Raw genomic sequence first — 114,974 nt, 5'->3', positions numbered from 1 at the left:
TCTAAGTTCTAGGGGAGTGATGACCACAGATGTTAAGTCCCATAGTGCTCAGAGCCATTTTGTTTTTGTAAATTCTAAACTGACAAACACGGCAATCATTCATTAGTAATGAACGTGATATTAGCCACAGAAGTTCGAGCTCTGCGCCCGTGTTTTCTCTGCCGCAATAGATACGTCGGTAAGATCAGTTGCAGCGTCTTGTGTTTGACATTAGTGCAATGAAATGACTAATAAGAAAACAACGATAATCCGTCTGTAAACAGGAATTGGCTGTATCTTTAAGCTGCAAAAGGAAATTCTTCACGTTATTACGTCTTGCTTCTGACAATGTACAGAGTTGAAACTCGCCAAAAAATGTTCGAAAATGCTTTTTGAAAATATTTCCGCATGTAGTCCCATTTTTATCCAAAATATAATATTTATATTGCTTTTTCAACTGAAATAAAGTAGAGGGTTGCGTTGAGGTGCAACTCACTCCTGTTCGCCATGCCTTGTATCCAGAATAGAAGCTCGAAACCAGGGCTGTATCAATATGAAAGACTGGATTTCCGTTTTTTATTTATTCCATGTCGTGTGTTCTACTCCTTGACTATGATTCGACGTATTCGATACATAACTTTTGAGCAATTTTAGTAATGTCTCCTTGATTTATGGAAGCTAATGTATCTTCGATATATTATTGCATTTACAGTAACTCTGATGCCAGCAACTTCCTGTAACGATTTTCGGAATCACTACCACTTCTGCGTGCGTACCTTGTTTGGAGACGTTCTTCAGTGTTGAACGTTTCCATGGTTTCTATGTGACTGACAACTCAAGAGCGACTTGCGGAGGGTGCGTACTTTTAACATCCGGCCGAACATCGCGCCATGAATTACGTAGCGCAGAGGACAGACGCTGGAGAGCTGAAGCGGAATTTCTTCCATAACAGCATGGTGGTGCGGGCGCTGTCGCTGCTTTTCCCCGTCAGAGGTATTGTCGATCTTTCCAGGTATTAAAATATTCTTTCACTGTGTTCGATTTATGAAACAATTAGCTACAGCGACTGGCATTGTTCGGGATGTTTAATACCTACTACACAAAGAGATTGGCGCTGTACCTTGTTGTTACGATTTTAAAATGTAAGCATAATCGGAAACTGCAATCGTTTTAAAGCGAAGGGCGTACTTGAATCACTGGGTGCCAATGGAGTGCGACGAATAATACGTCTTCAGATGCGAAGTTCATAAAAACATAGTTGTGGGTAATTTCCAAGAATGATTGCCTATCGAAGTTGCGGTGTCCAAACGATACATATCGAACGTGCGATTTTAAATCGATCATGTGACTTTGGTGGCAGGCGTCGTGATCAATTATTTGTGATCGTCATTTTTATCTGTTTTCCGTCGTTACCTTACTTGCTCTAAATTACATACCTCCGCGAATTACACTCCTGGAAATGGAAAAAAGAACACATTGACACCGGTGTGTCAGACGCACCATACTTGCTCCGGACACTGCGAGAGGGCTGTACAAGCAATGATCACACGCACGGCACAGCGGACACACCAGGAACCGCGTTGTTGGCCGTCGAATGGCGCTAGCTGCGCAGCATTTGTGCACCGCCGCCGTCAGTGTCAGCCAGTTTGCCGTGGCATACGGAGCTCCATCGCAGTCTTTAACACTGGTAGCATGCCGCGACAGCGTGGACGTGAACCGTATGTGCAGTTGACGGACTTTGAGCGAGGGCGTATAGTGGGCATGCGGGAGGCCGGGTGGACGTACCGCCGAATTGCTCAACACGTGGGGCGTGTGGTCTCCACAGTACATCGCTGTTGTCGCCAGTGGTCGGCGGTAGGTGCACGTGCCCGTCGACCTGGGACCGGACCGCAGCGACGCACGGATGCACGCCAAGACCCTAGGATCCTGCGCAGTGCCGTAGGGGACCGCACCGCCACTTCCCAGCAAATTAGGGACACTGTTGCTCCTGGGGTATCGGCGAGGACCATTCGCAACCGTCTCCATGAAGCTGGGCTACGGTCCCGCACACCATTAGGCCGTCTTCCGCTCACGCCCCAACATCGTGCAGCCCGCCTCCAGTGGTGTCGCGACAGGCGTGAATGGAGGGACGAATGGAGACGTGTCGTCTTCAGCGATGAGAGTCGCTTCTGCCTTGGTGCCAATGATTGTCGTATGCGTGTTTGGCGCCGTGCAGGTGAGCGCCACAATCAGGACTGCATACGACCGAGGCACACAGGGCCAACACTCGGCATCATGGTGTGGGGAGCGATCTCCTACACTGGCCGTACACCTTTGGTGATCGTCGAGGGGACACTGAATAGTGCACGGTACATCCAAACCGTCATCGAACCCATCGTTCTACCATTCCTAGACCGGCAAGGGAACTTGCTGTTCCAACAGGACAATGCACGTCCGCATGTATCCCGTGCCACCCAACGTGCGCTAGAAGGTGTAAGTCAACTACCCTGGCCAGCAAGATCTCCGGATCTGTCCCCCATTGAGCATGTTTGGGACTGGATGAAGCGTCGTCTCACGCGGTCTGCAAGTCCAGCACGAACGCTGGTGCAACTGAGGCGCCAGGTGGAAATGGCATGGCAAGCCATTCCACAGGACTACATCCAGCATCTCTACGATCGTCTCCATGGGAGAATAGCAGCCTGCATTGCTGCGAGAGGTGGATATACACTGTACTAGTGCCGACATTGTGCATGCTCTGTTGCCTGTGTCTATGTGCCTGTGGTTCTGTCAGTGTGATCATGTGATGTATCTGACCCCAGGAATGTGTCAATAAAGTTTCCCCTTCCTGGGACAATGAATTCACGGTGTTCTTATTTCAATTTCTAGGAGTGTATTTGTGAGTTGCTAGGGAATGCCAGACGATTTATGTCGTTAGTGAGTGGGATGTCTGCCGTTCTCGAGGATTCTTCGACAGATTCTCTCACATGGAAAAATCTAATACCATGTTTATCCAGCGTAGAAAATTGCTCGACTTTTTGTCGCAAATATGGATTACTACTGTACCAGGAAATAAGAGACTGTGTGGCCTGTGGTGGTGCGACGTGTGTAAAACTCCGTAAGAACAGCTTCGATGCTGAAATACCGTTTACAATTTCATTGCGGACAGTGCGGGAAACGAACGAATATCAGGAAGAATACATGGTTCTTCCAGACTATCCATCCAGACCACTGTAATGGACTTTCACATGATGACAACAGCAACGACGAGTAAGGTATCTCGTCTCCTTTTCAATTACAAGTATTTTTGTAACCCTCTTCTTTTGTCGTTGCTGTAGCGACCACCGTAAACAAACTTTATCCAAAAATTTTGAGAAAGTAATGTATTCAAGAGTAGCTTCACATATCTGTAAAAATGAAGTACTAACAAAATGTTAGTTTGGTTTCCAGAAAGGTTTTTCAACAGAAAATACCATATATGCTGTCACCAATCAAATTTTGAATGATCTGAATAACCGAACACCACCCATTGGGATTTTTTGTGATCTCTCAGAGGCTTTTGATTGTGTAAATCATGAAATTCTGCTAGACAAGATCAAGTATTGTGGCATGAGTGGGACAGTGCACAAATGGTTTAATTCATACCTAACTGGAAGAGTGCAGAAAGTTGAAATAAGCAGTTCTCATAATATGCAAAGATCATCACTTTCCTCAAACTGGGGAACTATCAAGAATGGGGTTCCACAAGGGTCGGTCTTGGATCCTTTGTTGTTCTTAATATATATATTAATGACTTGCCATTCTATATTCATGAAGATGCAAAGTTAGTTCTTTTTGCTGATGATACAAGTGTAGTAATCACCCCTGACAAACAAGAATTAACTGATGAAATTGTCAATAATGTCTTTCAGAAAATTTCTAAGTGGTTCCTTGTAAACCAACTCTCACTGAGTTTTGATAAGACACAGTACATACAGTTCCGTACACTAAATGGTATGACGCCATTAATAAATATAGACCTTAATCAGAAGCATATAGCTAAGGTAGAATATTCAAAATTTTTAGGTGTGTCCATTGATGAGAGATTAAATTTGAAGAAACACATTGATGATCTGCTGAAACATTTGAGTTCAGCTGCTTATGCAATAAGGGTCACTGCAAATTTTGGTGATAAACGTCTTAGTAAATTAGCTTACTACGACTATTTTCACTCATTGCTCGCATATGGCATCATATTTTGGGGTAATTCATCACTGAGGAATAAAGTATTTATTGCACAAAAGGGTTTAATCAGAATAATAGCTGGAGTCCACCCAAGATCATCCTGCAGACATTTATTTAAGGATCTAGGGATATTCACAGTAGCTTCTCAGTATATACACTCTCTTATGAAATTTTTTAATAACAACCAAACCCAATTCAAAAGTAATAGCAGTGTGCATAACTACAATACTAGGAGAAAGGATGATCTTCACTATTCAAGATTAAATCTAACTTTGGCACAGAAAGGGGTGAATTACACTGCCACTAAAGTCTTTGGTCACTTACTAAATAGTACCAAAAGTCTGACAGATAACCAACAAGTATTTAAGAAGAAATTAAAAGAATTTCTGAATGACAACTCCTTCTACTCCATAGAGGAATTTTTAGATATAAATTAAGAAAAAAATTTTAAAAAAATCAAACAAATAATTATTAAAAACAGTTATTATATTAAATTCATTATGTTATTAAATTAACTTAATTATTTCATGTATTGGAAAATTTGACTCGTTCCACATCATTACGAAATATCGTATTCATGATCCATGGAACTAGTATTAATCTAATCTAATCTACTCATAACGCCTGCCACCAGAGTAGCATGATCGATTTACGATCTCACATTCGATATGTTTCGTTTGGACACCGCAACTTCGACAGGCAATCATTCTTAGAAATTACCGGTGTTACACCTTGCCGGAATTGTGGAAATGTCTACATATATTTCGTGTATGAACAATACATTTCAGTTGAAAACGTGTCGGCATACGCGGTAATGTTTAAGAGAAGCGTACTTTTTCGACCATTTTTGGCGAGTGTCAAATTTGAGAAGTCATAAAGTCAGACCGCATTTAGGAGAAAAATTTCCTTCATACATTTTAAAGACACACCCATACTAATCTTCCAGACGAATTGTCGTTGCTTTCGAATTACTCTGTTTGTCCTAATAATGGTGGACGTAGATTACTGCAGTTAGCCTAACGGTGATACGTATTGACAATACGAAAAAAAAGCTCTGCTGTTGCCTTTCACACCTGTTATGTTTTTCCGCACGAAAATCTAAATAAGGCTCTTATATTACATCTTCAGTTTATTTGCTTTTGCGTTTCTATGCGCCGCGTGCTAGCGTGTACGTTGCTGGATTTGTGATCAGGGTTTCAATTTCATTGTCATTGTTTCAGCGTTTACGTGGCGTTTTCCCGTCAGATAGGAAACGATCGTGCTCCCATTCGTTGCTGTGCATTCGTGTGAGACAGTGCTCGTAACATACTTAGCTATCTTGTACTTGTCTGGAACCATACGTCATTTACGGAATTATGTAAAAATTATGTGATCAGACCGCGAGCTTACTTTTAGGCGGAAAAAGAAGAGGCCGCGAGCAGTTCTGTGTCACAGCCAGTAAAGAGAACTTACGAATGTTTCGGTTTTAGTGAAAGGACAGTGAAGCGAATTTTGGGAGAATATAAAACTTCATGTCTTGTATCACTAATAAAAGGGTTCTGACAGACGACAGAAGTCTGCATTGGACGGGTTTACACGGGGAGTCATAAGAAGAAAAACCCACGACTTCTATACGGAAAAACAGTTTCCAGCAGTAGCAACAGTGTTGGAAAAGACGAAGACTGAAGTTGAAGATTTTCCTAATACGAGTGACAAAAACGCTTTGGCGTACTATTCGAAAATTGGACTTCAGATACAGAAAGTTCAACAAAAAACCTGTGCTGGTGGACAATAACCAAGTAAAAGGAAAAAGATACGAGTTCTTGCAGGGAATAAGACACTTACCCAACGCTGGATGGATTATTTATGAGAATTGATGTGGCGCTAATCATTCCAGAAAGTTTGGTTGGCAGGAACGAAAAATACCTTGTGCATCAGAAAATGTATTACAGAGGAAATGTTCAAAGAGTGGAATGGCTGAAAAGGAGGAATTCCAACACCGCCCAGTTCTACCACAATGGGAAGGAAGATGGATTCGTGAAAATTGTCGGCTTGTGTTTTATTGGGCAAAAACGAGGTGCAGATTATCATTATGAAATGGATGCCTGGCACTACGAAGAGGGGTTTAGGAGCGTTCTCGTAAAATTACCAGACAATTGTGCGATTGTTTTATATGAGGCTTCATATCACATTCAGTAACACGAAATCCATCACGAAATCGGAAAAGGATTCTGTCATTGAATGGATGGAAAATAATAACGTAGGGCTTCCATTTAATGCCACATCATACGAGGTATTTACTAAAGCTGGCCTACTGGAAAACGAGCGACCGCACTTCAGGGCGCAGGAATCCTTTTTGGAAAGCATATTGAGTCATTCCATGCCAAATGGTCTAGAGGCTCCCACATGACCCTCATGGATTTTGATGAAATTTTGTATGAACATTCACACATGTTCTCAATGAACACTGGTAAAGTTTCAGTTTCAGAAATTCAATACTTTTGGAGATACAGTCACTTGTTTAAGACCATAGCACAGCTTTCTATAGTGCGTCCTTGAATTTTCAGCAACTTTGAGATGAGATATCTATCTAAGTATTTGCATGAAAGAAACAAAAGTTGGCCATCTTGTACAACTTTTAGAGCTCTTTAAAGTAAAATATTAAGAAAAGGAATTCTGAGCAATTTTCATATAGATAATTTGAAGTAAAGTTGGGCGAAAAAATAGCTGTTAAAAAAATCCGAACTTTAGTTTTTTATATCTCCAAAAGTAATAGTGGGATGTACATGAAACTTTGCACACCATAACTCACCAACACAAGGTCTTAGAATATAAAATTTCATTCTTCTATTGCTTTCCATTATTTCACAAATCTTGGGTGAAGTTGACGATTTTTCAAAAAGTGCTAAAAATGGGTATTTTTAGTCAAATTTTTCAAAAAAGTATTTTCTCTAAACTCTTCTAAACTATGGTCATTAGAAAGAGCATATTCTAAACTATATAGAAAAGTGGATTTGGTTTTGCAATGCAAGCATGCAAGGCCCTAAAAAGTAGCATCATCAAAGAGGCGCATTGGAAGTTTGAACACATTTTTTTGGCACTCAAATTATACCTGAAATCTTTTATTTTGTCTTATACATTTTTATTAAGGTCTGGGATAAGTGAAATAAGAAGTACTGATGAATAGGACCTAGCTTAAGTCCGAATAGAGAATAAAGGTAGAAACAATGTTCTTAATTGCCACCTCACCTCCCCCCCCCCACTGTCTCGCCCCCCCCCCTCTCTCTCTCTCTCTCTCTCTCTCTCTCTCTCTCTCTCTCTCTCTCTCTCTCTCTCTCTCTCACACACACACACACACACACACACACACACACAAACACACACACACACACAGACACACACACACACACACACACACACACAATTATTATTAAGAATGAATGTAAATCGTAAAATTTATTTCCATAATCATCTAATTATTAGTTGTCTGTTTAATGAACAACACCAGCTTACTGATGGAAAAAAATGCATAAATGAGTTGCTATGGTCTGCGGTGGCTTAACTACTCCTAGTTTCATTTCACATGATAAAACCAGCATTCCCATTGCCATAGGGGCCACGCCCAATAGCTTAGCAACAACAGCCACGGGTGGGTTTCTTTACCACAGGATCCCAAGCCTGATAAGGCTTTCTTTACACAGGTTCCCAAGCCTGATAGTAAAATTATTTAAGTGCCCTGTGTAAAATTAGAAGGCATTCTTGGGTTCCTTAGAATGTTCCCTCTAACCTATTTCAATTTTTGATATGCTACATTAATTTTCTGATGAACATGAAGAGGAATGTCGTATTGCAGGCCAGACGAATTTACTGATGGAGATGGAGCTCTTACAGATATTCCCAATCCACCACATGTTTTCGTAGCTGCATGCAACATATTGTCCTGTTTGGAGAGCAGACATTAATATGCCTCCTTCATTACTGTGACCCATTTTAGATAGAAAAGATGAACAATCATTTGAAACTCTGCTGACCTGAATTGTTGTTTCAGCAATAGGTAAAAAGTGATTTTTCTCTAGTGCCTGCCACAGTTTGTCCAAGTTTAAACTTCTCTTCTTGTGACACAATATTTTTTTTCAATTTCATCTATCCTGATGAAAACAAATTTAATTCCATTAATGTTTTCAGAGCAGAAGCGGAACAGATCTAGAGGAGTAAGAATTTGTCCATTAAGTGGCCGTTGCAAGCTTGCTGTTGCTGCTAACTGCTTTGTTGTACCTCCAATCCCATCATAAGGTGATTTCCCGTGACTAGTAGCAAAAACATTCCATTCGGCTGTCATTCCAAAATCACTCTTATGATAGCACAAATTTAGGAAATTATTGAAATTTTTATATTGAGCACTGGAACCATCACTGAAATAATGAATGTGGGATATCTGTGCAAACCATGCTCTTATATATTTGATGAGCTCCTTGACAAAAACGTGAACTGTAATAGTGTCATGCTGCAAACAATCACTGATAATGCAAAAACTTAAAGATACTACTTTCTCATTTTGGCGAAAGTAGATAACAAATGGATGAATTGTTGCTTGACTATTGTCCCATTGGAAGCCTTGCACAGCATCCTGAAAGATAAAAGAATAATTTTCTGCAAAATCCATTAGGACAACAAGCTCTTCGTCTTTCAGATGACATTTAAGGCTTTTAAGATGCAAGCTTTGATGCCTGGCAATGTAATGATGGCATGACAGACTCCATATTTTATTTTTATATCTTCAATAAATTCATCCACTACCCTTTGCTTCGTGGCCAGTGTGGACCGATCGGTATGTATCCATTGCTTAAACGCAATAGCTTCCTGTGGCTCATGATCTAGGAAATAGCTGGCAATTTCAGATGCTATAGCTTTCTCTGTTTCTCTGTGAAACTAGTGGTTACGTATTTACCAAGGTAGTGGGCTACATTTAAGTGTGATTAAGTACAAAATTAAAACTCTCAGATGTTTAACCAACCAATTTTACATGTTTCCATAATAACTTTAAGACAAAAATTCACAGGTTACAACACTTAGGTATTAAAATCTCTGCAATATTGATTGGAAAATTTACATCACTTGATGCATGATTCAAGCAAACCGAATCTTTTTTGGAAAAATGTTTTATACGATTGAATCCAAAAATTAGGGCGACATTTTCCACTTGTAAATATTTACAATTTTGAGAAGTACAAAAATATGTAGCTATTATTCATTCATGATTGTTATTATTTTTTAAATTTTTTTTACAAATGAGAAGAGTTTTATGCAGATGAACACTTACGATAAAAGCAGAAGCGCTAATTCTCATAGTTTTCACGTTTTTCTGACAGTCACATTGCCTATTTACCAGATCTTTCTATTTCAATTATTCAAGGCACTAATAAACATTTATTAGGCATAATAAAAGGTTTCAGGTATAATTTGAGTGCCAGAAAAATGTGTTCAAACTTCCAGTGCGCCTCTTTGATGATGCTACTTTTCAGGGCCTTATATGCTTGCATTGCAAAACCAATTCCACTTTTCTAGATAGTTTAGAATATGCTCTTCCTAATGACCATAATTTAGAAAAGTTTGGAGAAAACACTTTTTTGAAAAATTTGACTAAAAATATCCATTTTTAGCACTTTTTGAAAAATTGTCAACTTCACCCTAGATTTGTGAAATAATGGAAAGCAATAGGAGAATGAAATTCTATATTCTAAGTCCTCGTGTTGGTGAGTTATGGTGTGCAAAATTTCATGTACATCCCACAATTACTTTTGGAGATATAAAAAACTGAAGTTCACATTTTTTAAACAGTTATTTTTTCGCCCAACTTTGATTCAAATTATCTATATGAAAATTGCTGAGAAATCCTTTTCTTAATATTTTACTTTAAAGAACTCTAAAAGTTGTATAAGATGGCCAACTTTTGTTTCTTTCATGCAGATACTTAGATAGATAGCCCGCATCTCGTGGTCGTGCGGTAGCGTTCTCGCTTCCCACGCCCGGGTTCCAGGGTTCGATTCCCGGCGGGGTCAGGCATTTTCTCTGCCTCGTGATGGCTGGGTGTTGTGTGATGTCCTTAGGTTAGTTAGGTTTAAGTAGTTCTAAGTTCTAGGGGACTGATGACCATAGATGTTAAGTCCCATAGTGCTCAGAGCCATTTGAACCATTTTGAACTTAGATAGATATCTCGTCTCAAAGTTGCTGAAAATTCAAGGACGCACTATAGAAAGTTGTGCTATGGTCTTAAACAAGTGACTGTATCTCCGAAAGTATTGAATTTCCGAAACTGAAACTTTACCAGTGTTCATTGAGAACACGTGTGAATGTTCATACAAAATTTCATCAAAATCCATGATGGTCATGTGGGAACATTTCTCGATATTAGACCATTTGGCACAAAATGGCCCTATTGCGATCAGTGGACAAGCACACTGTGAGTTGTACAACGTTGAACTTATTTGGGCATTGATCAAGTATAAAGCAAAGGAGAACAAGCTGGGGTGGCCGAGCTGTTCTAGGCGCTTCAGTCTGGAACCGCACGACCGCTACGGCCGCAGGTTCGAATCCTGCATCGGGCATGGATGTGTGTGATGTCCTTAGGTTAGTTAGGTTTAAGTAGTTCTAAGTTCTAGGGGACTGATGACCATAGATGTTAAGTCCCATAGTTCTCAGAGCCATTTGAATCATTTTTTGAAAGAAGAACAAGAATTTTAAAATAACTGATACAGTACTTTACAGTTGTGTCGCTCCGCTCTGGAAAGCGTTCCTCAAAGTGTCTGGCGGAATTCAGTGAGTTATGTACAAAAACTTGAAAACAGTTATACACAAATAAGGTCTTGGCATAGCAACAGAAACGTTGCCGATCCAGGTAGCAGCAGCGAGACATCAGCCACCAGCGAAAGCGAAGCGATTAATGTAGATTTTATTTCAGTCATCATTGTTCGCTGCAAAATTTTTCCATCTATTGACGTTTCTGTTTACTGTTGAAATGTGCTATACAAATGTTCATTTACTGTGAGCTGCTTGCAGATCGAGCGTTTATTTCAATTTCCCATATTATTTCCCTGTATTGGTAGCAAAAACTGAACGTGGCAATGTTGTACTGGAATGCGACTACTAAATTGCCGTTCTTCGCTGACGAACACGCGCTTAATTCGCACTAAAACAGTGGCGGCGAGCTGGTGTGACAGCTGCGCTTTATATGTTGCAGCTACTAACACAATTTACAAACTCTTAACTAAAAAACTCGAGGAGTATTCGTTAGTAAAGACATATGGTGTAACCAACAAAAGTTTAAACACCGGAATTGCTACAACATTAAGCTCAACCACAGCGTCTATCGTTTGACGCTATAGCGGTGAAACGAGCAATCATAAAATAACGAAAATCCGCCTGTAAATAGAGCAAGGTTGTATCTTTAAACTGAGCGAAAGAGAAATTTCTCCTAATTACGATTTGGTTTTTATGCGTCCTTAAAGATGACAATCACCGAAAAAAGCTGGAAAAAGCACGGTTTCTCTTAAATATTACCACTTATGAAACTTCCTGGCAGATTAAAACTGTGTGCCCGACCGAGACTCGAACTCGGGACCTTTGCCTTTCGCGGGCAAGTGCTCTACCAACTGAGCTACCGAAGCACGACTCACGGCCGGTACTCACAGCTTTACTTCTGCCAGTATCCGTCTCCTACCTTCCAAACTTTACAGAAGCTCTTCTGCGAAACATGCAGAACTAGCACTCCTGAAAGAAAGGATACTGTGGAGACATGGCTTAGCCACAGCCTGGGGGATGTTTCCAGAATGAGATTTTCACTCTGCAGCGGAGTGTGCGCTGATATGAAACTTCCTGGCAGATTAAAACTGTGTGCCCGACCGAGACTCGAACTCGGGACCTTTGCCTTTCGCGGGCACTTGCCCGCGAAAGGCAAAGGTCCCGAGTTCGAGTCTCGGTCGGGCTCACAGTTTTAATCTGCCAGGAAGTTTCATATCAGCGCACACTCCGCTGCAGAGTGAAAATCTCATTCTCGCATTACCACTTATGTCCCTCCCTCCCCCTTTTCTACTAAGATGAAATATTCATACACTGAAGTAGACATTTCCACAACGGCAAGGTATAAGATATCGACTTTCATAATGCAATGTGACCAGGATATGAGCTCAAAGTCATAGCTCAGACATTAGATAATAGCTTTCCAATTCTGGCTTTGGAAAACATACATCGATTTGAAACCAAAAGTCTTCTATTGTTGCAGCTCAATTTTCTCTGCTTTAAATAGAGCTGTGTTTGAGCACGACTCGAATTGTTCGAGTAGTTTACGTCACTGCTTGGGAAATCTCGGGCTCTGTTCGATCCTGTGATCGCACAGCAATCTATTGAGTTTTGTTGATACTACATCCAGGACTGTGGATTTTAATAACCAAAATAACTGCGAAACGCAACCGGGAACATCTTCTAGGGAATATGTCATATGTTACAACGGCAACTAATCAGTAAACAGGAGTTTGCAATCATGTTTCTGTCCTGCTATCTTGTGACAACTGATGGTACAAAATCTCCAAGACAGGTATTGCCACTGTAATTTATTGTCGCGATTACAGTCAGTTCACCACGATATATTTCGTTTGTGAGGCATCTAATTTTTCATTAATTTTCTGCATTTTTTCATCTGAATGTAGAAATTTGAAGTAATTCGGCCAAGTACTTGGAAGGAAATCTGGCAAGTACTTTTCGAGATGTCTGCCCTACAAAACTGGTCGACGAGATTTAGGAATGAACAACAGTTTCGAATATGTCGTACATCTTTTGTTGATCTGAAATATTCTTTTATTTTACTGGTGGGTCTGAAAATAGTTTCCACCCCATAGTTGCTAGAACACTTTCCCAATGCGATCCGTGACCTTACTAATGAACGGAAGAAAAACCTTGCCGTTGGGCGACTGTCGTTCGTCGTTGCTCCTGATTCTCTACCTAGAGCGAAGTGCTCGATCTATGTCGATATTTAAGATCGGCAAAAGATGCACGACACCCTTTGGCTACACCGGGAGTATATAAAATTCCTTGTAGTTGTGGACAGGTTTATATAGGTACTACAAAGAGACGTGTGAACATCCGTCTAGTTGAACGTAAGAGGAATTGCCGCCTGTGCCACACAGATAAATCGGCCGTAGCAGAACATGTTTACCAGGAAAGTGATCATGAAATAAAATTCAGCGAGACGAGCGTCATATCTAAAACTTCGCATTATTATGCACGCATGTATAGAGAGGCTATCGAGATTGATAAATGCTGTAATAATTTTAAGAGGAAAGACTAAGGTATTAAACTGGATAAAATTTGGATGTCAGTGTTGCACCGCAAGTGTGACAATCGATTACTTTCAATCGAGAATGTTGGCATTACCAGAGACAGTCTCATAGCCGACGTCACGTGATGGACAGTGGCGTCCTCTGCACTGCCTATATAACCAGAGCTTCCTCGACTTCTCTTTGCCGTTCGTCGCTTTACCTCGGAGGATGCCTCCTGCAGTCGGAGACGAGACGAAACGTCAGGGGAGAGTTTTATACACCGACCACGATTTATCAGCCCGAAAGTTTTAAGTGAAAACTTCCAAAAATGCGACAAAAACATGTTTTCAATAATAGCGACCAATGACTTATCCTTCCCAGTGGCACTGAAATATAAACCTCAAGTGAAGACTCGCAGAAGGTAATGATAAATTTTGAAGCTAATGGGGCAATCAATGGAAATCGGGGGTTTTAAACGGGGAGAAGCCAAAATAGCAACCCTAAGATCACGATAATAGCAAAATGTGCCACGAAACAACCAGAGAATCACGAAACAAGATGCAAAAACGTAAAGTTAGCGCGAACCACCTTTAACAGTCATCGAAAACTCAAAAGACGACACCAGTACAAAAAGCGGTACAAATGCAGACAGCTAAAATTCCCCGCAGTTAACGAAACGCGATATCTAAATAATCGCGTGATACAGTTCACCTTAAAACACCGATACCACACAAATAACCGAAACCGACAGCAGTACAAAAAGGCAAACGCGATACCACACACATAACGAAAACCTGCGAGTACTAACGGAATGTGGTATCGAAAAAAATCACTTGCACCTCGCGGCACGCTGGAGATTAGTCTGTTACCAATCCCAAATCTTCAGTTGGAGAGGTCGGAGGAGCGGAGGTCTTTATCAGACTTAAGCCTTGGTATTCAAGTGCATTAATACCAAAAATGTTCCGATGTGGAATTAGAGGGAAGTAGCAAAATGACGTTAGGTTGTACCATGCCAAATACAGCTTATAAAAACGTAAGGAAAAATCGTGAGATGTGTAATGTGAACAGAAATTAGGCTATAAAGTGTTAACTTACCTTAAATTAATTTTGACTATTGCATTCTGGTATGACTGAAATTAAGTTGGCTTGCAATATTAACCATATGTCTTTTTGGGTGCTGTATTTTCTTGTTCGGTAGGGATAGAAGATAAAACATTTTTGGCTGAACAGTGCTAATGTTGTTAAAGACAGGTTAGAGACGGATGTGCATACTTCAAACAACAAGGAAGGAAAGTTACAGGCATTCCATGACCAAAAAGAAATTGTAAATTAAGTCCCATGTGAACAGAAAAGAGCTCAGGTCATTCTTGATTTTGGCAATGATAAAAGAACTGAGACGCGTTAAGCAGGGCCTGTTCGAAAACATTTTTCTACGCAAAAGACTTTTCGTTCGGCGCCCTCCCTCCCCCTGTTCCTTCAAACACTTTGACTCGTGTCAGTTTTCGCTACTTATTGAGATACGCACTGTATACAAATCTTGCATACGGACGTCCCTCTCAGCTTGGTGCCTTAAGGGGCCACTACTAATATTGTGGTATGTCTTGCACAGAAATCTTAACAGCTCTGCTTCAAACGGCGGCCTCTGTCACTTGGGTCTTAGGCCAGCCTTGGCATTGCTATACAATGTCCAGACACTTTAATGTGACCGTGTTTCAAAATCCTGAATAACCACCTTTCGCAACGCAGACCACTGTGATACATGCAGGAAGAATGTCATTGAGGTTCTGGAAGCTACTGATATGGATGTAGAGCCATGCCAACCCTACTATTGTGGCAGCTGCACTAGGTTTCTCAGCTGAGGATTCATAATGCAAACAACCCAATCGATGTGGTCCAATAGATTTTCGCATGCATCTAAACCTGGGGAATTTGGTGGTCTGGGTGTGCAGTAAATGCATCTTGGTGCTCTTCGCACGCTGAGAGCTTTGTGACATAATGCGTTGTCCTATTGGTGGATGCCATTGTACCAAGAAAACAAACTGCACATAGGGGTGAAAATGATCCACAAGAATAGACACATTCTTTTACTGATACTCTCTGCCTTCCAGAATGACAGGTTCATTCGGGGAATGCTACAAAAACATTCTGCAGATCGTAATGCTCCTTCCTCTGGCATGGACGCTTCCGACGATTGTTGCCGGATGTTTGTTTTCAGATGTCTCATTCCGTACTCACCAATGTCCGAAAGAGAGTAAAACGCGATTTATCTGAAAAGGACATCTGCTAAATGATGAACAGCTGATGGTTGCGTGAACCACTGGCCTGCTGTCGAGGCCCATTTGGATCAAGGTTCGACAACAATGATTGAGGAAACACTGTTGGTAGCCCCATGTTTCATCTGGGCAGTGACTTGCTCAACTGTTCACCCGTACAGGTCTCTGCAGCCTGTCATCTATGGCCTGTGGTGCAACACAGTTACCTCAGCACTGGTTTTGGACAACGCCATTTTGGCACGCTCATTATACTTTAACCATGGCAGCACACAAACAGTTCATGGCTTAGACTTTCTGAAATGTTTCCACCCTTGGCCCGAAATCCAATGACCATGCCCTTTTCGACCTCAGATAAATCGCTCTCTTTCCACATTCTGACAATGGCTGCAGTGGTGATAAGTCTTCACGTGGTATCAGCCAAGTCAAAGAGTCGTTCTGCAGCAACGTTTCAACAAGTTTCCTACTTGTCATCTTCAGGAGAAGTGTCAGGTTCATATCCTGTTCGGTTCTTTATTATGACTGGGCCACCTTCTGCCTCGTCTGTGTCAGCAGCACCAATCGCGTGCCTCCAGAAGGGGTGTCATGGAGCATAGTGAGGGAGGGGGGAGTCGCGGCCGGTGGTGGTGCGGGCTCCCTGCGTGCTGATTGGTGCGGGCTTTACGTCCTGGTGAGGCTTGTCCATCGTGTCCTCTGCCTTCGCTGGTTTCACATTGGAGCATTCTTGTCGTATTTTTGTTATTGCTGCAGCCCATGCAGCGCTAAGCTGGAAACCACTTTCTCGACTGAAAGGTTATCGTGGATGTGTATCTCCACAGCCTCTTTATAGATCTCATCCCAGAACCTATTCGCCTTACACAGCAGCTTTGTTTGTTCGAAATCAAACATTTAGTTTTTCTTGAGACTACGTCCCACCACTGCAGATTTCACCATTTGACGTAGGCAAATGCTCCTTATGTGTTCTGAGCAGCGCTGTGATATACATCGCTGCTTCTGGACAATGTACTGTTTGCCACACTCACAGCTGATGCTGTAGACTCCAGGTGTCTGTAATCCTTGTTTATCTTTCACTGAGCATAGCATATTCTTGGTTTTGGCCAATGAGCATAAGATGGTTTTCATGTTGCTTTTTTAATATCCTGGAAATCTTTGCTGTGGGCAGCCCAGGATACAGAAAGTATGCCAAGCGTTTAATGTGTTCTTCACGTATGCCTTCTCTCTTCTTCTTCCTCAGTTGAAAAGCACGTCTTATCTGCATCTCAGAATATCTGTTCTCGCGGAAGGTTTTTCTCAAGTCCTGCAGTTCGGCAGGTAGACTTTTCTTGTCACATATGTCTCATGCTCTGTGTACCAAGGTGGTGAGCATGGATTTTCACTGTGCCAGGTGGTGGCAGCTACTGGCTTTAAGGTACAGGTTGGTGTGTGTCTTCTTCCTGTAAACGAAATGACCTAACATGCCGTCAGTCTTCTTTATCATGATGTCGCGGAAAGGAGACATGCATTTTTTTCATCTCCATGGTGAATTTAATAATGTCAAGGATGCCACTGTAAGAAATTCTTGTAGATTTTCTTCACCTTGCAACTAAATTGCGAATGTGTCATCCACGTAGCTGTAGAACTCCTTCGGTTTCAGGCGCGCCATTTCGAGAACCGTTTGTTCGAAGTGTTCCATGTATAGGTTTGTGATACATGGCGCCTGGGTGGAATCCATGGCGGCTCCATCCATCTGTTGATAGACTTTTCCACCACATTGGAAGTATGTAGTAGTAAGCCCAAGGCAGAACAGTTCCATTTTGTCTTTGTCGAAGTGGCCTCTTAGTAATGTGAACGAGTCCTCAAGAGGTACTCTTGTGAAGAGGAATGTGACATCAAAGCTGACCAGGATGTCTCCTTCGTCCAGATGTGTCCCTCGAAGTATATTCACAAACTCCATCAAGTTTTGGCATGGTGAGGACAATGGTCCACGAGAGGCTCAATAGCTGCGCCAGGTGTTTGGCTATTTCATAATTGTCCACTATTAGACGTAGTGGAACTCCCTTCTTGTGTCTCTTTGGAAGTCTATACAGGTGGGTGGTATTGGGGCTCTGCGGTACAGCCTTCTAACCATGTTCCAGTCCATTCCTGAGTTGTTCTACATCACCACTGATGTAGACTCCTTGCTCGCTTGTTTGTAAGCTGGATCTTGTAAACGATCTCAATCTTCTGCCAGTAATCAATTGATCATAGCAGTACCATCGCATTGCTATTGTCTACCGCTAGGACGGCTGTGTTTTTGTCTTCTCATAAGTTGTGCATCGCCCTGCGTTCAGCGGTGGAGATGTTGGTTTTCGGAGTTTTTGCCTTTTCCAAGGTACTGCAAGTCTCAATTCCGACCTCTTCAGTGGTGTCGAGGGAAGCCATTGGATGGCCTGAACGATGCTACTGATGATCACTGGTATAGGTAGTGTTCTTGGAAATTGTGCAAAAGTTAACCCTTTTGACAGCACAGATGTTGTTGTTGCCTCGTCCAATTCCTTTCCAGTTAAACTGATAATGGTCCTCGACACCTTTGTGTCACTGTTCTGCACTTGAGCCCCACGCAGTTGGTGGAACTGGTATTGTTGTTTCATGGTGGCTTTGCATTTGCTTAGTTCACTGGTTGCAAAAGTGTTACTGGCAACCCACTCCCATGAGCAAGGTGAGAGTTTGGATGTCAGCTCCAAGTTGCATGCAGGTGGATTGGGAGCAGTTTTAACGAGTTCAAGCCTCATGATGTGTATGTGCTCAGGAACCAAGGCTGAGCTAGGATGTTGTAAAATGCGTTTTATCCTTGTCGTGTTGATGTGATGTAACAGGTGATTGAACTGCATCAGTACTTCCTTGTCCCAACGCCATTGTGGGAAGGGTAGTCTGCTGAGCAGGTTTGCCTTTTTGTTGCGAAGTTTCTGCAGCATCTTGAAGCTGTGCTGTATTTCTATCCTGCAGTGGTGTTCTATATGCGAATTTAAACTTTCTCGGTACATCTCAATGATGAAGCCTTCTCGGGTTATCAGCCGAGTCAAGGCGTCGTTCTGTGGCAACGTTTCAATGAGTTTCCTACTTGTCATCTTCAGGTGGAGTATCAGGTTCATGTCCTGTCGAGTTATTTATAGCCGCTGGACAGCAGGCTCCTCTGCCTCGGCATCAGCAGCGCCAATGGCGCGCCTCTGAAAGGGCTGCCGCGGCAAATGGGAAGGGGGGGGGGGGGGGAGGCGAGGAGTCACGGCAGATAGTGGTGGGGGCTCTCTGTATGCTGGCGGGTCTATTCTGTCTGCCTTCGCTGCGTACAAGGAGAGTCTAATTGCCAAAATATAGCACCTGAGAAAAACCTTTCTTGAGAATGGCTATTCTGAAACATAGGTAAGACGCGCTTTCCAACATAGCAAGAAGAAGACACTAAGAGCTTGGCGTTTCTTCCATATGCTGCGCCGCCCACAGCAAGGATTACCAATATATTAGAAAAGAGCAACATTAAAATCATCTACCGCTCATCGGTCAAAATCAAGAATATGCAAAGTTCTACTTCCGTGAGCTTCCGCACAGTGAGGTGACATCACATGTTTTGAATATGCGAGCGCAATTGGCCGTTTTCGACTGTCGTCGTCCGCTGTTACTATCATCCCATGGTGGAAGACTAATACACTTCTTCTTCAGTACCGGAATCCAAATTTCACTAAACTTCACGCCCTCCTTCTTCCTATTAAAATTCCTGCGATGTTTCACGATCTATATGGTCTCTGTATTACCTTTCGTGCTATCCGTTTGTGGCTGCCAGTACTTCAGTCCAGTCAAAATGAATGTGGTGGTCTCCCGGCTGTAAAGCATATTCCGCAAAAGCTGATCTGTCAATCTCCCCACTTCTGCAACTGCTCTTGACTCAAAGAGTCACTGCGCGAAAGCTTGCGGAAGCGCAATTTTGCTGTAGTCAGTAGCTACCCCGGGTGTGAATCGGACATCCAACAAAGCTACGATCCCCCTTTAAAATGGCCTCCGCGGATGGGGACGAAACGTCGGGTTTTAAAGAGAAATACCTTCGACTACGGCATAATAGCCCGGAATATTTTATGAATTATAGCAACTCTGGCCGTGAAAGTTTACATTTTACAATAACTGTGCTGCCGGACGCTCCTGTGGTTAAAAGCTGAATTGGCACCTCAGCTGTGCACTGTGTCGAGTCATGAATCGTAAGTTCTCGTTTTCCCTGTTTTGATCTAATGGCCGCCAGTGCTGGATTCCAGGTGGAACTTTATGAAAACCTGCATCCCTGTTGACAAGATTGTCCGCCGTACGGATATGTATGGCCTCCTTAACAACACAGTCACCAAACATGACGCTGTGGATAAAATTTCAATCCTTTCGTAAAACGTGATGCTCTGTCTACAGGCAATGCTCCGCTCCCGATGATTTATCACGTTGCCTCAGGCGTGTATGACGATAGTGTTCGACCTAACATCCTTGTACGGTTCGGCATGTCTGTCCGGTATAAGATTTTCCACATCGGCGTGGGATCTTATACACGCCACTTTTCCTGTGACTAAGATCCTCTTTGACCGAACACAATAAATTCCTGAATTTTGCTTCTGCCGAAAACTATGCCTGATTTCGTGATTTTTGAGGGTTCTTTCTATTCTTGTGCACATGCCACCAAAATAGGGCAAGAATCACGTTACAATGTTTGCCTCCGCATCTTCATTTACACCCCTGCTTTGAATTTGTTTAGAACGAAATGCATGGCGTATCTGTCTAACCTATTAGCCATTCTGGTGGAATATTGTACTTAGGTATTGTAGCTCACCAGTAGACTGTCGGTGTCTGAGACTACCTGTGCCCTGTACACCAAGGAGTGTAAGACACTACCACGTTGTACAGGGCGATGACAACTTGTGGTCTGCAAATATAGCTCCGTGTGAGTTGATCTGCGACAGACACTATCTCCCAGTGTTCCATCGGCTTTCCTCTGACCATAAAGTTTTCCTGAAAATGTGTGCCTGCCGTGATTTCCGCAATTCCTTATACCTGTACTCGGGTAAGGTATCGAGAAGTTCTTTACACCTGGAAGCCTCGATCTGCAGGCAGAGGTTTTTTGGGACGAGGGACGGGTTTGGAAAGCCCGAGTCAAACATCGATAAATAAAGTTGTAAATAACTATATTCGATAATATAGTGAGTTACAATATGCCAGAATATGCATTACTTGTTCCTGGATGATATTTTTCATAGAGACAAGGAAAACAAATTAAATCAGCATCCACTACATGGAATGAATGCACTAGGAATATTCAGGGTTTCTAAGGAAGAACAAAGTTCGTTGATGTGGATGCAAACTATACGTAAAGCAACGTCTTTGTAAATGTCGGTGCCGAAAATCGGCGATGTACGAGTAAATGTTTTTTAATGGTAAAATGCAAATGAGCTTATGGCATCGTTGGCCGGAAGGCAAATATTCGGGGATGTTTGGCCGCCAAGTGCAAGCCTTATTTCATTCGACGTCACATTGGGCGACTTGCGCGCCGGTGTGAGGGTGAAATGATGATGAGGACAACACAACATCCAATCACCGAGAGGAGAAAATGGCCAACCCGGCCGGGAATCGAACCCGGGCCCGCTTGCATGGGAGGCGAGCACGTTATCACCCAGCTAAGTAGGCGGACATTTTAATGATATTTTCACGAGAAGCGATTTATCGTTCGCTGTCAGTTGCTATGAACAAGTCTGAAGGTGCTTGATAAAGTTTTTAACTACTCTAGAGAAATAAGTGTGACATAATATTTTTTGTAATAATAAAAATTAGTAAACAGCCTAATAACATTGGCAGTCCAGTAAAAGTCCACGAAAATACACGTGTATTTCCATTATATTACCTTTCAAATGTAATATTTATGAAATAATGTGACTAGTGTTTAAAAAGCATAAATTGAGAAAAAAAGATGAGCGGGATCCCAGCCAGCGATCCACTGCTTATGGAGGATGAACGGTAACCACGTGACAGTCGCCATACCGTACTCAAGGCCGCAATGCACCAGTACATCACTGACGCGTGAAACTTCTCTTGCGGTTTTCTCGAAATCGCCTAAGCAGTACGCCTTACATTTTGCGTATTATGTTGTCCTGTTGGACTGCTAAAGTTGTACAAAGTTTCAAGTATGGTAAATCCGTGATCCGAACGTCGTGACCTCTTCTTGTGAGTAAAAGCTCTCCTTACACGTGAATAAAGACAAGGTAATGAGCATAAAGAAGGAAAAGATTCATGTGCTATTAGCTTGTAACTTTGATAGTAAACTTGTGAAGCCATTCGCGTCATTTAAAAAGCAGAGGAAGTGCCAGTATATCATAAGGAAGACAACGGGCAAATGAAATTAGCTAGCAGGGAAAGCGAGTGGAAGACACAGATTTGTTATGAAAGTACTGGGAGAATAACTTGTGTCGACGATGGTGGAATGTTCGTACTTTGTGTCAATTTTTACGCGTTACTGGATGATTACAACGGGACGCTACAGTTACTTGTAAGGAACTAGACCTTCAGCCACAATATTAAGAGTTTGTGCTGTACACAGCCGTCAAGATTTTCAAATGCGCGAACCAATTAGATCTCATCCAGTACATGAATACAGTGCCTTGGCCTACCTTAAAGGGGGAATGTGTTGTTTAAATATGAGCCCCCTACCATTCGTCATTCCGTTTGTGCAGATTATACGTAAAGTGAATGTTTGACTCCTCTTATATCAGTTATTGACGAATTTCAAATTATAACATGTTTCAAATCACGTATTGAATGATTTAATACGCCCAACAAGTTTCTAACTGTGTAGCATCTGGCATGATGGTAGGGAGGCGTGTAAGTTTTCAAACTGAATGAGTGTTTATCACAGGGAATTGTAGTGAACATAATTAATGATTTAGAAGGTTATTTCATTAGGGAAAGATAGATACCACCTACAGGAAAATTAAAGAGGCCTTTGGAGAAAAGAGAAGCAGCTGTATGTATATCAATAACTCAGATTGAAAAGCAGCGCTAAGCAAAGAAGGGAAAGCTGAAAGTTGGAAGGAACACACAGAGGGTCTGTACTAGGAAGATGTAACAGGACGTAGATGGAGACAGATGGGAGGTATGATACCGCGAGAAGAATTTGACAGACCATTGAAAGACCTAAGTCGAAAAGGGGTCCGGGAGTAGACAACATTCCGTCAGAACTACGACAGTCTTGGGACAGATAGCCAACGAAACTCTTCCATCTGGTATACAAGATGCATGAGACAGGCGAAGACTTAAAGACGAATGTAATAATTACAATTCAAAAGAAAGTAGGTATTGACAGGTTTGACCATTACCGAATTATCATCTTAATTAGTCACAGCTGCAAAATACTAATACGAATTCTTTACAGAAAAGTGGAAAAACTTGTAGAAGCCGACCTCGGGGAAGATCAGTTTGGAGTCTTGTGAAATCTAGGAACAGGCGGGGCAATACTGACCCTACGACTTATCTTAGAAGATAGATTAAGGAACCTCTGTCTATAACATTTGTAGCCTTAAAGAAAGTTTTTGACAATGTTGACTAGAATAATCTCTTTGAAATTCTGAAGGTAGCAGGTATAAAATACAGGGAGCGAAAGGCTACTGACAGTTTGTAAAGAAACCAGACAGCAGTTATAAGACTCGAAGCGCATGGAAGGGAAGCAGTGGTTGAGAAGGCACCGAGGCAGGGCTGTAGCCTGCAGCCGAAGTTAATCAGTCTGTATGTTGTGCTATCAGTAAAGGAAACAAAAGAAAAATCTCGACGAATTAAAGTTCAGGGAAAAGAAGTAAAAACTTTGAGATTTGCCGGTGACATTGCAATTCTCTCAGAGGCAGCAAACAACTTGGAAGAGCACTTGAATGGAATGGGCTTTGTTTTGAAAGGAGGATATAAGACGAAGGTCAACAAAAGGAAAACAATGGTAACGGAATGTAGTCGAATTAAACCAGGTGATATTGAGGGAATTAGGTAAAGAAATGAGACACTAAAAGTAGTAGATGAGTTTTGTTATTTGGACCGAAAATTAACTGATGATGGCCGATGTAGAGAGGATGTAAAATGTAGGCTGACAGGAAGAAAAGCGTTTCTGAAGAAGAGAATTTTATTAACATCGAATGTAAATTTAAGTGTTAGGATGTCCTTTCTGAAAGTATTTGTACGGTGTGTAGTCATGAATGGAATTGAAACATAGGCAATAAAACGTTTAAACAAGAAGAGAATTGAGGCTTGTGAAATGTTGTCCTACAGAAGAATGCTGAAGATTAGATAGGTAGCTCGTGTAACTAATGAGGAGGTGCTGAACAGAATTGTAAACAAAAGAAATTTGTGGCACAACCTTAGCTAAATCGACCGGCTTGATGGGACACATTCTGAGACATCAAAGGATCAACAATTTAGTACTGGAGGGAAGCGTGGCGGGTACAAATCGTAGAGGAAGACCTAGAGAGGAATATGGTAATCAGATTCTGAGGGATGTATCTTGAAGTAGTTATTTGGAAATGAAGAAGACTTCACAGGACAGAGCAGCATGGAAAGCTGCATCAAATTGGACTGAAGACCACAACGATAACACAACTAGAAGAATTGGTGTATTTTACGTATTTACGAATACATATTGAATGATATAATTCGCGAGAGGTCTGCACTTGTCGTCTCTCGTCTTGTCTCGTACAGTTATTCATCTGTGCGGGACATTTTTCAGCGAGCTGTCTTGATTATTATTTGACATTTGGCTCCATTATTTAGTTAGTCCGAAAATATTAGTGCACCCAGTTTTTCCTACTGGCATCGAGATATGAAAAGTTTTTAACATTTGGTGTATGGGCAGTCGTCGTTTCTCTGTCACAATTACGAACTGCGCCACTGATGTACAGAGATTTGATATCCAACAGACATCAACACTGTACGTGGGCGGAAATCTCGGTCGTTCTGCAACACTGCTACACAAATTAATTAGTAAAATGTAATTGAACACTTATTTATTGCAACACACTAGTAAATCATAATAGAAAGCTCAGGCGAGACACTTACGCCGGCAGTTGTGGCCGAGTGGTTCTAGGCGCTTCAGTCCAGAACCACGCTGCTGCTACAGTCGCAGGTTCGAGTCCTGGCGTGGATGTGTGTGAAATCCTTTGGTTAGTTAGGTTTAAGTAATTCTAAGTCTAGGGGACTGATGACCGCAGATGTTAAGTCCCTTAGTGCTTAGAGCCATTTGAACCATTTTTAGACACTTACACTATGTGATCAAAAGTATCCGGACACCTCCAAAAACATACGTTTTTCATATTAGGTGCACTGTGCTGCCACTTACTGCTAGGTACTCCGTATCAACGACCTCACTAGTCATTAGACATCGTGAGAGAGCAGAATGGGGAGCTCCGCAGAACTCATGGACTTTGATTGTGGTCAGGTGATTGGATTTCACTTGTGTCATACATCTGTATGCGAGATTTCCACATACCTAAACATCCTTAGATCCACTATTTCCGATGTGATAGTGAAGTGGAAATGTGAAGTGACACATACAGCACAAAAGCATACAGGCTGACCTCATCTGTTGACTGAAGTATTCGAACAAGGGCGGCGCCAACACACTCTCCATTGTTGCCAAATTTATTCATGATGTCAGCGTAGATATGGCAATGTCACAATGACGTCATGGTGGGAAGTTAAAATTTTGGTGGGGAGATAGGTCAGTTGCACTGCCTTCACTAAACTAACCCCCTCTCCCCCCTCCCCTCCCTCAGAAAATGGCAGGAAGTTCAAATTCCAGCAGGACAATGCAACACACCACAGCTACCTCCACTAACCTAAGAAAATGGCGGGAAAATAGGTCCACTAACTTATGTTATCCGACTCCCACCTGTTCCTAGGAATTGGCAGGAAGAGGACTCAGCCTGTGCTGTGTAGGATGGATGTAAGTCTTCTTTTTCAGTCTTGATTTAACCAATTAGAGGCAGTACTTCCATCCAGTGTGTCGACCATGAGGTCCAGAGTCCAACTGACCTAGTACACAGTACTGCCACCAGAGGGTGCTGTCGTCCCTCCCAAGACATAATCCAAGATGGCGATCGAGGGGGGGGGGGGGGGGAGGGATGACGGGAACCAATAGGAACTCTTAAACCAGTCACATGTTAGACTTCAGCCAGTATGATGGCGGTATCTGATAATGTCCTTGGAGGGGATATAGGGCAGGCTCAGCAGCTCTGGGACCTCAGTCTTGCTCAGTCAGCCAGCAGCATCAGAAAAAGAAGACGAACCATGAAGTGTCAACAGCAGTCGCAATCCAACACAGCCTTGGAGAGCAGGAAGAAACGGAAAAGTAAGTATCTCATATCACATTTTTCTCTGTGGTTAGCACCATTATTATTATTATTATTATTATTATTGATTGCCTTGGTCCATATTTAATGCTTCCTCATCTTTGTTCAGCAGTAGCCCTCGATGCGTCCATGCCCACAGGGTCAAGCGCCAACATGACAATCTCTGCCACGTCTGGATTTGTAGCAACCTCGGCTGCCATCTTGTTGAGAACTGCACCAACCTCTGGACCTGCGGCAGCAACAACCTCCTACATCTCTGAACCTGTAGTGAACACATAGGATTATGTAGTGCACATAGCCCACTTTCTGGAGCAGGTCAAGGAGCTGATGTCTGTCCCACTCATTGATTTGTGTAATAAGGACATGCGACCTGCTCCCAACACATCAAACGCTGCTGGTGGTCCCAAAGAACAGCAAGATGGAGGACAGTACTTGTCACCAACATACAACCCATCACAGCAGAACATCCTTATACTTGTGCAACGACAGAGTGCAGATGCTGTGGATAAGAAGTCATCGAGTGTACCCATGCTTTTGAGTTACACATACAGTTTAACTCCCAGTGGAAAGAAAAGTGTAAACATTGGTATAGAAGCACATCATGTCTGGGGCTTACATGCGAGAATAGAAATTGAAAATGCGTCGAAGGGTGTTAAAGTGCTAATTTCCGAGTTCTACTGGGACGAAATATGTTGTGCAGAGCGCTACATCAATCAGCAGATGACTACAGAGTATTATCCAACTATTTCTCCCCCAGACATTCGCCTTACGGGTATGACATTATCTAATACAACTGTGTGCGTTGACTGTGCACTATGTGTGAAATTAGGTGACAACTGTGTTTATCTAGGGCACGCCTCAGTTATGAAGTTATACGATCTGGATACTGCGCTACATCTTGCTTTGGAGAGATTGAACTGTTGGTTGCTGAGCATAGACTCTGCATACAATGATGTTGTAAATTTCCTATGTGTGCATAGTGTACATGTTGATGATTTGAAGCAGTATCTTTTTTTGTGCATGAATGCTTAATCGAAAGAGAAACATATTAAATGTGCGTGTGAAAAACCTGAGTATTGTGAGGCACCCATTGGCTTGAGGGAGATACTTGCGGAATTTATTGCATGTCAAAAAGCTTTGTTTGGGCAATACTGTACAGGAGCGAAGAGGAAGATAAAGGAAGAGTGTGATGATTTTCTTGAAATGCTACATCCTATGAATGATATTTAAATAAATAAATAAATAAAGTATGTACATACAACCTCAAACCGTGTTTATGTTTTATTTCATACCTCTCTCATTATAGTCAAAGTATTACGCTTATTAATATCATTATTTTTCAATGTTACACCAGTTATTCACAAAAATGAGTGATCAAGTTACGCTTCATGGGTACCATGGTAATGAATTCGACAAGTCCTCACACACGGCCGATAATCCTTATGATATTATTCCACAGAAAAGAAGGTTATCAGTCTTATGAAGGACAGGGCGAATGGATTTCCGATTGTGGTGTTTGTAGGTCTATGCTAAAAAATGCATGTGTATCGCACATTGGAAGGCGTCACCCTGAGGCGGGCTAAGGGTGTGTGTCATATGGCACCGAGAGCCCTCTCTGTCGAATACTATTTGCGGTGCCTGTACAGTGGTGTTCGTGGTGCTGCACCAGATCAGTATTCGGTCAAGAGGTCACGAGGTGTGCACTATGCTGCGGTCTAAAATCGGTCGGTAGCCTCATGACAATCAAAGGGTCATTTTTGATGATTTGAGTGAAACTCTCCCATACTCACACTACTCGCCTGTTGTGGGAGAAAGGGTGAGGGACTCTTTTATCATAGTGTAAGTAATTCTTATGTGTGTGTGCGTGTGTGTGTGAATGTGTGTCTCGTGTAAATAATTTTGTGTGATATGTACACATGTATGTACATACATACATAGAGAATTTGTGCAAAAGAAAGCATAAAAAGAAAAAGAACAACCTATATTGTTCGCCTGTCGCGACACCACTGGAGGCGGGCTGCACGATGTTGGGGCGTGAGCGGAAGACGGCCTAACGGTGTGCGGGACCGTAGCACAGCTTCATGGAGACGGTTGCGAATGGTCCTCGCCGATACCCCAGGAGCAACAGTGTCCCTATATTGTTCTTTTTCTTTCTACACTCCTGGAAATTGAAATAAGAACACCGTGAATTCATTGTCCCAGGAAGGGGAAACTTTATTGACACATTCCTGGGGTCAGATACACCACATGATCACACTGACAGAACCACAGGCACATAGACACAGGCAACAGAGCATGCACAATGTCGGCACTAGTACAGTGTATATCCACCTTTCGCAGCAATGCAGGCTGCTATTCTCCCATGGAGACGATCGTACAGATGCTGGATGTAGTCCTGTGGAACGGCTTGCCATGCCATTTCCACCTGGCGCCTCAGTTGGACCAGCGTTCGTGCTGGACTTGCAGACCGCGTGAGAAGACGCTTCATCCAGTCCCAAACATGCTCAATGGGGGACAGATCCGGAGATCTTGCTGGCCAGGGTAGTTGACTTACACCTTCTAGAGGACATTGGGTGGCACGGGATACATGCGGACGTGCATTGTCCTGTTAGAACAGCCGGTCTAGGAATGGTAGAACGATGGGTTCGATGACGGTTTGGATGTACCGTGCACTATTCAGTGTCCCCTCGACGATTACCAGAGGTGTACGGCCAGTGTAGGAGATCGCTCCCCACACCATGATGCCGGGTGTTGGCTCTGTGTGCCTCGGTCGTATGCAGTCCTGATTGTGGCGCTCACCTGCACGGCGCCAAACACGCATACATCCATCATTGGCACCAAGACAGAAGCGACTCTCATCGCTGAAGACGACACGTCTCCATTCGTTCCTCCATTCACGCCTGTCGCGACACCACTGCAGGCAGGCTGCGCGATGTTGGGGCGTGAGCGGAAGACGGCCTAACGGTGTGCGGGACCGTAGCCCAGCTTCATGGAGACGGTTGCGAATGGTCCTCGCCGATACCCCAGGAGCAACAGTGTCCCTAATTTGCTGGGAAGTGGCGGTGCGGTCCCCTACGGCACTGCGTAGGATCCTACGGTCTTGGCGTGCATCCGTGCGTCGCTGCGGTCCGGTCTCAGGTCGACGGGCACGTGCACCTTCCGCCGACCACTGGCGACAACATCGATGTACTGTGGAGACCTCACGCCCCACGTGTTGAGCAATTCGGCGGTACGTCCACCCGGCCTCCCGCATGCCCACTATACGCCCTCGCTCAAAGTCCGTCAACTGCACATACGGTTCACGTCCACGCTGTCGCGGCATTCGACGGCCAACACCGTGGTTCCTGGTGTGTCCGCTGTGCCATGCGTGTGATCATTGCTTGTACAGCCCTCTCGCAGTGTCCGGAGCAAGTATGGTGGGTCTGACACACCGTTGTCAATGTGTTCTTTTTTCCATTTCCAGGAGTGTATGTGTATATGAAGGCTGTGCATGTTTCAGATGACATTAGTTTTGCTGACCATGTGTGCTATTAAGGAGGTGAAGTTTAAGATGGAAGATAATAAAATATATAGAATGGTTGCACGGAATTACGCCTATCATGCAGCACAAATTGTGTTATGGGAGCTGGAGGCACATGACCGTGTCCGCTTCCAAGATATATAGCAGACATGTCTAAAATTATATGTGCCTGAAGAAAACCACAGAACATAGCATGTAGTTAAAACTGTACACTGTCAAAGCGGGGACACGGTTGGAAAAAAGGAAAAAAGAAACCACAGAGGTTGTGAGGTAAAAATTCATTTATTTCTTATCCAACTTATAAGTAATTTCACATTTTCATAAGCACACACAGCAACACTATCTCACACGTCTTCTCCTTGAGTCGATGGAGAGAAGGACAGCCATAGAATTCCAGGTCTTGAATAGCAGCAAACTTAAAGATTCGACGCATCCGTGAGATCTTCTCCTTCCCCTTCACGTAGATGATAGTATCAGTGTGATCGAATAATTTAAGATTTAAGCAGTCGCCATATCTTTATAGAACATGCCAGGATCATCCTAGTGAATTCCGTAGAAGAAATGCGTTAACCACTTTGCACTCTTGCGTGTCTTAACACACTTCACATACGTGAAAAACCTTGGTGATGCAATGTTTGCTGACAATGTCTCTATTATTCCCACATGTTGTGTGTACGCCACAAATACAACATCTTTAAATATGAACTGGCTACGTTCACTACCACAGAAACCCTGAGCGTCTGCAATGATGTTCACACCTTGAGATGTCACTGAGAAATGCTCTAGCTATGGTGCAGCACTTGTTCATTTATACAGCTCGTTGCACAACACTAGTGAGTGGGCAGTAGTCGATCACACGGTCATGTAGAACTAGAGCATATGCGGCAGTGTGTTCTGAGAAATTTGTCGAAGATTCAAATTCAATTCGCACATTTATAGGTCCAGACATAATATCTCATTCTGTTTCGAGCAGTCTATTACGATGATCGGTCGGTGATAGGTCCAGGAATTTCTGTGGGCCGAATAGACATGCTCATCCTTCTTCTTCAGCACTTTCACAGTAAAAAGCACGAAAATTCACGTACAAGTCATGTGCTAGACTGTATACATTTTCATTCCACTTCAGGTGTAAATTGTCATATGGATAGAATTCTGAATTCAGGTAGACTTTGGCATTAGTTAACTTGCAGTTGTCGAACATGGTGAAATAATCTGCTATATTACCTCTTCTATCAGTCTGAAACGCAAGTATGATATATCTAGTTGTCTCTAGCGGCGAAGAGGTTTTAATAGCCTGCGTTTGTCTGCTTGCAGTAGGTAACACTGGGTACTCAAAAACCTCCCTTGAGCGAACTGAGCAGCATAGTGATAGAAATGTACCGGAATTCTGGACTTTTAAAAGCTTCAAACGCAGCTTGTATGGTACACTGATATGAGACATTTTCCATATTATCTTCCTGATTGTGATCACATTCTCTTCCTAAACTCCTTGAATGTATGAGTTATTAGCCGTCGCAGTCCGTACCAGAATGCGTTCCTGTTTGGTGTTCATAATATTCTGTCTCACGTCCTCAAAGTAGCCTATAAGCATTTTTAGGGGTATGCATGCAGTAAATCGCTTGTACTCTGCAACCGTTCTATCGTCTGAATAGTCTACGAACCACCACACATTTTCTAAACTATGCAAATCCGCGGGTGACGCAGAGACTTACGTTTTAAATGTTGATGTTGTGCCGACATTGTATGTATGGTCGACCTTAGACCCATTAAGTTCATAGCGTATCTCTTGGAGCAGGAATGCTAAAGCGTTATGTGTAAGCTTGGATCCCACTGTACCGTTGCCATCGGTTTTCTTGGAGGACCCTTCTAGACATATGAAACTCTTGCACGGAAGCAACAGTGTATCTTGGTATTGGATGACAATCCTAATTTCATCGTTCTTTTTATATGCGGCTGAAGCGTAAGGTTTCTGAGAGAAGTATTCCTGACATATAATTCTCTCATCGTTCTCTACTGGACTGATTATATTGACTGAGGACGTCATCGCAATGTTTCAAGCCGACTGATTTAAGAAACTCGTAGTTCGTACTTGTTATCACTTTGCAGTTTGGTTGCAAAGTGATATGCTGTGGATTGAGTGCACTTGTTTTATACCGTACGCCCATCCTGCCTTAAATGTAACCGTACAATGATTTCCTCACCACAAAAGTCAACATATTGATTATTCTGGTCCACAACACGCTGCTCCAAATAGTCTTATGTCTGAGCTGTCACTGGAAGGTATATTGCATTGGCAGGGGTCTCAACAATCTTATACCCCGCTGAAACTGAGGGGAAGAATCCGCAAATAGTATGAATCAGATTATCGTTGAGATAGCACTTCGTTGCAATGTTACACTTGCCTCGGATTGTTCTGACGGGAAGTATGTCCACAGTCTGAACTGACTTGTAAAATTTACCCTTTTGTGAAAACCAGTAAGCGCCCTGTTGAACCTTTCTGGTTAAAGTCAATCGTTGCATTTACAGCCCTTATTTCAGATTTTCCACAGCCCTAGTAACATAGCTCTTACAATAATTCTGATGGAGTGTGCACGCTTAGAATATAATTTCAACAGTTCCCAATAACAAATAGTTTTACAATAACAGTTCTGATATATATATATATATATATATATATATATATATATATATATATATATATATATATACGCTTAAAAACTATTCTGTCTTGGATGGCTAGCGACAGGTGAAAAACTTAAAAGCTGTTCTATTTACAAGACGCACATGGTGCATAGATATATATATTTACAGGCTACACAAATGCTGCACATGAACAAATAAATCAATATATAATTTTTTCTGTTTATACTTTTTTAGTATTTTTGTTTTGTTTATGCTTCTTTTTAAAATTTTCTTTCTTTCACACATGGTGTGCGTATATAGAAAGAAAAAGAACAATATAGGTTATTCTTTTTCTTTTTATGCTTTCTTTTGCACACATTCTCTATGTATGTATGAATATACATGTGTACATAGCACACAAAATTATTTACACGAGACACACATTCACACACACACACACACACACGCACACACACATAAAAATTACTTACACTATGATAAAAAGAGTCCCTCACCCTTTCTCCCACAACAGGCGAGTAGTGTGAGTATGGGAGAGCTTCACTCCCATCATCAAAAATGACCCTATTATTGTCATGAGGCTACCGACCGATTTTAGACCGCAGCATAGTGCACACCTCGTGTCCTCTTGATCGAATACTAGTCTGGTGCAGCACCACGAACATCACTATACAGGCACCGCAAATAGTATTCGACAGAGAGGGCTCTCGGTGCCATATGACACACACCCTTAGCCCGCCTCAGGGTGACGCCTTCCAATGTGCGATACGCATGCATTTTTTAGCATAGACCTACAAACACCACAATCGGAAATCCATTCGCCCTGTCCTTCATAAGACTGATAACCTTCTTTTCTGTGGAATAATATCATGAGGATTATCGGCCGTGTATGAGGACTTGTCGAATTCATTACCATGGTACCTAATTACTTCATACGGATCGCAGTTCTTCACCCAACAGATGATGCTATCTGTATCCATATAAAGTAATTTAGGATCTGCGATATAAGTTTTCGCAAACTCATAATGAAAGTGGTACATGTGGCGTTTGGACAGGTCTAGTATGCACATCCCCACATAAATAGATTTCGTAAACTCTACTGCAGTCTTCGACATCACCACAGTAACAAAGTTCTTATTGAATATGGTGACCTGCTTAAAATTTGGTCTGGCAAAGCATTTTCTTGCGCCATAACACCCATCCCATTGAGTTCTAATCAAAACTTCACGTCGTTCCCTCAAACTCTACATTGTTTTAGCGAAAACTGAATTATTCATTGATCTATGAAGGAGAAAGCCTGGGTGATTCTAACCAGCTTGATACCCAAGCTCAGACACTGCTGGAGATTACAATAATGTATAATGTATCTCCGCCTATACCTCAGCGTTGTCATCAGTTTTGGTGTGGAGCCTCCTCACACAACTAGTTGCTTTGGACACAGCGGCAGATCGGCGTGTGCATCATGCGAACTAATAGGGTATTTGAGTTCTGCCTCCACCACATACCCTACATCAGAATCAGCTGCCATACCCCCACGATTTTTCCACCCAGTCGGCAGTGATTACTGCATGGCGTGCCCGTATAAGTTATTGATGTCCAGGTACATTATGTAACTCGAATCAAGGCATGCATTGAAACTTTCACCCATTCGCAGGTTTTTTGCCCCTTCGCGTGCCGATGGACACATTGGCAAAGTCCTCCCCCCCCCCCCCCCCAAATCCATCGCTTAAAGAAGAGAAGCATGTCAACACCAGTCAATAATTCAATGCTGCTCTTTGTTTTCTTGAGCGTTGCGTCCCAAGGCAACCCAGGTGCCATGCAATAAAAGGTGTGATCCAGAGAATACGTGGTCTCTGGAATTTCTCGAAAACTTCCGCAAGCAAGCGCAGTCTGTGTCCATGTAAAGCCATGCATACTCTTCTAAAGTTGAAATATTGAATTTTGGCCAGGCATTCATGGCATACTCACACTCTGCATCCGTTATGGCATCTCCTGTAAGCTTTCTGGAGCCTGGTTTCATTGAGTTTCGCCATACTGTCCACATACTCATATGGGAAAACGCCCTTCCTAGTCACAAGTTGAAACTTTTCCTCATCGGGTAATGCAGCTCGAGTGATATGCATATCTCCCCGAGGTAGAGTTTCAACGAGTTTCTGGAGTGGCGCCTGCATAAAACGTAGCCTATCAAGAAAGTGGAGCATAATTCTTGGCGTCATTTGTTTGGAGAATGAAATGTATTTCTCGACACTCCCAGGTAGGACACTGACCTGATTTTTCTCCCAACGGAAATCAGCTAGGTGCCCAGCTAGGAAGTGAGCGTCATACCCACTTAAATTGTGGAAGAAAACGAGTATGTGTCTTGGTAGCTGGTAGTTCACATTACACGCATTGTGAGCAGCACTATGGAACTTCCCCGTAAGATGGCAGTGGTCCCTACAAGGAGTTTCCACTTTTCTGTCTGACAGCAGCCCACAGATATGGCAGTCAACTGCATCATTATACAAACCTCCATTCTCCTACGATTTGATCATGGGCATGTTGTAGCTGTAAAGCTTATCAACTCCTGCAAAAAATTTTCGAGCTGAGTGAGCAGCCAAAATGCAGGACTACCCCGACATAAGATTTGTAGCAGTTAAGACTGGACTCATATGACGATAAAATTTGGTACACTGTCGTGTATGGTACACGTTTTTGTGTAAAGGTGACCTGTGATTCTGTAGAGTCACTCTCACAGCGGGTCATGGGAGCGAGGAGGCATTCAAAGTCGGCGTACACTACAAATGGGCATTGCTCTTGGTGGTGAGCAATCTTAAACTTTATGAATTTGCTTTCCTCAGTAAGCATAACAACACGTACTGGATCCTTGAAAATGCAGTCAACTAGGTGCGCTGCTAATAAAATGAATGAAGAGAAGTAATTCAGGCACCTTAAGCAAACATGCTTTTTATGTTGGTTTTTCGACAATTGGCTATAAAGGAGTCGGGACATGTCTTTGATCCAAACATCATGATAATTATCACCTTGAGAGAAAGGAACATGTTTACATGCAGATGCCGGCCGGTGTGGCAGAGCTGTTCTACGTGCTACAGTCTGGAGCCGAGCGACCGCTTCGGTCGCATTATCGAATCCTGCCTCGGGCATGGATTTGCATGATGTCCTTAGGTTAGTTAGGTTTAAGTAGTTCTAAGTTCTAGGGGACTGATGACTTCAGAAGTTAAGTCCCATAGTTCTCAGAGTCAATTTTTTTACATGCAGCTCACGCTCACCAGCAGATTTTGAGAAATGGAGGGGGCTGATAACAGTATGCTTGTCTTTCTCTTCTGACTTGCTTTCCTCCTGCAGGCCATAAACATGAACCGATATGCTGGTATTCTGCACCTCAAATTTAGGTATGTCCTGGATCTTGATGGGGAAATTCATACCATCGAAGTTATAACACCCACAAATGTTATCACCTACATGGTATGTACTTGGAAGCTCAGGATGATCTCTGTAATTGCAATTTCTTTCCCAAGCCTGGAGTGACCATGCCAAACAAGCCTGATCCTTTCTATTTTTGACATTAAGACATGCCTGCTTATTAACTATATCAATAGGGAGCTTTATTGGATTGTAGACATTTGTATGGTTGTCCAGGTGTATTATTCAGCTGAGTTTTTTAGCTGACCCTCTGACCTCCATCTCAAAAAACTTGGCCAGTGTAGCACTAATGGTGGATTTACGAAACCACTCGGCGATTGATGTGCTCTGTGTTATAAGGCCATTTTCCTCCAGATATAACTTTGGGGGCGGAGGGGGGGGGGGGAGGAGGTGGGAAGGGGGTACGATAATTCGATGCAAAGGCACTGCACTCCATTTAAAGGTGGGATACCATGTATCACTGACTACCCTGAGGAACCCCATTTCCATGACAGGAAGGCACGCCCTTAGAAAACCATCAGGGATGCGGTACCCTCCTGCCAGGTTCTCCATCCTAATGTACGAAATTCGCTCCTCAAAAAGCTCTGCAATCTCCGAGTATTCTAACTGTGGTGTGGTATCACTGAACTGATGTCCTTCACTAAAAGGACGGGAGAGAGAACTGCCACTAGCCACAGGATCATCTATATTAGTATTAATACTATTTTGAGTCCACCCCTTTGCTTATGGTGCTGGGGAGGAGCAAGTCGGCGTGCGGTGAGGTGCACATACCTTGCGTTCATGTCGATTCCAACAAGGCTCATACAATGATGATGATGATGATGATGATGATGGAAGAGGAGGATGTTGCAGTGTTACTGGGTTAGTGCGATGGGAACAGTCAGGCTGTGGCAATGACTCCCGATGCTGTTGTAGACCCGGCCCAGTAACTTGAGGGGTGGTGGTTCGTTGCTCGGCCGACGGACACCAGAGCAGTGGTGCCAGGGCGGCAGCAGTGGCGGTGGCTTCCCATGCGGCAAGTAGCCGCACCCTTATAGGGGAGACGTGCCTTACTGGGCGCCGCATTGGTGAGGAAGACGGTTTAGCTGCCACTGGTATGCACACCACACCGTGTTGAGGTTGCTGAGACGCAACTGCTGTAGAAGAAGAGATAAAATAAGGAATGATTAAGTACATTGCTTACCACTGCTGGCACAGTGAAAAAAATAATTCTGATGATTACATGTTTACAAGCAGAGTGAGTAATTACCTTTCTCGCTCTGGCTCCAGAGCATTAACACTTGATCGGGTGACTCCACCGCACCCTCAAAAAAGTCATCATAGCCATCATCTAATAGAGGCAGATCAGAGCGCCTTTGTCTGTCCTCGTCAGAATCTCGCAGTTGGTCTGTGTTGCCTACAACAACAACAACAACAACAACAAACAAGATACATAAACTGATTTGTTACAGAAAAAACTTCCTATTCTACTAACACTAATACTAGAGGCAAGTACAAACATAGTCTTTTTTTTAGCTTACAAGTATGCTGCTTGCGCGTCTCATTATTAGGTGGTGTATGTGAATCCACCACTGGAGGCTGTCGCGGTCCAGCCCTCTCCTGTCTCTCCTCACACTCCAAGACAAAATCGTGGAGTTGCACTATAACAAGAAGACAGAATTAATAAGGCGAATTTAACTTATACACATGAAAATTTACACTCAAAATAGATATTATTTCCTCACTTCGTAATCCTGTCTCCAGGACTCTAAGCCTCTTGCCACTACACTCTGAAGCATTGCTGCAGCTTCCTCTCTTCATCTTGTGGAGAGAAAAGAACAAGTACACACACACACACACACACACACACACACACACACACACACACACAGAGAGAGAGAGAGAGAGAGAGAGAGAGACAGACAGACAGACAGAGAGAGGGAGACGATGCACAACAAGGCTGACAGCAGCGATCTGAGGACAATGGAGGTTGGTTGTGGGTTCATATGTATATAGACCGAGGCTACCAATGAGAGAGCTTCATTTGAATGTACAGCCAATGAGAAGCTTTTATCGAACGTCACTATTTCTGGAAGGGCTTGATGCGACCATCGTCTCTCTCTCTCTCTCTCTCTCTCTCTCTCTCTCTCTCTCTCTCTCTCTCTCTCCCTCTCTCTATCCAAGTAACAAGAAGGCTTTTAGCAGTGATATTTCTGAGATGAATGTTGAAAGCAGGATATTACGATTTCTATGAAGGGTAACAAGTGATGCCTCAGCAGGACCATCAAGAAGAATTCAATCGGTGTTGTTCTGGGCTATTTTCGTGAACAGGTCCTGTTAGGACATGTAATTCCATTCAGACAAGCTGAGTCATCATGAAAGCAACAACAAAAGCGATGGTTAACTATTTCTGTGACACTTTCCCAATTCCGAAAAGGGGCTGAGAAGTATTGGATGAGCTGTCCCACTAGTAGCGCAGGGCAGAAAGCAGTCGTTGTTTTCTGGGCTCTATTCGTGAACAGGTCCTGTTAGGTCAAGAATTTTCATACACAGCATCTGAGAAGTCACGAAAGCTACAACAGAGGTCAGGGATAATTATTTCTGTGACACTTTACCAAATCTGAGAAGGGGCTGATAAGTAACGAACGAGCTGCCCCGTTAGGATTGTGAGGGAAAAAGGAGTCCATATTAATCTGGAACAGATTTCTATAGTACGACCTGTGTCGTCAGTATCCACAAGTGGGTAGGTTTCGCGTCAGCAACAATAAACACATATGCTCGCGGCCCAGAGGGTGACTTGGCGCTTATTTACATGGACATTTGACATCAGTATAACACTCAAAGAACTCTAACTGTAGACGTGACTTTCACCTACCATCGGTAGCCGACATGACAGCGATGGCTTGAGTCCGGCTGGCCCTGCAAAGCGCGTCCACACGTTGGAGCAGTTCGCTGACACATTGCGTTTTTATATGCACTGAGTGTTTGTGCAATGCATTGTTTTTGGGTCTTTAATCATTGTGAGCGTGTTTGCATAGCATTACACATGCATTATTTCGGTGATCTATGAGTAGATTGCATGTCTCTATGCTGTGCAATGCATTATTTCAGTAATTTAAGAGTTGTTTGCGCTCCTGCACATCAGTGTACTGCATTATTTACGAGTTGTTTGCAGATCTGTAGACTATTTACTGCCACCTCAAGCACATCAGGATGAGTATTTTTTATCAGTGTGATAAATATAGAATGTCAAATATGTCCCTAAATAAATTGTTCCGAAATAAATAAAGTACACTCCTTCCTCTCTCCAGCAGCCCAGAACAGACTTGAGTAATTTTTCTGCCTTTTCCCCCCTCCCGCCCACCATCTTGGATTACATCTCGGGAGGGACGACAGCACCCTCTGGTGGCAGTACTGTATACTAGGTCAGTTTGACTCTGAATCTCGTGGTGGACACACTGGGTGGTGGCACTGTCTCAAATTGTTTAAATAAAGACTGAAAATAAAGACTTACATCCATCCCATCCAGCACAGGCTGAGTCCTTTTCCCACCAATTCCCAGGTAGAGGTGGCGGTCAGATGACTTAGGTTAGTGGAGGTAGCCCAAGTGACCTATTTTTCTGCTATTTTCTTAGGATAGTGGAGGTAGCTGGTGTGTTGCATTGTCCTGCTGTAATTTGAACTTCCCGCCATTTTCTGGGGGAAGGGAGGGGGTTAGGTTAGTGGAGGAAGCCCAGTTGACCTATATCCCTGCCAAAATTTGAACTTCCATGGCAGGACGTCATTGTGACATTGCCATATCTATCGTCGCCATCTTGGATCCGCCATCTTGAATAAATTTGGCAACAATGGAGAGCGTCGCCATCTTGAATAAATTTGGCAACAATGGAGAGTGGGATGACGCCACTGTTGTTTCACTACTGCCTGCCGAGAGTTGAAAAGGGTCGTAATGTGTAATAGGCAGACATCTATCCAGACCATCACACAGGAATTCCAAACTGAATCAGGGTCCACTGCAAGTACTATAACAATTAGGCGCGAGGTGAGAAAAATTGGAGTTCATGGTCGAGTGGCTGCTAATAAGCCACACATCACGCCTTTAATAGCAAACGACTCCTCACTTGGTGTTAGGAACATAAACATTGGACGACTGAACAGTGGAGAAACGTGTGGAGTGATAAATCACAGTATACAATGTGGCGATACGATGGCAGGGCAAATGCCCAGTGAACGTCATCTGCCAGTGTGTGTAATAGGCAGACATCTATCTAGACCATCACACAGGAATTCCAAACTGAATCAGGGTCCACTGCAAGTACTATGACAATTAGGCGCGAGGTGAGAAAAATTGGATTTCATGGTCGAGCGGCTACTAATAAGCCACACATCACGCCTTTAAATGCCAAACGACTCCTCACCTGGTGTTAGGAACATAAACATTGGACGATTGAACAGTGGAGAAACGTGTGGAGTGACAAATCACAGTACACAAAGTGGCGATCCGATGGCAGGGCAAATGCCCAGTGAACGTCATCTGCCAGTGTATGTAGTGCCAACAGAAAAATTCAGAGGCTCTGTTGTCATGGTGTGGTCGTGTTTTTCACAGCACCCCTTGTTGTTTTGCGTGGCACTATCACAGCAGAGGCCTACATGGATGTTTTAAGCACCTCTTGCTTCCCACTGTTGAAAAGCAGTTCAGGGATGGTGATTGCATCTTTTAACACCATTGAGCACATGTTCATAATGCACAGCCTGTGGCGGAGTGCCAAGTGTTCGGATACTTTTGATCACATAGTGTATTTGAATCTGTCCAGGCTGACAACTAAGTCTCATAACAGTCACTTATAGAAGTAAACATTCATCCACAGACTAACATGAGAAGTGTGTGACCTCAAAAGCACTTGAAGAGCATTTGCAGCCATTCATGGAGTTCATTTTCCTAACAACAATGGAATTTTTATGGATGACCATGTCTCGGGTCACAATTGTTCGCGACTAGTTTGAAGAACATTTTGGACAATTCATGCTAATGATTGGGCCATCCAGATCGCCCAATATGAATCCAATCGCCCATTTATGGGATATAATCAAGAGGTCAATTCGTGCACAGTTATGAATAGCTCAATTTTGGGTGGCTTAATATTTCTGCAAGGGATTTCCAACGTCTTGTGTAGTCCATATCACGTCGACTTGTTGCACTGTGCCGGAGAAAAGGAGATCCGACACGATATTAGGAGGCATCCCATGAATTTTGTCACCTTAGTGTACATTACGGTGCTGCAAATGCAGTCCACATACATAGTAACAGAATATTTTAAGTCAACTCTCCTCTGCAAAAGGCGAGACTTGAACCAGTGAGACTTCTCTAGTTATGCTACACCTATTTCATAGACGTTGGCATTCTCTCTCTCTCTTTCTCCCTTGCTCTTTCTGCCTCTCTCTCTCCCCCAGATATGTCTAGCAGGCTGTTTATATTTTGTCTGCTTTGGTAATTCGTGATAGTTTCCTTTGCGGCAGCCGCCTATTTTGACGGTGTATTGAACATTAACAACCCTCCCCCTTAGTCCCCGTCGCTAAGATGGCGTTCACCTGGGAGGGAGTGTGTTCGAATCCTAGTGGAGTAAGAATGTTTGAACAGCAGTATTTATTCGGCAAGGGCAGGAGAGCTGATGTAAAGCTTCTCAGCACCAGACTGTACGCCAATGTCCTATATCAAATTCCAAACCTCTCCACAGTCTCTCATGCAGTGAGGGCGTGTGAAACTGTTGAGGATGATTGGATAGGGATGTCTGCTGTGTGTTGGCACCAGGTTTCACCCTCTCCTTTTTCTCATCATCGTACACCATCAACATGACATTTCCAGAATGAGATTTTCACTCTGCCATCATCCTCATCAAGGCTCATCTCCTCGCTGCTTTCTGATGTCCCTTGTAGTTCGGTGTTATGCTATGGTGCATCTTGTTTTCTAAATGTATAGACACTTCTAGGGCTGCCTCTGAGTCGTATATGTTTGCTGTTCGTAAGCTGATATTTTGGCTGTACCATAGATCTTATCTCCTTATTATGTTTTAGACTGATATATTACTAAAGGCGTTTCTGTCTTGGTCTGTAACATCTTGTCTATTGGCACACGTGTAGACAATGTGGCCCAGAGTGCCGATTGATTTACGTTCACAAATGTCTGCGGTGCCTTGGCATATTTTCAGTAAGCAGCAGGGAAATGGACCACGTCACAACAGGTATTGTATTGTTCTCGTGGTCGGACAAAAGTATCACATTCTTAATCTTTCTTTTATGTTAGGAAGGAACTGGTAGGTTCTCTTCCCTGTTCCTGCCCCGTACGAGATGTCTTGCCATTATCTATGAGTTCATGCCTTTATTTCTTTTTTCGGCGTGGCGTTTGGGCCCAGTATCTCCTTTACCCCATCATAATCGCGCTTTTCGAACCAAGAGTGTGCAGTTCACTTTCCTAAGGTTACTTGTAGTGTAGTAAGCTTAACATCGCCAGAAGAGCCTCAGTCGATGTTGTTTTATACGAACCTGTCGCATGCAGGAGTATCGCCGAATATCCTGTGCTGACTTTTACCTTTCTAGCTCTATGAGCTTAGCTCACAATAGCGATTAAAATTGTGTTATGATACGTTCGGATACGTTCTTATGGCACTTAGAGGCAGCTGAAATTTTCTTTCGCTAACTGATGCTATTTTGTTCTAGATTTTAGTGCCTCTCTGGACCACGTGTGTATGGAAGATTTTATTTTCATCTATATATTTAAATATTTCTTTTCTTTTCACAGATTGGTCATTTATTCTGGATGGGGGTCTCTCGGTCTTCATTATGTTCCTTCTAGTAAGAAATAAACTTTATTGTGCTGCTAAGGTTAATTTATTTTCTACGCAGATTGCTAGGTGTGTCAGGAACTTCCTTTTTCTAATTTTGCCCTTGTGTTAGGAGATATTAAAAACAGAAGACCATATACAATGCTGCAGATTCTAATGGTTGTCATATTGTGAAGCTGGCTGTCTGCCGAAGTCCTGGAACTTTGGGCCGTAAACAGAACTCTTGGGACAGCCTTCAGCGATGTTTTTCACAATTTTTTTCCTATGCGTTACAATTGCACCTGCCTGTCTTTGTAATAATCTCGGAGACTGTTATAGAGGGTATCACAAGCCTTTTGGGTCAAACTGAAACAGCTGATAGTGGGCCCACAACCAGTTGTATTGAGATACGGAACTAATTCTCGTGAACGCATACACAACGTACACCACATAACAACAATGTAGCTCGTAGTAACTGTTCAAAGTGACGACCGCCAGTCTCACTGTATACATGACAATAGCGCATCAAGCTGTGCCCCACACTCTCAAAAATTCATGGTGTCTGTTGTACCAGGAGACAGGGTTCTGGGACCCCACCAAGCAGGCCTCCATCCGTTTCTAAGGGAGTTTCGTACACCAATGTCTTAACGTAACCACAGATGAAAAAGACCAGGGATCACGCTGGCCATGGGACAGGACATCTCCTTCCAATCCAATGACAAAGGTACGTGTTGTTCGGGTGCACTCGGACATTAACATCGATGTGGGCTTGTGCACCGTCATATTGAAACCACATCCTTTCGCGGGCCACAGGGACACAGTCTCCAAAATCTGTGGCAACACATCTCACAGGAACACCAGAAACATGTCCGCCCCAATAGCTGAACGGTCGGCGCATTGTAATGCCATACACGGGGCCCGGGTTCGATTTGCGGCTGGTGTGGGAGATTTTCTGCTCTCAGGGACTGGGTGTTGTGCTGTCCTCATCATCATTTCATCCCCATTGTCGACGCGCAAGTCGCCCAATGTGGCGTTGCACTCAATAAGACCTGCACTTAGCGCCAAAACTTCCCGCCTGAGAACTCCCAGCCACTGACACCATACGCTCATTTCTATTTTACCAGTAACATGGACCAGACAACCGAGGAGGTAGCAAATAGGGTCATATTGGATGATCTTGGACAATGCCCGCCCATATGTTGACAGAGAATCGTTGCTGGTGGCCACCGGTGTGCATGAGGGTGGGGATTGACCTCACTTCAGGTGCAGCTGTCGCAGCTGTTGGAAACATCAACAACAGTGAATGAGGCCTCTTCCGTGAATAATACAAACTATACGAAGTTCGGCACTACAGTACTGTGGTGCACAATCCACTCTCAGAACTGAACGCTTGACTCAAAATCCATTGGTCTCAGTGCTTGCGCACGCTCTTTATGATAAAGGCGTAATACCTGTTCCACCAGTACACACATCGTAACCTGTCTGATGCACTCCAGGAATAGTGGTGTGCGTGCGGCACAGGTTAATGCACAGGTGCGATGTACGCGGTCGTCACGTGACACACAAGTTGTATGCAGTATGTCTGTTTGGTGGTCAGGAGTGTATGCTGTATATCACCTGTTGACCATTCCAGTGAACAACAGTCACTGAGGATCCGTGCAACCGTACGGCAGAGCTTTATGCGCCACTCCAATACACGCATGAAGACTGGCAGTCGCTGCTATGAAAATAAGTACGATGTACATTGTTGTTATGCGGTTGGCGCTGTTTATGTCCACAACAAAGTAAATATGCATTTCCGATTATTCGTTCCCTGTCTCAATGCACCTGTTTCAGTTTGGCCGGAAATGTTTGAGACATCCTGCACAGACACTCAGGACAGTTCATCTACTTCAGTCTTTTGAATTGGGGGTGGGGTGGGGGGGTGGGGGTGTGGGGGGGGGGGAAAGGGCGCCATAAATTATGGAATGTTCCAGCGATACACACACACACACACCCTTCACATATGCTCAACAGGTGCGCTAAAGACGCAACTCTCATACACTGCGTAGAAAGGAGCCATTGTACAAGGAGACAGAAAACCGTTCCGATTATTATTAGTTTAATATAAGTATATGTTATAATACTCGATGTTAATGTAAATATAAGCTCACCTTTTTTTGAGGGGTGACTTTGTTCGATTGGCTTAATCTACAGGACAGCTTGCGCTTCTTGTATAAAGATATTTTGCTCCTTTTTCTTTTACGCTTCGTAATTCACATGTTGCAAAGATTCTGCTACTGGATAGGAACAGTGATCAAGTAAGACTGACCTTGAGGTTTTACTAAAATGTGGGAATGATGGAATAACGTTTATCTTATGCGGAGAAGTATTTCAAATTCGGACCGCACTGCTCGTAATGGAACCTTTATAAGCCTGTGTCATTGATTGGGCATGGTACTTTCCTTTTCGCGGACGATGAAGGAAATGTGCATTTTAATAGAGCTAAAGTGGGAATTTTACGCGCGCCCGTTGAGTGTGATTTACGAACTCGAAACATCCCCAAGTGCCGCTGGAGTGCGTTGCGATCGCGTATACCACGTTGGGGCCCACGTACCGTATGTACAAGTCTCATCGTTCCTGAGCGTTCAGCAGCACTTTGCACTTGGCATGCTCAACGTTAACGTTCGACAGCACAGTCCGTGTGCCGACGGCTTTACGCGGCTGCACGTAGCCCTCTGAGTCTCCCGGCCAACAACGCCATAAGACGTTTTTATTTCTTTGGTCGTAAACTGTACATTACATCTCAATGCTGTATTTTTCTGGTTACTGTACTGCGCAAGTGAGTAGTGCACTTTTAGAGTGATAGGTGTGCAGAGGTGGTACCTGTTGGGCAGACCGGGAGAAGGTGCGGATCTGGCTGTCGCGCCTGCACCGGCTGCCGCGCCAGCTGGACACGGCGGCGCTGACGGTGCACGGCCAGTACATGTGGTTCCTGAAGAAGTGCATGCAGACCGGCTGCCTCAGGGAGCCCTTCCGCCGGCCTCCGCCGCCCACGGGGCAGCCGCTGCCGCCCCTCCGCTCCGTCGTGGTCCGTTTCATTCTCCTCTTCCTTTTTTCAACGGAAAAAATTGTGTAGCATGCAGCAGCACTTTCGTACTTAATTTGGTCGAGGTGCACTGCAATCATTAGTTTATCTTCATCTGGCTAAATGCTATCTACAGAGTGGTTATATTAAAGTTTCGCTACTTGAAAACGAGTGATCGTAGGACAATGAAAGTTTGTGTGGTGACATTTGTAGAAGAGTAGTAACGAATAAGCTATTGAAATAAACATACTTTAATTCCTATACGAGAGATTAAGACTTGTTAATTGCGTATCATGTTTAAGTGCCAGGTTAAACATTGCTCAGTGTAAGGACCATTTACATCCAAGATAGCTTGGAACTATGCTAGAGATTGCTCTACTGCTGTCAGAAACAGTGATGCGCCGTGGACTGTTCAGCTGTCGTGACAGAGCTCGTGTGCTACTTGAAGATATTGCGTCCGTCATTCTCAGCCATCGCAACGGTAACTTTCAACAATTTTTGGCGTATTGGCCGTCGATCTCTCAGGAGCAACTCCAAAACTTTCGAATCATGTTTTTCAGCCCCGGTGCGGAAAGAGAACCTCCGTGTATTCCTTTCATGCGTCAATAGTCGCAAAGAGGCGCAGCGCTATTGCTATTGTTTTGATAAAACAGCTTTACGCGTAAAGCCCTGCTCACCTCGTCCAGACCCATGTTGACTATCTGCAACTGTCAACCCATGTTGACTATCTGCAGCTGTCATGCACACTGATACTTGTGTTTCAACCCTGTGTTCGCCGTATCAGTACCGGCGCCTAAAAGCATGTCGTGACAGAGGCACTACTAACAACTCAAATCCTGCAGCACACAGTCTGAACAATATTCCTGTACAGTTGGGTACCCATATGGTAAATAGTTTTCCGCCTGTACTGACTCAAATAGCGAAAGTTTGGTTATAACCACTCTGTATTACCGCACGGACTGTAGCCAAGAAATCATTAAATAACAGTGACAAAGGCTTACATTCAGTTGTGTTTTCTAATCTGGGCAGACACGATAATTCCCATAAAGCGTTGCTTACAGCGCTCAAACAAAAATGCCATATGTTCATTCATTTCATGAGAAAAAAAGTTAATAATTACCGATATCGCTTAAGAATACGAGTGGTAATCACAAAGTTTTAATTGTGGCCACAACAAAAGAAAGTTACTTTATTAATTAAGATCATCTGAATTTTCCGCAGGTCCTTGGTAGAATAACAATATTAAATACAAATAATTATTTCCAGTTTCAGAAAACGTATTATAGTAAGTCTGAGGGCCTAGCTATGGTTTCCCTTCTTACAGTCTTGTACTATCTGAAATTTTCATGGACAGTTCCGAACAAGTTTGCTTACAGAAAGACCTACTGAAATGCAAAATTAAACAATGATTCATATATGTGGATGGTGTGTTATGTTTAAGGATCGGCATCAGTAAAAAACTAGATACCTTACTACAACATTCAACTGCCAACATAAATAAAAATATTCAGTACACAACGGACTTGCGAGGCTCTTCAATAAATTCTTGCAAGGCCGCTGTGGCCGAGCGGTTCTAGGCGCTACTACGGTCGCAGGTTCGAATCCTGTCTTGAGCATGGATCTGTGTGATGTCCTTAGGTTAGTTAGGTTTAAGTAGTTCTAAGTCTAGGGGACTGATGACAGATGTTAAATCCCATTGCGGTTGGAGCCACTTGAGCCATATAAATTCATGGAACTTAATATAGACATCAGCACAAGGAGACACTTCTTTAGCAATTGCAGCAAACTATAATGACAGATATGGTAATGCCTGCAATCTGCCAGCACACACACACACACACACACACACACACACACACACACACACACAGCCACAATTATGTAGCTTTCCATTCGATGGTGCATCGCCTGATATCTGTTGCATTAGCTGAATACGCCTTTCAAACTGAATCATATACCATCAGACATATGGCTTCTGTAGTGGCTTTAGCTCTGCCCTGATTGCAGTACATTATGAACACAAAAAAATGCTTAAAATTACACCACTTCTATATACTGGCCGACATTAACCAATCAACATATACAACAACTCAGGCATTATCCCAAAGGTTGACAAATTTTCAAATAACTTCGGAAATATGTTGAAGTCTCGCAACATTTTATAATACCAACTGCAAATCAAAATTTTTATTCACTATTGAAGACAAACGGAAGCCCGTGGCCGCAGTGGTGTGTATAAAACCACGTGCTGGCACTGTTGAAAAGTATGTGATGGCCAGTCAGGCAGAGCTGTTGCAGTCTGAACGCAAGAGAAGCTGGATATTAAGAAATGAATATTCAACCTTTGCCGACCACCTTCTAACAGAAAACCACTCATATGATGTAGAATGCGAAGTTTTACACATTCTGTGGATCCTACTAGAAATCAAAAAAATTAAATTTTACTTACAAATATTAGATTAAAATCGTGAATTGATCTTGTTTTTACATCAGTTGTTAAAGGCACATGAAAATACTTTGTTTCCTGTTGTAGATAATGTAGAGAAGTGGCAACAGTAGTGGTGGGGGTACCTCTGTGACAGGTACTACGTGGTAAGGGAGTGCTGTTCGACTGCTGAGTCCTACAGACAATGCATATTTCGCATAACTTGTAAGCTGCTACTGCGAGGGGCGTTTGAAAAGTCCGTGCAAAGTCCGAGAGATCACACCACCGGCGCGTATCGAGGTCATGTTTAGTTATTAGTAACTTTGGAAAGAAGGCACGCCAAGTTTCAGCCATATTGGTCTATTTATTTGTGTTTGGTATTCGTTTGAATCAAGGAAGTCGAGTGATTGTCGAAAAATGGACGAAGAAGAATTTCGTGTGGTGATTAAATACTACTTCATGAATGGTAAAACGCGTCAGGTGACTAAAGAGAAGATTGATATACATTACGATGACTCTGCACCTTCGATTAGAACAGTATATAATTGGTTTTAAAATTTTCGGAGTGGCCATATGGGCACAAGTGATGGTCATCGTTCTGGACGCCCTGTGGAGGTTACGACTCCAGAAATCATTAATCAAATCCATGATATGGTGATTGATGATTGAAGAGTTAAGGTGTGTGAGACTGCTAGTGCTGTGGGCATCTCGAATGGACAGGTACATAATATTTTGAATAAACATTTGGACATGAGAAAGCTATCCATAAGATGGGTTCTGCGATTGCTCACACTTGACCAAAAACGGAATCGTGTTAATTGTCGCAAGGATGGTTTGCAGCTGTTCATGAAGAATTCGCAGGACTTTAAGTTTCGTTTCGTCACTGTGGATGAAACATGGATGCATTACTATACTCTTGAGACCAAACAACAATCTAAACAACAGGTTACCAAGGGAGAATCTGCATTAAAAAAGGTGAAGGCCAGTCTGTAAAAGGGTAAAACTATTACAGGTGCATATTATTGATCGTTGTTGGACCGTTTGAAAACCGAGCTGCTAGAAAAACGCCGGTTATTGGATCGCAAAAAAAAAAACCCTTTTCCATCACGACAATGCACCAGCACACACCTCAGCAGTTGTGATCGCAGAATTAATGGAAATAGGATTCCAACTCGTTTCACATCCCCTCTATTCTCCAGACTTGGCTCCCTCAGACTACTATTTGTTCTCCAATTTGAAGAAATGACTGGTGGGACAAAGATTTTATTCAAACAAGGAGGTGATTGCAGCGACTAATAGCTATTTTGCAGACTAGGTCAATTCCTATTATACGGAAGGGATCAACAAATTAGAAGAGCGTTGGACGACGTGTGAAAGAATAAAAGGAGACTATGTCGAAAAATAAAAAGAAGTTTACCCCAAACACGTAAGTAGTTTTTATGTTTGCACGGACTTTCCAAACACCCTCGTAATGAGACTGCAAATGATTGTGTTAACCGTACCACCAACAGTTCATCAAATCTGAAGTTCAGAGTGATTACTTTACTTTCTCACTAGAGTACCGGCAAAGAAATAGTCACATAAACAAAGGATCAACCAAATCAAAAATAGGTCGACTGCACTCTGCGAGAAGGAAATCTCATAAAATAAGAAAGGGTAGCCTAGTGGACAATGTTGCTTCCTATGACAATGTAAAATAAAAGGAAACGAATCGACGGTCGAACCCCGATGGTCCTGTGCCCATTGCAATCGTATGTTATTGACGATGTCGATGGATCAACATGTGAACACATAGGGGTCATCTGCTGCGGAGCTCCATGTTCAACAATGTACGATGAACGATGCAGCAGCACTGTGCTCTTTCTGCAGAGATGCTACAGATCACCATGTATCGTACTTTACAGAGCAACCCCACGTTTTGTGAAAAGTCGTGGACGTCCATCCACGTAGCGCATAATGGTAGATTCACTGTACTCTTAACTTCCTTCTGTAGATGCTCATGTTTGTAGCACGTGAACATTCGACCACCCTCGCTGTTTTCGAGATAATTCTTCACAGGTTCTGTGTAATAATAATATGCCCATGTCAAAATCGCTTATCTACATTTACATCTTCATAGATACTTGGCAAGCCACCGTACCGTTCGCGGCGGGGGGTACCCTGTACCACTGCTTGTCATTTTCCCTCCTCTTCCTCTGGCAAATAGAGCGAGGGAAAAACGACTGTCTGTACGCCTCTGTATGAGCCCTGATTTCTCTTATCTTCGTGGTCCTTAGGCGCGGTTCATGCTCGCGGCAGTAGAATCGTTCGGCACTTAGCTTCAAATGCCGGTTCTCTATATTTTCTCAATAGTTTTTCTGGAAATGAACGTCGCCTTCCCTCCAGTAATGTCCATTTGCGTTTCCGAAGCATCTCCGTAACACTGACGTGTTGGTCGAACTTACCGGTGACAAATCTAGCGGCCCCCCTCTGAATTGCTTCGATGTGATCCTTCAATCCGACCTGGTACGGATCCCAAACACTCGAGCAGTACTCAAGAGTGGGTAGCACCGGCGCCCTATATGCGGTCTCGTTTACAGGTGACCCACTCTATACTACAATTCTCCCAATAAACCGATGTCCATCATTTGCCTCCACTTCCGCAGTTTTCACATGCTCGTTACACCTCATATCGCTTTGTAACGTTACGCCCAGATATTTAAACAACTTGTTTGTGTCAAGCAGGACTCTAGTAATACTGTATCTGAACATTACAGGTTTGTTCTTCTTACTGATCTACATTAACTTACATTTTTTCACATTTAGGGCAAACTGTCATTCATCAGACCAACTTGTATCTTCCTACAGTCACTCAACGGCATCATCAACAAAAAACCGCAGACTGCCACCAAATCATTTATGTATATAGAGAAGAACAGCGGTCCTATCACACTTCTCTGGAACACTCATGACGATACCCTTGTCTCTGATGAACACTCACCGTCGAGAAAAACATAGTGGGTTCTATTATTTAAGAAGTCTTCGAGCCACTCACATATCTGTGAACTTATTCCACATGCTCGTACCTTAGTTAACTGCCTGCAATGAGGAACCTTGTCAAATGTGTTCCGGAAATCTAGAAATATGGAATCTGCCTGTTGCCCTTCATCCAGAGTTCTCAGTACATCATGTGAGAAAAAACAAGCTGAGTTTAGCACGAGCTATGCTTTGTAAAATCCTGCTGATTCGTGGACATAACCTTCTTAGCCCCAAGAAAGTTTATTATATTCAAACTGATAATATCTTCAAGGATTCTGCAGTAAACATATAGCCTCCCAACAGAAAAATAACATGAATAATACTCACATTTAGTGTAACCTTTCAACAGTAAAAGTTCCGAAACCTCCCAACAGTAAAAAATATAACCATAACATTGACATTTAGCGTAACCTACCAACAGATAAATTCCGTAAGCTACCAATAATACAATGTGACTGACCTCTCAATAAAATTGTCGCTCACTTATAACCTTTCAATAATGACTGTGAATTTAAACTGGTAAATTTAGGACGTCAGCAGTTCTGCGCCATGGCCCTGAAAATTCATTCTGAATAAATTGAAAAATCTTACCTCAATTAGGTCGCCGGATAACGCTATAAATCTGCTCCTATAAGAAATTTTTCTGGTGCAGCTCTGTGCAATGCTGCCCGTTAGATTTGTCATGTATAAAAAGATGCAAATGATTTTTCCTTTCAATAATCGGTCGAGATGACCAAGGATTGGAGAAATTAGTAAATTCTTTAAACTGAAATGAATGATTGTCAAAAGTTACTTTTTATGAGAAAGATTATTATTAAGAGATTATTTTTTGAACATTCACTTTGGACTTGATATAACAATACCACATAAGAGCGAGGCTGCTTTTACCTTATACTACAACGCTCAGGCTCCGCCATCGCTCCATCACGACCGGCCCAGCCAACACGATACACCAGACTGCTTGCTAGCAACGACTTACTCCAACTGCTACACAGTTCCTACTGCATACAACACTGCTCTTTGGTCTGAGATTCTCTTATAGCTTACATGTCCCAGGCAGCGCGAGCAATCCATCGAAATTACATCTGCTCGAGTGCACTAGTGACAAATTCTTTAATCGTGGACCTCTTACATAACCCTCCACCAAGTGAGACAATCTGAATTTCTCTTCCTGAAGTATTTATCAGTGTGGCCAAGACATTGAAATGTTGCATTAATATTGTATGTTATCATTTTGGTAGTACATTAGGTACACCAAATAATAGGACCATAATAACATCTCCATCGTTAAAGGTGGTGGACAGCTTGATTTGTCGACACCACATTCTTGTAGAATCCGTACTCTTACATCGACGTAGAATTAGTGCAAAAACCAAATAAACCAAATATAGTGCTCCATGATCATGAGGATGGACAGGACATATGGATATTGCAGTAACAGCTGGTAATCAGGTCAGAAGGTGAAGGACATTAAGTCTTATGCTAGTCATCATTGAGAATTACATTAGTGTATCAACCGATTTGAATAATTATTGGCACTCATTGGTTAGTTACTAAACATTTCTGTACTATGTATGGAGTATTACAGAACATTATAAGTCATCTAATTACTGTAATTATTGGCATCATCAGACTTCTCATTACAGTAATCATTGGCATAGCATTTACAGAGTACAACAAATATTATTTACAGAAATTATTGGCATAGCATTTATCCATAAGTCATCTCATTACAGTAATTATTGGCACTCATTGGCCAGTTACAAAGCATTTTTATGCATTATTCAGAAGTCATCATTCAAAGCAAGAGTTAATTATTGGCATAGCATTTATGCATAAGTTATCATATTACAGCAATCTTTGGGATCATAAGTCATGTCATTACAGTAATTATTGGTACTCATTGGCCAGTTACAAACCATTTTGATGCATTATTCAGAAGTCATCATTCAAAGCAAGAGTTAATTAATGGCATAGCATTTATGCATAAGTCATCATATTACAGTAATCAGGGGCATTCATTGGCCAGTTACTAAACATGTAGCAAGTATTACAAAACACTATTCATAACTCATCTCATTGCAATAATTATTGGCAATCATTTATACAGTATAACAAAATATTATTAAGAATTCATGTCATTGCAGTAATTATTGCCACTCATTGGCCAGTTACAAAGTATTCATATAGTTTTAGAAAACATTATTCAGTATTATTCACAAGTCATCATTCAAAACAAGAGTTACTGCATGTAGCAACAAGCTGCTAGTGACTATATATGATATCATGTAAGTGACATAAGACATACTTAAAATGTAAGACAGTGTAACTATTAGTCAAGGCCTGTAGTCCACTAATACATAGACATAATGGAATCAATACATCAGAAAAATTTGCATTATATTTAGGACTACAGATATATCTTAAACTGGTAGCATTATGTAGTTGTATACTGGTAATGGTTGTGACTAGTAATAATTTCTTTTTTTGTGATAGCAATGCATTGCTGGGGCATGAAAATATTTACTTTTGACTTATTTTTGGAAATAAGGATTAATAACGCCATTCGTCATGAGTCAGCTGTAGCAAGGTTATGCAACAAGTAGAGTATATGCGATCACATTCATAAATGATAGACACAACTGGGTAAAAAATGCAAGTACTAGAACAGATTTCATAATTAAGTGTTTGTAGCATATTAATATCATGAAAAGCTTCTCCGGGAAAAAAAATACAAAATGGATTATTGACCTGAAAGAAAACATGTATATTACGCTGAAAAGCAGTAACATGTACTTAATATGTGTGCACTCTAGCTGTCTTTTCCCAAATCATTCAGTCATTATACAATGTGACATAAGACATACTGTCAAAAGAAACTGCAACAAATACTTAAATAACTACACAGCATTTCTTAACTAACAGAAAATATAGAACTTCATCATTATCATCATCTGCAAAGAAAAACTTCATTATTCATATTACCATATTCCTCATACAACTATTCATCATAATTTATTATCATCTGCAAAAAATAGACCCTTAATTATTCATTATTCAAATTACCATTTACTTCACACAACAATTCATAGCATAGAGTTTCTTACTTCTAGCATATTTCATCACTAAAATTAACGTATGTAGTTCTGTCTGACAGCCTGCATCAATCGCCTCGTATTCTGAAAGAAAAATAATTAGTTAAGACTGCTATTGTACAGTATGTATAGTATATTCATGTTAATGCTTGTTAATTCTGATCCATTTACTCTTCATGACACGGTATTGCATTTTCTTTCTTTGATTCTGATGGTAAAATTTCCATTTCATAGTAGACCACTGTGGTTTGATAATTTATTTCTTTTACACGGTATTGCTTTCTGAAAATGATGAATAAGGATTAACATCTTGCATTTAAATCATATACTTATTCAATAAAAACTTGGTTATAGTGATATACCTAGGCATACAGCATAGCATGACAGAAAATGTATTATGTCAAAAACATTGACAATTTTCAAGTGCTAAAATGTACACACAGTATCATAATGTAGTAGCAAAAAATGTAGAATAGTCAAGATATTGATATGTCATAAGGCAAAATGTCAAAGTCAACTGGTGGTGTTTGTTATATCTTAAAGATTTCATAGTACACGAGGAGAAAAATTCTACTTTCGATAGGAAAACAATCATACATACACAAAAAATGGAAAATGTGCACAGTCTGATGTCTAACGACGAGAAAAGCGACCTGCAAACCATACCTTGCCGGGCAATTGCCAAGAAAAAATACGATCATTGTCAGTAAGTAGCTACACAAATATAATTGTATAAGTGCTCATATAAAAAATCAGGAAATGGCACTACAGTGTGATAAATCATAAAGTATGTTCATTCAATAAAGGGTTTAATATTGGAGACATGGTGACTGCCTTTGCTTTTCCTGGTTCTCAAAGTTTCGACGTGTACTACATTGGGGTGAGGAATGCTGCGAATTCTATATGGACCTGGGTATAGAAGCTCAAATTTACTGCATCTACTCTTTCCTCTGTTGGATAAATAATGCGTGCGTACTAATATCTTCTGTCCAATGTGAAAGTCACGGCGTGTACAAACCTGTTTTTGCTGTCGTCTCCGGCGCTCTGCGGCACGTTTGTTGTTGTTGAGCGCAATGTCAGTTATTTCATGGTGACGTAGTCGACGAGATTTAGGAAAAGATACTAATTCTTTAATTTTGTTAGGTGGTTCAACACTTTTCAATATAACAGTCGGAGATAGCATAGTAGATTCATTTGGTATGGAGTTAATCATATCCTGGAATGAGAGTATGTGTGTGTCCCAATCAATATTGCTTTTATGGCAGTATATTCTACATAGTTTACCAATTTGTTTCATCAGTCGTTCAAAAGGGTTCGAAGAAGCGTGATACTTGGATATACAGATCGGAGAAATGTCTCTAGCTCGTAACACACGTGTCCATATCGCAGATCGAAATTGTGGTCCATTGTCGGAAATTACTTTCAATACATGCCCTACATGAAATAAAAAATGTTTTACAAATGCATTCGAAATAGATTTAGCAGTAGCTTTGCGTAACGGAGTGAAGGTAACAAATTTCGAAGTGAGTTCGACAGCGACAAAGATGTAGCAAAAACCTCTATTAGTTCTGGGAATCGGTCCACCAATGTCTACAGCGGCCATGTGTCTTAATTTAACAGGTACAATGGGATGTAACGGAGGAATATGTGAAGTCGTGTCTGATTTAGCTTTCTGGCAGATTTTACATGACGCTAAAACTCGTCGAATACGTTTCTCCATGTTCGCAAAATAACAAGTTCTGTCACAGTATAAGAAAACATTTTCTGGCTCCATAATGTGCGTAACTCAAATGAGAATACGAAATTAATTTGTTAACAAGTTCGTCAGGAATGCATAATAACCAATTGTTGCTGTCAGGGTGAGAGCGGCGAAACAGAATGTAATTGCGTACAGTATAATGGTTTCTAATGGTAACGTTATTCCTATCTTGCCAAAGATGTTTAATTTATTTCCACACTTTGTCTTTGCTCTGCTCTTGTGCTATGTCTCGTAATGATCACGAAATGAAATTTTCAAACGCAACTTGTTGCATATACATGACGCTAAAATTTGCTTGGCAGAAGTTGGTTGCGATGTCTTACTGATTGTTGCTAAGAGAACGGGATAATGCGTCTGCTACAATATTTTGTGTACGGATATACGGAATAGGATAATGCTTAGTTTAAATGTGTCATGCTGTTAACTTGAAATTCTTACATAAAACCGGACATAGTACCAGGAATGTTGTCAAAAACTGGAGCTTGCTGTAAAAGAATTTTGAGTAGTTGCGTACGTTCGTCGTCTGTATTTGCACTGCTTTGTTTTACTTTATCAGAAATCATTTGCATAACGTCATAGTCGGCTTCGTCTGGTGTATTATAGTTGTGTACGTACGTATCTGTGAACAATGTGGAATGACAATGACCTCTGTTCGATTAATTGTTTGTTCTTCTGCAGATAAAGAGTGCTGAAATCCTAATGCCAGTTGTACATTTTCATCCTTTAACATTAAATAGGATTTTTGAAAGTCAATAATTGCGTCGTGTTGTACCAAAAAGTTCGTACCTAAAATGTCTGTTGTCAATAAGGGAACAATCCAAAAATTTGAGTGAAACATATGACCTGCAAATACAAAATGATAAGTGTGTCTGTAACTTTACATCTACTCCTTTACTAGATACTGCTCCTTTTACTTTAGTTCTGCTTAGTGGTTACGTAGGATAAATATTCTCTTTGTTACATTCATGGAAGGTTTCTTCATTTATGACTGACATAGGTGATCCAGAATCGATTACTGCTGAAAATGTGGATGCTCCAATCTTTACTTCAATGACAGGGTGGGAAATGTTTTTTTTTTTTTTTTTTTGAATAACTGGTTTTTCATGCAAAAGAGTGTCTCGGATGTCGTCAAAAGTAATAACGTTTTCGTGAACAAGAGACTGTGTGTCAAAAGTATTGCTTACGTTGCTGGATGATGCAACCTGTACTGTATCTAGTCAGATTCTTTCTGACGTGCTGTTATTTGCGGGACGATGCTATGGAATTTCGACTATTTGAACTGTTCTGTTACTTCGTCCTGACGCATTATGTTCGCGATGATACCGACTGTCTGGTTCATTCATAATAATCTGTTGTTGCGGATGATTCTGCTGCTGGTAAGACCGACTGCTACGCTGAAAACTGTGCTCATTACTTTTACGTCTGTTATAATTATCGTTGCTATACGGCGCATTGCGATATGAGTTGAGGTGTGTTTTCTGTACGTAATGATTTCCTTGTTGCTGTGCGTTACTATTTGGTGGAGCTCTACGTGTACGTGTAGGCGGCGAAACATCAAAGCTTGGTTGACCTTGTACATTACGTCGTTAGTTGGGTATGCTAACCGGCTGGTTTTGATGCTGTTGCGGAGAAAACCCTCTATTGTTGGCAAACTGTGTGTGCGATTGCTGATAATTTTGACGATACTGATGATTAAACTTTTGTCTGGTATTAAAATTCTGGTGGTTGTCATTTCTGGAGCTTATAATGTAAACTGTCACTTTCAGGTAAAACTTGTCGTATCAGGTTTTCTTTACTTATCCTTAATCCTAGATAGATCGATAGTTGAAGAGCTGTTTTGATAGATATAAAGAATAGTAGAAGAGTAGGCAGCAGTGCAGAAAAATAAAGACGAAATAGCACTACTACGGCTCGGGGCCCTGTGCACGCTACGGCACATATTCATCGAAGTGTAATGAATCCCCTGAGGTCTCTTACGCTCTGCAAATAAATTTTAGTTTCTGCGTTACAGGGAATGACGGTGAAAATGCTAAAGTAAATCGTTGTACCCAATCCAAAGGGTGAATCTGTGTTCTGTCAATACCTTAAATTTTCTCACGGATAGACAGTGCTTGTAATCAAAATTATCGTCTCTGAATGTCTGAGCAGGCTCAGGATTGTATGAGATAATCTGTTTTTCTGTGACTGTTCGGAATCTAAGTCACGTACTCTCTGGCTGTGTGAGTGTGACAAATGTCCAGAATATGGCGTATGTTGTGACGTGTTAGAGACTGCAACATTTTGCATTTCTGTCACTTTAAAACGTTCGTCAATTTGGCTGTTCTGTAGTTTTTACTAACGACTTTCGCATCCAGAGAGGGTGAAAGTTCTGCTGACAATTTAAGCTCGTCGCGTAACTGTGTTGCGTTTTCAGAACATTGTTTAGCGACTGTACTACTTTCATCTCTAAGTAATTTTGTTGTGGCTGCATCTGCATTACGTAATTATTCGATACTGTTCCTAGCACAAGCCTTAATTTTCTCACATAATTGTTTTGTAATATCATGGCATTGCACGGAAATGGCGGTAATCTGTTCATTAAACTGTTCAACAGGGGTGTCAAGTTTTTCATTAATTTGTTTAAACGACCTGTCGGGGTTTTCATTCGACTGTTTGAAACTTTCATTAAGTTGTTTGAAATTGTTATCAAGTTTTTCATTCCACTGTTTGAGATTTTCATTAAGATGTTTGTACGATTCATTAAGTTGTAGCAATAATGCCATAACTTGGTCCATGCCAACATTACCTACTCTATTTTCTGTGCTGTGTGATGGTGTATCTGCATTGTCACGTTTTGTGTAACCATTTGGTCATTCTCTGATTCTTGAAAGGGTTTGCCAATTGGATATGCACTGTTGGTCACTACACCGGAATCAAATAAATCTGACATATTTTGAGTACATTGTTCACTTTCGTTAGAAACATTTGTCTGTTCACTGTGTAAATTTTGCCAATGATGTGTGTTAAACTGGACAGCGTGCCGCATCATCAATTGCCGTTAAATTAAGTGTGGACATAACTGAATGTGTTTGTTCATCATCTGGAATAAAATAATTTCTAGTGATCGGCACGCACTGATTATCTGTAATTAGAGGATTATCACTATTACACTGACTGTCGCTAGTATTATCAGTTAAATTATTCGCGTCAGCTTTTTCACTCATTGCACATCGCGATGTACTGTTAGCAGTTTTTCGTGGCAGTTTCACAAATCAAAGTTAAGCACAAAATGAAACAAAGTCAAAGCAAAAATGGAACAAATACAATTACAACAAAGAGCAAGAAAATTGACGATGATCTGTGAAAGAAAGAGTGACAAATTAGTAAATGTGTTGCGCCAGATGCAAACTACATTTAATACTAAGTAAATAAGAGCAGATATATAACTGACTACCTCTCAGAAATTCACAAAAATACGATCCTGGCAGGGTCGCCAAGTGTAACCTCCCAACAGAAAAATAACATGAATAATACTCACATTTAGTGTAACCTCTCAACAGTAAAAGTTCCGAAACCTCCCAACAGTAAAAAATATAACCATAACATTGACATTTAGCGTAACCTACCAACAGATAAATTCCGTAAGCTACCAATAATACAATGTGACTGACCTCTCAATAAAATTGTTGCTCACTTATAACCTTTCAATAATGACTGTGAATTTAAACTGGTAAATTTAGGACGTCAGCAGTGCTGCGCCATGGCCCTGAAAATTCATTCTGAATAAATTGAAAAATATTACCTCAATTAGGTCGCCGGATAACGCGTATAAATCTGCTCCTATAAGAAATTTTTCTGGTGCAGCTCTGTGCAATGCTGTCCGATAGATTTGTCATGTATAAAAAGATGCAAATGATTTTTCCTTTCAATAATCGGTCGAGATGACCAAGGATTGGAGAAATTAGTAAATTCTTTAAATTGAAATAAATGATTGTCAAAAGTTACTTTTTATGAGAAAGATTATTATTAAGAGATTATTTTTTGAACATTCACTTTGGACTTGATATAACAATACTACATAAGAGCGAGGCTGCTTTTACCTTATACTACAGCGCTCAGGCTCCGCCATCGCTCCATCACGAGCAGCCCAGCCAACACGATACACCAAACTGCTCGCTAGCAACTACTTACTCCAACTGCTACACAGTTCCTACTGCATACAACACTGCTCTTTAGTCTGAGATTCTCTTATAGCTTACATGTCCCAGGCAGCGCGAGCAATCCATCGAAATTACATCTGCTCGAGTGCGCTAGCAACAAATTCTTTAATCATGGACCTCTTACAAACAGAAGATCGGGATATTGGTCTGTAATTTTGCGGGTCCTTTCTTTTACCTTTCATATATACTGGAGCACGCTGAGCTTTTTTCCAGTGATTTGGGAGTGGGCGATAGATTCACGATAAATGCAGGCTAGGTAAGGAGGCAGTGCCGTAGAGTACTCTTTGTAAAATCGGACTGGGATTTCACCCGGACGTGGTGATTTATTTGTTTCCAAATCTTTGAGTTATTCCTCTACACCAGGTATGCTTATTTATATGTGTCCATACAGAAGTCTGTCCGATGGTCAAATGACGGTATGTTTGTACAGTTCTCCTGTGTGAACGATTTCTTTAACGTGAAATATAGAACTTCGGATTTCGTTTTGCTACTGTATCTTCAGCTGCCACACCAGATTGGTGAACTAGGGACTGAATGGAAGCCTTCGACCCGCTTAGTGATTTTACAGACGACCAGAATTTTCTCGGGTTCTCTGGCAGATCTTTTGCTAAGATCTGATACGGCGGTAGTTGTTGTATGCATCGCCCATAGATTTTTTCACCGATGGATGAATCTCTACTAACCTTCGTTTGTCGTCGTTTGTGTGTCCCCTTTTTTGAACTTACTGTGCAATTGCCTCTGCTTTCTCAGAATTTTACGAATTTCGTTATTAAACCATGGAGCGTCTTTTCCATTCTTCCCAGACCACGATTTACAATCTGCTTAAACTTTGCCCATAATTCCTCTACAGCCTTCAAACTGGACCTAAGTGATGCCAATTCACTGTCGATGTGAGGTGTTAATAACTACTCATCTGCTCTATCTAGCAGAAACTCTCTTCTAGCCTTCTTGAGTGACTTATTAACTTCCATAATCATAGCTGCTATAATGACATCATGATCGCTAATCCCAGTTTCTTTACTGAAATTGTCGGTATGGTCCGACCTATTTGTAGCTACCGGGTATAAGATATTTTCACTGCGCATGAGTTGCCTAGAGACAATTTTCAGGAAACGTGTTCAAAAGTATTTCGCATGACTGTCTGTCGGCACCTCTCGCAATGAATCCACAGACATTCCAGTCTATACTCTACAGGTTAAAGTCGCCTCCAACTAGTATTGCGTGACCTGGGTATTTAAGCGCTATTGAACGTAGACTTTCTTTGAATGACTCTAGAACTGCCACAGAGGAATCGAGTGGCCGGTAAAAACATCCGACAGTTAGCTTATTTTCACCTACAACTGTTATACGCGACAAACCCAAACGACTTCACTGTCAAACTCAACTTCGACCTCCATAGAGACAACATTTTTGTCAACTGCAATGAAAACTCCCCATTCTATGGCCTCCAATCTGTCTTTCCGATATACATTCCACCACTTGCCAAATATCTCAGAGCTTTCGACTTCAGTTTGCAGCCAGTTCTCAGCCCCAAAAATAATTAGAGCGCAAGAACTTGCCTGGAGAGCAGTTAATTCTGGAACTTTACTACGAATTCTGAGATAGTTTACTGATAAAATTATAAGATTCGAAGTGTGTTTAGTCTGAATACCATTTGACTTCCCTTGCTGTGAATCGATTGAAGAGTGTTGATTGGAGCACCTCAAACTACCGCCTAGCCTAAAAAACCCTCATCTACACTCCACAAGTATTCTGCTAGACGATTAGCTAGTTCCTTTGTGTAGAACACCCAAGACCTACCAAGGGGAAGCCTACAAATCCCCACACAATAACGCAGGTTCTGCAGCCTAGACCGTCACAGTGTCGACTAAGCCTTTGGTTGAGCCCCTCCAAACCAAAGGACCCCGATCAACGCTGGGAACGATGTGCAAATTGCGAGCTCTGTTTGCACATCACGCGCGAGGCCAGCAGTCTTCACCACCTCCACCAACCGCCTGTACGAACTGAGGATCGCCTCAAAACCCGTGCGTCAGGAGTCGTTGGTGCACCCTGCACGCTCGATAGCCACAGACAAGGCCACCTCGACCTCTTGGATGAGGCCCGCCGGCAGAGATACCGAGTGTACATTGGCTTTCTTTCCAGTGTTGAACGCTATCGGCCTAAGGGGCTCGATAACTCGCCTAACATTGGAGCTCCCAATAATCAGTAAGCTCCTTCCACCGTGTGCCTGCTCGACCCTGCTGAAGGAGTGGCCACCTGTCCACACGCAGGGTGAATGGACGAGGCCAGGCGACCAGCCTCCACATTGACCGTCTACCTCGAGCGACGCGCCACCTGCCATACACACTGCCGTGAGTGCGGATCCACCGCATCGCGTCCACATCTGCGGCCTCCTGCATCCACATACAGCATGCACACATCCTGTCTATCCTAGCAAGATTAATTGAAAATGTGAACTGTAAAATCAAACTTGTTACCCTCCTAATGTGTCACCAATGGACGCAGATGCGTTAAAGAGCTACGCAGCAATTGCTCTAAAGACTGAAAGAATTTACACTTACAGAGACGCGAGATTAACCCTCTTAAATAGAGTAGGGATTCCACATTTGCAGCTCCCCCTAGCGTGATCCACTGTCCGTGACTGCACCAGTTACAGTCTGTTGTTACCGCCTCATCAGGCCGCGTCCGACGTCGCGGTGTGCAGTGGTCATGTTTTGGCTCATCAGTGTGTGTGTGTTGTTGTATATTAGATTCCCCTACAACTCTGGTCATAGCAAAGGAGATGCAGTTGCAAAGTCGACGGTGGGAAAGAGCTGTCTGTAGGTAGCGAAGTGGAGTACATAGTGTTGCATGGTTACGTTTCATACGAGGGTTGAATGAAAAGTAATCCCTCCACCTTCGTTGATTGGGTTTGGATGGGAATATTTTAATAAATCAAACGCAGAAATAATCCTTAGAATGTGATCTGTAATTACCAATATTCACTTTTCCACATAGTCACCAGCCAATTGGATGCATTTCTGCCAACGATGAACAAGTTTTCTGAAGCCGTCATGGAAGAAGTCGACACTTTGTTTCCGCAACCACAGTCTCAAAGTTCTTCAACCTCTTCATCAGAAGCATAATGATGTACCTAAGTTACGTCTCCTGTGACAACTGAAAGGAGAAAGGCTCACATTCATTCTCATAAGGTGAGAGGAGTTCCTGGAAAATTACAAGTCTGTGCGCTTTTCATTTCAAGAGTTAGCATCCAGGGTACCCATCGTGTACAGATCTTCCGATAGCCAAGCAAAGTAATAATGTGACCTACATGTTCCTGTGAAATGCCGATTGTGCTTGCAGTTTCTCTCTGAGTGAAACGACGATCGTCCTGTATCAATCTGTCATCATTTTGCTTGTGATAAATGGTTCAAATGGCTCTGAGCACTATGGGACTTAACTTTTGTGGTCATCAGTCCCCTAGAACTTAGAACTACTTAAACCTAACTAACCTAAGGACATCACATACATCCATGCCCGAGGCAGGGTTCGAACCTGCGACCGTAGCGGTCGCGCGGTTCCAGACTGTAGAGCCTAGAACCGCTATGCCACCCCAGCCAGCGTTGCTTGTGATATTCAGTGGTTGCTGTCACAGGATATCCAACTCTTTCTTTGTTCCTCCTCAACATCTTTAAACTTACTCGCCCAACGACTCACAGTACTCACATCAACATAATCACCACAAACTGCTTTCATTCTCTGATGAACCTCCTTAGGGGTGACACCTTCTGCTGTCAAGAATTCAATGACTGCACGTTGCTTAAATCTCATTAACTGACCGTCTACGCAGGGTTCCATACTTTACACTGTAACAACACAACCGTTCAATGCTAAGGATTCCCGACAACTGGAGCTGTAGACAAGAGGCTACGGAACATGCCAGTACCTTCCACATGCCAATGCTACCAACTGTTGAAGAATTACGAAGGTGGAGGCATTACTTTTCAGCAACTCTCGTAGTTGTAATTCATAATTATGTGGAGGTTAATAACATGCTGCTTGTCTCTCTCTCTCTCTCTCTCTCTCTCTCTCTCTCTCTCTCTCTCCTCTCTCTCCGTTTCTGGCAACGTTATGGCCAGTTTTCTTTCCCAACTTTACGCAACTGAACCAGTGTTTCATCATTTTTTTAGTCCAGTATACCATTAGTGTCAGAAAAGTTTTAATGCCTCAGCGGCTGTACTATTACTCATATAGCTTTATTCATGCACCTAATTGCTGTAGTAAGAACGAAAATAGAGAGGTGGGTTGTCTCTGTTGTGTTTGCAGCCCATTGACGTGTACGAGAGCGTGATCCAGGCGTGCAAGCGCAACGCCAAGGAGCCGGTACTGCCGCCCTACAACCCGGAAGGCACGTGGCCAGCCAACTTCTACTGGGAGCAGCCGCAGCCCGTCAAGGGTGCCGTCTGCTACATGGCCGTCTTCAGCGACACCTAGACGCAGGCATGCCTCCCGCTGTCCCGTCTTCCATACCAAATTGTATAGAGAGTCTCACAAATAAATCTAAATCTTCCAACTACCCACAGTTTATGCATAGTGATGTGGGAGGCATAGTGGAGTAAAGCATCGATCCGACCATCTGGTTTGTAGTGTCTGTATATTTTAGAAACGTCTGCAAATTACAATGTCAAAAACCAAGTTCTCCTGGTCGAAAGAAAGTCGTATTCTCAGCGCCGCAACTCGGGGAAGACAGGCGGTACGTATGCGTATGACCTAGGCCCTTATCCCATGGAAAGGGTGAGGTGGGGGAAGGGGGCGGCATCTTCATGACTGCCAGAAAAAAAACGAGGAAGCGTAAAGAGAAAAAAGGACATGGGGAATGTGGGAAAAAAGCACAACTCATCAATTTGAAATTAAATAAATGTTTTCTTTGAATTGTATTAATTGATTTTTCCATGTAGTGTAGGAATACAATCAAGATGCAGCGAGATCTCAACGTTTTTCTGTTAAAAAAGACACAGCCACCAATGAATGGAAAAAGTTTTTTGTCAAAAAAAATTTGAGTTTTCATTGTACTGATGATACAATGAATACTTTCACGATTGTATATCTGAGCCACTGGTGAGATTCTGGATTGTACCATTGACTTTCAAAATTGAATTTTATTGTATTTTCTTTCTGAATGGACATAATTTTCATTTTAAGGAGCCATTCCATCAAAGACTATCATAACTAATTAACGATTTTTATCAGCAAAACTATAATACAATTATTTTAGCAGTAATTGTTTACCACTTCGCTCCCTTCTGGCAATGATTTGTTAATGTGAAAAATTCTATGTTGTGCCATGGTTCGAAATCGTCTTGAAACTCTAGGCCGCCCATAACTGCATGTATTAGTCAATTCAAACTCTGGAAGAAAGCAATTGCATACATTCCTGTTAGGACAATGTCCATAAAGCACTGAGATCCTCAAACCAACCTTTCCCATGAGGAAGACTAGATTTATTATTTAAGAATTGGCTCACGGAATTCCGTAATATGTACAGCTTCATTTGGACTTCGGTACTGACTCCTTGTCACGATAGGTAACCAAAGAGATCCATTTTAAAACAGACCGTTCCTAAAATACTCACCAATTAAGGAAAAGCACTTAGGAACTATTTTGTTTTATCAAAGGTTTCAGGTATAGCAAACCAACAATGGTGGAAAGGAGGTAGGACTGTGCACGGAGTAAACACAAAATGGATGGAGGAGGACAGGGGTGCTAAGTCGAAGAATGCCTTATGACAGGGGTGAGCAAATAGTGGCCTGCGGGCCATATGTGACCCGTGGAGGGATTTTCTGTGGCCTGCCAAGACATTTACAAAAATCATAGGAAAAACAAACTTTTCCCTTCCCCGCGCGACTAAAAAATCCGCGAGCGTCTGTGGTACTTGGTAGTGCGTACTACCGACAGATGTCTCTACACACACACAACAAACCCAGCTTCATGTGGGCGCGGTGGATTATGGGAGCACTACCATCAGCCACCATGGGCACGGAAAAAAGCACTGTGTATCCTGCTATTGGCGCAAATTTATGTTCCACGCGGTGGCTGATGAGAGCGCTTTATTTCCCCCGCGCCGAGTGAGGTTCAGAGCAATTTTCTTCTTTTTCGAGTGGTTTACTTATGTTTTGTCTGTGCAGCAGTACAATGTAATATATATATTTTTTTTACTTCAGTGCAATTATGACTCCTAAGAAGAAGCGTAAAGTCGGTGATAAGTGGCGTGTGTTTAATGAAGATTGGACGACCACATATTTCTTTATTGATGTAGGAAATAAAGCTGCATACTTACTATGCCATGATACAGTTGCCGTATTCAAGGAGCACAATCTGAAACGACATCACGAAACAAAACACTGTGACTTTGTCTGTAAACTTTCTGATGAAGAACGAAAAATAAAAGCAGCAGAATTCGTTAAACGCTTGAAGAAGGAACAATCGTTATTTACAAAGCAAACACCGCTTCAAAATAGTGCTACAGAAGCAAGTTTCATGGTCGCCTATAACCTTGCTAAACGAAACAAACCTTTTTCGGATGGTGAGTTTATTAAACAGTTCATGGTAGAGTGTGCAAGTGTATCGTGTCTTGAGGTTAAAACCAAATTTGAGAGCCCTTCGTTATCAAGGAGGACTATAGCATGGTGCATTGATTGAATTAGTGATGAACTTGCAGACTAGCTAAAGACCGTGAGCGTATCAAGAAATTTTCAGGCAAAATGTTCTCCATATTTGGATCAACATATATTTGTGAACAAAGTTTCTCTTGCTTGAAAAACAACAAGAGCAAATACCAAAGCTGTTTAATAGACAGTAATTTTCAGGGTGTGATGAGAATATCAACTAGCAGTCAGACTCCAGATTTTTAAAAAATTGTGCAAAATTGTAATAGGATGCATTTGTCCCATTAAACTTGTCTTAAAATTTAATGTACTTGGAGATGATATTAAATTAGCAAAATAAATGAAATTGAACACAAGTATCTTATTTGAGGATGTCAGAAGGAAACAGGTACAAGTGATTTTAGTCTTATCAAAATTATAAGAAGTATACTTATACCTCTTTGCTTCTGACTCTTTCATTTATATCTAATGATTTTTATGATACCTTTCATGAAATGTAAAGGTAACTAATCAATGTATTTTAACGCTTTCACTGCTACACCCGAAATTGCAACTCTGTGTGAGATATGTGATTAGAAATAATGAAAACTTGCATTTTCATAATTCATAAAAATTTTGGGAATACTGCACACACACACACACACACACACACACACACACACAGATATATATATATATATATATATATATATATATATATATATATATATATATATATATATATATATATATGCCACCAGTACATATACAGCATTAGAAGTGAAAGGTTTATAAGTTGCGGCACTCTGCTCACCTCTGTGTCTATAATGTGGCCCCCGAGCCAAAACAATTGCCCACCCCTGCCTTAGGCAATACTTATCCTAGCTACACCACTGAATATTACAATATGAAGATGGCTTTCTAAAAAAAATAGAGTGTAACTTGAAGAAGGGTGAAAATGAAATTTCTAGAGTTACGAAAACGTTTTTGTCTTAGTGTGGTATTATTCTTACATATTAAAAATATTTCCTGAAAATTACAATCCCTAGCCACATTTAGCCACAATATAAGTGAGGTGTACCTCTGTACTACAAAACTTTATGTTGGACACTTTGTTAGATGACATTTCCCATTGAAAATTGCACAGTAGAGTGCACACAAAATGAGAATTCCACTGTCATGCGTGGGACAGTTGTGCAGCATTTTTTTTTTTTTTGCTCATAAAACACTGTTAATGTCAAAATGGTACTGCATGTTCAAAGTATGGAACACTCTCTTTTTTCGCTATAAATTACCATATTCACATATTCTTGAAGGAATGCTCCATACAGATGTCACATGTAGGACATTTCACAAAATAAGAAATGTACATGTCAAGAGTTATCAAAATATTCTGTTAATTGAAAACTCTTACTGTAATAAGAAAATTGTTTCTTGAGAATGTGGAGTGTCTCATAACATGTAATCAAAATACCACTAAAATTTGTGAGTCCTGGAAATTACAAAAAATAATTTATTTCCAACAAATGTGGAACAGAGGTGTCACATGCAGCATTCTCTATGCATATGCGGCAAGACACCAGTACGTGAAGGGATTAATTAACTGTATTCCAAGACTACACATGTATAACTTATGTAACGTGTGTGATCTAGTGAAGATGGATGTTGCAGAGTACAGTTTCGAAAACAATGTTGTCTCTCTGACAGACGTATATTATAAAAATTCCAACATCAAAGGCAGTATTTCTAAGTTTATTAGGTTCGGTTTAATATGGAGTGAAAGCAGATAATATAGACAGTGGCAATTAAATATATTCCATGAAGCAGAAGTGTCCACAGTTATTTACAATTTCTGGCAATCTTTTTCACAGTTCCATTATCATTGCAATAAATGAAATCACAGACTTCAAGAACAATATAAATATTTCAATCCCAAAGAAAGCAGGTGTTGACAGATGTGAAAATTACCTAACTATCAGTTTAATAAGTCACAGCTGCAAAATACTAACGTGTATTCTTTACAGACGAATTAAAAAACTGGTAGAAACGGACCTCCGGGAAGATCAGTTTGGATTCGATAGAAATATTGGAATATGTGAGGCAATACTGACCCTATGACTTATCGTAGAAGAAAGATTAAGGAAAGGCAAACCTACGTTACTAGCATTTGTAGACTTAGAGAAAGCTTTTGACAATGTTGAATGGAATACTCTCTTTCAAATTCTAAAGCTGGCAGGGGTAAAAACAGGGAGCAAAAGGCTATTTACAATTTGTACAGAAACCAGATGGCAGTTATAAGAGTCGAGGGACATGAAAGGGAAGCAGTGGTCAGGAAGGGAGTGAGACAGGGTTGTAGCCTCTCCCCAATGTTATTCAATCTGTATATTGAGCAAGCAGTAAAGGAAAGAAAAGAAAAATTTGGAGTAGGTATTAAAATCCATGGAGAAGAAAAAAAAACTTTGAGGTTCGCCGATGACATCGTAATTCTGTCAGAGACAGCAAAGGACTTGGAAGAGCAGTTGAACGTAATGGATAGTGTCTTGGAAGGAGGATATAAGATGAACATCAATAAAAGCAAAACGAGGATAAAGGAATTTAGTCGAATTAAGTCAGCTGATGCTGAGGGAATTACATTAGGAAATGAATGAGACACTTAAAGTAGTAAAGGAGATTTGCTATTTGGGGATGTAAATGTAGACTGGGAATGGCAAGGAAAGCGTTTCTGAATAAGAGGAATTTGTTAACATGAAGTATAGATTTAAGCGACAGGAAGTCGTTTCTGAAAGTATTTGTATGGAGTGTAGCCATGTATGGAAGTGAAACGTGTACGATAAATAGTTTAGACAAGAAGAGAATAGAAGCTTTCGAAATGTGGTGCTACAGAAGAATGCTCAAGATTAGATGGGTAGATGAGATAACTAATGAGGAGGTATTGAATAGGATTGGGGAGAAGAGACGTTTGTGGCACTACTTGACGAGACAAAGGGATTGGTTGGTAGGACATGTTCTGAGGCATCAAGTGATCACCAATTTGGTACTGGAGGGCAGTGTGGAGGGTAAAAATCGTAGAGGGAGACCAAGAGATGAATACATTAAGAATACAGATTCAGAGGATGTAGGTTGCAGTAGTACTGGGAGATGAAGAAGCTTGCACAGGATAGAGTAGCATGGAGAGCTGTATCAAACCAGTGTCGGGACTGAAAACCAAAACAACAACAACAAATGAAGTCAGGGTGAACTGGCCGCTTGAAGGTACTGGGGCCACCTTTTGTGCATAACTAACATCTTGATCCCTTCAGAGGCAGTTTTACAAATCTCTGCAGGATATCTTTGTCCATTGTATGGCAAATACCCCATCTCCAACTGACCAACTGTCATGTTGATTGTGCTTGCAGGAGTAATTTACATCGCAATCTAAGGCAATCTTTTAACAGATTATTCCTTCTTCGGTTATTTTAATCACATGACACTATGAAATTCCTGGAAGTTCAGCAGCATTTTTCCAAGGTTTCTGTTGTTCAGTGTTTTGCTTAATTATCTCCTGATCCACATGGAGTATGGTAATATTTTTGAGAACATCAGATGCAACTTTGTACAAGTCCATGGCAGACTGTACAATTGTAGCTTCCTCTCCATGGGCCATGCTCTTCCTGTGTACAAGACTCTTTGCGTTTCCACCTACTCCATCCACAACACTTTTTCCACGTGAAGTGGCAGAGTATTTCCAAGTAAATTACTTGGAAAGCTTTGCAGACAAGAAACCAAGACGTGTAACCATGAATCGATTTTTAAATTCCGAGCAATAGCCATTACTCCAAGTTACCACCTCTTCAGAATCAGAGTTAAGTTCATTTTGGAAAATTATATCAACATCATAAAGACAAATATTGGGTCTCTTTCCTTCTACACCGTATTTGAACATTTCAAATAAGTTTACGTTTTCCCTTGTAGAATGTAGCTGCAGTAAATGAAAGAATACTTCTACTAGACCACAGTGCACTCTGAATCTCTTTTTGATACTAGAGGAGTATGAAATAGCAAAATCTACCGGAAGAACTACCTTTCCACTTTGTATTCTTTTATCCCTTTCAAAGTTTGCATACTGTATGCATTTAATGTTCACGTGATGCAGCATTTTAGGGAATTGTTCTGTAAGCAATTCAAACAATTCTCCCAAACACCCTTCCTTAAAGAGGAGCTGAAACCTCCCATTATCATCTTTTCTCCATTGTTTCCAAGCTGTTGCTTTTTCAGGCTCACTTGGAAGCACAAGTTTACTCCTGGAACCACGAGTGGAACGTTTATTTTACCAACAATTAGAATATAACATAGGGTTTCACAAATCGGATTTCCAAAAGTCATCACTGTAGTGGTATTGCAGACTCTTCAAGTTCAGAATGCAGTTCTCATTAATTTTACACTTGCATGAGCAGGATGAGTGGACTTCAAAACTAGAACATTCTGCAGTCTCAAGAAACAAAACTATCAGAAGCCTATATGTAAATCTGTACTGTATTCGTCGATAAAGATCTGGAAGGCCTTTCGTAAAAACATTGTCACATAATACCTCAGCAAAATTTGCTTCCTCCCACTCCCCAAATATATATACTATCTTTCATCCCTAGACATGTGTCTTCAATATTTGTGCGAAAGAAGAACTTGGCAACTGGGGAATAAACTTTATTGTGCACTCCATTTGCAAGGGCCAGGTCAACATTCTTTGCCAGTCTTTTCAACTACAGATACCTTTTCTGAGATGTGGTTAGTGCCCGGACAGTTTCTAATTAAGCCTTGTTGAACATCTGCGGACATCGATATGGTAATGTAATTTACGCTGGGATGGTCAGTAGAATAGCATTCTTCTTTTTTGCCCCCTGAAGACACCTTCGATCACGCTCCTTGTTTCAAGACTCCTGGAGTTGCAGTTCTGTCATGTTCTTTTTTATGTTATTTGTCCTTCTATTTTTTCTTTCCGAAACTGTTGATTTCCCTATTTGCTTCGACTTCTCATTTTCCTCATCCTCGCCGCACTTGTGGGTGTCTGTTTTTGATTGATTTGTCGTCAGTTCTGTGAAAACCTGTTAAACCTATTAACATCTTAAAATTAAATTATTTGCCTGTGGCTGAAGCTAAATATGGACAGAAAGTACTGAATTCATACTTTTACAGCACTATTTAGGTAAAAGTAGGATCACTTACATTTGTTCATTTGCATATGGTGTCCGTGTGGGACAAATGGGACAAAAGTAAAATTAACCGTTGTTGTTGTTGTGGTCTTCAGTCCTGAGACTGGTTTGTTGCAGCTCTCCATGCTACTCTATCCTCTGCAAACTTCTTCATCTCCCAGTACCTACTGCATCCTGCATCCTTCTGAATCTGCTTAGTTTATTCATCTCTTGGTCTCCCTCTACGATTTTTGCCCTCCACACAATCAAATGTCAGTACTTCCACTCCTATCTTAGGAAAGATGAGCAACTTTCATTTTAAACTTTTTTCTCTGGATGCAGTCTGCAGCCGCCCTCCATTGATCTGCTGTCGTCGACTTCTCTGACGTAAGATATTGATGTGGTTATCTACTGTATATGCCTGACTTATCGTTATATTTACGCATCAGAGGGAGCAGCCACAAAACATCTTCACTGTAGCTATGATAAAATTTTGGGTTTTCATAATAATTAATGTTGAGTGTCTGGACAGTAGATCACCCTTCATTTATTGCTGCGTTACAGAAGACAAATAGTTAATATCGTCTTTGGGTGTTTACTAATACACACATTACTGAGGAAATAACTTTAGTTTTTTAATTAACAACATTTAATAATAATTAAATGATCTTGAATGATTGTGTTTTGTATATAGGGAAAAGGAGGGTTGATCTTACAAACTACTCTCAGCAATTACCTCAATTAAAATGTCCGTGAATTTTATAGTCCGTCACTCAAAGATATTATAGCAAAGATTATGGTCCATGATTATACTTTTTCAGTCATTCAAATTTCGTACACTTTTACTTTCACAAAGCTAAGTGTCCAGTTCTGTTCTTATATTCAATGTAATGTCCCTTCGTATAGTCCACAGATCTTATTATCGGTTGTTCGGCACATAATAGAATTTAATACTGAGCACTACTTTTTCTCACTCACACAATTCCACAGATATTCATAATCCGTGACCTTACAGCAAAAGTCTGTCCCGTATAAATTAACTGTAGTCAATTATCTTGTACTTAACATAAGTTCCCTGATCCATTCTGTAGTATATCACACAGAAATGCCAGCTACGTAGACTTATTCAGAGCACAGGAGATTTAATACTGCTAATTTTAATAAAAACTTTTCTAATGCTACTCATTATTTCGGATATTATCGATGAGAATAAGCCTGATAATATTGTTCTCAATTAAAAGAGCATTTGTAAGTTTTAATCATAACCTTATTTTTGTCATATACAGTTTCGCTGGCTCTCTTTGCTTTGTTTTATTATTACTCGCGTACCAACTAATATGTGTGACTGGCATTGTCAAAGCTTGTGACTTTCTTTGGATCATTAATTTTCATCAAAACAAAACATATTATGTTCTTATTATTTTGGATCTGGCTTTCTATTAAAGGAACATTTTTTCATTCTTAGTTGCTGTAACTCGCCATAAAGTTCAACATATCTTCCTTACTTTACAGTTATTGTAAAGGTTAATGAAAATTACTTCTTTATCAATACTGATGTTACAGTACACAATGATTGTTCAACATCGAAATTTTGCAGTGGATTTTTGTTACCAGTAAGTTACCAATAAGTACCATGGCTAACACGAGAACATGAGACTATTATCACAGAAAAAGAGGTTTATGCCATAAGGCTTGCCAGGCCAGAACTACGCACAACAAGATTTCTTTTATGTTATGAAGGCAAATTATCTTTTTGCACTGTTAATTACATATTATCAGCAGCCCGTGTCAACCTGTAAAACACATCATAAAATCTGCTGCTCTGCAATTCCGAAAGCTGTGAGAAATAATTTTAGTTCACTATTACTCGCCCGATTCTTTGCGGTATGATTAGTTTCATTTAATGCAGTTTGAATGCGCCGCGGCAGCGGCTCGTTCGTTCGTAGCGCAGCTCTGCACCACGAATAATATTTAAATAACTGAAAATGTCTTAAAGGGGTGGGATAAAATACCAGGCAAGCTTATTACAAATCATAATGCAAGTTTTCACTAAGTAACTCTATTCAAAACATTTAAACAGATTAAATTATTACACACCTTTAAAAATCAATGTCTAATGGCGTCCTTCTCTCAATCTTGACAAAAAAAAATGCTACGCAAGCGTACAATATAACGCACAGGCTCTTTCTATTCACGTAACTACAAGAAGAAGACAGAAAAACTAATGTTCGGTCATTATGATTTATACTAGTCACATATTCTCATCTTTACAAAATTGTTAAGGCTTTCGTGGCCACTCGTTGACAAACTGCCTATTGGCTTCTGTCTCGAGTTCTTCGGCCGACGTTCATCTAATGATTTTTCTGACGTTTCGCCAGCACGAGTGGCTGGCATTCTCAAAGTTTCACCCTCCATTGCCGGTGGTGAACTGGAGCCGAGCTCGCGGCCGCAGACTATATGTACCTGGCGCGCCAGCAGGTGGAGAAATCGGCCGCGGCAAAGCACGCACTGAATGAGACCGACTACGTAATAAAATTCGCCGACACGGAAGTTCTGGCTGTAGAGAAGCACTATCACACGCGCTTGTTCAGAAAAGCTGTAGAAATACAAAAGCACGCGAACAGTTTGAACAAGAAAGAGGAAAGCCTTAAGGTAAACGGATCCTGGCTTCCCGTACTGCAGCGAACGACCGTTGCAGGTAGCAAGAGGAGAACCGCACAGGAAATGACCGCGGAGAAGCCCTCGGACGTTGGCACGCCAGGTACATATAGCCTGCGGCTGCGAGCTCTGCTCCACTTCACCACCGGCAATGGAGGGAGGAAGCTTTGACAATGCCAGCCACTCGTGCTGGCGAAACGTCAGAAAAATCATTAGATGAACGTCGGCCGAAGAACCCGAGACAGAAGCCAGTAGGCAATTTTCATCTTTGTTTGATATTTAAAAAGTATCGTCTGTGGCGGTTTCAGTACTCGCAGACACAGATACCATTAAAAAAAATTCAGTACATAATTCTATACAAGGACAAAAGACGACACATAATGATTTCTCTTTATTACATAAAGTTCACACAATCATTGTCCACGCAGTTACAATCATCCAGTTCAATTATTCTTTTCCCCATTTCTTTTTTACCACATATAATGTGTCTTTTGCTGAGGGATGTTACAATGCCCCCTGGCAGCAATTGACTAACATTAAGAATGTATGGAAATATGCTGCCACTAACGTCCATTTCGTCATTGTTTGTCACCTTATTTGGAATATTCACTATTCACTTGTTCGCTCTTTTGAATCAGACTTTTAATCACACTCTTTATGGTTTTCTCACACTTTGCGAGGTGACCGTAAACCTAGTCCCAGGGTCATTACAGTTTTCTGGCTCCCCCATTCAGGCTTTGTGCGGTCGGAAACCTGGGAAAACTGCGCCGGAGCCATGGTCATCTCGCTTGGTTTGTAGTAAAACGCAGTCTGATTGTTCATCAACAAAGGTTGGCATTTATCAAATGTTCACAGATAACAATGATTATTTATGACAAAATGTTAAACTTTTAGTCCCCTTGTTGAAAATGTACCTTCTACACTCTTTCACATACCTGGTAATGTTGACTGAAAGTCAATCATTAAATTGTTTTACAGTAGTGTAATTTGTCTATGCAATTATTCACGACAAATGTTCTACCATGGTATGGCATTCGCGTCAGTTTGCTTCACTAATATGACGAAAACATACAACACCCAACAAAATAAAATTTTGAGTTTATACACAGTAAACTACAGAAAAACTGTCACGTAATTTCGTGTCCAATAAATCATTATCAAGTTAGTACAATAACAGCGTAGTTAGTAATGTTCGGTTGAATGTCGACAATGTCGTACGGAGCGTCGTCTGGAACGCGGCGTGCCAACGACCGCTGGGGTCGACGACCTGCTCGCCGTAACAGCGACGGCGTGTTGGGGTGGCGCCCGTGCAGTCGCGAACCGCGCCGAACCATTCACCAATGTCGGCGTGTTGCAGTTGTTTTCCGCAACCGGCTGGCTGGCGGCACGGCACCCGTCTCTGCATGGCTCCCCGTCACAACGCATGAAACAAATATTCCACAACGGTGTACTGTCTTTAAGGATACAGATTATTAGGTGTGGAAGAAAATGCAACTTGGTTAAAAGCGTTTATTGTTCAGTAAGCCGTCGTTTCGCTGGTCTGCACAGGATAGTTTGGCGTGATAACGGGTTTCTTGTGGCTTCACAACAGAATCGCATTGTGACACTGGTATTTAGGGTTCGTCACACTTTCATTTGTTGTCACGGTCGATACGCTGCCAGAGTGTGTCTCGACACGCGAAAATGTTTCGGTTCACACAAAGTAAATGTTTCCGTTGAGCTATGTTTGTTTGAATCGACTCCGAACGGATCACTAACTACCGTTTTTACACAGTAAATTCATTGTTCGTTGAACGCTGCACTATGACAGTTAGTTATTCAACACTTGACTTATCTTGACGTATATATATTGGTGCAGATACAACAGTCATTGTCTGTCCCTGCTACACACAATATTCCGTCCTTTCCTAGATTTTAATACAGTAGAAGAAGAATGGGTAGCTTTGAGGGATGAAGTAGTGAAGGCAGCAGAGGATCAAGTAGGTAAAAAGACGAAGGCTAGTAGAAATCCTTGGGTGACAGAAGAAATATTGAATTTAATTGATGAAAGGAGAAAATATAAAAATGCAGTAAATGAAGCAGGCAAAAAGGAATACAAACGTCTCAAAAATGAGATCGACAGGAAGTGCAAAATGGCTAAGCAGGGATGGCTAGAGAACAAATGTAAGGATGGAGAGGCTTATCTCACTAGGGGTAAGATAGATACTGCCTACAGGAAAATTAAAGAGACCTTTGGAGATAGGAGAACCACTTGTATGAACGTCAAGAGCTCGGATGGAAACCCAGTTCTAAGCAAAGAAGATAAAGCAGAAAGGTGGAAGGAGTATATAGGGGGTCTACACAAGGGCGATATACTTGAGGACAATATTATGGAATTGGAAGAGGATGTAGATAAAGTTGAAATGGGAGATACGATACTGCGTGTAGAGTTTGACAGAGCACTGAAAGACCTGAGTCGATACAAGGCCCCCGGAGTAGACAACATTCCATTAGAACTACTGACGGCCTCGGGGGAGCCAGTCCTTACAAAACTCTACCATCTGGTGAGCAAGACGTATGAGACAGGCGAAATACCCTCAGAATTCAAGAAGAATATAATAATACCAATCCCAAAGAAAACAGGTGTTGACAGATGTGAAAATTACCGAACTATCAGTTTAATAAGTCACAGCTGCAAAATATTAATGTAAATTCTTTACAGACGAATGGGAAAACTAGTAGAAGCTGACCTCGGGGAAGATCAGTTTGGCTTCCGTGGAAATGTTGGAACAAGTGAGGCAATACTGACCCTACGACTTATCTTAGAAGAAAGATTAAGGAAAGGCAAACCTACGTTACTAGCATTTGTAGACTTAGAGTAAGCTTTTGACAATGTTGACTGGAATACTCTCCTTCAAATTCTGAAGGTGGCAGGGGTAAAATACAGAGAGCGAAAGGCTATTTACAATTTGTACAGAAACCAGATGGCAGTTATAAGAGTCGAGGGACATGAAAGGGAAGCAGTGGTTGGGAAGGGAGTGAGACAGGGTTGTAGTGTCTCCCCGATGTTATTCAATCTGTATATTGAGCAAGCAGTAAAGGAAACAAAAGAAAAATTTGGAGTAGGTATTAAAATCCATGGAGAAGAAAAAAAAAACTTTGAGGTTCACCGATGACATCGTAATTCTGTCAGAGACAGCAAAGGACTTGGAAGAGCAGTTGAACGGAATGGATAGTGTCTTGAAAGGAGGATATAAGATAAACATCAACAAAAGCAAAACGAGGATAAAGGAATTTAGTCGAATTAAGTCAGCTGATGCTGAGGGAATTACATTAGGAAATGAATGAGACACTTAAAGTAGAAAAGGAGTTTTGCTATTTGGGGAGCAAAATAACTGATGATGGTCGAAGTAGAGAGGATATAAAATGTAGACTGGCAATGGCAAGGAAAGCGTTTCTGAAAAAGAGAAATTTGTTAACATCAAGTATAGATTTAAGTGTCAGGAAGTCATTTCTGAAAGTATTTGTATGGTGTGTAGCCATGTATGGAAGTGAAACATGGACGATAACTAGTTTGGACAAGAAGAGAATAGAAGCTTTCGAAATGTGGTGCTGCAGAAGAATGCTGAAGATTAAATGGGTAGATCACATAACTAATGGGGAAGTATTGAATAGGATTGGGGAGAAGAGAAGTTTGTGGCAAAACTTGACCAGAAGAAGGGATCGGTTGTTAGGACATGTTCTGAGGCGTCAAGGGATCACCAATTTAGTATTGGACGGCAGTGTGGAGGGTAAAAATCGTAGAGGGAGACCAAAAGATGAATACAGTAAGCAGATTCAGAAGGACGTAGGTTGCAGTAGGTACTGGGAGATGAAGAAGCTTGCACAGGATAGAGTAGCATGGAGAGCTGCATCAAACCAGTCTCAGGACTGAAGACCACAACAACAGCAACAGTTTATTTTTAATGCATATCAACTGTTCTTAGCATAATCACTCTAATCTATATTGAGTCGATTGTGTTTACCATGTCATTACATACTTTTAGTATTGTTACTAGGCATATATGGCTTTTTTGTAATTATTTAAAGGTGTGTGATTTTTGGTACATAGTTTTCTTTTCCTTTTTCGATGTAGCTTGCCAGGTTATCACCCATCTATCAAACATATTTTACTAGTGTATGACAGCTGGACTTGGGCATATTGCTCAATAAATACTTCATTTAGTATTAGTATTTTTTAAGGGCTCTGTCCTACAGGACTAAAGTGTAGTTTCTGCATAGATCGACTTGATTCGCTCACCTTGTAATTAATATTCAAGGACGTTTACCAAGTACAAAGTCTTCAATTGAAGCATCGATACATACAAAGCATAGGTTAACCGGAACGGGTTTGTCTTTGAATTCTGCTCCAGTGTCGTTCTCAGATCACTATTGGCAGTAACACATCACATAATTGTTTCGTACTACAAAGTCTTTTTTTGTCCAGTAGAGACTCTCTCTCAGGGTTCCTTAATTCTAACACAATTACACCTGTTACATTACTATATGATATCTTGTCATTAATTGCACATACTTATTACAAATGAAAAAGATTCAAGAAGTTATTCATTAGCTTGTCAACAAAAAGATTATTCATTGCTTGATGAGCATATAGTACTTTACTGACGCTAATTGTCTGTAAACAAAATCTTCAATTTGCATGCTATTGCCCAGTTTGTTGATTCTACTTTCATGCTATGTTTACTTATTTATGTCTTGCTTTCTCAAAATTTTAAATACACACAAATTCTTTCTTAAAGATAACATACTTATACACTAAAACACAATTGAAATCTTCTTACTGTCACTATTTACATCTGACAGGTCATAGAATAAATAATTTTACTATCCCACTCTAACATCTTTCGAATCTCTTTCGCCACTACTTCCCTCCTCGACCAAGGGATTGAGTAAGATGCGCGACAGTACGTTTTGTGGGGCATCACCTTGTAACATCCACGTGACAAATTTTTGGCTGCAGTGTGACGAGAAGAAATTATGCCTCTAACAGTTATAAACATTACCTATTCGACATATAAAAAAAACCCAGTGAAAACGATAAATATTAATTATTTATATAATATTCTATGATGTGGTTGCACATATCGATGAGTATTATACAAAGACAATGATAATTGTAAATTTCTTATTTGTTAATTATTACTTGAAAATAGAGTTCATTGTTATTATAAACAAGTGTGAATAATTATTTGTAACTTTAATTCCTCTCTCAGTAAGCATTTTCTGTGTTAAGTATTTCTTTCCACTGCAACGAGCGCAGCCATTAATGATAGCGATTTGTATCGCGTTTTTGTCTGTGTTTTCCTTAGAAACAAATCAAATGTTTGCTTGATGAAGTCTAAATAGTACACAATACGAAAGTGGAGTTTCTGTAAAGTTTAATAAGCAGTTAAAATACTTATTTGGTCTAACAATAGAAAGTCTCTATCAATTGTCTGCCGCCATCTTAACAATTATCTCAGCAGCAAATTCAAATTACGAAACTCTGCAGACATAAATGCCGAACGTAATACAAATGTGTAAAATTAAATGTGCACCGGTGGTCCCGAACTCATTTTAATGAAAGCAATTCGAATCAGATTGGTTCTTAAAAAACAATGCTAATAGCACAAACCTTATAACAAACTTTTCTAGCTGGTGTTTCGAGCCGAAATTAATTACACACGAGTTGCGAAGAATATTGTTTCAGGTAATATATGACAGTGTTGTTAGCGGCTGATATTCAATGGTTTTAATGATCATTTTGCTGAAGATAACTGCTTCCATCTTAATCAATAAATGTATAGAATCTGTTGTATGAACTGTGATTTAGTGACACTTACACAACTTACAGACAACACTTTAACATGATGTTAACTTGGAGTTCTTTAGCAACTTAATCAAATCTTAAACTGGGAGAAAAAATATTTAGTAATTACTCAATGTAATAAAATAAGATTATCATTTCCATTTACAAATTAGTTAAATACCAAACCACTGAATAACACAGCGAACACCACACTGGCGCCCAATGTGGGTCAACCAATGCACATTTATTCATTTTAATAATTGAAATTGTGATCTATTACAGGTAGGGGGTACCAAAACAAACTATTCATCACTGTATATTTATTTGTTTCATGAGCATTGACATCTTCCTACCAAAGTGCTGTACGAATCTGTATTTGCACTGGTGCCAGACACACGAGTAACTTCACATAAGCAGTGCAGTCCACAACTGTCAGTCAGTACAGGTAGGAACAGATGTTCATGTTCAGTAAACACACAGCAGCACACTAACAACATTCACTGTGTGTGCAATTTTAAATTAAAATCAGTACCTCCAGCGATAAGTAAAAATAATTGACTATTCTGGCTGCAAAAATAATATTTTTAAGTGTTATTGGTGTATATGTGTTAGTTATAAGATTATTTTGTGTCAGTGATTTATGTATTTCTTGTGCTATATTGGTGATAGAATGGTAAAACAAAAGAAACAAAATAAAGCCAATGAGCATACTGATGCAGAGATGACATCAGAGTCTCAGGTAGAACCATCCACGCATATTTCTGTCGAATTATTAGAAAATTTAATTATGAATGATAATTTAGAAACTGATGTCCCGAGTGAAAGTAAAACCTAAGAGTTGCCAAAACAAACTGACACTCCTGCATTCAACCAGTTAGGAATTAATGACAATATTTCTTCTGGGCAAGGGGCAGAAGTTAGCAATGCTCAATCTATGTCCACACAGGATATGCTAACAGCATTATTTGAAAAGTTTACTATTAAAGAGGAGGAGCGTGAAAGACAGCGTCAGCAGGAAAAGGAAAAACGTAGACAGGAAAAGCTTATAGAAAAACAGCAACAGGAGCTCAGGGACCAAGAAAAGAAAAAGAAATTTATGGAAAATATAGAGAACATTATACTGGAAAGAGATAAAGAAATTGTCCGTAGGATAAATCAAATGTTGGTCGATCGTGATAATGCTATTACTACCCATTTTAAACAGGAGATCGGTGCAGTAAAAGCCACTATTGAGCCGTTAACAAATATTCCAGTTCAGGTCAATAGTCTTCAAATTGGAGTAGATAGACTAGAGAACCAATTCAAAGCTTTGGCTACCGCTGTGGAAACAATGCAGGAGGACATTCCCTCGGAAATCCGAAAGCAAGTCCGAACAGAAGTAGCCAGGATACTGAGCTCTGACAGTATGCAGTAATGACAACACTGGTACTGACAGGCAAACGATCGCAGATAATCTGACAGTGAATATTAATGCACCACAAGGAAGACCAAATTTTGGTAGTCAACCGATATTACCAGAGCAATATGTGACACCAAAGAACAATAATAGTGGAATAGAATGTACTTGTAATAAAGTAGCCACACCACCTGGTAGCAATTCCATGCACTTAACTACTTTGATGCATGAAGAAAGCCTGAGTAAGCAAAGACAGTTTCAAATATTTAATGAAGAAAGCAAGAAAAACATACATCCAGTAGTTTTCATTCGAAACTTCAAAAGTGTTCTTCCAAAATCATGGTCGGAAGAACAGGAAATACAGTTTGTGGTTTCACATATTTCTGGTGATGCGTCACTCTGGGCATGAAATGCAGCAGAAACTTGCAAGACTTTCCACGACTTTGAGAAGGCATTCCTTGATCAATTCTGGTCAGCGTCTACTCAAGAACGACTCCATAAAATTGTTTACAATGCAGAAATGTACAACCCGAAGTCAGGTTCCTTAAGAAAGTACTTTGAAAAATATATTAACATGACCCAGTGCTGGGATGAGCCAGTAACCACCAGAGGCTTACTGCGAGTGTCAAAAGCTAGATTACCCATAAATATTAGAGAAAAATTATTTAATGTTACAGACACCGATCTGAAAGAATTTCTGTCTGTAATTGATTCTCTGGATCTAGTGCAAGAAGACACCAGAAAAAATTCTGATGTGATCAGCAATAATAATAGTCCTAATAGAAAAAATTCATGGAATGGAAATAATGGAAATAGGGGCGAAGGTAGTCCAAAGAAAAATAAAAGTAAAGCTTATAGTAACAGAAAATACAATAATAATAATAGTAGTAGGAATCCGTACAACCAAAATTTTGGTTATCCTAATAATAATAACAGTAATTATCAAAAGGCCGAAGAACACCAAAAACCGAATGGTATTCAGAGGCCGTACCAGAATGAAAACCCAAACAATAACAACAGCAACTGAAAGAGACAAAATGACAACAGGTCAGTCCATATAAAGACAAGCCTAAAAATATGTGGGGTGACAGTGAATATTGGCGACAGCCAGGGCCAAGTCATCTATCAATTCAGGTCAGCCAATAAATTATGTACAGGCTATACCTATACCAAGCAATCAATATCCACCATGGTGGGATCCAGGCAGGCCTCCTCCAATTGAAAACTCACAAAATGTTAGAATAGTGGAGGCAACTTCATAAATAAAACAAAACACTGACAAGCCAACAAACTAATTTCGTTCGGTCCCTGTAGGCCTTCACCAGGTGACAGAGGTCAACAATGAAGGCAATAGATCGACAGAACAAAAAATAAACATGGTACGGTATCAGGATGACAACAGGATCGAAGATGAGCTATATCAGGAACCTGTTGTCTCTGATAAGCCACAAAGAGAAAATATCCAAGTAACTGTCACCGGAGCTGTAAATGGTGTAACAACTGCTATTCTGCTTGACACAGGTAGTAATGTATCAGTTATGAACACGCAGTTTTTCAAGAAGGTATTGGAGATAAGGAGATTGCCGATTTTGCCGGTTGCAAATTGTAAGGTTATAGGGGCATTGGGAAAAAAAGGCACAGAGTATAAAATACCAGACACAGGTGGAAGTTTCCTTGGGAAATGATCGCTTATTATGCACGTTCCTACTAATGGATAACTTGTCAGTACTGGTGCTTCTGGGTTTTGAGTTCCTTCGGGAAAGGGAAGCTGTAATTGATCTCGGCCGTGGGACATATGCACTTAAGTACCAACAGCGACCCATAACATTAATGCTGAATCGGGAGTTCGGTGCGAACCTTCCGCTGATGAGAAAAATGAATCTTTCTGTCAGCAAACAGAAGCTGTTAGTGTTGGATCATAAGCACCCACAGATGTGTCACAAAAATGGAAATAACGATGCACCCAGCATCGTGAGTGACATCGTCACAACAATAGAAGAGAAAGTACAGGAGGCAACTTGCATTAATGCTTCAGAGGCTAGACAATTAACAAAATTATTATCCGGATACCTCGAAGTATTCACTGAACGCCCTGGAATCATAAAAGATTACCAGTATAATATGAAAATATATCAACACAAGACCTATTGCAGAACATCTTACTCGGTCCCCTGGACTAAGAAAATCGAAGTGATACAAAGGACCAATCAGAAGTGCAAGTGCACTACCCCATAACTGTAAATATAATGTTTATGGTAAAATAATTGGCAGTAATAATTTGATAATATTATGTGTGTATTAGTTTATAAGCTTTTATGTCAAGTATTACACTGCAATATTATTGAATTATTTGAACAAGGAGTAGAGAATCCCCATAATAAATATATTTTTACTTAAACTTGATAAACACTTGAGTGTTGTTTCGTTAGATGTGAGGAATTTTAACTATTTATACGTAGGATAGAAGTAATTAAAATGCTTAAATAACATATTTGTTCATGTGTAAGAATGGATATAACAAAAATATTTTCATAAGATTGAGTCATGTAGTCCCACACACTTAGTGAGTATTGGTGGTGAGTGAGCTGTGTGACTGAGAAAAAAAAAAAGTAAAAAATAAAATAAACTGCTTTCACCACTAGTGAAGCGAAATCTGAATGTGCACTGATTTACATACACGGTTTCATTACAAAGTCATTTAAAATGCTCTTATGAGCAACATTCCGGTTAGATAAACCGAACATGGACATCTGTCCCAAAAACATGGTAAATAACAATCCCAATCAAAAAAGTAAAAAATAGAAATATATATAAATGTATGTATCTGTAATAAAAATGGAAATGTACTGTTATCTGGACAGTTCAGTAATGATCTCATGGTCAAGATAATGTAGCAGATTCTGAAAGTTTTATATTGTCTCATGTGTATGTGACAGTGTAAAATTTTAAATTTTGTTATTCAGTCATGGTAATATGAACTTACGTGCAAGTGAAACAGAACTCATCATTTGAAAAGTGTCATTTGCATATAGATTGTCTGTTAAGTACTGTGGAAAACTACTGACAGCAATCAGAACAGTGAAATGTGTTTCACAGGACCTAGTGGACTCGTGAAGAACTGTGATTTACATTGTGAATAATGATGAACAGTGATAAAACTGATCATGTAACCTTATGAACACTCTTGCAGTGTCAAAGTTAGCAGCAACATTGATTGTTGAGTACTGTTGACTGAATTAATAATTAACTTGAACTGATGACCTTTAGTAGTTTGATATGAAGTGTCTCCGCATGCCAAATTTAATGTGAAAGGCTGTACAGCCAGCCGCGTGGCAAATCAATAATGCAACGTTGGCTACGCAGCGCGTCGCGAAAATATTTACATTCCGCTAAACGAAGCACACTATGGACACTTGTATGATTAACGGTGCAGTGTTCAAAATGTGCATATTGTGATAAACTTACATTGTGTTGAACAGTGTCAAAATACAGAACATACTCCGAAAACAGTCTAATTCCATCCGTGTGAATGCGAGTGAAATGGACACTAATAAACTTTTCCACAGCATGAGAATAGTAATTATCTTGTCACTGATGCTTATATTTTGACACTTCCTGTACCCGTCTTAAACTGAGGGACATGGGAAAGGAGAAACAAGACCTGCTGCAGCGCGACTTCTAGCTAGCAGCAGATCCAAACCACGATGCAGCTGACGGCAGCCGACGCTCCACCGACTCGGCCGGGGGGCGGTCCAGCAGCAGCCACTACCTGTCTGCGTTCCAACGGCTCGACATGGGGGCGGTCTTACGACGTCAGAGGCGAATTCTTATGACATTAACTTTGGAAATTTTATGATATACCACCATGAAAAAACATTAATTATCCCAGATGCTTACAACAGAGTCATAAATTTGCATTTTCCAGCATATTTTATTACATTCATGTCAAGCCTGACTGTTAAAAGTAGGTGTCTGTATTTTCTTGAAGCCCCTTGGACGGTTTTATTCACGGTTTTCTGAGTCCAATGAACTCAAATGGGGGGGGGGGGGATAAGTTAATCAGGGAAGTACCTGCAGCAACTTCAGAGATAATACAGTCACTGAAGTCATTAAAAGTACTCGATTCAACTATAATTTTGTCATGTCTAAAACAACATTGAAACTAAATATATGCATCTTGAGAATAGCAAATCTATGATGCATCTTGAGAATAGCAAATCTATGTTTATTACGTGGACTGATAAAAAAAATACAATAGATAAACAAATTTTTTTCTCAGCCCAAGGAGCAGTGTAACGTCCATGTAATAAATTTTTGGCTATACTGCGACGAGAAGAAATTATGCCTCTAACAGTTATAAACATTACCTATTCGACATATAAAAAACCCAGTGAAAACGATAAATATTAATTATTTATATAATATTCTATGACGTGGTTGCACATATCGATGAGTATTATACAAAGACAATGATAATTGTAAATTTCTTTTATGATCTGCGTTTGTCTTCCTTTATTTTAACCTTTTGTTGGATGGCTTTTGTAGGTTCAGCACCCAAGACGCATATCAAACTGAGGTCTGTTAAGAAATTGTAATTATTTGTTAATTATTACTTTAAAATAGAGTTCATTATTATTATAAACAAGAGTGAATAATTACTTGTAACTTTAATTCCTCTCTCAGTAAGCATTTTCTGTGTTAAGTATTTCTTTAAACTGCAACGAGCGCAGCCATTGATGATAGCGATTTGTATCGCGTTTTTGTCTGTGTTTTCCTTAGAAACAAATCAAATGTTTGCTTGATGAAGTCTAAATAGTACACAATACGAAAGTGGAGTTTCTGTAAAGTTTAATAAGCAGTTAAAATACTTATTTGGTCTAACAATAGAAAGTCTCTATCAATTGTCTGCCGCCATCTTAACAATTATCCCAGCAGCAAATTCAAATTACGAAACTCTGCAGACATAAATGCCGAACGTAATACAAATGTGTAAAAATATATGTGCACCGGTGGTCCTGAACTCATTTTAATGAAAGTAATTCGAATCAGATTGGTTCTTAAAAAACAATGCTAATAGCACGAACCTTATAACAAACTTTTCTAGCTTGTGCATGGAGCCGAAATGAATTACGCACGAGTTGCGAAGAATATTGTTTTAGGTAACATATGACAGTGTTGTGAGCGGCTGATATTCAGTGGTTTTAATGATCATTTTGCTGAAGATAACTGCTTCCATCTTAATCAATAAATGTATAGAATCTGTTGTATGAACTGTGATTTAGTGACACTTACGCAGTTTACAGACAACACTTTAACACGACGTTAACTTGGAGTTCTTTAGCAACTTGATCAAATCATAAGTCGGGAGAAAAATTATTTAGTAATTACTCAGTGTAATAAAATAAGATTATCATTTCCATTTACAAATTAGTTAAATACCAAACCACTTAATAGCACAGCGAACGCCACAACCTCTATGTGATAGTGGTACCCCTTGATTATTCCTGGTCTCTCGGTAAACACCATAGTATATTCGGTTAGCAGCTGCGTTAACTGTTGCTTTTGTATGTTGCTTAAGCTTTCAGATTCCTGTACTTTGGTTTGAAATGCATCAACATTTGTTTCAAAATTTCTATATGCCATACTAGGATAACAAAAAAGCTGTTACATGTGAATAATCATCTATGTGTAGTACCCAGGGGTTCCTACATTTGATATTAATTCGGTTGCAACATGGCACAAGTACCTCCTTCGGTTTCATTATAGACAACTCAATCCTCCTACCTTTATTAACTATGCTTAGTTTTTCCGAAGAGAGGTCGATCACTCGTCCCTCCCACGGAGAAAATCTACTCCCAGAATGCTGGCCACCATTAACCCTTTAAAAATGAGGAACGAGCTCACTATGGCTTCGCCCTCCTTACAAATCTCCACCTGCACCTGGTGCTTATCTAATTGGCTCTCTGCACTTATGGCTCCAGACACCTTGCAACTATTAACCAGGAAAGTCGGTATGCTACGTCCCTTCCCCACAGCTTTAAACAATTCTGTACTCATTACACTCACTGAGACACTTGTGTCGATGATTGTATTCACTGCAACATCATTGATTTTCGCTTCTATTATGGCTTACACATTTTCGTTGCTATCTTTATTACATTCATGGGGTTCGGTCAGTAAATCTTTATCCATACTGATACCGGCGTTGTATCGCAGCATATGTATTCCAGGCATATTATGTCATTCATGTTGCTCTCACTCCACCCCTCGGCCAGCGACGGAGAGCATATCGTGGCCAACTCTAGTTTGTTGGATGGCTTGCTTGCAAGGTACTTGGACGGCTATTGTCCACGACCTCTACTATGTATACGTTTTGATTTGTAGGCCGCCACAACTGTGGAATAGGCGCGTTTTGCAGTGGTGGTATGTTGTTATCGTACCGGTCATTACCTTGCCGTTCCGGACTTGGTCGCTGATTCTGATTCCAATTGCGATTACTGTCGCTGTAATTGCTATGCCACTGACCTCGCGCATTTTACCAGCGGTTGGTCCGGGCGGTTCGGAATCGTACCAGTCGTCAAATCGACACTTTTTATTATGGGACGGCTGCCCATACCCTTCCTGACTTCTACCAGTATTACCATTTTGCGAGCGCTCTTGCCGCTTGTTACCGCCCCCACTATTTCCATGGTTGTGGTTTGGTGCACTATTATTTCTGTCATGTTTACACCCTGATCCATTGTTCCATGAGTGATCACACGCTGCTTTTGCGTCTTCCTGGATTAAGTCTATTGAATGTAGAACATAGAGGAAATATTCCATGTCGTTCTCTGGTACATGTATTAGTTTCTCTTTAATATGAGTGGGTAAATGTGATTTTAGGAGTCTTATTATGTCTCTTGGTGAGATAGGCTCAACCCAGTTGCGCGTCTTGTTTATATACTTCTCGAACGTCTCAGATTCCCAAGACGAGGTGAGTACGGTTCGGGATTGTATAGTTCGTTTCTTACCTGCTCTTGTATATAAGGCGACCAGTATTTCGACAAAAACGCACTTTCGAACTGTTCGTACGTCTTGCAGCTGTCTGCTACATCCGTAGCCCACAACGCTGCATCACCCTGAATGTATGACATTACATATTGAATTTTGTGTGCTTCGTTCCACACGTTAGGCAAGATATTTTTAAAGCTTTTTGTGAATACTACTGGGTGTACTGACTCTGTTCAGTAGTAAACGTTTAAAACTCCCTAATTTTGATCAAACTTTCTTCAACCAATATTTTTGGACAATACTGGTTTGCTCCTGGGACATAGGCTGAGTGCTCCAAACCGAAGCTACAGCTCTTCGCTTTATCACCTAAAGATTCACCATTGTCGCGCCGCTCATAAGTTTGTGCGTTGCCAAAACATTGGCTGTTGGCGACATAGTTTCATGTTCAAGATGTTTGCTGCTCTGTGCTATACCCTGTCCCAAGTCGGATATCCGTTTAGTAATATTCACTTGCCACTGCAGAATATCCTCACTGAGTATTTGTTTGATGGTTTGCACGTGTTTCTGTACCTGGCTATTTACTGCGGTACTGAACGATTCGGAATCTCTATCTGTCATGGCTGCTTGTGCCTTAGAATTAATATTTTTGTCATATCGCTCTCCTTCACTTCTAGCCATGAGTTGAATTCGGTTTCAATTTTAGTCGCTTGTTCGTTCCACTTCTGCTCTACAAGCTGTGTGGAATCTATTTCTAGCTTTTCTACTCGGTTGGCCAAGACACCAATCTCGTCTACAATGTTAGTGTTTGTTATTTACAGGTTGTTGACCTTTACAGTCAACTCCTGCTCTGCCTTAAGTGTCGAATCATAATTTTGTTTTATACAGGCAATCTCTCTTTTCATAATTTCTAATGACTGCACAAGTTCAGTGGTCACGCTCAACTTGCTGGCGATCCCGCTCGGCGTGCTGGGCAAGAAACTTTTCCTCTAGCTGGCGATCTCGCTCAGCTTGCTGGGCAAGGAAATTTTCTGTTAGCTGGTGATCACGCTCAGCTTGCTGTGCGAGAAAGCTCTCGAGTTTTTCGTCCTTTTCAGCTTGTTGTTGCGCAAATTTTGACTGGTAATTTAGTACGCGCTCTAATATTGCCTGAAGTGAATACCCACCAGGCAGATTACCACTCTCTGGTTCCTGCTTTTCTGGGGGTGGTACAATTTCTTTATCTACATCTCCTCGTGTACTGGTGGGCGGTGGCACCACTTCCTGTGGCCCTGCCCCCACAATTTCACATGTTATATCCTCAAAGAGAGTACTTGTATTGCTTAATGCACCCGTTTCTACGTTTCCTGCACTAACTAATGTCTGTCCCTCAGTATCCATATTGCTCGGACGTTGACTGCGCAATTTAACCATATTCATAAACTACCAACTCAAACACAGGATCTCACAGTTTTGCCACAAGCACACAAAATATGGTAATTTATCTACTATACACTGCACACTAAAAATTACTATCTACACTCAATTTTCCCCTGTCATAAATACTAACGTCAAATCACGCACACCACTAGCGATATGAGATCACTTCACTGGAGTTAAGCTTCTACGAACAGGACAACTACACTATAGTCTAACGTTTAGTTTATCTGATTTCGGGGTTCAGCTGCCCCTGGCTTATGCAGCCGTTACAGTTTATCAGTACTATCAGGATCTTTTCCTCTGACTCGTTTGCAGTGGTGCGTTTTTTCATGAAAGAATTTTTGTACATTCATTAATACATGGCATTAATCATGAGACACATACATACATTTATCATTAAATAGATACATGTATATAACAATAGACAATGAAAGAAAACACATAAAACAGATATTATTTTCGTGGCCACTGCAGATTCGAGACCCACGCTTTTGGGCAAGTGTTTCGCTGGCTCTCTTTGCTTTGTTTTATTATTACACGTGTACCAACTAATATAAGAGATAAAATATGTTGCTACGAAAAGAGCCCCGAAATACCCTTTAGTGATGCTGTGCTGTGACTTTCTTTGGATCATTAATTTTCAACAAAACAAATTATATTATGTTCTTATTATTCTGGATCTGGCATTCTATTAAAGGAACTTTTTTTTTCGTTACTGTAACTTGCCATAAATTTCGACATATATTCCTTACTTTACAATTATTGAAAAGGTTAATGAAAATTACTTTGTTATCAATACTGATGTTACAGTACACAATGATTGTTCAACATCAAAATTTTGCAGTCGATTTTTGTTAACAGTAAGACACCAATAAGTACCACGACTAACATGAGAACATGAGACCATTATCATAGAAAAAGAGGTTTTTACTATAAGGCTTGCTAGACCAGAACTACTCACAGCAAGATTTCTTTTATGTTATGAAGGTAAATTATCTTTTATGCACTGTTAATAATATGTTATCAGCAGCCCACGTCAACCTGTAAACACATCATAAAACCTGCTGCTCTGCTCTGCAATTCCGAAAGCTGTGAGAAATAATTTTAGTTCACTATTACCCGCCCCCTTTTTTTCGGTATGATTGGTTTCATTTAATGCAGTTTGAATGCGCCGCGGCAGCGGCTCGTTCGTTCGTAGCGCAGCTCTGCACCACGAATAATATTTAAATAACTGAAAATGTCTTAAAGGGGTGGGATAAAATACCAGGCAAGCTTATTATAAATCATAATGCAAGTTTTCACTAAGTAACTCTATTCAAAACATTTAAACAGATTAAATTATTACACACCTTTACAAATCAATTTCTAATGGCGTCCTTCTCTCAATCTTGACAAAAGAATGCTACGCAAGTGTACAATATAACATCACAGGCTCTTGCTATTCACGTAACTACAAGAAGACGACAGAGAAATTAATGTTCGGTTGGTTCTATTTATACTGGTCACATATTCTCATCTTTGTTTGACATTTAATGAGTATCGTCTGTGGCAGTTTCAGTACTCGCTTACACAGATAGTATTTAAAAAAATCAGTATATAATTCTATACAAGAACAAAACATGACACATAATGCTTTCTTTTTATTACATAAAGTTCACACAATCGTTGTCCATGCAGTTGCAATCATCCAGTTCAATTATTCTCTTCTCCTTTTCTTTTTTGCCACATATAATGTCTTTTGCTGAGAGACGTTACAACAGGAAAACTGATTTAGCATAATTGAATTCAAAATTTTATGCTCGTAAGCTACAGATACGTTAATAAAATATGGATGCTGAGTATATTAATACTTACTATTTTCACTATAACCACTTTCAGTGTATTATACCACAGATATGTAGTTGTACCATTTGAAGATATAATAATTCTGTAATGTAATACTGTAATGAGAGTATAGCTTAATTTGCTATTTTGGCTAGTCTGTGTCTTAATTTGTGCTTGTGAGGCTTTCAGCATCAGCTTACATTTCTTTACAGTGTGATACATGACATTACTCCTATTATACATACAACAAGACTTAATTACCCTTTCCCCTATATCCCATTTCTACTATTGCAGTATTATGTAATTGAATTACTATGCAGTTCTTAATAGTGGTTAGGAGCGTTGTAAAAAAAATTTACAGGCAACATAGGCATGTCTTGTTTTGCTGCACTATTTATGCAATACATATGGACCACCCCCCCCCCCCCCCCCCCCATGAACCATGGACCTTGTCGTTGGTGGGGAGGCTTGCGTGCCTCAGCGATACAGATAGCAGCACTGTAGGTGCAACCACAACAGAGGGATATCTGTTGAGAGGCCAGACAAACGTGTGGTTCCTGAAGAGGGGCAGCAGCCTTTTCAGTAGTTGCAGGGGCAACAGTCTGGATGATTGACTGTTCTGGCCTTGTAACAATAACCAAAATGGCCTTGCTGTGCTGGTACTGCAAACAGCTGAAAGCAAGGGGAAACTACAGCCGTAATTTTTCCTGAGGGCATGCAGCTTTACTGTATGATTAACTGATGATGGCGTCCTCTTGGGTAAAATATTCTGGAGGTAAAATAGTCCCCCATTTGGATCTCCGGGCGGGGACTACTCAAGAGGATGTCATTATCAGAAGAAAGAAAACTGGCGTTCTACGGATCGGAGCGTGGAATTTCAGATCACTTAACCGGGCAGGTAGGTTAGAAAATTTAAAAAGGGAAATGGATAGATTAAAGTTAGATATCGTGGGTATCAGTGAAGTTCGGTGGCAGGAGGAACAAGACTTCTGGTCAGGTGACTACAGGGTTATAAACACAAAATCAAATAGGGGTAATGCAGGAGTAGGTTTAATAATGAATAGAAAAACAGGAATGCGGGTAAGCTACTACAAACAGCATAGCGAACGCATTATTGTGGCCAAGATAGCTACAAAGCCCACACCTACTACAGTAGTACAAGTTTATATGCCAACTAGCTCTGCAGATGACGAAGAAATTGAAGAAATGTATGCTGAAATAAAAGAAATTATTCAGATAGTGAAGGGAGACGAAAATTTAATAGTGATGGGTGACTGGAATTCGGTAGTAGGAAAAGGGAGAGATGGAAACGTAGTAGGTGAATATGGATTGGGGAAAAGAAATGAAAGAGGAAGCCGCCTAGTAGAATTTTGCACAGAGCACAACTTAATCATAGCTAACACTTGGTTCAAGAATCATAAAAGAAGGCTGTATACATGGAAGAAGCCTGGAGATACTGACAGGTTTCAGATAGATTATATAATGGTAAGACAGAGATTTAGGAACCAGGTTTTAAATTGTAAGACATTTTCAGGGGCAGATGTGGACTCAGACCACAATCTATTGGTTATGACCTGTAGATTAAAACTGAAGAAACTGCAAAAAGGTGGGAATTTAAGGATATGGGACCTGGATAAACTAAAAGAGCCAGAGGTTGTACAGAGTTTCAGGGAGAGCATAAGGGAACAATTGACAGGAAGGGGGGAGAGAAATACAGTAGAAGAAGAATGGGTAGCTTTGTGGGATGAAGTAGTGAAGGCAGCAGAGCTAGTAGAAATCCTTGGGTAACAGAAGAAATATTGAATTTAATTGATGAAAGGAGAAAATATAAAAACGCAGTAAATGAAGCAGGCAAAAAGGAATACAAACGTCTCAAAAATGAGATTGACAGGAAGTGCAAAATGGCTAAGCAGGGATGGCTAGAGGACAAATGTAAGGATGTAGAGGTTTATCTCACTAGGGGTAAGATAGATACTGCCTGCAGGAAAATTAAAGAGACCTTTGGAGATAAGAGAACCACTTGTATGAACATCAAGAGCTCAGATGGAAACCCAGTTCTAAGCAAAGAAGGGAAAGCAGAAAGGTGGAAGGAGTAAATAGAGGGTATATACAAGGGCGATATACTTGAGGACAATATTATGGAAATGGAAGAGGATGTAGGTGAAGATGAAATGGGATATACGATACTGCGTGAAGAGTTTGACAGAGCACTGAAAGACCTGAGTCGATACAAGGCCCCGGTAGTAGACAACATTTCATTGGAATTACTGACAGCCTTGGGAGAGCCAGTCCTGACAAAACTCTACCATCTGGTGAGCATGATGTATGAGACAGGCGAAATTCCCTCAGACTTCAAGAAGAATATAGTAATACCAATCCCAAAGAAAACAGGTGTTGACAGATGTGAAAATTACCGAACTATCAGTTTAATAAGTCACAGCTGCAAAATACTAACGCGAATTCTTTACAGACAAATGGAAAAACTAGTAGAAGCCGACCTCGGGGAATATCAGTTTGGATTCCGTAGAAATGTTGGAACACGTGAGGCAATACTGACCCTACGACATACCTTAGAAGAAATATTAAGGAAAGGCAAACCTACGTTTCTAGCATTTGTAGACTTAGAGAAAGCTTTTGACAATGTTGACTGGAATACTCTCTTTCAAATTCTGAAGTTGGCAGGGGTAAAATACAGGGAGCGAAAGGCTATTTACAATTTGTACAGAAACCAGATGGCAGTTATAAGAGTCGAGGGACATGAAAGGGAAGCAGTAGTTGGGAAGGAGTGAGACAGGGTTGTAGTCTCTCCCTGATGTTATTCAATCTGTATATTGAGCAAGCAGTGAAGGAAACAAAAGAAAAATTCGGAGTAGGTATTAAAATACATGGAGAAGAAATAAAAACTTTGAGTTTTGCCGATGACATCGTAATTCTGTCAGAGACAGCAAAAGACTTGGAAGAGCCGTTGAACGGAATGGACAGTGTCTTGAAAGGAGGGTATAAGATGAACATCAACAAAAGCAAAACGAGGATAATGGAATGTAGTCGAATTAAGTCAGCTGATGCTGAGGGAATTAGATTAGGAAATGAGACACTTAAAGTAGTAAAGGACTTTTGCTATTTGGGGAGCAAAATAACTGATGATGGTCGAAGTAGAGAGGATATAAAATGTAGACTGTCAATGGCAAGGAAAGCGTTTCTGAAGAAGAGAAATTTGTTAACATCGAGCATAGCTAAAGTGTCAGGAAGTCGTTTCTGAAAGTATTTGTATGGAGTGTAGCCATGTATGGAAGTGAAACATGGACGATAAATAGTTTGGACATGAAGAGAATAGAAGCTTTCGATATGTGGTGCTACAGAAAAATGCTGAAGATTAGAAGTGTGGATCACATAACTAATGAGGAAGTATTGAATAGGATTGGGGAGAAGAGAAGTTTGTGGCACAACTTGACCAGAAGAAGGCATCGGTTGGTAGGACATGTTCTGAGGCATCAAAGGATCACCAATTTAGCATTGGAGGGCAGCATGGAGGGTAAAAATCGTAGAGGGAGACCAAGAGATGAATACAGTAAGCAGATTCAGAAGGACGTAGGTTGCAGTAGGTACTGGGAGATGAAGAAGCTTGCACAGGACAGAGTAGCAAGGAGAGCTGCATCAAACCAGTCTCAGGACTGAAGACCACAACAACAACATATGGACCACATGCTACACTAGACAAGTAAATTTCATTTAAGTATCTTCATTACTTCAGTACTGCTCATTTTGCCTCGTGATGTTTCTGTTAGAACACTTTAAATTTTCTCAATAGGTATTGTTACTTCAGTTAATGTTTCCACCAAAACTGTGCAATGCTCATTTTGCTTCATGCTATTTCTTTTAAGAATACATTTAATTTTCGTAGTAGGCTCTCTAACTCATAGTAATGCTCTGCCAAAACTGTGCGCAATATAGACTACATCACATGGCTTTGAAGATATTTTAAGGAACCATTTGCTCTGGAGCACAGACAATATTTAATTTACGTAACTTAGATTATATGTATCGATTTTTAAGACAAGAGAAAACAAAGTAAAGGAATTAACACCGCTGTCTTGTCGCAGCCAGTAGGCATCTACACTCTTATGTTATTTGTTGTCCTAGAAGGACTTAATATTTTGTATGGCTCCACAGTGAGTCGTCATATTGATACTTATTTGCACAAAAGAGGGGCAGAATTAATAAGTCCCTCTCATTTGGGAATTATCAGCAATTATTTACCTATAATTTTACATAAGTGTCATTCATATCGTAATGTACATGTTGAAATGATTATTTGTTTTATTTAATCGTATGCTTTTCTCTGTTTTAGTAGTTTTAGTCACCCCATTGTCATGATTGAAGCTGAGGTCAGATATCAGACTTCGTCTACAAAAAATATATAATGAGCCCTGGCTACATTCCATACATCTTTGGACATGTGAAGCTTGATAAATTCATGGGGTAAATTGTAATCTCTCAATTACTTATCCAAACTAACAACAAACAATAGTAATTATTATTATTATTATTATTATTATTATGTATTATTAGTTTATTTTATTTTTTATTTGTTAAACTGGCGACTATGTGCCAGGACTCATTATTGTATCTTTACTACAACTAATTGTTTATTTTCATGTACATCATGACCGGGAACAACCTATGTGGCGAGAATATTGAAGAAAACGAATATAATATGGAGACGATTTGGACTGGAAATGCAATCTTTGCATCAAGACGACATGTACAGTAAGACGCAGCACTCGCGCATCCACAATTGATTCCAAGCACATTTTTCATTCAAAATTATTTTTCTCATCATTAAATTCAATATTCAGTTTCCATTCAGTAATTTATTCCAAATTCCGCGAAATCATTATTCAGACGATTACGTTCTACTCCACCAATACGCTAGTTACATTGCACAATATAGCCGACATTGTACAAGATTCAAGCAACATGGCTAGTCACCATTAACATGTATGCTACTTTCGATCCTTAAAGTCATCTCTCAATCATTCTCAGTCATTTAAACACACACATAGGCAGTACATTTTCACACTAAACAATTTTTTCCTTGCACTCAATTTATTCACGATATGGTAAAAACTCGACACCAGTATACAATGGAACAACAATCAAGTAGCGCAAACATGGATACACAGACACATTCAGACACAGAAATTAATACAGACACTCAAACACATCAAAATAACCCGCTACACACACACACACACAAACGCCGAAAGAACAATTCAGAACCAAACCTGAGAGACCACGTCACATCTAATGATGTGGCGGGGGCAAGCTCATTTTGCAATGAAAATTTTGCTCCTATACTGAATTCATTTTTGGAAGGCATATCCAATATTAAGCAAGATAATGACGAAAAATTCACACAATTAATGACAGACAATACAGCTTTCAGAAATGAGATAAAATCAGACTTCGCACACTGACTCAAAAGGGAGATGAAATTAATACACTTTTTTTCAAACAGGTCGACGATCTTAAGGAAAAATTTGAAAATTTAGTGTTACAACAAAGCGACAATGCCAATCACATCCATGAATTGACAAAAACCTGTGAAACTATTAATTGCAAATTAGAATCAAACACATATGCATGTGACGAAATTAATTTAAAGGTGAACATGATAGAAACAAACGTAGCTGACATTCACAAACAGATTTACACAACAATAGAGAGAGAGGCTGAACCCCATTTCTCTAGCATTAATTCACAATTTAAAGTATGGACAACACATAAAGACCAAATTTTTGAAGAATGTATACAAAACAAATTGCCACATATTGTGCACAATTGTGTAGTGGAATACATGAACAACAATAGACAAGTAATCGATGATGATATGCAAACAAAGACAACTCAATACCAAGCACAACAGAATAGTACACCCACTACACATTTTAACACACACAGAAGAAAATCTCGATTCGGAAATGAACATGTGTACACACACGAATTTCAACACTCAAATACACAATACACTGACACGCATAGCAACAGATACTCATCATCTGAAATACAATACAATTATCATTCTGATGAAGATTAATGTACACATAGGGAAGAATTCAATGATTACACGGAAAGAAACAGACGAACACGTAACAAAGAAGAAGAAAGTCTATTCAAGCAACATAAATTCCAACCTTTCATACCAGTCTAAAACACTGTACATCCTGTCATCTTCTTAAAAGCTTTTTTAGGAACGCATTCCCACGTTCGTGGAGCGACCACAAACGCATTGCACACGTTGTAGATTACATTCAAGGAGACGGTGCTGTCTGGGCTTACCATGAAAGAGACAGATGTGTAACATACCAGTAGTTTGAACGCGCCTTCTTCAATAAGTTTTGGTCACCCACTGTGCAGGAATGTATCCACAAATAAGTCACTGAACCCGAACACTTCAATCCCCAAAACGGCAATATGCGCCGATATTTCAAGAAGTACCTAAACATGATACACTTCCTTAATGAACCAGTGAAACCAAAAGATGTGATCCGATTACTGAAAGCAAGACTTGCTTTTAATATTAAAGAGAAATTACTGTACTTACCGGACGATAATCGTGAATATTTTTTGGAAAAGTTAGATGCTGTTCATTTACTGTATGAAGAACAAGAACCAACACACAACTCACGAATCAACATGTCTACATTGCCACATTACCAAACACGCAGCAAAATTCACAAGGCACAGTAAAGATGTAAAACAATCACCAAAACTCACAGCTTCACACAAACAACAACTGTAACTATACACAGGGAGATAACCCATACAAAAATCGAAGAAACAGTAAAAATGCAAAAAACGAAGAAACAGTAAACATGCAAAACAATCACCAAAACTCACAGATGCACACAAACATCAACTGTAACTATACACAGGGAGATATCCCATACGAGAAACGAAAAAAGACAATTTTAATTCAAGAAGGAATAACGGAAACAACAACGGACACAAAGCCAAACAGAAACACTGGCAAAGAAACAACAACACAGATTAGACAAGAAATGGAACACCTACACTGCACTTTAACCAGAGCAACAACCAGTATTATGTGAGACAGTGGCAAACACAACAACTGCCACCACAAGATCATATTCAGATGCCACAAGGGAATTTTGCACATACAAGCAACACAAATCAACAAATGACATTAGCCAACCGAAAACAGACAGGCGATTGGCAAAGACAATATCCTAATGTAAATATTATTGAGATAGCTAATGAAACTGGAACTACACTTACCAATGACCAAACAAAGCAGGTAAACTAGAACCAGTCATTACTGAGCCCCAGGTCGTGAGTGAGGAACATTTGGGTGGCAACTTCAATTTAGAAACTATGTTTGAATACACACTTGCTAGTGAAACTGTGAAACAACAAAAATTATCATTTGCACAACAAGAGTTGCCTACACTATTCTTAAGATATAATGAAAGTGGAAACTTTGCTGATGATCTGATGAATGACAACACACAATGTCACAATGTAAAGAAAAGATTTGTACTGTCTTCCACCTCAGGCATTGTAGGAGGTATACCTACTAACATAATTATTGATACAGGACCTGCTGACAGTGTGATTTCTCACAATTTTTATACTATGATGAAGGAAACGTCTAAGATACCAGAGATCCCAATCCAAAACTGTTTAATATTAACTGCATTAGGTAATAAGTCAAGTAGGGTTAATAAGCAGGTATTTGTGACTGTTAATATGGGAAATGGAATCTTACAATGGCCTTTCCTAGTTGTCGAAAACCTTACTGTCAATTGTATATTTGACATTGATTTTCTTTATGTGAAGAACTGCACAATAGACTTCTCCAAAGGCATTTGTTATTTTAAGTATGAAGCCAGAGACATTGTTTTGAACTTGCACACTCAACAAGTAGACCATAACAAGGACTGTTCTGCCTACAAGATACAGATTATACATGAGACTGACGTAGATTCCACATAACAACCTGTAACACACAGTGAGGTAGTGAATGATGTACTTACACAAATTAATTCTAAGTTATCAGAATGTGATGCTATTAATGAAAAGGAGAGATTCCAGCTGGAACATATTTTACTTAAGAATAAGGAAGTTTTCACTAGTAAGCCAGGTAGGATCAACACATATAAGTATACTACTGAAGTCAAGTCTCACCAAGTCTATTACCATAAGTCATACAATGTATCTCTACCTGTGCGACCTGCAGTTTGGGAAGTACTAAAGAAAATGATTACATGGAATATTATAGAACCATCAACATCTCCGTATTGTAGCCCTTTGCACGTAGTGAAAAGATACAATGGAAGTATCAGGTTAGTATTAGATGCAAGAGCTATCAACCAAATTATCTTACCTGTGAAGACACAACCAGAGAATCTTGATGAACAACTTCAGTAATTCTTGGATGCAAAATATTTCTTTACAATACACCTTAAAAATTCGTTTTGGCAGGTGCCAATAAGCAAAGAATCTAGAAAATATACAGCCTTTATGTTTGGTGGCAGAACTTATCAATTTTGTGTATTGCCATTTGGCCTAAATGTAAGCTCAGGAGTATCCATTACTGCACTAAACTCTGTACTCAGTGATGATTTACAAGAAACTGTTACACACTATGTAGATGACGTACTGATTGCCTCAAAAACATGGAAGGAACACACTGATACCCTGAACACTTTACTATGCAGATTCACACAAGCTGGAATCACTGCCAATCTCTGTAAATCTAGATTTGCTTGTTCTGAGATCAAATACCTAGCACACATCATCGACACACGGCATTAAACCTCACCCTTCAAAATTAGATGCTATCAGACATTTCCCCAGTCCCATTACTAAGAAACAGTTCTAATCATTTCTCGGTCTATGCTCATTTTTCAGACGATTATACCTAAACAGTTACTCAATAGTAGATACTTATTAAACTTATTAAAGAAGAACCACATATAGATTTGGAACCAAGACTGTGAAAATGACTTTACTAAAATCAAAGAAGCCTTAGTAAATTATAACATGCTGCAACATCCAGACGTCAATTTGAACTTTTGTATTGCTTGTGATGCATCAAACATTGGTTTGGGATGTTGTTTATTTCAACTTGTTAAAATAGAAACGTCAGAACATATTAAGATCATTGGTTTTGCCAGTAGGACTTTAGCAGAATGTGAAAGATCTTACTCCACACAGAATTGGAAACGTTATCTATTGTATGGGCATTTAAAAAGTATAATTATTACGTGTATGGAAGACACACCATTATATACATTGACCATCAAGCACTTACCATCCTTTTGTCATCTAAACTCATTCATCCTGGACTTACACTATGGGCACTTACATTACAGAATTACTATTTTGAAATCAAGCACATCAAGGGAAAAGACAACATAATAGCTGACACACTTTCAAGATTACCACAAGGATTACACCATAAGAATACAGACTTTGAGAACACACACGATTACAGAATAGTACTCATGCAAGAGAAACAGTTTACACAATACTACAAAGACCTATGCAAGAACATGGCAACACTACAAGATTCAGATCCACATTGGTACAAAATAAAACAAATCATAGTAGAACAATACACCAACACTTTACAAGACAGATACATGTTACACAACAACATACTTGTCTACAAAATACACACAAATGCTACTAACTGGTGCGTTGCATACCACAAGATTCTGTACACAATCTCATTGCACACACTCACACAGTTTGGGGACACTATGGAACAAAGAAATGTCTAAACAAGTTACATACATATCGCTATTTTCCAAACATGAGAAGAAAAATAAATGATATTATCATCAAATGTCTCATATGTCAAAAATTCAAGCCACAAAATCAATGCACCAAAACTGACTTGCACACTATCTTACCCACTGGACCTATAGAGATACTTTGTACAGATGTTAGCGGACCTCATCCAACTAGCATCGGTGGTTGTACATACATTTTAGCATTATATGACATATTTTCTAAGCACATCGAACTTTTTGCCGTAAAGTCACCCACAGCAAACACCATCATCAGAAGATTCACAAATGATTACATGCCATACTGTGGAAAACCTAAAGCCATTCTATCAGATAACACCACGTATTATGTAAGAGTCACCCAGAGAAAATTTCTAAAGGACAATAACACTAAGAGCATCTTTATTTGAAAGTTTCATGCATCAGCCAACCCTTGTGAGAGAATTTTTAGAGAATTAAACAGATTCATGTGAACATATACCTCAACACAGCACACAAACTGGATACATTACCTCGCACTTTTTGAGGAAATACACAACAATTTACATATATACAACACACCCTAAACTCCCAGAGAAATCATGTTTGACACAAAGGAAACTAATGAATGGAGCAGCCCACTACCAAAATTTTCTGACACCAAACCTTCACACGAGGAAAAGGTAAGGGAAGTACTCATTGCAATTACTGATCAAGCTGACATTAGAAATAAGAACTATAGTGCTAATCTTGAAAGAAAGCAAAACTTTACAATAGGCATGCTAGTTTTACTTAAGACCCATTACAAATCGTAATCTCCTCTGAAACGTAATGCTAAGTGGCGTCCATTATATGAAGGTCCTTACACAATCATTGATATACCACACCCTGGAGCATATCTTCTACAAAACCCCAAGCATAAGAGAATTTTAGGTTTGTACCCTCACAAAGATTTGAAAACTTTTAGCCCTTAGCAGAGTATGCCTTTACAACAACGAGGTAAATCGCATCTGGTACTTCAAGCTGGAAGAAGAAGAAGATATCAGCTACAATCTAAAGTATCTAAATTTTACAGCACCAGCAATAACAGCAGCAGCAAGAAGATAAGACACAGGAAGAAGCAACAATTTTCATGCAAAGCGCAGCTACTGATTATATTTATTAGTACCCTGCAGACAAGCTGACAGACTAAATGACCGGAGACAATTTCTGCCCTGAACCTGATATATTAATTGGCATGATAAAACTTGATTTGCTATTCACACTCACACCACAATCCACATGAACACAGGATGCACAAAAAACACTCTACAGGAAATAACAAATGAGATTAACTGAGCAAGGCTATATACTTTATTTTATTTGTAAATGATACTTTGTGCATGTGCTAATTTGGAATTGATTGTGGATGTGACGTGTCGTGTCTTATTGTAATCATGACTTTTCAGGACAGATCATCTCCAAGATGTTTTCTAACCTATTTTGAAAGTTTATATTGCAGGAAACATTTAATGAGGAAGAACACTTATTGTGTAGTACTGATGTAAAGGAAAATATACTTAAAAGGAAAACATTATCAAAAAAACCTATAACCTATAAGATAATTTTTTCTATATCTGACCCATTTGTATTTGTAAGTTTGTAAATATCTAGTTTAATGCAACTGAAAAATGTAAAATACGTATATGTACTACCAAACAATGTAGTGTGAATGTATAGGTACATGTCTCACAGAATTTTTTTGTATCTATGTAAATATGTAACAGAAAACTGTACTCAAAGAGAAGTGATATTTGTTATGTTTTGTCCTCTCTGTTGTAAACGAACATTTTGTTTTTCAATGAACAGTGTATGAACAAGATTAATGCACATTTTTAAAAAACGGTTCAATGCACTCATGATGGGAAGCTATAGGTGACGTGAGTCGCAAAAGCACAGCACACTTTCTGACGAAACGACGACGCAATATCCACGAGACGACATATGCCTTTTGGAAGACGAAATATGGAGGTTGTTGAGCAGATGTAACAAGGACTGGTCAGTATGGAACCACTGACACCGTGTATTCCTAACAAGACGAAACCACATTTTAACTACGTCTTCCAAAGCACACTTCATTCCGAGATTGTTGATCTCCAATTTCTTTTTTCAAGAACTTTCGTCTCAATGTAAACAAAGGCCGCTATTACACTATCAAATTTCTTTGTCATAGATTTGATCAAAGATGTGATCAAATATTCTGTCAAATATATTTGACAACGATCTTTGACGTAGCACTAGAAGGGGTATTACACTGTCATCAAGTTTTTTGTCAAAGTTCAAGATGGCTGACAACAACTTGTTATTAACTGCAGCAATTGCATGTACTGTAATTGCATTGTGTGCACATGCAGAAAAAAAGTGTGGGAAAAAAGGAGGTTGACAGTCTTAAACTCCTGGGATTACAGCTTGATAATAAATTCAGTTGGGAGGAGCACACCACAGAACTGCAGAAATGCCTTAACAAATCTGTATTTGCAATTCGAGTGTTAGCAGACATAAGCAACACAAAAATGAAAAAGCTTGCATACTTTGCCTACTTTCATTCCATAATGTCATATAATAATTTTGGGGTAAATCTTCAAGTCAAACAAAAGTTTTCAGAGGCCAAGAGCGTGTAATACATATTATTTGTTGAGTAAATTCACAGACGTCCTGCAGAAACCTCTTCAAAGAACTTACTCCTTAATGAAATTTGTCCTAAATAATATATATCATTTTCCAACAAACAATTCAGTTCATACATACAATACCAGGAACACAAATGATCTGCACATGGTCTTGAAAGCACTTAGTTTAGTTCAAAAAGGGGTCCACTTCTCAGGGACACTTATCTTCAATAATTTGCCAGCAAACATAAAAAAATTAGTTACAAATAAAGATCAGTTTTAAAGGAGCCTGAAAGACTTTCTAGTGGGGAACTCCTTCTACTCCATTGACGAAATTTTAATAGAAACAAATGATGTATTCTATTTATTCATACTATTAGTATTGTTATTTCAGCTTTAAAAAATGACATGTTTCACATCCATGAGGATCACATCAGCACGGATCTATGGAACGAAAAACTAATCCAATCTGGGTGAAGCCGTGGGTTTTACGATGACACGATGAAAGCATTCACAAAACTCGTTATGCAAGCTTGCAGTGGAAGACGTCAAAACGTACATTAATTACTTAAGAATGGATGAGCATACATTTCTGTATGTGGTCAGTGAAGTCTATCCTCATATCACAAAGCATAATATTCACTTAGGAACTGCTGCATCTTCAGAAGACAGCCTCACTGTAACACTCAGACTCCTTGCTACAGGAGAGGGTTATGTTAGGTTAGCTTAGGTCAGGTCAGGTCTCCAATCTTCTGAATCTGTTTTTGTATTCAGGGTGCCTCACATTGTAAAGCGCCTCATCAGCTTCATACATCGCTATTAATTTTGTAGTTGTCGGCACACACCAATTGTATTTATCGACAATGTTTATAAAAACACTACAGACGACAGAATGCTGCAGCTATACTAGCGCCCCATGTGGTAACATGTCACATTGCAGTGAACAGGAGACAAGCGATTTCTTTGATCAAATCTACAGCGAGGCCCTAGATTTGATCAGATATTGGACAACATTTGGCAAAGTTCCTATTACACCATCAAATATCTTTGACAAAGATTTTTGACAAAGATATTTGACAAAGAAATTTGATAGTGTAATACCGGCCTGAGCATGTGACACATGATATTTATTTTAGAGTGCAAAAACTTTAGCACACTATAAACCATGTCTATCAAGTGACATTCTACAGAGAATACGTTCACATATCTCTGAATATGCAAAAAACATTAATTAATTTTATTTATTGAATGAACATGTGTAATAACATTTTGAAGCGAAAGAGAACAATGGACTTTATACCCAACAATTCTTTACAAAGTGACTAAGCACAAGTGAATACGAACTGTGAAATGAATGGTACACTATATCTACCTATATGTGTTATCGAAATGTTAACTGATACAAGCATCAATGGCTGCATGCTAGTGCACTGGATTCTGAAACCGCCATTGGCAGGGTCGGTTCCACATAAAATCAAATCTTTTTATTTTTTCTTTTCACTTTCATTTATCTTGTATGTAAATAATATTTATGTATTTGTATAGATTTATGATATTTTATGTATGTTGTATTTGTGAAACATGATATGTAATAACTTATGATTCATGACATGACAAATAAAGAAAATACATCAACAAATTGCTCAGCTGCAGGTGGTACACCTTTGCCTTCGCAATTCAGGGGGAGGTGGGGGGAGGGCAGTTTAAGGAACCATTTGCACTTGAGCACAGACAATATTTAATTTACTTAACTTAGATTATATGTATCGATTTTTAAGACAAGAGAAAGCAAAGTAAAGGAATTAACACCGCTCTCTTGTCGCAGCCAGTAGGCATCTACACTCTTATGTCATTCTTTGTCCTAGAAGGACTTAATATTTTTTGTGGCTCCTCAGTTAGCCATATTGATTCTTATTTGCAGAAAAGAGGCGCAGAATTAGTAAGTCGCTCTCATTTGCGAATTAGCTGCAATTATTTACCTATAATTTTACATAAGTGTCATTCATATCGTAATGTATATGTTGAAATGAATATGTGTTTTAGTTAATTGTATGCTTTTCTCTGTTTTAGTAGTTTTAGTCACCCCATTGTCATGATTGAAGATGAGGTCAGATATCAGACTTTGTCTACAAAAAATATATAATGAGCCCTGGCTACTTTCTGTACCTCTTCGAACATGTGAAGCATGATAAATTCACGGCGCAAATTTTAATCTCTCAATTACTTATCCAAACAAACAACAAACAACAATAATTTTTATTATTATTATATATTATTGTTTTATTTTATTTTTTATTAGTTAAAATACGTATACAGGAAAGGCCATTAGTGAAAAATATATACTCCACCTTGTGTGAGGAATACATCAGCCCCTAACGGTTACTGTAACTAAGAGTCGCCTGTGCCTTATATCACACTGTATCTGATTTTAACATGACTTCTATGATCAATTTTTATTTTTTGAATATGTTGCTAAATTCTGATAAGCTGCAGAACCTCTGATGACTAATAGATTCTTTATGTGGCTAAATATAATAATATTTTGGTTGATTACAGACAGTCCCAATTTTTTTTTAATTTTCTGCTTCTAAACATTCCTATATTAAATTGCTTTGTATAATTACCTGTATGTTATGCAAGCATTAGTGATCTCAAGGATAGCATTTGTTCCTATATATGGTGGCTGAAGCAGGTATGGCAACTTTTAACTTGGTTATGACTTGTTTCAGTGGAGCAGAATGAGGTGTATATCGTACTCATATTTTCTTAACCTCTTAATGCAGTAGCTTGTAATAATTTCTTTTTTCCTTTTATTGTAGATTCTGAAGATGGCTATTGCACAGACAAAACCAGGACTTGTGTTACAAAAACTTTGCAATCAAGAGAATTTACACTGCATGCAAAGTTCAGCTCAGAAATATCCTTCATATATGCAAGTAGTCTTCTGAAAGACCTTCATCACATGATACAAAGCACTATTTTACAGTCTGGCTATTTGAAAGTTTTGCTGCTGAAGAAACTTGATCTTCTTCCTGATTTTACTTGTTTGCTTTACATACAGTGCACAGCCTTCTCTTAATAGAGCAATAGTGTGATGGAGTGATGAGTCTGGATAAAGGAGACTGTCTTTGGTATCACTAGGAAATAAACAGATGCATAAAACTGGTATTCATGACAAAGTTTCTGATACATGTAAATTATTATTACTTTCTGGAGTAGATATTCACAAAATAAAGAGAAGTCTTCCAACATTACTATTAGCTCAGAGCAGGATATTGATATCTGCACAAAAAATAATTAATATGTTGAAAATTCTACATGAATAATTTGTTGCCAAGACACAACATTCACTACTGGATTATCTGAAACGTAAACAAGTACAATATACACCAGAGAGTCAAAGAAACTAATACACCTGCCTGACATCGTGTAGGGCTCCCCACAGGCATGCAGAAGTGACACAACGTGACGTGGTATGGACTCGACTGATGTCTACAGTAATACTGGAGGAAATTGACGCTATGAATCCTGCAGGGCTGTCCATAAATCCATAAAAGTACGAGGGGGTGGAGATCTCTTCTGAGTAGCATGTTGCAACACATCCCAGATATGCTTAATAATCTTCATGTCTGCGAGTTTAGTGGCCAGCAGAAGTGTTTAAACTCAGAAGAGTGTTCCTGGAGCCACCCGGTAACAATTCTGGGCGTATGGGGTGTCGCATTGTCCCACTGGAATTGCCCACGTCTGTCGGAATGCACAATGGACATGAGTGGATGCAAGTGATCAGACAGGATGCTTATGTACATGACACATGTCAGAGTCGTATCTAGACATATAAGGGATCCCGTATCACTCCAACTGCACACTCCCCACACCATTACAGAGCCTCCACTACCTTCAACAGTGCCCTGCTGACATGCAGGTTTCATGGATTCATGAAGTTGTCTTCATTCCTGTACACATCCATCACTCGATACAATCTGAAACGAGATTCGTCCGATCAAGCAACATGTTTCCAGTCATCAACAGCTCAATGTCGGAGTTGACAGGCCCAGGAGAGGCATCGAGCCTTAAAACTTTGTGTTGTGCAGTCATAAAAAGGTATACAAGTGAATCTTCAGCTCTGAAAACCCATATCGATGATGTTTCGTTAAATGGTTCATAGACTGACAAATGTTGATGGTCCAGCATTGAAATCCGCAGCAATTTGTGGAAGGTATGCACTTCGGTCACGTTGAACGATTCTGTTCAGTCGTCGTTGGTCCCATTCCTTCAGGATCTTTTTCTGGCCACAGTGAAGTTGGAGATTCTATGTTTTACCGATTGCTGATATACATGGTACACTCGTGAAATGGCCATATGGGAATATCTACATTTCATCGCTTCCTTGGAGATGCTGTTGTTGGCCGACCGTAACACCACGTTCAAACTTACTTAAATCTTAATAACCTGCCATTGGAGCAGGCGTAAACGATCTAACAACTGCACCAGACATTTTTTGTCTTATATAGACGTTTCCGACCGCAGCGCCGTATTGTGCCTCTTTACATGTCTCTATATATGCTCCATATTATGTCTATTTACTTATATCTGTATTTGTATATGCATGCCTGTACCTGTTTCTTTGGCGCTTCAATGTACAATGTGTGGACAGATGCTATGACACCAGCTGCTGACAGCTAAGGGAAACAAGTTTAAAATTAAATTCTATTAAAAATAGGTGTCATGGACTGATACATTACAATCATTTATGAAAGATTTAGTGAAGCTTACATTCTGCATTGAATAGTGCATATTTAAACTAAAAGTATTATTTTAGCTAAAGCACTTATGACTAATTCACAATGGCTGTCACGGCATGGTTACGTCATGGAACGGTCACGTCAAGATGTATTCATATTGTCCATCACATCATGGCACAGCAAGTCAAATGAAGTAGGGTGATTTTAACTCACGTGGCTGTCCACATATGTTTTTTCGCGTGCATTGCGGGCTACTCAAGATGGTTTTCAACTGAGACAGCATATGTTTGTGGATATTGGAGTGCACATTTGTACAAAATTGAGATTTATTGGACTTAAATGGTTTACAGCTTGCAGGGATAGCTTGTATATTAGAGAAGGAAGGCAGAAGGGTAGAACAACACAAAAAAGGGTGTGGGACCGAAAACTGTTATTAAGTGGAGCAGAAGGGGAATTTCACACACTATACTAGGATCTTGAGGAAGAGGAATCTTCATTTTTATATTTCATTTAGTCGAAACGTCAGTTTTTTATAAATTTGTTGTGTGAAATAGTATTCAGAACTACTTAAAGGAATATAGTGTTAATGGCTGCCGCCACATCCCACGAAAAATTCGTTTAATTGAGGTTAAGTTTAGTTGCTGGTCTAGTGCAAATTTTTGTCAAATGGTCAAATCTCCCTCAATATGTTCCCCATCAAGATTTGTAAGTTATCTTGCTGTCTTGTATTTGGCCTTTAATAGTTCAAATGCCTTATTTATACTGGGGTTTGGTCGTGAAACCACGTAAATATTGACCAGTGATACTCGATAAATTGTTTTGCACACAACCCAGAGGACTACTTAACAGCAAATAAGCCTGCCACAAATATGTTTAAAGAAACAACTTGTGTTGTCTAAACGTTTCAGTCCATTTCTTTACGAAATGGTACAAATGCTTCACAACATACAAATAAATTCAAGATCCTAATCAGTCTGATTCTACCCATAGTACGCTTTCACTTCAAGTTAGAGCCATATTGCAATAAATTTCATTGTAAGATATTATGTTGTATAAGATATTATTATGTATAAAAATCCACTTTGAAGATGTAGTGGATGGCAAGCAATTTAGTACGCTCATATTGTACGATTCAGACTGCTGCCTCACTGGTTCAGTTAATCCTTCGTCATTTATTATACATTTTAACAAAAGAAATAAGTAAACGAAGCAATTTATAATAAATAATCAACAAAAATTGCTAATATTAAGCATAAAAACCATAACAAAACGAAATATGGAGGTCCATGCATGGCTGTATATCGAGAGGAAATGAGCCACGTTATCAACATCAGATGGACGTCGTCAGCTGGCAAAACTTTCTTTCAGAGAAACTTCGATGGTGCCACGATGTGACGAAACTGGGTGGCCAGTGTGGATGTCACCATTTGAAATGCACTGCATAATGTTTTGATGGCAAGGGATTTGATGTGGTGGGCAGTGTGAATTGGCCTTTACCTGTAGAAAATAACAGCAGACTTTCTGCTTGTATTTGTGCATCTGTAGGTAATATGAATAACGATTTTCAGGCATATTTACGTTTGTATTCCGATAAATAACGCTACAGTACACACATGCAACTCACAATATTTGGTCTCAAACGTCTGGTGGAATGCATAAATCGTTGGCTTCATGTTTATGCAATAATTATAGACCCCTTGCATTTATGGCAGTGATCTCTATGCCATCTGGATGTTTAACTTCAGCTGTCTGATCGTGGCAGCCATAAATGCTCATATTTCGTTTCTTGCCAAATTATAACAAGGCTGTTAGGAAATGTCACTAGAATATGATAAGAAAATACTCCTCAATTCTGCTCCAAAATCAGACTACTACATCACATGTTGATATAAAGTTAAAACCAAGAAATCAGTGTGCAATTCTTTGTGACATACAGACCAAAGGAAATTGTTTGCCAAACTACATGGCGGACGATGCAAACCCATATGAGTCTGCAGTGACGCTACAGTTATATATTCAGAGACCAGGCCTCTACAGGAGATTGCACATTCAATATTTATTGACAAATCTAGTTTTTCAAACCTTCAATACGTTGAAGAGATCTCTCACTGTCAGCAACATTGACAAAAATTATCAACTGGCAACGCAATTTTACAACGTGAAAATGCTGAAAACCCGAAAGAAAGCGTGTGCTGGAGTTATATTAGCTACAGATAGCTTGCAAACAACAGAAAACAACGAAAAAGGCGAAATGCGTTCCAGAACAATTGGAAAAAAGGAACGACTGGTCAGAAGTCAGAACCATGGACATAAAGGATTTCATAAATTGTTTTCCGATGAACACTGCATCATACATTAATTTATTAGCGCTGATACGAGATAAGACAGAGAAACAAAATGCGTTATTCAGAAAGGCGACCGCCGTCGACAAGGGCATAGGATTAACTTGGTGATTTCTGGTGTCAGGCAGGTCATTGTAATGCTTAGAGTTTAGTTCTGTAATATCTGCTAGTACAATTAGTAAAATTCTGTGGAAACCTGTGAAGAAATTATATCTGCAGGGCAAGAATCTTTTCGGCCGAATAACATATAACAGTTTATTTTTTTGCTTTCTGATAATTTGGTGAAACTGATGTGTATTTCACAGACCTCTTACTAGTCATTGCAGATATATGGCCTATTTTTCGAACCGGGAGCGTTTTTCCAAACTGCTATGTAATACATCAATTTATGCTATATTTTCAAATTATCAAACTAAGCAGTGTCATGGAGATCCTCCACTAACTGTTGTTAAGACGTGACATTATTTGTATATACATCACCCCAAAGGATCTGTGGCTGCACTACTGTCAAAGATATACTTTAGCTGAAGCATCTGTGTGAGGCCATATCGGATTTCATCTGCTCGTATTTGGTTTCTTTTATATTACAACCAACTTATAATTTATGTCCTGTAAATAACTGCTGTTCGAAAATACTAGCACATTGAGGATCTCTGGTAAAAGTACAGTTTATTGAAACTGAATGTCAAATAATGAAATATCAGCATTTAAAAGTATCAGACCAAAACTACAAATTTCAAGTGATCACTGTAGTGTACTGGGTAACAACAATAGGATGAGATTATATAGCCTGTGTAGAATTTTCGGTTTGTGTCCTGCCGTCTGCAAAAAATTTAATATTCGTCTTCACGCTTCTGACAGCTTCTGTGACTTAGCGTTGTCAATCATTAACAAATTAAGCATGAAATATGGGAATGAGACTGAATTTTCAAAATATGTTGATTATTTGGTAAAGAGAAACTATCACTCATTGTCAGAACAGAAAAAATAAACAAGACTGACACTTTTGAGAAAGAACTAAAAGGTGACTCTGTCAGCTGTCTACAAAGTATAAAGGAAAATTTACAAACTATTTATTTTAGGAGACTTCTTTCCCAAACAAGAACGTCTTCAAATTAAGCATATATGTGTACGAAATATATTCTTGTAACGGTGCAGACACATTTCTGCTGGTGCTTTTTCTAGATATTTCAGCTGTTTTCAATAGGAAAGAAAGAAGTTTACTTCCCTGAGAATGAATTGTAATTTTTCACGCATATTAGAACATTCTTGACGCAATCAGCACATTTATTTAGCAGTGGGGGGAGCTTCCGCGTAAGTAATTTTTGTAAGACATATCACTACGTAAATAACTTGTATGTAGTTAAAAGGTTCTCACTTTTAAAGAAAGAAAATACAGCAATAATTGTAATTTTTCTCAGATTAGAACGTACTTCAAACAGCCAGTACACTTATTTGTCGTTGGTAGCATTTGTAGTACATACTGCTATGTGAAAAACGAGTATATGAAGCGGGCGGAAGGTCAGTTTCAAAGAAAGAAAAGACAGGAATACTTTCCAAATTTGCAATGAATGAACCAACTGAACAATCAAAGAGCTTCTGCCTTAATTCGTCTGCTGGAATGGCTGCCACGGTCAATACGATACCCTGGCAACAGAGACATCCACCGATACCTTCGAGAAACTTGTGTCTACAGGGTGACAAGCAACTGCGGCACCGGAGTCGAGCGTTAGCGAAAAGAGCCGATGTAGCAGACGACACGGAAAGTGGCATGTTCGGCGAATAGCGGCCTGTTGTTAGTAGCCTATGTGGTCTATTGTGTATGTGTCACATGTTTAGTTTTCGTTGTCGTCATGTGAAATCTTCGAGGTGTTTTGAAAGTGTGAAGGTTTTCTCCTTCTTGAACTTGGACAGTACCATCAGAAATATGCTGAATCAAGGAAAGAGATACACATGTTCAGAGTTTGGAAAAAGCTATAGCTATAACAAGACTCTGAGGAAACATGTATCACAGGTACATTCAGGAAAGTTAAATGATACCGCTCCACAATTAAAAGTGCAGGAGTTTTATAAATATTTGTGTAGTTTATGTGGCAAACAGTTCAACCATGAGCGCAATGTAATGTGCCACAAAAGAAAGGACATGGATTGAAAAGTGAAATGCCCATTGTGCGATATTTCAGTTCTTTCGAAGAAAAACTATTATGATCACTTGTCAATGAAACATGTTGTGTCGATAGCATCTGAAGAGACTAAATTTGCATCTCTTTCCAGGAATTCAGTGAGTGGAAGAAGCAGACTAAGGGCAAAACGTTGTTACTTTACGTCAAAAAGTGTGGGTCGTATCGTACTTTGGACAATGTCACTCGGCATTCCTTTGTATGCCATCGTTCAGGACAATATGTATCTAAGAGTAAAATTATTCGCCGCATGAAGATCCAAGGCACTCACATAATAGGAGGTGTATGTGCTTCCAGCATTGAACTAACCAAAGATGGAGATGGTAGCTGCAAAGTGAAATACGTGGTTACTCATGTGGGTTATCAAACTGGTGTTAGACATTTAGATTTGACAGAAGAAGAAACACGTTAGCCGTTGACATCCCAAACAAGGTACCATAGCAAACGGTACTCAACAAAGTAAGAGACACTTTATCTGATTCCATGCTAGTGTGTATCCATCTACTGACAAAAAAAGATGTATACAACATTGAGCAGTGTAATAATTTACGTTCCGAGGTCATGAGAAATAGAGACGATGGCATCAGCGTAGAAGCGCGGGTAAACGAAATCAATGCTAGCGATAATCCCTGTGTTTTATTCTACAAACCACAAGATACACGCAGCCAAAGTCATCCTCTCCTGAGAAGTGGAGACTTTGTCCTCATTCATTGTTATGAACAATGCTCAGTGTGAAATTCGGAAGAAGTATGGCAGTGACTGTATTTACATCGATGGAACTCATGGAACTAACGGTTATGGTTCCTCTTTAATTTCACTTCTTGTGCTTGACTACATGACACAAGGTTTGAATGATGACCATAGATGTTAAGTCCCATAGTGCTCAGAGCCTCAGACAAGGTTTTCCTTTTGCTTCTCTTATCTCAAACAGGTCTGATCAAGGTAAGCTGTCATTATTTTTTAATGAAATAAAGATTCAAGTAGGAAAAGTACGTCCTCAAGTGTTCATGTCAGATTTAGCTGAGTCTTTTTACAATGCTTGGCTTTCACAGATGGAAGAACCAGTGAGAAGACTTTATTGCTCGTGGCATACTGACAGGGCATGGAGGAAAAATATGTGTATTGAAATGAAATCAAAGGAAAGACAGGGTGAAACTTATAAGCTAGTGAGGAGTTTAATGCAGGAAAGAGACGTCATAACATGTGAGCACGTATTTCCTTTAGCTCTGGAGAGCCTGGTTTCAGATCCTGTAACAGCGGAGTTTGGGTTCTACCTCCAAGAACATTATGCTGAAAGCACTAGGTGTTGGGCATATAGTTACAGAGCCAACA

General features: G+C 40.2%; 1 protein-coding gene across 2 annotated transcripts; it reads left to right on the top strand.

Annotated features, from left to right (window-relative positions):
- The first annotated feature begins 678 nt into the window (after positions 1-678).
- On the top strand, positions 679-64,587 carry LOC126349954 (uncharacterized). Of its 2 annotated transcripts, XM_050002477.1 has the most exons (3): positions 679-972; positions 45,348-45,541; positions 64,340-64,587. In XM_050002477.1, the coding sequence occupies exons 1-3, from the start codon at positions 870-872 to the stop codon at positions 64,505-64,507; spliced, it is 465 nt and encodes a 154-aa protein (XP_049858434.1). In that variant the 5' UTR covers positions 679-869; the 3' UTR covers positions 64,508-64,587. The 2 variants fall into 2 exon arrangements, 1 of the variants encoding a protein (XP_049858434.1); XR_007565184.1 differs by lacking the exon at positions 45,348-45,541 and having other exon boundaries at positions 704-972; positions 64,340-64,569.
- Positions 64,588-114,974: the final 50,387 nt, after the last annotated feature.

This window comes from Schistocerca gregaria, chromosome 1, assembly GCF_023897955.1.
Source record: "Schistocerca gregaria isolate iqSchGreg1 chromosome 1, iqSchGreg1.2, whole genome shotgun sequence".
In the NCBI taxonomy this organism is placed as follows: domain Eukaryota; kingdom Metazoa; phylum Arthropoda; class Insecta; order Orthoptera; family Acrididae; genus Schistocerca; species Schistocerca gregaria.
Note: the sequence above shows the minus strand (reverse complement) of the source record. Positions and strands in the feature narration are given on the sequence as shown.

What these genes read in the sequence shown, in the direction of transcription:
- LOC126349954 (XM_050002477.1), top strand. Translation starts at nt 870, where the DNA reads ATGAATTACGTAGCGCAGAGGACAGACGCTGGAGAGCTGAAGCGGAAT. An exon ending in GCTGCTTTTCCCCGTCAGAG is followed by an intron (nt 973 to 45,347) that starts GTATTGTCGATC and finishes CCTGTTGGGCAG; the next exon opens with ACCGGGAGAAGGTGCGGATC. An exon ending in CGCCCCTCCGCTCCGTCGTG is followed by an intron (nt 45,542 to 64,339) that starts GTCCGTTTCATT and finishes TTGTGTTTGCAG; the next exon opens with CCCATTGACGTGTACGAGAG.